This window comes from Dryobates pubescens, chromosome 2, assembly GCF_014839835.1.
Source record: "Dryobates pubescens isolate bDryPub1 chromosome 2, bDryPub1.pri, whole genome shotgun sequence".
NCBI lineage: Eukaryota > Metazoa > Chordata > Aves > Piciformes > Picidae > Dryobates > Dryobates pubescens.
In genome coordinates this window covers 7,418,648-7,561,789 of record NC_071613.1, presented here as the reverse complement: position 1 = coordinate 7,561,789, position 143,142 = coordinate 7,418,648, and the positions used below count along the sequence as shown (strand labels likewise).

At 47.9% G+C, this 143,142-nt stretch overlaps 3 protein-coding genes across 3 annotated transcripts; 2 read left to right on the top strand and 1 right to left on the bottom strand.

Annotated features, from left to right (window-relative positions):
• Window positions 1–44,679: 44,679 nt before the first annotated feature.
• On the top strand, window positions 44,680–69,654 carry B3GAT2 (beta-1,3-glucuronyltransferase 2). Its single transcript, XM_054169679.1, has 4 exons — window positions 44,680–45,371; window positions 61,407–61,551; window positions 68,817–68,965; window positions 69,044–69,654. Exons 1-4 carry the CDS (start codon window positions 44,820–44,822, stop codon window positions 69,128–69,130), a joined length of 933 nt encoding a protein of 310 aa, XP_054025654.1. The 5' UTR covers window positions 44,680–44,819; the 3' UTR covers window positions 69,131–69,654.
• Window positions 69,176–70,389, top strand: LOC128898017 (circumsporozoite protein-like). The gene is made up of 2 exons (XM_054168965.1): window positions 69,176–69,207; window positions 69,786–70,389. Exons 1-2 carry the CDS (start codon window positions 69,176–69,178, stop codon window positions 70,387–70,389), a joined length of 636 nt encoding a protein of 211 aa, XP_054024940.1.
• A 391-nt stretch (window positions 70,390–70,780) lies between these two features.
• On the bottom strand, window positions 70,781–140,582 carry SMAP1 (small ArfGAP 1). Its single transcript, XM_054169670.1, has 11 exons — window positions 140,441–140,582; window positions 114,913–115,046; window positions 114,152–114,237; window positions 112,574–112,649; window positions 97,950–98,027; window positions 95,825–95,905; window positions 85,313–85,397; window positions 79,579–79,706; window positions 77,191–77,359; window positions 75,946–76,274; window positions 70,781–71,569 (listed from the first exon to the last, which is right to left on the bottom strand). Exons 1-11 carry the CDS (start codon window positions 140,556–140,558, stop codon window positions 71,435–71,437), a joined length of 1,419 nt encoding a protein of 472 aa, XP_054025645.1. The 5' UTR covers window positions 140,559–140,582; the 3' UTR covers window positions 70,781–71,434.
• Between the last annotated feature and the right edge of the window lie 2,560 nt (window positions 140,583–143,142).

Genomic DNA, 143,142 nt, shown 5'->3' with positions numbered 1-143,142 from the left:
GCTGTTTAAGCAGCAGTGCCTTTTCTCCCCTTCTTGTTTTCCCAAGTGCCCCTGCAGCTTCCACTCATCATCAGATGACAATCATTGTGGTTGACAGGAGGCAACATGGGATTCAGCTTCCCAGGAGAATGGCAGCAGAGCTTTTGAGATGTTTTAGAAGTGGGAAAGAGATAATGTATATAAAACAACCTCTGTGCCTAGGAGCCCAGCAAATAGGATCTATCTGTGCAGCTGACCAGTGTTCTGCCCCAGCTGGAGAAGCACAGACCAGTGCTGAATGTGCCAGTGAGCTACAGCATGAGGCAAATCCTACTTTCTTTCCAGGACTGCTTCTCTTTCTCTTGTTCTCATGAGTTTTGTTACTGTGGTTGATATAATTGGAAGGGAAGAAGGAAAATGAATGGAAAGGGCAGGTGGAAAAGGATATAGAAGTCAAATCATAGAATCATTAAGATTGAAAAAGACCTCTGAGATCATCAAGTCCAAGCATCAACCCAACACCACCATGCCCACTGCAACACAGCATCATAGAATTGCTTCAGTTGGAAAAGACCTCTGAGACCAAGTTCAAACATCATCCCAACTCCACCAAGCTGACTAAACCACGTCCCCAAGTGCCATGTCTGCATGTTTGTTTAACCCCTCCAGGGCTGGTGACTCCACCACCTCCCTGGGCAGCCTGGTCCAATGCCTGACCACTCTTGCAGCAGAGAAAGTTTTCCTATTATCAAGTGACTGGGTTTTTTTCCCTAAATCAAGTAAAGAGGGAAAGATGACAACCAGGACCGAGGGAAGAGCCTGAAATTCTCTATGTTGACATCCCCTTTGGTGAAATTTCATTTTCAGATACTCCCAGATCCTTTCTTTCCTTTCCCTGTGTGCAGGTGGCTTTTCAAGATGGATTGCTTGGCATTTACTGATATTTTTCCCCCAGTCTCTTGCTCTGGTAGCACATGCTGCAGCTACTAATGCATGTAGCCCAGGAAAAAGAAATCAGCTGCACAAAAGTCCCTTAGAACTCTACTATGTTTTGGAAAGACCCAGACCCTGGGGGAGAGAAGCTGCACTGCCCTGCGTGTGCTCTGTCATCCCTTAGTGACTGGGAGACCTAGAGGCTGTGGTGATGGCATGAGGGACTTCACCTGGACTAAAAGCAAGGCACAAGGCAGCATGCACTTGTTCTACTAGATACATTTTCATCCTAACAAACAAAACAAAACCAAACCCCATTGTTTTTCTCTTGCTAAGCAGCTAAGGAGTGCCTGCTTGAACATGCTCTACTACAGATGAGGTTAATTCAATATTAGCCTTATTTTGTATGTGTGAAGCATTTGCTGCTGAAAAGACAAAAAAAAACAAGGCTCTGAGAGTCTGGTGCTACCTTTTGCTGCAATGCTGGATGGAGCTGCACTTTGTTAAAAGAGACAGAAATTGCCTACCCAAGGGAAGAAGTCCATCTGTCTGAGCCTGGGAAAGAAATGCAGTCTTTAATATGGGTCTTTTGTAAATTATTTATTCCCATTTGGATAGCAGAAGGTTTCCATAGTCACTGCCTAGCTGTGATTTCTTAAAGCACTGCTTGCTGCATGGATCCTTGCTCACTACCTCATTTCCAGGTGTCTTGTTTTCTCTTTGTACAAGGGCACTGAAGTGCAAAGAGCTGATGAACCAACCTGAGTTTCCATCCTCACCATGCCCTATTATGAGGTACTGCAGCTCTTCTGAATAGGCTGCCCAGGGAGGTGGTGGAGTCACCATCCCTGGAGCTGCTCAAGAAACATGTGGGCCTTGGGTGTTGGACTAGATGACCTTTGGAGGTCTCTTCCAACCCAGACCATTCTGTGATTCTCTGATTCTATGCCATGGCACTTGGAGACATGGTTTAAGAGCCGTGGTGGTCTTAGATTGATGGTTGGACTCCATGATCTTAGAGGTCTTTTCCAACCAAAACAGTTCTATGATTCTATGTTCTTACCAAGCCAAACCTACAAAGGAAGACATCAGTGATTAGGACACAATTTAAAGGACTGCACTTGCAGGAGAGGAAATCTGAAGGTTTTTATATCATTCTTGCAAAGGAAAAAGGATTTGGGCAGGACAATGCCCTCAGAATAGCATTCTGTCTGGAAGAAAACATCTTTACAGATGCATGTCACAAGTCAGACATGCAAGAAGAGACAATCTCACACAGCCTACACCATGCTCCCTCCATCACCTCTCAATAGGCTGAAGGCCATTTTAAAGACTGCATCATGCTGCACCTTTAATAAAAGGGAATTATCCTCCCAGGCTGCAGGTTCTCCAGGCAAGCAATAATACATCTACCTTGGAAACAAGGGCCAGCACACCACAGTGGTGCTGAAATGGCATTTTCCAGCCACACAAAAAGACCCATGTGGGAGAGACTTGGCCCCCAAAGCTATAATCTAGAAAATGCATTGTCCTGCCAGGGTTTGATTAAAGAGATGCAAGGAGAGATTTGCCTGGACTCACTAAGCAGAGAGCTGAGGTGAGGAAAGTTCAGACACACACGTGCCTGTGTTTTTTGAGAACCACCAATACCCTTTGTTTCCACTTTCATGGAATCATAGAACAGTCTGGGTTGGAAGGGATCTCCAAAGGTCATCCAGTCCAACCCCCTCTGCAGTCAGCAGGGGCATCTCCACTAGGTCAGGCTGCTCAGACCCCTATGGAGCCTCACATTGAATATCTCCAGGGATGGAGCCTCAACAACCTCCCTGGGCAGCCTGTTCCAGTGTTCCACCACCCTCATGGTAAAGAACTTGTTCCTAACATCCAAGATAAATTTACTCTCTCCAGTTTGAAACCATTGCCTCTTGTCTTATCACTGCAGGCCTTTGCAAACAGTCTCTCTCCATCCTTCCTGTAGCCCCCTTCAGGTACTGGAAGGCTGCTATTAGGTTTCCCTGGAGCCTTCTCCAGCCTGAACACCCCCAGCTCCCTCAGCCTGTCCTCGTAGCAGAGGGGCTCCACCCCCCTGATCATTTTCCTGGACCTCCTCTGGACCCACTCCATCACTCCTGTGTTGAGGGCTGCAGAGCTGGACACAGTACTCCGGGTGAGGTCTCACCAGAGCAGAATGGCAGAATCACCTCTCTTGATCTGCTGGCCACACATCTTCTGATGCAGCCCAGGATGCCATTGGCCTGCTGGGCTGTTAAGGTACACTGTCTGCTCATGTCCAGCTTCTCATCCATTCACTCAGCTCTCACTTTGCTGTATTCTTGTGAAGCACTACTGCAATATCATGCAATTGGAAAAGTTTTAAGCTTTCAGCTGCTCACTTAAGCTGGCTGATCGTTTTGGCCCAGTAATCAGCACTGGGTTGAGTTCCGAGTTCAGTTTTGGGCTCCTCACTACAAGAAGTACATTGAGGTGCTGGAGCAGGTCCAGAGAAGAGCAGCAAAGCTGGTGAAGGGTCTGGTGAGGAGCAACTGAAAGAACTGCAGTTGTTTAGTCTGGAGAAAAGGAGGCGGAGGGGAGACCTCATTGCTCTCTACAATTCCCTGGAAAGGAGGTTGGGAGTGAGGTGGGGGTTGGGCTCTTCTCCCTAGTATCCAGTGACAAAACAAGAGGAAATGACCTGGAATTGTGTCAGGGGGCATGTAGATTGGCTATTAGGAAAAATTCCTTTATTGAAAGTGGTCAGGTATTGGAACAGGCTGCCCAGGGAGATGGTGGAGTCACCATCCCTGGAGGTGTGCAAGAATTGTGTGGACATGGCAGTTCAGGACACGGTTCAATGGCCATTGTGGTCTTAGGTTGACAGTTGGATTAAATGATCTTAGAAGTCTTTTCCAACCAAAATAATTCTTTGATGCTGTGATTCTAATAGCCATGGTGGTGCTAGGTTGATCTTGGATATCTTTTCCAACTGAAATAATTCCCCAGTTCCATGGTTTTTGCTCACAAATTCTGCTGGGTCTGAGGTGATGAATAACCACAGCTAAAGAGTGGGCTGAAGAAGGAGAAAGTCCTGAAGCTTAGCTGCCTCCCTGATCAATATCTGATTTGTACCAAAGGAGACTTTTGCTGTTTCCAGTAATTCATTAACTCTCTATTGTCTCACTGGGCACAATCTGTGTCAAACATTGTGCCATTAAATCCCTCGCTGCTATTTGTGGTTCTGCTGCTAATTCAAAAGGGGTTTTTTTCCAAGGCTTTGGCTCACATCTTTCAGTGCTGCTTCTTGTAACGTCCAGCACTTTGAGAATCAAAGACTCCATTGCATCAATAGATGGTACCTGTCACTTTGTTAAGATGCTTTTTATGGCAGGATATTTATTTTTCAAAGATGTATTCCTCCTGCTGTAATCCTCCATGTTCCTCCTTTCCGCTTACGACGTGCCAGGCTTTGAAGCAAAGGACAAAGCAGCTGAAAACAGAGGATTCTTTCCTGCCAGCCAGCCCATTTCTTTCCAGATAGTGAGAAATTAAAACACAGGGCTTTGTGGATGAATTGCTGTCAGAGTCATTTGATAACCAGGATCCCAGCAGAAGCTTTTATAACAGCATTAATAAAGATGTGCTGGCGCTAAGATCCCTGCCTGCCGCATACCAATAACGCCGGCTGGAGTTCTTGTCTTCAGGTAATAAATCACAGCTTTTTGAGGAGACCAAAAAATTGCTACATCTGCCTGCTCTCCACACCTCCCCTGGGCTCAATAACAGCAGGGTTTATTTTCAAAATAAGGGTGCTCAGAGAGGGGTTCATCTCAATGCTGATCATTATCTAAAGGGTGGAGGTACTGAAGATGAGGCTGGGCTCCTTTCAGTGGTGCCCAGCAATAGCACAAGGAGCAACAAACTAGAACACGGAAGGCTCCACTTGAACTTAAGGAAAAACTTCTTCTTTACTGTGAGGTCCAGCAGTGAGGAAAAAGAGGAGTTTGCAGATCTTAATCTCTCACCTAGCTCCAGGACAATTTTCTTGGGCTTGCTCTGGGGTGTTTGAAACTCCAGGATGCTTTGCACAGCTCCACAAAAAGCTTGCTTGCTACCTGCAGCACAGGGACATGTCAAGGGAGAGAGGTGCCAGACTAATGCAGCTCAGGAGGAGGGGTGCTTGTCTCAGAGGGATAAACAGCAGCTAGGCTGTGAACAAATGAGATGAAACCAATTTTGTTTCCCCTCCAATTCCCACAGCAAGCACAGCTCTAATGAAAGAAGACCAGAATGGCTGAGGTTTAAGCAATTACAGCAGCCTGGACCTGGTGTTACAGACAGCAGTGTTGGTTCCTCTGGGATATGAGAGTTTTTGGCTATTCCTAGCTTTAAGAAGTGCCAGCTGGAGGAATACAGGACTGGAAAGGAGCTCCTGAGATTTCACTCCCAGTGAATACACTGATCATACCGTTGCTTTTGCTGACCAAACTTTGTTTTAACAGGCTCAGCACCTGGAGAGGAACACCACCACGCACAAGTACAGACGAGGGGTTCACCTGCAGAAAAGCAGACCTTGGAGTCTGGTGGACAGCATGTGTCCTTGTGGCCTTGGCCTCTAGAGGTTCCTTCCAAACCCCCACCATTCTGTGATTAACAAGGACCAGGTTTTACCCCTCTGCTGTCCTATTCTAGATCCTCAGTGTACTGATAACGAAAACCATTTTATGAAAGCCTACCTAAATGCATTTCCAGCTGTTTCTATGTTTAAACAGCTTTTCTTTTCCTGCTTCTCCAGAATCTAGTGTCATGAGGTGTTTGCAAGGAACAATTACATCTTTCTGAAAAGACTAAATGAGCCAAGCCCCTACCTTTCCCTTGTACATCCATCCCACAGGTGCACCTCTGCAGCTCCCGTATCTTTCATGAATGGAGGTGCCACCAGCACACATAATACTCCAGAGAAGGTCTCAGCACAGTCTGCTACAAAACAGCCTGAATGCTACATTCACTCCACTGAAAGCAAGTCACCAGGAATATCCTCAGCCTGGGTTTGCCTTTCATGGTTGGATCACACTGATGACAATATTTATCCTGACTGGTTCGCTGACCCAGTGCTTTCTACCCATTTCCATTTCCAACTGACAAATTCCCTGGTTTTAGTGCAAATCCCTCACATCAGTCTTTAAATGATCTGGCTCTTCATTCTACTGAAGTTCAGTGCATTGCCTGCCTCTCTGAGATATTTTTTTTTCTGCTTGATATAGAATCATAGAATCAATTGTTTTGTTTGGAAGAGACCTCTAAGATGATCCAGTCCAGCCACCAACCCAGCACCACCATGGCCATTAAACCACATGCTGAAGAGCCATGCCCGCATGTTTCATGAACACTTTCAAGGATGGTGACTCCACCACCTCCTTGGTGGAGCCTATTCTAATGCCACTCTTGCAGGAAAGATTTTTTTCCTAATGTCCCATAGTTGGACTTGATGAACTTTTCCAACAGAGGGCTTTCATCGACCAAAACTAGTCTACAATTCACTGAAATGGTGAATTCACTGAAATCACAAATCCCCTGAAAGAACAGTCAAGCATTGGAGCAGGCTGCCCAGGGAGGTGGTTGAGTCAGCATCCCTGGATGTGTTTAAAGGTCATCTAGATGTGACACTTAGCAATATGGTTTAGTGGTGAACTTGGTAGAGTAGAGTTAATAGTTGGACCTGATGATCTCAAAGGTCTTTTCCAACCTGAGTTATTCTGATTCTATGATCCTGTGGAAGGGGAGCCGCTCTTGGGTGAAGGCATCTAGTCCTGCACACCCACATGTGCTAGGGACCAAAAGATCCTGGCCAGATCTGGTGGGTAGAAGCAAAATAGCAGCTTTGACTCTGTATTTCACCCTGAGCAGCCATCATGCTATGCCATTGTTGTGGCTATTAAAAGAGAAAGAATAGTGGATTAAAGGGGAGGTTTAGATTGCACATTAGAAGACAGTTCTTGACTGAAAGGCTTCTCATACACTGCAACAGGCTTCTCAGGGAGGTGATTGAATCCCCACCCCTGGAGGTATTTAAAAGATGTGGAGATGTGGTGCTGAAGGATATAGTTTAGCACCAGCCTTGGTAGAGTTAGAGAATGGTTTGACTCAATGATCATAAAGGTCTTTTCCAACCAAAGCAACTCAATGATTCTGTGACAGACACATAAGCCCTCATACTGCAGTACAGACACAACTGCTGTTTGTTTGTATGGACAGCCACTGCTACTCTTCAGCTGCCCAATTTGATTTGTGGCCCTTAATATCTTCAAAATGATGCTCTTGCTACTTGCAGTTGTGTTATTGATTTTCATAGAGGCATTTTGCTCCATGTGAGTCTGCTGCTTTTAAGTCAATTAATCATGCATTGCTAACTTAACTGCAGCAGTGGTTTTACATTGAATATTCAAGCACTTGACTTTGGGGTTTGTCAACAGCTACCATCTGAAGGCAATTTCAAAGCCTTAAGAAACTGCTTAATATAGTTATTGGATGCTCACCAGTTCATAAGACCCTGCCCCAGTTGTCTCATCTATTTTATGCAGAACAAAATCTTCTAATTAAGGAGATGAAAGAAAAGAATTAGCATACCACCCAGGGGACACTGCACACACATGATTATTAAACATGAACACCCCACCCCACCCCACCCCAAAAAAAAAAGAAGGAAAGAAAGATAAAGGCTTGCCCAACTCAAAAAAGGGATTAAAACCAGCTAACTAGGGGAGCAAACCTTCGTTACATTGCGACAGGGAAACAAGAGAGAGCTTAAGCAGACTTATTGCTGTGACTAACGCTACAGGAATGAGCTGAAAGTAAGGTAGATGATTTTTGAAGCAGCTAGGTGTGCTCCTGAAGTTCCTCACTCCATGTGAGAAAGGGTTTGTTGTGTAGGAAATGGATTGAAGCTTGAGGATGGCAGATTTAGACTGGATATTAGAAACTCTTTACAATGAGGGTGGTGAGACACTGGAACAGGTTGCCCAGGGAGGCTGTGGATGGCCCCTTGCTGGAAGTGTTCAAGGATGGGTTGGACAAAGCCTTGAGCAACCTGGGCTAGTGGAAGGTGTGCCCCGGTTGGAACTAGATGATCAGTGAGGTCCCTACCAATGCAAGCCATTCTATGATTCTGTGATACTATGTTTAGAATAGAATAGAATAAACCAGGTTGGAAGAGACCTTTGAGATCATCAAGTCCAACCCATCATCCAGCACCACCTAATCAACTAAACCATGGCACCAAGCACCCCATCCAGTCTCTTCCTAAACACCTTTTCAGGATACCGTTGGAGAGATGTTCTCAAAGAGCCCCCACACTGCTTGCCGTAGATGTAGTGACCCCAAGACCCCACATCCCACCCCTACTTCTGGCTGCTGCCATCTCTGTTAGAAACAAAGGCCTTGATTTGCAGTCCAGGTCCAAGGACACAGCGCAAAGATACCTTCCACAGAGGGTCTCAGCAGCCCTCCTGTCCTCCTCTGCCTAAGGACTTCTACTGCTTCTGCAGCAGTTTCTGCTGCTGCATCAGTGGTAAAGTCAGCTGCACCCTCGTGTCAACTCACCCTGTCCATATGCATAGGCTATACGCCTGGGAAGCAGAGGGATGATGGACAGTGCCAAAGCTCCGCCTGCATCCAACCACCCACCACAAGCACAATTATGAAAACACTAGCTGGAAACTGCTTTGGGATGGGGACCAAGGGAAAGAGGTGTTTAACATGCTGGCAGAATTGCCAGAGCTCCTGTGGTTGATCCATAGTGGGATGGAAAGCTTAACTCCAGCTTTCTTCTCTGCCTGCAGAAACAGTTTTCTTCACCAGGACTTATGCTTGCTTGAGAAGAAGCTAGAACAAATCTTTGACCATGTCAAGAGAGTTGTTCTTTGTTGGCTAAAAGTCACATCAGGGATATGCTCTTGCAAACAGCAAATCAAACTCAAACACAGCAAGGGAGGTAGCTGTCACCTCTGTATTAGCAGCACAGTCAGAGCTAGAGTTAGTCCCTGCTAGACAGGACTCATATGGTCACAAGTCTGAGTGTGGAGATCTTAAACAAACTTGAGCAAAAGAGGAGAAGGCTAGAGAATGAAATTCAGAGCAAGTGAGACTGAGTTGACTCCTCTGTGCAGCTTTGGAGTAATTTTTGAAGAAAAATTAATTAAGCATGTGATGATGGATGGAAGATTAATGCAACATACCTGTCAGATGAGCCTAGCATCTTCCTTGGGAACTATAATTGATATTTCTAATTATTCTTATTATACATGACTAAGACCAGAATCTCATTTCTCTAGACACCTGTGAAATAACTGCTGCACAGGCACACAGGAAATGATTTTGTCTGGAGAAGAATCACTAGAGGCCGTGTAGCGTGAACCACAAAGGGAGAGTCTCAGGCAGGATTTGTGACCCAGTGTGCTGGGAGGCTAGAAGATGAAAAAGTCCTTTCTGGACCTGTACATGATGAGGAAACTGGGGTTGTTTAGTCTGAAGAGGAGGCAGAGGGGAGATCTAATCATCCTCTACAAGTGCTTGAAAGGAGGTTGTAGAGAGGTGGGGGTCAGTCTTGTCTCACATGCAACAAGTGACAGAAAAGAGGGAACAGCCTCAGGTTGTGCCAAGGGAGGTTCAGGGTAGATATTAGAGAAAATGTCTTCACAGAAAGGGTTCTCAGACATTGGAACATGCTGCCCAGGGAGGTGGTGGAGTCACTGTCCCTGGAGGCATTCAAAAGATAGAATACATAGAATAAACCAGGTTGGAAGAGACCTTCAAGATCATTGTGTCCAACCCATAATGGTGCATGGATGTATTGCTTAGCAGTGGTGGTGGGACTGTGAACTTAAGGTGAGCAGCTGGACTTCCTCATCTCAAAGGTCTCTTCCAGCCTCAACAGTTCTATGATTCTATGTAGGAATGTCACAGGCTCAGCACCCTAGCACAGATGATTTAGTGATGAGACAGGTCCAGCTTGTGATGTTTAGGTGAGGAGTGCTTCACTCTGTGACCACACAAAGACCAACTCCAAATGAACTTAAGTTCATTGCAAACATCTCACGTGGCTTTATTACCCACAAATCAGTTAACTAATTAAAACACATTCCAGGAAGAAATCCTTTGCCTAGGGCTTTTAATAAAGCTTTCAAATCTGCTCTCTAGTTTTGTTTCTCCCTGCTTGAAATATCTAAATAAGTAATCAGCACATCAATTACTTCTGTCTATTTTATAGTGAAAATGTGAAATATCTCTGGCAAGTACCAAGTACCCTTGTTTGTTAATTTCTGTGTGGTGTCTAAGAGAGAATTATATAAATAATAGCAACTGCACTGACTATTTTATAATCATTTTGAAGCAAAACCTTGAGGTCACCACATCAAACATCACACAACAATCATGGAGTGGCAAGACAACCATAAACAACACTCTGCTGCAACAAGCACCAGAGTCTTCCTCAGTATAAATGGTGAGAACTAATCAGGGCAACTTACCCAATTCTTTATCTCTGTGGAGAAGAATATAACATCCCTGTTGCACCTGAGGCACACTGAGCCCCTAAACTTGTGGCTAAGAGAGACGAACTACATTACATCCTGTATATAGAATAGAATAGAATAGAATAGAATAGAATAGAATAGAATAGAATAGAATAGAATAGAATAGAATAGACTGGACCAGGTTGGAAGAGACCTTCAAGATCATCGCGTCCAAGCTATCAACCAATCCAACCCACCTAAACAACTAAACCATGGCACCAAGCACCCCATCAAGTCTCCTCCTGAACACCTCCAATGATGGCGACTCCACCACCTCCCCCAGGCAGCCCATTCCAATGGGCAATCACCCTCTCTGTGTAGAAATTCTTCCTAACCTCCAGCCTAAACCTCCCCTGGTGCAGCCTGAGACTGTGTCCTCTTGTTCTGGTGCTGGGTGCCTGGGAGAAGAGGCCAACCTCTGCCTCACTACAATCCCCCTTCAGGTAGTTGTAGAGAGCAAGAAGGTCACCCCTGAGCCTCCTCTTCTCCAGGCTAAGCAACCCCAGCTCCCTCAGCCTCTCCTCATAGGGCTTGTGCTCCAAACCCCTCAACAACTTTGTTGCCCTTCTCTGGACTCGTTCCAGCAGGTCAACCTCCTTCCTAAACTGAGGAGCCCAGAACTGGACACAGGACTCAAGGTGTGGCCTAACCAGTGCAGCATACAGGGGCAGAATGACCTCCCTGCTCCCGCTGGCCACACTGTTCCTGATGCAGGCCAGGATGCCATTGGCTCTCTTGGCTGCCTGAGCACGCTGCTGGCTCATGTTCAGCCTACCATCAACCAGCAGCCCCAGGTCCCTCTCTGCCTGGCTGCTCTCCAGCCACTCTGACCCCAGCCTGTAGCTCTGCCTGGGGTTGCTGTGGCCAATGTGCAGAACCCGGCACTTGGATGTGTTCAATCTCATGCCGTTGGACTCTGCCCATCTGCCCAGCCTGTCGAGGTCCCTCTGCAGAGCCTCTCCACCCTCCAGCAGATCAACTCCTGCCCCCAGCTTGGTGTCGTCAGCAAATTTACTGATGATGGACTCGATGCCCTCGTCCAGATCATCAATAAAGATGTTAAAGAGGATGGGGCCCAGCACTCATCCCTGGGGCATACCACTAGTGACTGGCCGCCAGCTGGATGTGGCACCATTCACTACCACTCTCTGGGCTCGGCCAGCAGGTATCCTGAAAGTGTTGACCCTTCTCTTATACCTCCCTCTTGGACAGAAAGAGGTGACACAGGTTTGCACAGAGGTAGCTAAGAACTGTTCATCACCACTGATTGAGTCCAATCCTCTTAAAACACTTTTTCTTCTGAATGAGACTGACCTAATTCTGTTAGCAATTATTATTTATGATAAGATGAGATTGGTGAAGATACCCTGGGTTTGCATCCAACAGAACACACTCAGAACCACCATTTACAAAAGACCAATTAAATGAAGCCATTTCCCTTCTAAACCAAGATTATAAGCCACAACTGGTGAAGATACTCCAGGTTTGTGAGTCAGAATCACCCTTTACAAGATAAAATAATGAAATGAAGCCTATTCATAGAATCATAGAATGGTCTGGGTTGGGAGGGTCTTCCAAAGGCCACCTAGTCCAACTCCCTCTGCAGTCAGCAGGGGCATCCTCAAGCAGATCAGGTTGCCCAGAGTCCTGTTGAGCCTCGCCTTGAGTATCTCCAGCAATGGAGTTAAACATGAATGGAGTTAAGTGTCATTGGTTTACCTTTACTCAAAATTCTCAGATTATTCCAGTAAGGCCTATTTCAGCCCAAGCAATTCTGACAGACCCTGGTGGTGGCTCACCTCTTTCATGGGGGAACTATACACAAAGCAAAGACAATATTCTTAGGCAGGCACCTTTTGAAGGCAGAAGTATCTATGAAGTTTTGATGCCAACAGAAGCACAACCCTTGTACAACCCTTCTGAAATGAACAAATGTCCTTTCTTTTTCAATGTAAACATTCATAGAAAGTCAATTGCAAGAGGAAATTCCATTCCCTTGAATGATTCATCACATTTCTATATATTTATATAGAGATATTTAAATATATGGACTCATAGAAATGTTTTGGTTGGAACAGACCTCTAAAGTCATCAGTTTCAACTGTCAATCCAACACCACCATGGCCGTTAAACCACATCCCCAAGTGAAATGTCCACAGGTTTCTAATACACCTCCAGGGATGGAGATTCCACCACCTCCCTGGATGGCCTCTTCCAATCCCTGATCACTCTTTCATCAAAGAAATTTTTCCTAATCTCCAACCTCAACCTCCCCTGGCCACTTCCTCTCATTCTATCACCTGATACTAGAGAGGAGAGACCAACCCCCACTACACTCCAACCTCCTTTCAGGGAGATGTAGACAGCAATGAGGTCTCTCCTCAGACTCCTCTTCTTCAGGCTAAACAAGCCCAGTTCCCTCAGCCACTCCTCACAAAACCTGTTCTCTAGATCCTTCACCAGCTTTATTTCCCTTCTCTGGACACACTCCAGCACCTCAACAACGTCCTTGTAGTGAGGGGGCCAAAACTGAATCCAGTACTCAAGGTGCAGCCTCACCAGTGCTGAGTGCAGGGGGACAATCACTTCCCTGGTCCTGCTGGCCACGCTCTTGCTTCTCTAGTCCAGGATGCTGTTGGCCCTCTTGGCCACCTGAGCACACTGCTGGCTCATGTTCAGCTGGCTGACAACCATATGTGTGCATATATATCTCTTCAGTATTCAGTGTACCTATTCAGGATTGAGTATAACCTCAGTGCTAGCAGAGATGCTTGACTCAATGGAGTCAATTTTTCCTGAGAGGTATCTTCTGGCTCCCTTTATAGCTAGCAAGAACGGTGTGCTGTGAAATGTCATTGCAATGACAGCACTGAAGCCATGTCATGATAACAAAAGCTAAGATTTTTGTATATAGTTATGAAATTCTACTTATCTCTGTGGGTAGTAACATATCCTCAGGTAGAGAAGAGAATGGCTTCAATGCATTCATACTGATAGCATTATTTGGGTCTTCAAATTGTGAATGTGAATGCAGGATGTTAAAAAACTATAAAAATCTTAAGTACTAAGAAGTGCTATGTTGCTTCAAAGATAATCCTCCAGGAATAAATCCCAAATGTCAGCTTTAAAAAGCTGAACATAGCCCAGAAGGGCTTCAGGGAGCAAAGCAAAGAAGTTGCATTGTAGGTTTGCAAATATCCTCTAAATTTCAGTTGATTTGTTTGGACTTTGCATTTTGCATCTTTTCAAGGATGGAAGGTGAAAAGAGGCTCAGCTCCACTTGGTTCAGTCTATGAAATCAGGGATGTGAGTGCATGTGACGTTTAAGAAGGCACTCAAATGAGGCTGTTTTCCATTCTTCATCTACTTTTTTTTCCCCCTGAAGAACAATTCAGCTCTGTCTGAGCTGGAGAACACTAACCCCCCTACAGCCACGAGGACCTTCTCACATCTGAAATGCTGCTGCTATTAATTTGCCATAGAAAGACGAGATGGAAAGCACCTCAGAGATCATCTACTCCAACCTCCCCACCATGGGCAGGAATGCCTCTCCACTAGACCAGGCTGCTCAATGCCTCATCCAACCTGGCCTTGAACACCCCCAAGGAGAAGGCAGCCACAACCTCCCTGGGAAGCCTTGGAATGACAAAGAGACCCTGAGGGGATAAGGGAAGGTGAGATGCCTTGGAGCAGGTGAAGAAGCAGTAATCCTACTGGGACCTAACCACTCCTCAGAGTGCACCTGGGGTGATGTTGGGTACCTGCCCACAGCCATGCCTTAGCAGGGTGCCAGCAGCACCATGGGTAGTGTGCACCATGAGAGCATCCATGGTGAGCTATGAGGATGACTGGGAGACTTGAGCATCTCTCGTGATGGAAGACTGAGAGACCTAGGGCTGTTCAGTCTGGAGAAGAGAAGGCTGAAAGGGCTGGTTGCTCAAAGCCTCATTCAGCACTTCTAGGGATGAAGCATCCACAACTTCACCAGGCAACCTCTTCCAGTGTCTCACCCCCCTCACAGTAAAGAACTTCACAGAATCACAGAAAGTTAGGGGTTGGAAGAGACCTCCAGAGATCATCACATCCAATCCCCCTGCCAAAGCAGGACAACCTAGGGCAGGTCACACAGGAAGTACTTCTAACCTGCCTTTCAGTGTTCTCCTGATGGTGCTCACCATTAGAGAGCAATGCACCATGATCTTTGCACCACGATTCTTTCACATCTCTAGTTTCAAGGAGACATTTACCCCACCCTGTTGCTTGTAATAGTTACATGGTGTTGGGATGGACAAGGTGACCTTTGAGGGTCCCTTCCAGCTCAATACAGTCCATGAACCTGTGATTATTTCAGCTAAAAGTTTCAGCATTAACTAAATGAACTTATGAGTCCTAAGGACAAGCTGAGAGAGCTTGAGCCTTTGCTGCTGTCATTATGTTGCTGGACCATGAGCGAGCAACAACCACAAGTTGATCAGTTAGAGAAATGCAGTGAAATGCAGAGCAACAGTGACAATGTGCATTTTGAGAAGGCACCTAAAATAGACCCAACACACCTTCGTTCTCTGGCAACTGCTAGACAGTTAAAATGCAGATCTTAATCAAGGCATCTTCCAGCTCATGAAATTATCATTTCCATACTAAAAAAGTATGAAAGAAATCTGGCCTGTTCCTGCTAATGTGATGTGCTGCTGGGTAGATGTCAGCAGAAGCTCTGTGTTGTGAATTCTCTACCAATGACATGCTTGAGCACATTACTCAGGAACATTAGGACAAAGACAACAAAGAGAATTTCAGGTCTGAAAAGGTTCCATTTCTGGGCAGGTTTCATAAAATAGATGCAAATCCCAGCAGCTGGTGATTAAAAATGAGGGGGGGGAAAGGAGGGGAGAAAAAATCTCAGTTTCAGACTTTGCTAAAATAAATAGGCAAATCCACGTGGTTCAGATCAGCAGATGTCTGCCTGGGTCAACCATCACAAATGATCCATATGCAGAAGAGCAATGATCAGAAGAACATATCTCACCAAATACCTTATGAATATTTCCACCACATTAAAAAAAAAAAAAAGAAAGAAAAGAGAAGGCTGCTTTGCTGACTGAATTCTGACAGAGGAGAATGATGTATTTCACAAAATCACACAATGGTAGGGGTTGGAAGGGACCTCGAAAGATCATACAGCCCAACCTCACTGTCAGAGCAGGATCACCGAGGGCAGGTCACACAGGAACACAGCCAGGCAGGTTTTGAATGTCTCCAGAGAAGGAGACTCCACAACCTCTCTGGGCAGCCTGCTCCAGGGCTCTGTCACCCTCACAGTGAAAAAAGTTTTTCCTTATGTTCTCATGGAACCTTCTCTGCTCCAGCATGCACCCATTGCCCCTTATGCTACCACTGAACATCCCCTGAGCAGAGCCTGGCTCTGTCCTCCTGACACTGCCCTGCACATCTCTATCAACAGGAATAAGGTCACCCTTCAGGCTCCTCTCTTTCAAGCTCCAGAGCCCCAGCTCCCTCAGCCTATCCTCAAAGGGAGATGTTCCACTCCCTTTGTGGCTCTGTGCTGGACTCATTCAAGCAGTTTCCTGAGGTCCTTCTTGAAGTGAGAGGCTCAGAACTGGGCACAATATTCCAGATTCAGCCCCAGCGGGGCAGAGTAAAGGGGGAAAAGAAACTATCTCAGCCTTCTAATCACAGCCTTTCTAATACACCCCAGGATGCCATTAGCTCTCTTGGCCACAAGAGCACATTGCTGGCTCATGGTCATCCTGTTGTCCACCAGGACCCCCAGCTCCTTTTTGCCCAGAACTGCTCTCCAACAGATCAGCCCTTAGCCTTTGCTGGTCCATGGGGTTGCTCTTTCCCAGATGCAAGACTCTACACTCACCCTTGTTGGATTTCATTAAATTTCTCCCTGCCCAATTCTCCAGGTCTGGCTGAATGGCAGCACAGCCTTCAGGTGTGTCAGCCACCCCTCCCAGTTCTGTGTCATCAGCAAACCTGCTGACAGTGCCCTCTGTGCCCTCATCCAGGCCACTGATGAAATTGTTTCTCAGGTCCACCATGAGTTGTCTGGAAATCAGCCTACATCCATGAAAAATATGGCATTATGTAGAGCTGAAGAGCATGCCACATCTTCCATTCTGCATCCCAGGGCCACGGTGAATTTGCCCTCATTTGTTGATCATAAACATGGAATGTACCTCCACATGCTCTGCAAATTAGGAGCTGCTCTATTTGATCAGTGACCTCAAAATGCCTCCTATCTCCCGCCCCAGATCGACCGGCTCCTTGGGGCCAGAGGTGCTCCTGGTGGCACTCCAGCTGCAACAGCTGACTTCCTGCTCTATGGAAATAGCTGCTGGAAAATCGATGGTTCCCTGCTGATTAATAACTGATTTTCCACTGACCAACATGATGGGTTAGCCCTGCTGTAGCAGGTGGTGTCAGTCACACACGGTTGTAGCCCCACTTTTGATGTGACAGATCTCAGGCCAGATATTAAAATGTCTCCTTTTTTGCTTTTCTTTTTCACTTCCCCCCCCCCCCCCCCCCTCTTTTTTTTTTCTTCCTTCATTCCACAAAATCCTTCCAGTGGCAACACAGTGGCAGCAAGCACAGGATGCATACATCTTCCAAGTGCTTACAGTGGCAGTGCAGGAAGTGCCCATCTCCTCTGGAGCACTCACCAAGATAGACCTAAGGAGGTTCTTCTAAGGAGGACCACTGATCAGGGACTTTATGGTGTAAATCTGCCTTTGTGAAGCCTCATCTGGGATATTGTGTCTGGTTGTGGGCTCTCCAGCAGACCTGGGACTTTTTAGACTGGAGATGAGAAGACTGAGAAGGGATCTGATCAATGCTGATAAATGTCTGAAGGCCAAGTGTCAAGAAGATGGGACCAGGTTGGTTTCAGTGGTGCTGAATGATAGAATAAGGGGCAATGGACGCAAACTGGAACACAGGAGGTTTCACTTGAACTTAAGGACCAGCTCCTTTCCTATAAGGGTGGCAAAGCACTGGACCAGGATGCCCAATGAAGTCGTGGAGTCTCCTTCCCTGCAGACTTTCAAACCCCACCCGGACACGTTCCTGTGCAACCTGCTCTAGGTGACCCTGCTCTAACAGAGTTGAACTCGGTGATCTCCAGAGGTCCCTTCCAACCCCTGCCATTAGTGACTCTGTGCCCACCCCGGGCGCCCGCCCCCGCAGTAGCGCAGGTCGCGGGCAGCTCCTGAGAGCTCTGCCCCGAGACTGGCCGCCAGGTGGCGCTGCAGGCTGCCCGCGGTGTTGCCCGCGGCCCGAGCGCGGCGCTGAGCGCCGCCAGTAAGGAACAGCCCCGCAGGCTGCTTGCTGGCTCCTGCGGCAGCTCCGGGGTGAGGGCATGGGGAGGGAGCTGCGAGCTGCGACCAGGAGACGTACCCTGGGTCTGGTTAGCATGAATTCTAACCTCCCTGCTGTGCAGCAAGGGCAGCCATGTCACAGGATCAAAGAGTGGTAGGGGTTGGAAGGGACCTCTGGAGAAGATACCAAGTCAAACTGCCTTGCTAGAGCAGGATCACACAGACTAAATCACGACGGAACAGGTCCAGGTGGGTTTGCAACGCCTCCAGAGGAGGAGACTCCACAACAGCGTCTCTGGGCAGCCAGCTCCTGTGCTGCACCATGCTCACAGGAAAGGTTTTCCTCATGTTTATGTGGAACCTCCTGTACTCCAGTTTCTTTCCATTGCCCCTTGTCCTGTCACTGGGCAGCACTGAAAAGATCCTAGCCCCATCTTCTTGACCTCCACATGAAGCCACCTCCCCAGAGCCTTCTCTTCTCCAGGATGAACAACCCTAAAACTGTCAGCTGTTTTCATAGGAACGGTGCTGCAGCCGTCTGATCATCTTTGTGGCCCTTCTTTGGACTCTCTCCATCAGGCCCCTGTCCTTCTTGTGCTGAGAGCCCCAGAGCTGGACACAGCACTCCAGGTGAGGTCTCACTGGAGCAGAGTGGCAGAATCACCTCCCTTGACCTGCTGGCCACACTGCTTTTGCTGCAGCCCAAGTTGCCATTTGCTTTCTGGGCTACAAGTGCACATTGTGTTTCATCACCCTCACTGTAACAAAGATCTTCCTTGCATCTAGTCTAAATCTACCCTCCTTTAGTTTGAAACCACCATCCCTTGTCTCATTACAACAGGCTCTGATGAAAGACTCTCCCCATCTTTCTTATAGAATAGAATAGAACCAGGTTGGAAGAGACTTCCAAGATCATCGTGTCCAACCTATCATCCAACACCACCTAATCAACCAAACCATGCAACCAAGCATCCTGTCAAGCCTCGCCCTGAACACCCCCAGTGATGGTGACTGCACCACCTCCTCGGGCAGCCCATTCCAATGGGCAATCACACTCTCTGTGTAGAACTTCCTCCTAACCTCCCGCCTAAACCTCCCCTGGCGCAGCCTGAGACTGTGTCCTCTTGTTCTGCTGCTGCTTGCCTGGGAGAAGAGACCAACCCCCACCTGGCTACAACCTCCCTTCAGGTAGCTGTAGAGAGCAAGAAGGCCACCCCTGAGTCTCCTCCTCTCCAGGCTAAGCAACCCCAGCTCCCTCAGCCTCCCCTCATAGGGCTGTGCTCCAGACCCCTCCCCAGCTTTGTTGCCCTTCTCTGGACACCTTCCAGCAACTCAACATCTTTCCTAACCTGAGGGGCCCAGAACTGGACACAGGACTCAAGGTATGCAGCATACAGGGGGAGAACGACCTCCCTGCTCCTGCTGGCCACACTGTTCCTGATGCAGGCCAGGATGCCATTGGCCCTCCTGGCTGCCTGGGCACACTGCAGGCTCATGTTCAGCCTACCATCAACCAGCACCCCTAGGTCCCTCTCTGCCTGGCCACTCTCCAGCCACTCTGACCCCAGCCTGTAGCACTGCATGGGGTTGTTGTGGCCAATGTTATAAGGCCTCCTTTGAGTGCTGAAAGGCTGCAGCATGTTCTCCTCAAAGCCCTCTCTTCTTCAAGCTAAACAGCTTCAACTCTCTCAGCCTTTCTGCACAGGAGAAGTGTTCCAGCCCTCTGATCATTTCTATGGCCCTCCTCTGTCCTTTCTATGTTGAGGACCCCAGAGCTGAACAGAACACTCCATGTGGGGTCTCATTACTGGATTATAGAATGGCTGGAGTTGGAAGGGACCTTAAAGATTTTCTAGTCCCCATTCACCTGCCGTGGGCACAACACCTGGTCACTAGACCAGGTTGCTCAAAGCCTCATCCAACCTGGTCTTAAATGCTTCCAGGGATGAGGCATCCACAGCTTTTCTGTGCAACCCCTTCCAGTGTCTCACCACTCTCATAGTAAAGAATATGAGGCATCTCCTGCTCAAGCATCCTGGAAAAGTCAGAGGATGGTGTGGTGGGTAATGCTGAGGACCTCAGATCAGGCAATACCAGCTCTGATACCTCACTGCACTACCTGCAAAATGGGGACTGATATTTCTCTCATCACAAGAGCAGCATGCCCTTACTGCTGAGAGAGGAACAGCACTGTGTGTAACCCATCAAATGGAAACGTGCACCATGATGTAAAATCAAAGGTCCTGATCCTCATTCACAGTACAGACCTTTAACTACCTCCAGCAAATGACATTTCATCTACACCCGGAGTACCGCTGCCCTAAAATGTTGGTGTTGGAGAGGGGCCAGACTGTAAAGAAGGAGTTGACTCTCAATTATTTTTATTGACTTAACACTAAACCACTGACCGTGCTGCCAGGGTGCCTGCACTTTAGCTGGCACTACTAGCTGCATACACTGGCCAGCACCACATACCCCGAGTCAGCTGTCCACACGTCCTGGCATTTTATAGACTCACAGAACTGCTTCACTTGGAGGAGATCTCTAAGACCATCAAATCCAGCCATCAACACCACACCACCATGGCCAGTAAAACAGGTCATGAAGTGCCACGTCTACATGTTTTTGAACGCCTCCAGAGATGGAGACTCCACCACCTCCCTGGGCAGCCTGTTCTAATCCCTGATCACTCTTTCCACAAAGACACTTCCCCTAACATCCGACCTAAAGCACCCTGACACAATTTCAGGCCATTTACTCTTGTCCTATCACTTGTCATTAGGGAGAAGAGACCAACCCCCACCTCCCTCAAACCTTCTTTCAGGGAGTTGTAGAGAGCAATGAGGTCTCCCCTCAGCCTCCTCTTCTCCAGATTGAATAACCCCAGTCCCTCAGTTGCTCTTCACAAGCCCTGTTCTCCAAATCCTTCACCATCTTTGTTGCTCCTCTCTGGATGTGCTCCAACACCTCAACATTGTTCTGGTAATGAGGGCCCCAAAACCAAACCCAGTATTTGAGGTGTGGCCTCACCAGTACCCAGTACAGGGGCACAATCACTGGCCACATTATCCCTGATCCAGGCCAGGATGTTGTTTGCCTTCTTGGCCACCTGAGCACATTGCTGGCTTAGTTTCAGACAGCTATCACCCATTGGAGCACAGAAATTTATATGCATCTTATTTCATCTAGTGAGAGCAGAGGTGCAGCTCCTGAGGGGGGCTGCTGCTCCATATTAGATGCCAGGTGGGAGACCTGATCAACTTCTCCCCAGCTCTACCTTGGCATAACTTCATTCTCTCCTTTGGTGGATACACACATCTGATTTATGTCAGCATAAATAAAATATACCCCGGGCCACCTCGCTCAGACATCCCTGCTTCTGCATGCAGAAATTTCCTTTGTTCCCTCTCAATACGCCGTTATTAACAGCTAAAGAGGGGAGCTGAAAGGCAATAAATACATCTGCATTTCTAAGCATGGCTGAGGCTTGCTTTCCTTAAAATTACTTACATGTGGCAACTACTTGCCTGAGTCGTTAATTCCCCTTTTACAGAGACTGCCTCCATTATTTCTGTGCTTTGTCCTTGCTGTTTGCTTAAATTGTCCCTGTTTTCCATGTCAGAGAGCACAAGGTGCTGTACCCCATTAAGGATGACTAATACATGGACACAGAGGGGGAAAAAAAAACAGAGGGAGATTAAACCAGAGAGAAATGAATGCTAAAAACATAGCAGAGTACTTAACAGGGGGGAAAAAAAATAGAAGAAGAAAAAAAGAAAGAAAAAACCCAAAACCTGCTGCTCACAAGAAAGTAATCTGGGAAAGACTATTAGAAAGCAAATGCACGGGAGTGAGGTGGAAATACAATTAAACCACTGGAGGAAAACAACAGCAAGTGTAGTAGTGAGGGCAATAATAAACTCCAGTCATGAAAGCGTGAAGTGTGGAAGGGAAATTACACTGCCAGTCATCATCTCTTTATCTGGGAACTCATTAAAAGCAGAGCAGTGCCACTTCTTCCCATGGAAAAAATTTGGGTGGGCATGAGCAGGACCCAACTGGAAAGAGGCAGCTGCATCCAGGAGAGCTCTGTGTGGGCGCAGAGGAGGGACGCTGCCGCTGCAGATGCTAATGCAATGCTCTCTTTAATTGGTTTATGAACTCACTGTGCATGTGCATCACAAACACAGCTTATTGCTCACCACTGCTCCCTTGGCTTCCTTCTATCTCATTCTGCCTCGCCTCCCCTGCAATTTAAAGCCCCATATTTCAATTTCATAACAGGACAATCTGCAGCAAAATCTTCTCTCCTCTCTGCTTCACTCCTCCTGGCTCACCTTATTCTCGCCTCACCAGTACTCGCTTCTCTTCACACTGCCTGTCCTTCCAGCTTTGCACTCCCAACCCCCCCACCCCACCCCCCGAATCACATAATATTAGGGGGTGGAAGGGACATACAGAGATCATTGAGTCCAACCTCCCTGCCAAAGCAGGGTCAACTAGGGTAGGTCACACAGGAATACATCCAGGCAGGTTTTGAAAGTCTCCAGAGAAGGAGATTCCACCACCTCTTGGGCAGCCTGCTCCAGGCCTCCACCACCCTCACACCAAAGAAGTTTCTCCTCATGTTGTGGTGAAACCATGTATGTTCAGGTTTGTATCCATTGTTCCTTCTCTTGTTATTGTGCAGCACCAGAAAGAGATTGTTCCCTTCCACTTGACACCCACCCCTCAGATATTTATAGACATTGATCACATTCCTTCCCAGGCTTCTCTTCTCAAGACTAAAGAGCCTCAAGGCTCTCCCTCCCTAGACTTGCTGGTCACACTTTTCTTGATGCAGCCCAGGATGCCACTGGTCATCTTGGCCACCAGGGCACATTGCGGTCCCTTGGAGAACTTGCTGTCCACTAGGACACCAAGGTCTTTCTCCATGGAATTGCTTTCCAACAGGACCATCTCTACTGGTGCCTGGTGTTATTTCTCCCCAGATGCAGGACTCTCCACTTGTCTCTAATGGACTTCATGAGGTTCCCCTTTGCCCAGCTCTCCAGCCTATCCAGATCTCCTTGGATGGCAGCAGAGCCTCACATGCTGTCACCCATCTACTCCAGTTTGACATCATCAGTGAACTTGCTGAGGGTTTGCTCAATCCCCTCATACCTCCTTAAATTCTTTTCTCCTCTTCTCTACATATACTTAGAAGTGAGCCCACTGCCCTCAGTTCTGTGTGCTGCTAGGTTGTGGTGTGCTAGGAGATGGGGATGTAAAATAGAATAGAATAAGAATAGAATTAGAATTAACCAGGTTGGAAAAGATCTTTGAGATCATCAAATCCAACCTGTCACCCAACACCATCTAATCAACTAAACCATGGCACCAAGTGCCACATCCAGCCTCTTCTTAAACACATCCCAGTGATGGTGACTCCACCACCTCCCTGGGCAACACATTCCAATGGCCAACCTCTCTTTCTCTGAAGAACTTCCTCCTAACATCCAGTCTGAACCTCCCCTGGCACAGCTTAAGACTGTCACCTTGCTCTGGTGCTGGTTGCCTGGGAGAAGAGACCAACCCCCACCTGGCTACAACCTCCCTTCAGGGAGTTGTAGAGAGCAAGGTCTCCCCTGAGCCTCCTCTTCTCCAGGCTAAGCAACCCCAGCTCCCTCAGCCTCTCCTCACAGGGCTGTGCTCCAGACCCCTCCCCAGCTTTGTTGCCCTTCTCTGGACACCTTCCAGCAACTCAGCATCTTTCCTAACCTGAGGGGCCCAGAACTGGACACAGGACTCAAGGTGTGGCCTAACCAGCGCTGAGCACAGGGCACAATGACCTCCCTGCTGCTGCTGGCCACACTGTTCCTGATGCAGGCCAGGATGCCATTGGCCTTTTTGTCCATCTGGGCACACTCTGGCTCATGTTCAGCCTGCCATCAACCAGTTCCCCCAGGTCCCTTTCTACCTGGCTGTTCTCCAGCCACTCTGACTCCAGCCTGTAGCACTGCATGGGGTTGTTGTGGCCAATGTGAAGAATACTGGAGAACCCAGGAATTAAGTGCTGGGAGGAAAGGGACTAGGGATGGAGCTGTGCATAAACATGGCTGCCTGCATTCTGCCCAGTACAACGTGCTACAACAGCAGAAGAAAAATCTTGGTGAAGAACAACACATTTACCAAAACATTGCTGGTTTGCTTTTGATTAAAGGTGAAAGCTTTGTCAATACAATTTGCTGAGACTGGGAGACCTTTAAATAATTAGAATAACTTTTCTGCATATCATTTGCAAAGTGCAAGGGTTGCCAAAATAGATGTTGTTTCCTTGTGTTCCTCCCTGGGTATATAATAAGCACACACTCAAATATGCATTCATACTGGGAGCTTGGAATCCTTAGCTGTAATTCTCCAACTAGTAAATCTCAGGCTAAGGAGACTGCTGCAAGATTACACCATTTTATTGTATTTTAATTATTTCCTTTTTTTTCCCCTTTTTCTGCCATGAAAATATTCTTACAGTGCCCAATTAGAAGTCTTCTTAAAATCGTTTTAAATATAAACGTCAATCACTCAGGGAGGCTTGCAAAGACAGAGTGGGGCTGGATGCACCATTCCCAGTGACCTTCAAGGCTCTTTTAAAACCTTGCTCAATGCTGGGAAGACTACCTCTGGTTTGAGTAGGAGATTCTACCCTCCTGGGGACTTTCTTGATGTAAGAACCTACTGCCTCTGTATTTATTTACTATATCATACTGCTTCTGTGTTTCTTGACCATTCTCTTCTGCAGTGATGGGAAATGCTTTGGAAGAGGGCTCCTATCTATCTATTCAATCATGTCATGAAGTGCCATGCCCCTGCCTGTGGTAGGGGGGTTGATGATCTTTGAAGATCCCTTCCAAACCAAACTGTTCTATGAACACCAGATGTGTTATACTCCCTCTCCTATGAACACCAGATGTGTGATACTCCCTCTCCAGCAGCCTCTCCTGTCCCAAAGAGGGAAAGAAAAGCTGAGTAGAAGGATGTGGGAAGCCAGCTGAAGCTGTGGCCCACCCTAGTGCTCACAGCCCCATCCCTGACCAAACTGCCAGCTCCATGCCTGCAGGGAGGCCACCAAGGGTAAAAGAAAAAGGGTAGATTCAAGGGGAAAGTCAGGGAGAAATATTTATGAGAACAGAACTGGCTAATGTTTCAGGGTATCTTGCTTTCTGAAGGAGGAATGGGGATGAAGGGCAGCTTCATTTCCAAGAGCTGCCTTTTGCTCCAGCTGCTCGTTGGATTTGCCACTGGCAGGATTTGGGCTTACAAGCTGCTTTCTCCTTTGATTTTTGCTAGCTCACTGTGCCCTGGGGGAGCCTTGGAGAGCTGCTTCCCTTTCTCCTGCCCTCATTGCTGCTGCTTGCTGTTTTCCTGCAAATTGTTTTCTCTGCTGCTGCTGCTGCAGTGGGGTTTTATACTTTGAGCTTCTTTCTAAGGTTTTTCAAGGCAGTGATGGCTCCCAGTATGAGGTCCTTGGAAGGAAACAAGTTTGAATCAACAAAACCTGGACAAAAAGGAAGTGTAATAAACACTAAAAGTCCTCAGCAATGCTGTGATTGTCTCCCTCTGCTCGGCACTGGTGAGGCCATGCCTTGAATACTGTGTTCAGTTTTGGGCACCTCACTACAAGAAAGACATTGAAATGCTGGAGTAGGTGCAAAGAAGAGCAGCTAAACTGGTGAAGGGTCTGGAGAACAGGTCTGGTGAGGAGCAGCTGAGGAAACTAGGGTTGTTTAGTCTGGAGAAAAGAAGGCTGAGGGAAGACCTCATCACCCTCCACAGCTACCCCAGAGGAAGTGGGAGCAAGGTTGGGGTCAGTCTCTTCTCACAAGCAACAAGTGACAGGACAAGAGGAAACAGCCTGAAGTTGTACAAAGGGAGGTTCAGGTTGGATACCTCTAATTCTGTTTAATATCCTCACAATTAATAAAAGATCTAGCATTCAGAGTAAGAGAAATGTAGAGTGCCTGGGTGGGGCTCTGAGCAATACCTGCTCCCAGGTCAGAGCACCAAGTGACGTGATATTTTTTTGTATCCTCATGAAGAGAACATACTTCAGAAGGTGACAAATGTGGGTTTAAGCCAACCCAGTGGGGTTTGGACTGAAGGTAATGAAATTAGAATCATGGAGAGAACATACTTCAGAAGGTGACAAATGTGGGTTTAAGCCATCCCAGTGGGGTTTGGACTGAAGGTAATCACAGAATGGTAAGGGTTGGAAGGGACCTCTGAAGATCATTGAGTCCAACCATCCTGCCAAAGCAGGGCCACCTCGGGCAGATCACACAGGAAGGCATACAAACAGGTCTTGAAAGTCTCCAGAGAAGGAGACTCCACAGCCTCTCTAGGCAGCCCGTTCCAGTGCTCCAGCGTTCTCACAGTAAAGAAGTGCCTCCTCACACCGAGGTGGAACTTCTGTGTTTCATCTCATACCTGATGTTCTTGTCCCATCACTGAGCTCAACTGAAAAGAGCCTGGCACCTTCACCTTGACACCCACCCCCTCAGATATTGATAGACACTGATAAGATCCCCTCTCAGCCTTCTCTTCTCCAGATTAAACAGCCCCAGCTGAGCTACTCAGGCAAGGAAAGACCAGGACAAAACAAGCCTAAGAAACACTGGAGTCAGCAGACAGGGATGTGTCCCCAGTTCAGGTGCTGCAGCTGAAAAGAAAGGTTTGGGGGTGGCATTGGGTTATAAAATTGATCTTAAGAGAATCAGACCTCCCATAAGCTCCAGTTAAGGATAAGGGTTGCTTAAAGAGAAAGAATCCCTGACGTGCTTTTCAACTGTCTTTATAGAGGCACAGCCTCTGCATTTAATTCTCCTCCAGTTAAGCTTAATTAGAGGAGAAACACTGGAAAATATGTAAACAAGAAGTGACAGAATCCAGACCTTTAACACCCACCCCAACAGCCTAAAAGAACGCTTTTAATCAGGGGGGAAATAATCCTCTGACAGAAAATAAACCTTAGGGAAAAAAACACATAGGCAAATCTTAATATACACTGAGATTCAGGGGAGGCAGAAGCAGCTTTTCCTTTGGGATCACAATGAGATCCAGAAATCATACATGAAAACAAAAATAAACCACACCTCAAACTGCTTCCTGAAATTGTGAAAGCATTTTGCAGTCCCTGAACACCCCCAGCCGTAGATGAGGTTCTTAATACTTACAGCCTTCTTCACTCTGAAATTTAAATGACTTCACTATAAATTGCTTTCCAAACAGTGGCTGGCAGCTTGTGCTTTAGTCCAAGTCACTGGTGATGTGTCCAGGCTTCCTGGAAATGCATTAAGAAAGACTTGTATCGATTCAGACCTTCACAGAGTTTTATTATTCCCAGCAAAATTCTCCATAGGGTGAAGTTTGTTGTGTTTTTCAGACCACGCTCATGGCAAACAATCCTGTAACACCAATCAGACAGGGCACTTGACAAAAGCAGTTTGGGGGAAATAGAGATGTTTCATTTAATGGGCAAAATAATGTAAGAAAACTCTATTATTCTAGATGTTTAATGTGATTTTTCTTCTTCCTGGCTTCACCTCACCCCTAGACCTTTTTCTCCTGTGAGGCTGGGATGAATAACTGAGCCTGGCTATGGCACAAGGTAGAGCCGTGAATTATTTTAGCCTCAGCCTTGCAATGAACCTCGTGCAGCTGTAGATGTCTATCTCATTGCCAGATGAATGAATCTATGTGAGGTGAGGCCCTGTGCAAGCTGATGCAGGGAGCGTGTCAGCTACTTCTGAGGGTCCTCAGTTGTTGGACCAAAGCCATGATTTGCTGCAGGGAAACAGGAGGGACCTACAAGGAGGGAAAACCTCTTTGCCAGCCACTGCTGGAGTTGGAAGAGGAGAAATTGGGCTTGCCCAGCACCCATTTACCTTTTATTTGTAAGCCTGGTAGGACTGCTTCTGGTAAGGTGCAGATACATTTTAAATTTGGGGTTATTAAAACTCCATTGCCCCTTTGTGCTCTGCATTAAACAAGAGCACTGAGCACAGCTCTCTTTTGACCAGGTTTGAAGTCGAGACCTCAGGCAAAAAGCGACCCTTCACCAGCACTGAGCCCTTCTCTGAACCCTTTGCAGCACCTCAATGTCTTTCTTGTAGCAAAGGGCCCCAAACCGAACCCAGTACTCCAGTTGTGACTGACCTCACACGTGATCAGTACAGGGACACAATCACTTCCCTGGTCCTGCTGGCTACACTATTCCTGATCCAGGCCAGGATGCTGTTGACCACCTTGGCCATCTGAGCACACTGCTGGCTCATCAAGGGGACACAGACAAAGCAGTTTGGTCTCCTGGATTTCTGGGTTGGACCTTGAGCTAGTGCTGTTCAGAGACTGGGCAACCTTTATTTGTTCTTTAATATTTTATATATTCCTTATACCACTCTAGCGTCTGCTGATATTTTCGGGTGGTTGTTTTTCCTCCCAGTTGCAATCTTAAGAAATCAGGCAAGCAAGTTTTATTTCCAGAAAGCTATAAGCAGTTGAAGAGAAGGTTTTAATAATGAAAATACTTATTTCATTGCACTGCTGTCTAAAGCAGCAATATCTAGAAGGTATAAAAAGTGTGTAGCTCCCTATTGAGAAGAAAAGGTTTGTTTAGCACAAAGGAAGGTAAAAAAAGCCTATTTAGCACTGAAGTACCTGAGTTTTCTTTAAGATATTAAAACCTTCTCATGCTTCCTTTAGTTTCCTACCTCTGTGCTATAGTAACTTCTCTCTCTGATTGAAATTCCTCATGACTGGAGCTCCTTTTTTATGTGCAACCAGTGCTTCAAGGCCTTCATCCTATTGCATGCTGTGTGATTACCCATTTCCTGCAAAGAGGTAGCACACAAATAAGGATGAGGCCTTTATTTACCCTGTAATCATAAGAATTACACAATAGGGATGATGTACTGAAAGCTTTGGACAAGCACTGGCTGATGCTCTGACCCTGTTAAAGGCAGTGGCAAAGCTACCACCAAACAACCAACCACTGAGAATGTCATTTATGAATTCTAACAACCCTTAACACCTGATCTGATATGGTGAACAGGTGAATCTGCTTTGATATGGAGAGCCTCTGAGTGAGTAAAAGCAGTACACCCACCATGTCAAAGAATAGAATCATAGCTTCATAAAGTTGTTTTGGTTGGAAAAGACCTTTATGATCAATTGACTCGAACCATTACCTTGACTCTGTCAAGGCTGGTGCTAAACCATGTCCCTCAGCACCACACATCTGTGTCTTTTAAACACCTCCAGGGATGGGGATTCAGCCACCTCCCTGGGGAGCCTGTCTTTCTGAAGCCTTTCAGTCAAGAAGTTTCCAACCTAAACCTACCCTGGTGCAACCTGAGGACATTCCTTCTCATCCTATCACTTGTTACTAGGGAGAAGATACCAATCACAACCTTGCCACAACCTCCTTTCAGGCGATGTAGATTTGACATTGGGCACAAACTTGAACAGGAGATGTTCCATCTAAACATGAGGAGGAACATCTTTAATTTAAGGGCAGTGGAGCACATGAACAGGCTGCCCAGAGAGGTGGTGGAGTCTCCATCTCTGGAGACATTTCAAACCCTCCTGGATGCGTTCCTTTGTGACCTTTTTTAGGTTACCTGCCTTTTCAGGGGTGCTGGACTCAAGGCTCTCCAGAAGTCCCTTCCAACCCCTACCATACTGTGATATTCTGTGACTCCGTGATATTGCAACATGATAATGCAAGAGATGGGATCCTGTAGACTTTAGTCTGATCTCTTTGGTTTCATTCTGCTACAGAAAAGCATCCAGAACAGACTGAAATTGAAAGTGCAAAATATAGCACTATGGCAAGACATCTGAATGTCCTTCTGGGCTGCACTAATAGGTATAAAATATAGGAAGCACTTCTTCTGCTTGGCTTGGGAGCAGTGACCTCAGCTGGCAAGCTCTGTCCAATTTGGGGCTGGGTATTTTTAGAAGAAGTTAGCTCTGTGAATCACCCAGCAACAGAGGTGAGCAACACGGATGGTAAGAAATGTGACTACTTCTTGGGGATGGCTGAAAGAATGGAGTCTATTCCAGAAGGAGGACAAGAAGGATGTGAGCACAAAATACATGCTCTTCCTCCAAAATCAACAGGACAAGTTGCTGAGCGCAAAGGTAATTTAGATTGGACGTTGTCCTTTTTCATTGACCACTGGTTACTGCAGGCACTGCCAGCATTCTTTACGCTGAAAGGTTTTAAAAGCAGCTGAGGATGCTGTAAATCTGTTTGGTTTTGTCTCAGAGATGGGGATAGACTCAGTCAGAGCTGCTTGTGCTGCTGTCCATCTGTAGATTACTCGGACAGTTTGCCCAGCCTGCTGGTAGCAAGAGGCCAACATGACCTGGGTGAGCTGTTTGGGTGTGCCAGCCTCTGCCCAGCTCACAGCTTCACCCTGAGGTCTGTTAGTGGTGAGTCCATGTCAACTTCCCCAACTAGAGGAGGACCAGAGACTTTGGGGGAGGACAGTGGTTGGGAACAGGCTGTTGCCAGCACCATCTGTCTGCTCAGAGCTCATTCTCTGCTCAAGTCTCAGGATTACCTTGAGAATGGGAAACAAAGCTCATGGAGGGTCTAGAGAACAAGTCTTATGAGGAGAGGCTGAGGCAACTGGAGTTGTTTAGTCTGGAAAAAAGGAAGCTGAGGGAAAACCTCATTACTCTCTATAATTCCCTGAAGAGAGGCTGTACAGAAGTGAGGGTCTCTTCTCCCTAATATGAAGAAATTGGATGAGAGGACGTGGCCTCAAATTGTGGCAAGGGAGATCTAGGTTGGAAATTAGGAAAAATTTCTTTGCTGCAAGAGTGGTCAGGCATTGGAACAGGCTGCCCAGGGGGGTGGTGGAGTCACCATCACTGGAGGGGTTCAAGAAGCTTGTGGGTGCGTGGCATTTCAGGACATGGTTTACTGTCTGTGGCGGTCTTAGGCTGGCAGGTGGACTTGATGATCTTAGAGGTCTTCTCCAAACAAAACAATTCCATGATTCTATGGGGGAGTCAAGAACAAGATATGCAGAATACAAGGGTGGCAGCAGTATACACATGAGTCTGCCATAGGAGGTGACTGAACAGCTGTTCCCAATCTCAAGATATCCATACTGAGGTCCTGGGACACCTAGTGGTCCGTGAGCCTGGGGTTCAGTTGTCTATAACTGGCCTACGGAACCATGATTCAGCTATTCCCCATTAAAATATGTGCCACCAAAGCTAGATGCCAGTCTGGGAAATATTCAGAACTTTAGCACTGATCCACTGGTTGAAAGTGTGTGGAAATCATTAGATGAAATGACCTCTTGAGGTCACTTTCAACTTTACATTGCAGAGATTTTTGTGAAGTAGTGGAGTAATTTCATTCCTCTTTGGATTAACAGCAGGCCTAAAAATGGAAGAGGAAATAATAGATCAAACAATTGTACAGTTCCAATATCCACTGCTGACAGAGTGAGTTCATGAAGCTTTTCTCTTTATGCTACACATAATAGAGTGCTAATGCAGATTTGGAAGAGTTGATGTGTTGAACCATGGCACTGGAGGCTTCTACACTATCTCATCTTTACTGAAAACTTCTGGCAAATAGCTAAACTGTGTTAAACTGAATTACTTGAGGAGTACAAATTGGAGAGGAAGGGTGTGACAGGTACAACTGCGTGCCTTCTTTCCACAAAGGATGAGATGCTTTATTCCTCTCAAAGGCCAAAATGCTTCAAAGGTTTAGGAAAGAATAATGTTCCTTAAAATAGTGTGATAAACTCCAATCCTTAAAGTTCCAACTACCAGAAAAGAACCACAGAATGGTAGGAGCTGGAAGGGACTTCTGAAAATCTTTGAGTCTAACCCCCCTGCCAAGGCAGGGTCACCTAAAGAAGGTCACAGAGGAAGCCAGGTGGGTTTTGACCATCTCCAGAGATGGAGACTCCACCACATCTCTGGGCAGCCTGTTCCAGTGCTCTGTCACCCTTAAATTAAAGAAGTTCCTTCTCATGTTTAGATGGAACTTCCTATACTTAACTTTGTGCCTGTTATTCCTTGTCCTGTCCCTGGGTGCCACTGAAAAAAGATTTGCCCCATCCTCTAAGTATTTGATCAGCATTGATGAGATCCCTCCCTCAGTCTCCTCTTATCCAAAAAAGAAATGGGAGTTTCTGCACGTAGTATCTCACTGATAGGTACTGAATTGCAATCTGCTGTGGAAAGACCCAGTTTTCATGCTTTGGGACTTCATCCCTCTGAAAGCCATAGTGTCAGAACACTGACACAAAGGGTTGGCTAAGGGCACCTTTGTACCTGAGACCTGCTACTTGTGCTTATCAAAGGAAGCCAGTCCTGTTCTCTGAAGGAGGGCACTGGTCCATCTGACATTATGTCCCAGGCACTATCTAAAGTCACAGTCATCATAGAAAGATTTGGGTTGGAAGAGACCTTCAAGATGATCTAGTTCCAACCTCCCTGCCATGGGCAGGGACACCTTCTACTAGACCAGCTTGCTGAAGGTCCTCTCCAACCTGGCCTTGAACACCTCCAGGGAGGGGGCATCCACAAGCTCCCTGGGCAACCTCTTCCAGTGTCTCACCACCCTCACTGTAAAGAATTTCTTTCTTATCTCCAGTTTAAATCTGCCCTCCTCAAGTTTCAATCCATTCCCTCTCATCTTATCACTAGAAGACCTTGTAACAATACCATCCCCAGCTCTCTTCAGGTAATGGAAAGGGGCCTACAGTCCTACATGCAAGTCTCAGCAAAGCATGGGTGGCCCACCTCTAATGAAGGATTGTGCTTCAATATGACCCTTATTATTAAACATGGAGTAGGCTGCCATGTTTCTGTACCCAGCCTTCACCTTTAAAAAGCTGAGAAATAAAAGTGTTTGAACATGGTGAACTGGAGTGGAAGCTGTTTACATAACCACTATTTACATTCTGCTAGAGGTGACAAAATCATCAGGAATAAAATTGTCAGTGTTGATGAAGAGCATATGAATAAACAGCAGATTAAGCAGGACACAGAGAGCCTAACAGCCCAATTATACTTAATTTGCCATGGACATGGTTTGAGAAAGAAATGCCCACAATGACTGCCCACAATGAGAAAACTGCTTAGCTTGGCCACATCCTGATTACCGAAAGAGCCTGGGACTGAAGGCAAATTGCCCTTGAAAAGTAACTCCTGGGAATAAAAGTGTGTCTTCATCCTTCATTCATTCCACTTTGGAGCCCTCATTACAAGAAGGACATTGAGATACTGGAGCAGGTCCAGAGAAGCCCAACAAAACTGGTGAAGGGTCTGGAGAACAGGGCTGGTGTGGAGCAGCTGAGGGAACTTGTTTGGTCCGGAGAAGAGGAGGCTGAGGGGAGACCTCATTCCTCTCTACACCTCCCTGAGAGGAAGCTGGAGCCAGGTGGGAGTTGGGCTCTGCTCCCTAGTCTCAGGTGACAGAAGGAGAGGAAATGGCCTGGAATAACCAGGGAGGGATTAAGTTGGATATTAGAAGAAACCTTTTCTCTGAAAGAGTTCTCAAAGACTTGAACAGCCTCTCTTATTGGGGAGGCAGTTGAATCCCCATCCCTGGAGTTGTTCCAGAGAGGCAGAGATGATGTGCTGAGGGACATGGTTTGGCAGTAGACTTGGTGAAGTCAGATAATGGTCTTTTCCAACCAAAGTGATTCTGTCATTCTGACTGAGAGGAAGAAGGGCCCTTTCCTCCCATTCCCCCCCTACTAAGGTATGATGCCATTCTGAGCCTCTGACCCAGAGCTGCTTAGATATGGCTCCTTACCCTTGGAAAGCCAGGATCTACACCACTAATCTTTCATGGGACTTCAGGAGCTCCTTTTATTTATTTATTTATTTATTTTGATCTATGCATCAATTTCCTCCTACCTCACAGGGTATCAGGATTTGGGAGGCTGTGATCCCTCTCTCATCCCTGGTCTGCTGTTTTATCCAGTGAACATTCCCACATTCTGACCAAGGCCTTATTCCCACCTTTTCCTGCACCCATGCATCACCTGCAAGCACAAAGGCAACTCACATCACCAGGGAACTGAGCGTAGGAGCCTGCCAGTAGTGTGAGGGAAGTGTCTCTGCTGCTGTATTTTATCCCAGCTGCTCAAGGAAAATGTGCTTTTTGTTTTATCACACCTTCAGCAATGAGCCTGTGGGGAATTTTGTTGCTCATGTTTCAGAGTGACAGTCAGCTCACAAGAAGTTTTCAAAATCAGAATTTAGCAAGGAGGAGAAAGATGGTGACTCCTTGTCCATTGCTTTCAGAGAATGAAGAAGAGATTTCAGAAGACTTCTCTAGTTTGATTAAACTAAAGTGAATATGAAGGACAGATTGTGTTATGTGACAGCCTAAAACAGACTGAAAGGCGCAGTGTATTTCCTCATGCCTTGATCTTTCCTAAACGGTTTATAGAATCACAGAACTGCTTCATTTGAAAAAGACCTCTAAGATCACCAAGTTCAACTGTTGACCTAACACCACCATGGCCCTTAAACCATTCCCCAAGTGCCATGTTCACAGGTTTCTTAACAAATCCAGGGATGGTGACTCCCCCACCTTCCTGGGCAGCCTGTTCCAAGCCCTGACCACTCTTTCATAAAGATGTTTTCCCTAATACTCAGCCTAAACCACCCCCTGTGCAATCTGTGCAAAAATTCCTCTTTTCCTGTCACTTGTTATTAGGTGGAAGAGACCAATCCCCACCTCACTCCAACCTCCTTTCAAGGGAGCTGTAGAGAGCAACAAGGTCTCCTCTCTCACCTGCTCTTCTCCAGACTAAACATCCCCAAGTCCCTCAGCTGCTTCTCCCCAGCCCTGTTTGCCAAACCCTTCTCCAGCTTTGTTGCACATCACTGGATGCCCTCCAGCACCTCAACATCTTTCTTGTAATGAGAGGCCCAAAATTGACCATCATATGGAAGGTTTGGGTGGTGGATACAGTTCTTCACACGGCACAGGAGAGATCTTGATCAGAGCAACATTCCTTGAGTCCACATTTGAAGAAATATATAGATGTAAAGAGAAGATTTTTGTTTGTTATGAATTCAAAAAAGAGTTTCCAGGAAAAAAAAAAAATGCTTTATGCAGAAAAGGGGAGGTGTGGGTGTTAGCTGTGTAAAAGGTTGCTATAAATGAGAAAGGGGTGGGTTGTTCTCCATTTGCACTGAGACAGGAACCTCTGAACCTGTAGTAACACTAAGCCAAAGACAAATCTCACTAGAGGCATTTAAAACCCACCTGGACCTGTTCCTGTGTGACCTTCTTTAGGTGAACCTGCCTTGACATGGGGGTTGGACTCATGTTTAAAGGTAATTTAGATGTAGAATAGAATAGAATAGACCAGACCAGGTTGGAAGAGACCTTTGAGATCATCGTGTCCAACCCATCATCCAACACCATCTAATCAACTAAACCATGGCACCAGGCACCCCATCAAGTTATGGCGACTCCACAACCTCCCCTGGCAGCCCATTCCAATCAATGGGCAATTACTCTCTCTACAAAGAATTTCTTCCTAACATGCAGCCTAAACCTCCCCTGGCACAGCTTGAGACTGGGGAATATAGTCCTTGGGGAATATGGTTTTGGGGTGAACCTTGTAGAATATGGTCAGTGGTTGGACTTGATGACCCCAGCCTGAATGATTCTATGATTCCAACCTGAAAGGTTCTGATCCCTTCCAACCCCTACCATTCTGTGCGATTCTGTCTCCTGGCTTGAGATCATGGTTGGACCTTTTGTGCTTAGCATTTCTCCAGTTTGTCCCTTCCTAGCGACACACCTTGGTTTTTAAAAGCAATTCAGCTTGTGCCACATGCAAACCGCAGCTGCAAGCTCTTTGTTCTGTTGGCCATATGCTTTTGAGCTCCGAGCAGCGTGCTGCTGTATCTGACAAGCTGCAAGGCTCCAGGGACATCCTGCAGGAACAACACAGCGAAAAAAATACTGGAAAGGTGAGTGAAGAGGGAAGGAGGAACATATTAGCTTGGCAGCAGCGTTACAAATGCCACCAGCAGCCAGCCAGCTCCTCAGCATTGTTGAGGACAGCTAATCACGGGCTGAGCCTGCAAGCTCAGCACAAGGGGAAGGTGTAAGGTGTGTATTTATGGTACTGTGACCACTGCTAGGGTTTAATGAGAACTTCAGTGTGGGAAGAAGCAACACAAACAGACGGAAAGACAGCAGTAATCTGAAGACATATTGATGAGGCACGCAGGCCAACTGGGTGCTGACCAAGCCCAGCTGTCCCTCTCTCTGGTCTAGTCTATTCAAGACACAAAAAGGGGCAGAGTTTCAAGTAATACTCCCAGTACATGAGTTTCTGACTGGTGTTGATATAATGTGACCCTTTTTCCACTGCCTGTCTTTTCTGTGACAAAGAAGCCATCTTCACTGCCTTGGAGAGCCACCATTCACAGCCTGCACCAGGATGCATCAAACTTATAAGCCTGTCTCAAGAAGAAAAATGTGAGCTTTGGGAGGAGATGGTTTGAAAAGGTGCCTGCTCTCCCCTAGCCATGATAAATCCTCAGCTCTTCTGGTACTGTAAGGTTATTAGAGAGAGACCATACCTTTGAATATGCTGGAGAGGGTACAGAAGAGGGCTACAAAGATGATGAGGGACTGGAACACCTCTCTGATGATGAAAGACTGAGAAAATATGGGCTTTTTAGTCTGGAAAAGAAGACTGAGAGAGGATCTCATTCAATGCTTATCAATACTTAAAGAGTAGGTGTCAGAAGGATGGGAACAGGCTTTTATCTGTGGTGCCCAGCGACAGGACAAAGGGTAGTGAGCACAAAATTGAACATATGAAGTTCCAGCTAAACATGAGGAGGAAATTATTCAATTTAAGGGTGATGGAGCACTGGACCAGGCTGCCCAGAGAGGTCATGGAATCACTATCTCTGGAGATACTAAAAACCACTGCAATGATGTGTTGCAGTGTGACCTTCTTTAGGTGACCCTGCCTTGGCAAGGGGGTTGGACTTAATGATCTCCAGAGGTCCCTTCCAACCCCTACCTATGACTTTCATGTTCCTGGTCTCCTCACATCTTACACAATTACTGTATACAACACATGGAATACTGTACAGAAAGGAAGTATTCCAAAGTTGTCCAGCTAGCTCCCCAAACTTCCTGGAGGTTTCAAAGGCAGGTGCATGCTCTAGGTCTGGAAAGTGATCTGCTGGGTCCCAGCTGTTCTGACACTACCCTGCCACCAAACACTTGGCATCTCTGAGATGTCATAAACCACTGTCATGGTTTAACCACAGCCAGCAACTAAGCACCATACAACTGCTTGTGTATCTCCTGGTTGGCAGAGCATGGCAAACAGAAAAATCCTTGATTTAGGATGAGTGCTACTTAGCAACAACTAAAACATCAGCATCTTATCAACTTTGTTCTCATACTGAATCCAATCCACAGCACTGCACCAGTTACCAGGAAGAAAATGAACTCTTTTCCAGCTAAAATCAGGACAACCACTTATCCCCTCAGAGATGCACTCTGTACATCAGTTTTCACAACACACCTGTATAAAAATCAGGGCAGTGTTAGCCAGGTGTTGCCATATGACAAAGGCCAACCTAGTCTGAAAGGCATTATGAAACCACATCCACAGGCAAGACCTCTCTGCCGGTTCACAGAATGTGGTGTCACCTAGTTGCCTTGCAGGAGAGTTTGCAAGCTTTGTCACACAATTCCATCTACTAGGGAGACTGCCAGCTGTCTGTCACTGCTGCCAGCCCAGGTGGGGTTTTAGCCAGTGAGACAGAGGATGGCAGATCCACACAGGGATGATCTAGTCTTCAGGTAGGGAAATGCTTGCAGAGAAGCCTGCTTGCATTTGGCAGCGATGGTTTACATCCACATCTGGTTACACTAAAATAGGCTATTCTGCCAGCAAGGCCTCACATAGGTCTGAAGTATCAGGGTGTGGGAGGTTCTTTTATGATTTCAAGACAAACTGGAGCAAATCTTTTTGCTTCTCAAGGACAAAAAAAAAAAAAAATCAACTCAAGGCTCTTCCAAAATATCCCAACATGGTGAAAGAAAACATTTTCTTTATGAGGAATAACTGCAGGGAGCAGCCCTAAGCTGTTCCTCTTTTGAAGGCATTTCAGCTAGGTGCCGTTTCAGACCCAAAGCAAAGCTTGTATGCCTGAGCACTTCTCTGCCTGGGGTTTATTTACTGTATCATGTAGCCTATTAGAAGATATGTCGCCTTAGAAGCTTGCCTGACATATGCTAGGTCATTGGTGCTGCAACAACATTACCTCATTAATATAACATTACATTACAAACAAAACACGGAGCAAAAACATTCAGCTCTCTTTGTATCAGGACCAAGGGTCAAAAAGCCTTTTGCAGCCTTTGTAACTTTCATTTCTTTATAGCCTGGGACTGCTCAAAAGATAAGCAAATTGACCAAGCACTAGGACTCTGGGAGAGTTCAGGGGCTTCTGAGTTGTATGAATACAAGGGAGGGGTAGCCAGCCAGAAGAAGAATCACACTCTTCATATTGTCTGAAAAGGTGGATTTAAAAGAAGATTGAAGGTGAAAAGGCTGAACTGCAAGACAACTACTAGGAAGAATTTTTTTCCTGCAGGAGTGGTTGGACATTGGAACAGGGTGCCTGGGGAGGTGGTGGAGTCACCATCCCTGGAAGTGTTCAAGAAACATGTGGACATGGCACCTGGGGACATGGCTGCAATGAGGGGCTCATGTCACACCTACTTCACCGTGCTCAGTTGCTCTGTGGCATTTCACAGAGGGGGGTGTTCAGGGCGAGGCTTGACAGGATGCTTGGCTGTATGGTTTAGTTGATTAGGTGGTGTCGGATGATAGGTTGGACATGATGATCTCGAAGGTCTCTTCCAACCTGGTTAATTCTATTTCACAGCTCTGGGAAGCAGGTGTAACACCTTGCTGATACCAAGTGCCTGTGACCACAAAGTCCAAATGGGCATTTTTCAGTCCTTTCCAGGATTCTGTGGCTGGTTGCTATAGTGATAAACAAGTTGGCTTATTAGGAAAAGGAATAAAGCTGTAGAGAATGATTTGAAACTGGCCAGCGTGCATACGGAACCAGGCAGCCTCGTTCTTCATTGTCAGCTCTGGCAGCTGGCTTCTTGTTTCTGGAACAGCACAGACCCTATGTCCATTATTTTAGCAAGCCCAGTCCAGTCTCCACTGCCTGTCTCTTCTGACACACAGCATCCTGCAAACAAGTGCCAGGCCTTAATTTCTGAGCTGGATGGTTAAAATTTCTTGGGGGCTTCCACAACTGGACAGGGTAGGAAAATGTGCTCTCTTAAAAGAAATGATAGGTGGTCTAGTGAGGCTGAAATAATCAAAAGGAGCAGAAGAGGACTGAAGAAAATGTACTTTTGCTGCATCCTGTGCTGTCACTTCCCTTTTTTTCCACCTTCTTCACCCCTTGCTGATGCCAAGATACCTCTCTGCAGACACTGAGGGTGGTGATCCGTGCCTGTCAGCTGGCAGAACACTACTTTCTCTGCAGGATGCCTGGCTTAAGCACTGCTCTTTTGAGCCTTCACTAACATAATAAACCTGCCCTCATTTGAATCCCTAGGTACACAAGGACTCCACTGAGACCAGGCTTGTGCCCTGCAGTCTGCAGCAGGCAGAGGATGTTCTTTGACACTCCTTGTGGAATGCAGCCCCAATGCATCTTTCTTTTTGGCCAATCACACATTTTGATTGACTGAGCAATACCCAAAGGCATACATTCAAACACTAGAAGCTACCTTATATATATTTAATTTAGGCAGGCAAGTAGTCTTTTGCCTGCTACTGTCTGAATCACCCACTATCTGTTTTTACCCATCACAGAAACCAGGCTACTGAGCCACCTTGGCATGCCAGAGCTGCTTCAGTCATTGCCAGTCACTGCTGTTGAAAGAAAACCATGAAACAGTCCAAAGAAAGGAACCATCCTTGGGTTTGATCTCTTCAATTACAGCCATGGGAAATAGGAACTATTTCTCTGCAGTGTTTTATCCACTAGTTAAAAATAATTGTACATTTTTATATGTTTATCCAACTGGTTTTGCTTCTGCTTCCCACAGGACTGCGATAGTTCTATCAGCTGCAGAACCGAGAGAACAATAGCATGTGGAATAAAGCTATTAAAAGCTATCTATAACTCTGACCAGCTTTCCAATAGCTAAAACAAAAAATACCAGCCTCTAATGTTTGCACCCAGCTAAAGCAAATCCTGGTGTTCACAAACTGAGGGGAATTTCGAATCAGAATCATTAAGGTTGGAAAAGACCTCTATGATCATCGAGTCCAACCTTCTACCCAACACCTCCATGATCACGAGACCTTGTCCCAAAGTGCCACATCTACTCGTTTCTTGCACACCTGCAGGGATGGTGACTCCACCACCTCCCTGGGCAGCCTGTTCCAATGCCTGACCACTCTTGCAGCAAAGACATTTTCTTTAGTATCCAATCTAAACCTCCCCTAGTGCAGCTTGAGGCTGTTACCTCTTGTTCTGTTGTTAGTGACTTGGGAGAAGAGGCCAACACCAGCGGCACTAACCTCCCTTCAGGTAGTTGTAGAGAGCAGGGAGGTCTTCCCTCAACCCCTTCTTCTTCAAACTGAACAATCCAGCTCCTTCAGCCTCTCCTCATAAGACCTGCTCTCCAAAGCCCTCACCAGCTTCATTGCCTTTCTCTGTACCCACTCCAGCAAGTACGAATGGAGCAAGCAAAAGGTTTGGCCAGCTTGTTTGCCCCCATACCCTCAGGTATATCCAGCTGAGAGGCTGGGTGGGTGGGCTGAGTCACAGCAGAAGCCTCTAGGCCTGATGGGTGGGTGACCTTGAGTCACGAGGGGCAGAAAAATAACTGAATTGTTTCAGAGAAAGTGGAGCAGCACATCTCTCACAAAGCTATAGCAACTCTCCTGCCATGCCCATGCTTTTCTACAGATACTAGAAAGACTGAGCCCAGTGAAGAAGAAACCAGGGGACACAACTGCTAGCTAGAGTCACAGCCAAGAGCGTGCTCTATACTGAAAGAAAAAAGCCTCCTGTAAAGAAGGTTCCCAGGGATGAGATTTCTTTTGTATGCATGTGCATACACACACTGGCACACACACACGGCTTCCTTGCACCGTGTCAAGCATTCTCCTGCTAGAGCCAGGCATCCTCTGACGGTAAAGAGCCCTGAGAAACTGGAGCAGAGGTAGGTTATTTCCTAAAAACAAATGAAAAATTGGATGTCAAGTCCTGACACATCTCTGACAACAACCCTTGGAGGACGGGGGCAGCAATCAGCAATACCATAATAGATGAGCCAAGCCATAAACTACTGCAAACAAACCATTTTTGAACCAGATCCTGAAGAGAAACGTCTGCCCACCCACTCTGATATGACCCAGAATATGCACTCTGCTGCATATTGTGTGTGAAACCATAGGAACAGCTTGAGTCACACGATGATTGGTACCATCCATCACAAGTTAGAAACTTGTCCTTTCTTTCTGAGTTGCACCTGAGGCCTCAAATCAAATGTGACAATTTTTATAATAACCAGGGCTAAGGTGTTGGGCAGAAAAAGCTATCTCTGCAGACAGTTTGCCCCCACAAATGGAGCACTGATTTGACTGAGCTGCTCCAGGTTTTGAAAGGAAGAACATCTTGCTTTGCTTATCAGGAAACAACAGTTTAATAACATTCAGCTCTGTATATTGCCTCATTATCTTCTAGCTTTCCATTCAAGATAATCTATACCTACAGCTAACAGAAAGTGCTGCTGCATTATCTGATACCACACCTGATGTATCTGACTCATGACCTACCATGTCTGTTCTGGGGCATGTGAGAACATGTTAGAACATTTCTGAGGTAAAAATGCAGTTACTGCCATTTCACAGAATCACAGATTCACCAACTGGTAGGGGTTGGAAGAGACCTCTGGAGATCATCTAGTCCAACCTCCCTGCTAAGGCAGAGTAAATCACACAGGAACACATCCAGGTGGGCTTTGAATGCTTCCCGAGAAGGAGACTCCACAACCTCTCTGGGCAGCCTGTGTCAGTGCTCTGCCACCCTCAAAATGAAGAAGTTTTTTCTTACATTTACATGGAACCTCCTGTGTTCCAGTTTGTGTCTGCTGCCCCTTGTCCTGTCCCTGGGCACTACTGAGAAGAATCTGGCTCTGTCCTCCTGAAACTCACCCTTTTGCAATTGATAAGAATTAATGAAATCCCCTCCCCTCAGTCTCCCATAGAGTAAACAGCCCCAGCTCTCTCAGCCTTTCCTTGTAAGGTTCCTGTCCCCTCATCATCTTAGTGGCTGTCTGCTGGATTCTCTCCAGTAGTTTGTTGGCCTTCTTGAACTGGGGACCCCAGAACTGGGCACAGTACTCCAAATGAGGACTCACCAAGGCAGAGTAGAGGGAAAAGAGAACTTCCTTTGATCTGCTGGCCACACTCTTTAATGCACCCCAGGGTCCATTGGCCTTCTTGGCCACAAGGGCACATTGCTGTCCCATGGGTAACTTATTGCTCACCAGGGACTCCAAGGTCTCCCATATCATTAAGTCACAAGGTTAGAAGCAGCAAATACTCTCTTGATAAACCTAGAGGACCACATAGCTACCAGGAACTTGATTAAAGAAATGGAAGAACACCAAACAGTTCCTTGGGATACCTCCCTGGTGCTCATAGTGTTTGTGCTCCTTCTTTAGAGTGCAGCAGTTACATTTAGCTGCTCTTAGTGCTGCCTTTCTTAAGGTCTTAAAGCCATATTCAGTGCAGGCTCTGAATATGACACCCAAGCCCACTAAAAATAGTATTTTTGAGTGAAAAATAATATAAATATAATAATTTTAATAATTTTGGTTTTGCTTAATGGTTATCAATTAAACACACCCATTTTAGGGTTTGGATTTGATGATCTTCAGAGGTCCCTCTTCCAACCCCTACCACTCTGTGATTTGCAACCCTTAGTTTCTAGATTCTGCCTCAGCAGCTTCTTGGGGTCCTGACATGTTCTCACATAACATCTAGAACTGACTGGCTTTGAACTAACTTTTCCAAATGACCACTGACTTTCAAAGAGGAACAGCAATAGCTTCACAGTGTGTTGCTTTGATGCATTTGTTTGCATTATTTGAACCAATTATCTCTGTAAGTAGGACTGTACTGTAAATGAGAAAACAATGATATGTTCAGTCATCAGAGACAGCATTTAGATGATTGTCCTCTAGAGAAACTGCATCAGCACAACATGGGCAACTGTAACTTCATGTCCAAGATGTTCTTGATGTATTGAACTATTTATGCTCACTGCATTCCTCCATGTTATTTCATTAATCACACCACAACCCTTCCACTCCTCCACTAAACATGCTACCTCTAATTATCTCTCTGCTACACAAATGCTTCCCCATTTAGACCCTCAGTGCCTGGTTATGTGTCACCCACACTTCCACATGGATTTCAGCTTGTGTTATATCACTTGAACGTCCTTTCTGTGTTGGAGCCCTCTGGGTTAATATGTCCTTTTCAGTAACAAATTGATTGCAGATAGATATGAATGATAGATACACACAGTGCCCACATTATCTGCATTGGTTATACACATGCTAATGTAAAGGATGCATGGAAAATGGAAAGGAAGGCAGAAAGGAAACCACGAGAGAGGCTGGTGTGAAAACCTCACTGATTTCTTTAACTAATTCCTACCAAAAAGTCAATATATCAGTGACTGAATCACTCAATTTTAGATCTACAAAAGGGTGAATGTTTTTAATCAGAGGATTGGGAAGATTTCAGTAATTTGTGAATCCCAAAGCCATCCTCTGTGTTTTTTACCTAACTTTGAGTTTTAAAAGCGTAATTCAAGCTGTGTTTAGTTTTGACAGCAGGACGTGTTGAAAAACACACCGGGAACTCCCCTGGCAGGAAAGGATTCGTAGGAGGTCTCAGATTGTGCATTTCGGGTGTATGTCGCGGCACCTGATGGATGCCTTTTTCTCAAGATAAAGGCAGATGCATCGCTGAATTTCTCGCATACAAACGCTTGTTAAAAAGGAGCTCTCGAGTCCGTCTGATCTATAGGGAAGCGGAGGGAGAACGGGGAAGGCAGTGCAGAAGGACACGGGATACACGCCGTGGGCCCTGTGCCTCTGTCCTGGGGCGGGGGCAGGGGGCGGGAGAACGACAGCGACTGACGGACACCGAGGGAAAACGAGGGAACCGCACAGAAGGGCCGCCTTATTTACAACTTCTTACTTCTGCGGTGCTCAAACAATACTCCTCCGATTAAAAACCCGCAAACGACAAAAACTGAAGCAAGCAGCTGCCCGCCGCTACGACGTCTAAGGACTCGGCTACGAGTCCCCAGCCCAGCGCGGCTCGTCGGGCGGCCAGTGCTGCCCCGCAGAAAGCATCCTGGCCGCCACCCGCCCCTGACACGGCTCACCGAGGGCACTGAGCACCGGAGCCCGCCGCCCGCTCCCCGCGACTCCCGGGGGCGGCGGCAGGAGCGGGGCGGGGCGGCAGCACCCCTCCCTGGGGGGACCCTCCCTCCCGCCTCCTCGCCCGCCCTCCCTTCCCCGCACACCGCCAGAGCCGCCCGGGGAAGCGGAGGAGAAGCAGCGTTTCCCTAGAGCCCCCCGCGGAGCCCCAGTCGCGACGGCGCGGCGTTCCCCAGCCCGGCGATGAGGGTGAAGGAGGAGGAGGAGGAAAGGCGGCCGCTCACAGAGTAGAGACGCGGCCGGAGCGGGGCCACACACCTGCCCCGCCGGGCTGCCGCCGGGCTGCCGCAGGGCACCGCAGGGCACGGCGGGGCGCCCCGACCCGCCCGGCCCGCGAGCGAAGGGGGCTGCCCCGCCGCCCTTCGCGGCCATGCGCTGAGTACCGCGGCGCCCGTCCATGGGGCGGCGCTGAGGGGCAGGATGAAGTCCCTGCTCTTCAGCCGCTTCCTGCTCCTGCTGCCCTGGGTGCTCATCGTCATCATCGTGCTGGACATCGACAGCAGTCGGGCGCCGCTGCCCGCCTTGGCACCCCGCGGCGGCGGCAGCAACAACGGAGGATCCCGTCCGGCGGCGGGCCGGCCGCCCCCTGAGCGGCGGGGGTCCGAGGCGGCGCTGCCCACCATCTATGCCATCACGCCCACCTACAGCCGCCCGGTGCAGAAGGCCGAGCTCACCCGCTTGGCCAACACCTTCCGGCAGGTGGCGCGGCTCCACTGGATCCTGGTGGAGGACGCGGCGACGCGCAGCGAACTGGTGAGCCGCTTCGTAGCGGCCGCCGGCCTGCCCTGCACCCACCTGCACGTCCCCACGCCCCGCCGGTACAAGCGGCCGGGGCTGCCCCGAGCTACCGAGCAGCGCAACGCCGGCCTGGCATGGCTGCGTCAGAGGCACCAGCACCTCCCGCCCCCACAGCCCGGGGTGCTCTTCTTCGCCGACGACGACAACACCTACAGTCTGGAGCTCTTCCAGGAGGTGCGTACGGGACCGGGGCGGGGGGACGCGAGCGGCCGCGACGCTGCACCGCCAGGCTCCCCTCAGGCGTCCATCCCATCCCTCCCTCAGGCGTTTGCCGTTTCTCACCTTTTCTCCCCTCGGGTACCTGTCGTTTCCCACCTCGCTTCTCCTCAGGCGCCCGCCTTTTCCCGTCTCTCCTCGCCTTCCCTCAGGCGTCCATCTCGTCTGTCCCTCAGGCGCCTGCCGTTTCCAACTTCTTTTTCCCCGTAGGCGCCCATCGCGGGCGCCCCTCCGGCGCCTGCTCTTTCCCGCGTCTCCTCAGCGCGCGTCTCTTACGCCCCTCGGGCACCTGCCGCCTCCACCTTGCCCCGCCTCAGGCGCCCATCTCCGCCGCTCCTCGGGCACCTGCCGCCTCCACCTTGCCCCGCCTCAGGCGCCCATCTCCGCTGCTCCTCGGGCACCTGCCGCCTCCACCTTGCCCCGCCTCAGGCGCCCATCTCCGCTGCTCCTCGGGCACCTGCCGCCTCCACCTTGCCCCGCCTCAGGCGCCCATCTCCGCTGTTCCTCGGGCACCTGCCGCCTCCACCTCGCCCCGCCTCAGGCGCCCATCTCCGCTGCTCCTCGGGCACCTGCCGCCTCCACCTTGCCCCGCCTCAGGCGCCCATCTCCGCCGCTCCTCAAGCACCTGCTGCTTCCACTTTGCCCCCGCCTCAAGCGCCCATCTCCGCTGCTCCTCAGGCTCCTGCCATTTCCCATCTCGCCTCCGCTCAGGCGCCGGTTTCGCCCTCTTCTCCGGCGCTGTCCGTTCTTTGCGCCCTCAAGCCCCGTGCCTGATTTGCGGCGCGCTGTGAGCCCCTAACCTGGGCAGAGATGAGCCAAGGGCTCTCCCCGGCACACAGACCACTTCCAAACCCTCATCCCAGCTGCCCAGCGCTACCTCTTTATAACCACTCCTCTCTTAACTAAGTTCTTGTCCCGCCCTTCCAAATTCCCCCCAACTTTTTACAGCTGTTTTGTCACTTTCCTGCCGAGTGAGGCAAGTTTGTACAAGGGACCCTGTGTTTGTATTAAATCTGCGATGAAAAAAGCTCTTGGCTGTTCGTTCCTTCTCAGGCTGCATCACTCTCTCTGTAGGGCATCGAGCATTGCCGTTCTTCACAGTTTTCTCTTGGCGCAAATGAATTGATGCAGAGCTGGCTCCTTGGCATGGAGCTGCCCAGACTGGGTTTTTTTTGAAGCCTTTCCACTCAGCAAAATCGTTTGTGTAATGACTAAACACCCCTTCAGGAGTCTCTTTTGTGAAGGGACCTGGTTTTGTCTTTATTGCAGCCCTTTGGTGAAGGGCTTTGCTCCTCTTCGGTGGGAACTGGCAAGCTCCTGGGGGAGAGGATAGCCAGCTTTCATTGTGAGTTTTCCCTGGCAGGAAGAAGGGATGTTCAAGTGGACATAGAACAGCAGAGGAATGAGCATGTGCATCTTCCGTGACAGAACAGTAACCTCGGCAGGGAAATTGACAAGTAGGCTGGCAACAGGGAGAGAACGTGCAGGATTTCAGACAAACTGTGGTCCATGCCTTCTGCTGGTGGACAGTGTTGTAGCTAGTGTGCACTACTGTTCTGCAGTTTGGAAGCACTGTCCTTCCTCACCCGCTTTACAGTCAGTAGGTTCAAATCAACACCATACACAGAAGGCCAGTCACATACTGGGCTGCAGAAAAAGATGTGTGGCCAACAGATAGAGAGAGGTGATTCTGCCATTCTGCTCTGGTGAGACCTCACTTGGAGTTCTGTGTCCAGGTTTGGAGCCTTCAATACAGGAAGGACACGGACCTGATGGAGAGGGGCCAGAGGAGAGCCACAAAAATGATTGGGGGGCTGGAGCACCTCTGCTATGAGGACAGTCTGAGAGAGCTGGAGGTGTTCAGCCTGGAGAAGAGAAGGCTCCAGGGAGACCTAATAGCAGCCTTCCAGTACCTAAAGGGGCTACAAGAAGGATGGAGAGAGGCTGTTTAGAGATGCCTGCAGTGATAGGACATTGGACAATGGCTTCAAGCTAGAGAACAGTAGGTTTGGATTGGATGTTAGGAATAAGTTCATTACCATGAGGGTAGTGGAACACTGCAACAGATTGCCCACAGAAGTTGTTGAGGCCCCCATCCCTGGAGATACTTGAGGCTCAACAGGGCTCTGGGCAACCTGATCTAGTTGAGGATGCCCCTGCTTAACTGCAGAGGGGGTTGGACTGGATGACCTTTGGCGGTCCCTTCCAACCCAGACCCTTCTATGATTCTGTGAAGTGTGAAGCATGTGGAATTCCCTACAGCAAATTATTTCAGAACCGTTTGCCTGGCTTTGTGTTTGAATGTGTGATGCAGCCCTTTCCCGTTGCCAGTATGTGGGCACGTGCCGCTCCCAGCTCTGCAGGGATGCCCTACTTCCTTTGGCATTCAGCACAGAAACTGCTAATTTGGAGACCTTTGCCTGGAGGCTAAACCTTTGTTGTAATTGATTTTCTTAGAATCTCATGGCTGTGCTTAGTGCATTCTAATGTGCAGTAATTCCACTTACCGATCTTAGATGCGATGGGAGTGTCCACCTCTCTTCAGGGATATAAAACTATTCAATCTTGGATTCTGTAACTTGACAGAGAAAATAGACTTTGCCACAATGAGAAGGGTGGGACAGAAGATGTATTATTCTTACATTTCTTAACACAAACATTGGCAGGCTTGAGTGGCACACAGCTGGTGATTGCCCATTGGAATGGGCTGCCCAGGGAGGTGGTGGAGTCAGCATGACTGGAGGTGTTCAGGAAGAGACTGGATGGGGTGCTTGGTGCCATGGTTTAGTTGATTAGGTAGTGTTGGATGATGGGTTGGACTCGATGATCTCGAGGGTCTCTTCCAACCTGGTTAATTCCATTCCATTCCATTCCATTCCATTCCATTCCATTCCATTCCATTCCATTCTACTGAAAGGGGGTCGAGTCAGGTTTATTCTTTCACGATTTCCTGTAGCAGTCTTCTAATTGCTGTGAATGCTGGAAGAAAAAAAATATGTGCAAATTACCTCTCTAATCAGCTAGGAAATGCAGCAAAGCAAGGGGTAAGTCTGTCTGAAGGGTTAGCCTCGCAAATTGCAAGCACAAGTGGCAACCTGCCTTTGCTGTTGCTAACAAGAGTGGCAGCCTCGGGTATGCAGTTCCCCAGTCCCAAAGCTTGTCCTTCAGGGTTCAGCTGCTGGGCAGGGGATGTTAGTTCTGTTTACAGGCATACACAGGTGCTTGAATGAGTTTTCCCTGTGAAATGTGGTGCTTGGAAGGCTCTGTAACAGGAGCAGAGAGGAGCTTTTTCTTCAGTTACACTGCAGGTTGCCATGGCTGTTTACTGAGGCCGCCGATGGGCTGTGCGCAAGGTCTCCGGGACACCGTCGGTGCCTTGCTAACCTGGCAAAGTCCACAGCAGCCCCTCGGCAGGCTTTGCCAACGGCATGTGCCTTTGTGAGTGGGAGGTTGCCTTTGGAGAGTGCCAGCAGTTTTGTTTTCTGTCAAGACACTGCTTGAGGGCTGGTTTTTACTTGTTGGATTTTTTTTGCTTTTCTTTTTAAACCCAACTCTCTGTCTTTACAGACTCCGGCTTGACAGCTTCGTAGTAAATCTTGATCTCTCCTTCAGGAATTGACTGATTTGTGAGGGTAAACCGTACTCTTCATCTCCAGGCATGAAGAGAACAGCTTCAGAACACGGCTGTGCAGATGAAATCCGGTGCCTGTCGTGAAAGTGATTGTAGCAGTACCTGAGAAAGGAGGGTTTTTCAGTTTGTTACCCTGCCAGGAACAATTCTACAGACCTGCAGTCATGTAATCCCAAAGGAGGTCTGATAAACTGTAGTCTGCTCACTGGGGAGGGTAGTGTAAATGTAGAGGGATGAGACAGGAGCTCTCAATTCTGATCCTACCACCATCCTTTACTGGCTGGCTGACCTTCAGGATGTCACTGATGTAGGCCCTGGGATGTGTGGGTCCCAGACTGCCAGCAGCAATGTCTGCTGGCATCTGCCTGCAAGCCATTGTGTACATAGAATCATAGAATTGTTAGGGTTGGAAGGGACCTCAAGGATCATCTAGTTCCAACCCCCCTACCAAGGGCAGGGACACCTCACATTAGATCTGGCTGCCCAGAGCCACATCCAACCTGGCCTTAAAAACCTGCAGGGATGGGGCCTCCACATTTGCTGCCTTATGAAACAGCAGGTCTATCTTTATTTGTAATGGCTTTCTGAGGCAAAGCTGGTTTCAGTAATAGCACTAACAGCTTAGTGGGGTGGGAACCAAAGCTAGTTAGGACCATAAAACCATTGGTGTTAGGGATGCATTTTGCTCAGAGGTTGAAAAAGCATTACTACAGAGAGGAAAGCATGCTAGGGAGCTGCACACTGCTGAAGGATTATGTTTAAGGCAACTCCTTTGCTGTGGGTTTCCCTAGTGCCCTTAGAGAAGACAGAGCCTTTTTAACAAAGCAAATCCAGCAAAGGCTTTGCTGTCAGTGGAGGTGTATAGACTGGAAGGGCATGATCAGAAAGAAGCATGGCTTTGACATGAAATGCCATGGGATACTTCAGAGAGCTTTTGATGAGGAAATTCTAATCTCTGTCCAAAGTGCTTCAGTCTAGTTATAGCAGTGAGTACCTCACATTTGATATGGAGTGAGCTGGGCCAAACAGACCTGGGCAGAATGTGTTTCATGGGAATCGGGGGGGAAAAAAACCCACCCAGCTTACAGCAGTGTTTTGCTGGAAAATGTCACCATCTGTAGCTCATCTGGAACTCTCTGGTGCTATTTATAGTTGGGGTTTTTTTTTTTTGTCTTTTTCTTTTTGCCCTAAGATGCACAACAGCATGTGGCTGTAGAGCTTAGTTTTTGACTGGCAAAACTATGTCCTGAAAGTCAAATTGGGCAGGCCCTGAGCAGGCTTAGTTATTGCTCCTAGAAAAAGATGGAGAGCCTCCTTTGTCCTCCTGCTGCTACAGTATATTCAGCACTGGCTCAGCTGAGCATTTTGGTAGGAAGGGCTCATTTTCCCTAGAAAGGCTTCAGGAAAAGGACCAATTTGTTCAGGGATTGTGAAGTTCTTTAGAGTATTAAGTGGGGCTGCAGCGGTGGTGATGAACTATGTCCAGGAGTGTGTGTGGAGGGCTTTGTTACTCCAGATTCTTTCTGCTTGAGAGTATAATGGTGGTCAGATTAAAAATCCTGCTTTGGGTGGTATGCTGCTAGTTCTGGCATGTTACATTCTATAATTTATTATTTTGGGATGCAGACCTCAAAAATAATTGATATTTTTTTCTGCTGAGCTGTGACCTGTTCACCTGGAGGTCTGCATCTGCATCTCTGTGTCAAAAACAACAGTCTGCTCTCTGCAAATGTATCAGCTGAACATCAGCCTGTGTTCACAGCAGAGCCACTGAAAGGCCTGAATCTCCAGCTGCGGTGTTTGATTATGCCTTACAGATGTTTCTGCATGAATCATCATAACTTCTATTTTTTACTATAGGCTGCTCTTTTTGGAGTGATTCTTGTCACAGTTTCTTTTGTGTTTTTGCTTCATCTTATTCCTGAATGCAAAGTATTGTAGTATTGTGACTGATGCCTAGCAACTGCCAATTGCATATTTTTAGAGTGGCAGAAAGAAAACCTTGGATAAAGCTGGCATTCCATCTTCACAGAGAGGTTTTAAAAACAAAAGTAGCCTAAACACTGGAAACCAAAGCTAGTTCCTCTTCCTGACCTCTTCCCACCATTCATGTGTTTCCTTTTCTCTGCCCTTTCTCTATTTCAAGTAGTTGGACAAAGGGCACCGCTTCCTTGGTCCCTGTATGGATGTGTGTCCATGCATGGATGCTTCCTTGGTCCAGGTGTGCAAGTTGGGGGAATTAGTAGGATGAGAGGGAATGGCCTCAAGTTGTGCCAGGGGAAGTTTAGGTTGGATATTAGAAGAAGTTTCTTCCTTGGAAGGGTTCTCAAAGACTGCAACAGGCTCCTCAGGGAGGTGGTTGAATCCTCATTGCTGGAGGATTTTAAAAGAGCAGAGATGTGGTGCTGAGGGCTGTGATTTAGCACTAGCCTTGGTACAGTTAGAGAATGGTTGGACTTAAAGATCATAAAGGTCTTTTCCAACCAATTCTTTGATTCTGACAATTAGTGTTGGTTGTGCAGACTCCCCTGAAAGCTTTGAGGGTGAGAGGTGAGCTGCTTGAAGGAGTACAAAGAACAGAAATAAAGGCCTTCAACATGTGAGGAAAGTGACCTTACCTTCAGAAATGCATTGATCTTTAGAGATTCCTGTCTGGGTTATATCTGTCACTTGTATTTTGCTCATGCACCTCAGCTGTGAAATATGTGAATTGAAAATGCTCCTATCTAAAACCTGGGATCTGCCACCCCTAGCCCTGTGCTGACTGGTGTGGCAGGATTTGCTTGTTGCCTAGAGCGTGCACGCATGGCACGCTCTGCTCTCTTGCCTGAATGCAAGGTGGGGATTTGCAGACTGAGTCTTGTAGAGGAACCCACGCTGTAGGGTGCTACCCTGAATGCAGCCTTGCATCATGGAGCTTGAAGTAAATCACTGCAGTAATTGTCATTTCTAAGGGAAAACAAAAAACAACCAACCCCCAAACATTTACTTGATAGCTTAGCAGTTAGCCCTCTTGCCCACCGAGCTAGGGACCAGAACTGAATTTGCAGGAGCTGTTGCCTGCCCAGGAATGCTCTGTGGTGGCAGACTTGGAAAGGTTGTTGAGAACAACTCAAAAAAGTCCTCAAAAGAGGTGAATATTTACTATTTATTCCAACTTTGGACCTTGGATAACTTCTACATAACTGTCCTAATCTTGCTGCTCTGTAGTAGACTAACTTCTGTGCACTTTTAAATGGATATATCGATGCAAATGATATCAAAGCAGTCTTAAGTGGGTCTGTTTGTCTTGGAGAACATAGAGATCTTTTGTTGTATCTCTTTGGAGCTGGTTGGAAGAATCAAATTTTGGTAAGAGTCTTAAAAACAACAAGCAGTAGTCGAGACAGAATTGGATATTAGCTGGCAGTCATTAGTGATTTTCTTCATCATATAAAAGGATCTAAATATGAGTTAGCAGTGCATTAAATACCTTTCTAGTATATAAATGATTTAAGGCTCCATGACAGATTTTAAATGCACACTGACATTCCCCTTGCACATAGGCAGGTAATACCTATGCTAGAGAGGCTGGATTAGAAGAGACTGGTAGAGAAACTAGGAAATAGCCTTAAAATGAGAGGAAGCAGTGATCAGAAAAAGCTATTTGAAACAGATTTATCCAAGTGAGGGACTCTGGGTTCCAAAGTACCAAGCACTGTCTGTTTCTGCACGTTGACAGCAATCTTTTTCTTACCTGTGATGCTGTTAGTGTAATCACCAATGGTCAGCAGCTGTTCAGAGGTTCAGTGAACACAACCTAGCAGAAAAACCAAGTAGGGTAAGAAAAAGAATTAGTGAAGAGAAGGACAAAAAGGATTCAGGACTAGCAAATATTTTGGAAGTCTTCCCAACCCAGAGAAATTGGCTCCTAACTGCTTTAGTTAAATTTAGTACAGTTTTCTCCTTGTAGGGAGGCAATATTGACATTTGTGCCCGGGGATGCTGGTGTAATTTAGAAGCATTAATCATTGTATCTGATCTGTAGAAAGCTGCTTGAGAGAAGGGGGAATTAATCTCTCTCTCTGCGGTGCAGACTGGGTAGGAGTCAGCCGAGGAGGTTTAAGGCAGATGTTTGGAAAAAAGCTCTCTGATAGTGAGGATGGTGAAGCACTCAATCAGATCCCAGTGAGGGTTGCAGAGCAGGCTAGATCAATGATTGACAAATTTTCTGATTTGCAGACTCTTCCTACAAGTGTTTCCACAGGGACATACCCTTTACAGTCAGTTTACCAACAGCAGACTCGCCTTTGCAAGTTGCCACCCCCCGAAACATCACAGTCCCTGAACCACAAAACCCACTGGCACAGTTCTCCTGTGACTCACTACCTCCTTTGAAGTCATATCATAAGTAGGGGCGGAAGCTCCATTTAATGCCTAAGTAAAGGGGCACAGCAGCACTGCAGCTGAGCTCTCCCTTTGACTCCTAGGGAGGTCACATGAGTTTTGTTGAAGCAGCTTTAAATGACCTGTGAGTAACGCAGGATGCCTGGCAGGGAGCTGGGCTGAGCTCATGCTTTAACCCCTAGCATTTTTGCCCCATTGAAGAGTTGTGGTGAAGGAGCTGTAGATCCCATCTTTACTAATAATAAATGGGAATTTTGCATGGAAATCCACTGCAGTCTTGCTGGGGTAGAGCGAGCCTGGCTGATAACCTGCAGCCTCACCAGTACAGATCACAAATTACACAGGGGCTGAAGTGACAAAGAAGGGGTAGAAGAGGAAGTCCTGTTGTATTCATAGAATGCATCAGGTTGGATGGACCCTCAAAGGTCATCTTGTCCACCCCCCTGCAGTAAGCAGGGACACCTCCAGCTAGATCAGATGGTTCAGGGCCACATCAGGTCTGATTGTGATTGTCTTGGGGGATGGGGCCTCAATCACATCTTTGGGCAACCTGTTCCAGTGTTTCACCACTCTCATTGTGCAGAACTTCCTCCTGATGTCCAACCTAAATCTGCCCTGCCCCAGTTTCAAACCATTGCCCCTCATCCTATTGCTGCAAGCCTTTCTAAACAGTTCTTCCCTCAGCCTTCCTACAGGTCCCCTTCAGATATTAAAATGTAGCTCTATGGTCTCCTTAGAGCCTTCTCTTCTCCAGGCTGAACAGCCCTAATTCTTTCATCCTGTCTTCTTAAGAGAGGTGCTCCAGTCCTCTGATCATCTTTGTGGCCCTCCTCTGGACCTGCTCCAGCAGCTCCATGTCTCTCGTGTGTTGGGGGTCCCATAGCTGGACACAGTCTCACCAGAGCAGCCAAGTTTGTGTTTGCTGAGAGCTCTGAATCCCAACTAGCAAAGCATCAACATCATGCAGCAAAACCACTCAGATGGTCCTTTCAGTCTGGCAGCCTTTTCACTGCAGGAAGTGTGGCCACATTTCCTTCTGTCATTTGCCTTCATTTCCCTTGGGCTTTTCTCTTTTGTTGCTGGCTTGGCATGTTCCCTACCCATCAGTCTGGTGCACCCCATTAAGCTGCTTTTCTTGATTGACTAATGAGAAGCTATTTTTGGCAATGCTTTTATCGCCGTCGTTATTTCATTGCTCAATGCATTTTCACTTGTTACTCTTTAGTCATCCCTCTGCTGCTACTGTATTTACTCTTAGATGCCCATCACCTCTCTGGGATTTCTTTGGTCAGTTATTATTCCTCTCTCCTGTCATTTCCTTGCCCACTCCTCAGTGACATAGAATACATAGAATACATAGAATAAACCAGGTTGGAAGAGACCTTCAAGATCATCATGTCCAACCCATCAACCAATCCAACACCGCCCAAACAACTAACCCACGGCACCAAGCACCCTGTCAAGTCTTCTCCTGAAAACCTCCAGTGATGGCGACTCCACCACCTCCCCAGGCAGCCCATTCCAATGTGCAATCACTCTTTCTGTATAGAACTTTTTCCTAACATCTAGCCTGAACCTCCCCTGGCACAGCCTGAGACTGTGTCCTCTTGTTCTGGTACTGGCCGCCTGGGAGAAGAGACCAACATCCGTCTGTCTACAACCTCCCTTCAGGTAGTTGTAGAGAGTAATAAGGTCACCCCTGAGTCTCCTCTTCTCCAGGCTAAGCAACCCCAGCTCCCTCAGCCTCTCCTCATAGGGCTGTGTTCCAAACCCCTCACCAACTTTGTTGCTCTTCTCTGGACTCGTTCCAGCAAGTCAACCTCCTTCCTAAACTGAGGGGCCCAGAACTGGACACAGTACTCGAGGTGCGGCCTAACCAGTGCAGTGTACAGGGGCAGAATGACCTCCCTGCTCCTGCTGGCCACACTGCTCCTGATGCAGGCCAGGATGCCATTGGCCCTCTTAGCTGCCTGGGCACACTGCAGGCTCATGTTCAGTCTACCGTCAACCAGTACCCCCAGGTCCCTCTCAGCCTGACTGCTCTCCAGCCACTCTGACCCCAGCTTGTAGCTCAGCCTCATTCTGGTCTGTGACACAGGCTTTTCTCATCTTCACCCCTCCAGTGCATCATCATCATTCTCCTCCAATGCCCAAAACTCCCTTTCAAATAATCAAAAAGTAAATAGAGGACACCAGACTGTTAGAGGGGGTCCAGAGGAGGGCCACAAACATGATCAGGGAGCTGGAGCACCTCCCCTATGGTGAGAGGCTGAGGGAGTTGGGGCTGTTCAGGCTGGAGAAGAGAAGGCTTTGGGAAGACCTTAGAGCAACCTTCCAGTACCTGAAGAGGACCTACAAGAAAGCTGGGGAGGGACTTTTACAAAGGTTTGTAGTGGTAGGATGAGAGGGAATGGACTAAGGCTGAAAGGGTAAACTTACACTGGATATTGGAAGAAATCCTTTACAATGAGGGCAGTGAGACACTGGAACAGGTTGTCCAAGCAAGCTGTGGATGCCCCCTCCCTGGAGGTGTTCAAGGCCAGGTTGGATGATGCCTTGAGCAAGCTGGTCTAAAGGAAGGTGTCCCAGCCTTAAGGATGCTGGGGTTGGAACTAGATGACCTTTAAAGTCCCTTCTAACTCAAATCATTCCATGAATTTATGTTGAAAGTATTTCCAGAGAGAGATTCATTCCACCTTAAGACAGATGTATAAGCCAGGCAGGAGCAATCACATCAGTAGGTTCCTATCTCTGTTCATCAGCTACAGGACTCTAAGTAGGGTAGACCAGATGCCTAACTTACAGGGAGTTAAATGTAAGTGAGAGAAATACTATTGCTGTAATCTGCCTGGACTGAAAATGCTGAGTATGAAGACAGCAGGTGCTACCACTCCTAAAGCTGTTTAGAATTAACATGGTTTTGAATCACCTTTTTGTGCCCCAGTGATTAGCAGCAACAAATTCCAGATGCAAGATGGCCTTTTAATCCAAATAATAGCTGTCTCCCCGTCATACATTAATAAAGCCTTAACACACCAGTATGTTAACTGCAATAATGCTATTCTCAGAAGCTTAAAAGAAATATTCCCCCTTTCATCTGCTTGGCATATCCTGGGGCTGTGAGGTATTTCAGAATTAGCATAAATACCAGGCTAGATGTGCTCTCTCAGTTTGTGCTTAGAGGGATTGCTGTACCCCTGACACCTGCTTATTTCATTCTCCAGAAATATAGCCTGTGAGAATAAAGTAATGTAAGGCCAGAATAAAGAGCTCTGCAAAGGTTTACTTAGGGCCTTTTGATGTGTGGTGGCTTTACTGACTTTATTTCTAGACACTGAGATGGACCCAAGACTGTAATTAAAACTTCTTGTTGTGATATCCTGCTGGGTTTGTGAGGTCAGTGAGATACTTTCTACTGAAAAGATTCTCCTACACATTGCTAAAATATTAATGTAAATCAGTCTGGTTCTCTTGGCAGGAATTACCATGGCTGCTCTTGACCCAGTTGAGAAGTCTGGTGTGATCTGGCTCACTGTGCAGTGCAGCTGCCCAGCTGCTTGCTGTGAGACAAGGCAGGGTGCAGGCTTCTCATGCATTAGTCAGAACATACCTGCCCTTGTCTGGTGGCATTTTATCGTTGCTGTGGGGACAAGCAGTTGGGACAGGGTAGCTAAATACTGTACATCAGTAATTCTGCTCAGGTAGCCATAGACTCACAAATCAGCCAGGTTGGAAAAGACCTCAGAGATCATCAAGTCCAACCTATTACCTAATACCTAACACCACCTGACAGCTAAACCATGGCTCCAAGTGCCACATCCAGTCCTTTTTTGAACACCTCCAGGGACGGGGACTCCACCACCTCCCTGGGCAGCACATTCCAATGGCCAACAACTCTTTCTGGGAAGAACTTTCTCCTCACCTCCAGCCTAAACTTCCCCTGGCACAGCTTGAGACTGTGTCTTCTTGTTTTGGTGCTGGTTGCCTGGGAGAAGAGACCAACCCCCACCTGGCTACAACCTCAATTGGGGTAGGTGTAGACAGCAATAAGGTCTCCCCAGGGCCTCCTTCAGGCTAGCCATGGCCTCCAGAAGATAGTAATGACCACAACAAAGATGTTAGGGGGCCTTGTGTTTATCCTGCAGTTAATACTGGTTAATGTGGCTTGATCACACCCTGGGAAACCTATTGGAAACTTGTTTGTGCAGACAAGCCCAACAGGATGAAGCCCTGTGTCCATGTCTGATGTGTTTGGATGTTAACAGAACCATACAACTGTTGAGGTTGGAAGAGACCTTTGAGATCATCGAGTCCAACCGCTCACCTACAGCTCGCAATCATAGCACTACTGTAAGCCACTGCCACTGAACCGTGTCCCTCAGCAGCACGTGTATGTGCCCTTTAAATACTTCTTAATGATGCCGACTCCACCACCCCACTCTGCAGCCTGTTCCAATACTTGATAACCCTTGCTGTAAAGAAATTGTTCCTAATACCCAGACTGAACCTCCAACTTGAGGCCATTTCCTCTTCTCCTGTCACTTGTTGCGTGTGAGAAGAGACCAACCCCCACCTTGTTCCAACCTTTCAGGTAGTTGTAGAGGGTGAGGAGGTCTCCCCTCAGCCTCCTCTTCTGAAGACTAAATGACTCCAGTTCCCTCAGCTGCTCCTCACCAGACCTGCTCTCCAGACCCTTCGCCAGTTTAAGTTGCTCTTCTCTGGACTCACTCCAGCAGCTCAATGTCCATGTAGCGAGGGGCCCAGAACTGAAGGCAGTACTTGCTGTGTAGAATACGCTGTTAGAAGAATCTGTGAGAATGGGCATGGTGTTAAAACCAGAGCTGAAAGATCTCCACGAGGTTTCACTGATTTCCATATCCAAACAGTGAATTGCTAACTCTGTGTTTGCTAAAAGGAGGGAGTGGGAGAGAATGGAAAAATAAGCAGGGAGAACAGTTACAGACAAACACATTTAACCCATGGAGAGATTCATGGCAGTCTCTCACTGGCAATTAACTAATCAGTGGCTTGGATAGAATCCTCATCATGAGCAATCGCTGTGTTGCCAGTTGCATGCCTACCTCCTTCCTACACAGCAGGGACTGCTGTTGCTGCTGAGCGAGGTGCTCTGACTTGCTGCAACAGTTTTGAGGGCAGAAGGGAGAAAATGTTGCTAAACCAATGTACAGACACACAAAGAATAAGAGGGAGAGCAGGTGCCTGGCTCTCTGCTGTTTGTACAGAGAGATTTGTGGGGTTTTTAATGTGCATTTCATGCTTTCTCTGTGTGAAAGTTATCCCCAGAATCTAGTTTAGGATCGTGAACCAGATTGATGTGACATCTTCTTGTTTTTTTTCTGCTGCATCTTCTGGGACTCTACATGATGTGCATGACAAATCTTTCACCTTGGCAGAGAGAGAGAGGGAAGTATTTAATATTTAACCAAGGTTGTCTTTTACTTTCAGTGCCTATCGATGGGGGACTGCAGTTGCATGTATGTAAAGCTGTATTTGCTTTTGCTAAGAGGAGTGCTTGGAAGGAGAAAGGGCTAACCTCACCCTGAGGAGCAGGTCTCAGCTTCCACAGGAAACAAGAGATTGCTTAAAATTAATCACAGAATCATAGAATGATAGGGGATGGAAGGGCCCTCTAGAGATCACAACCCCCACTACCAAAGCAGGATCACCTAGGGCAGGTCACACAGGAATACATCCATATGGTTCTCAAAGGTCTCCAGAGAAGGAGAGACTCCACAACCTCTCTGGGCAGCCTCTTCCAGTGTTCCATCACCCTCAGCAGTAAAGAAGCTTTTTGTCCTGTTGAGGTGGAACTTCCTGTGTTCCACTTTGTAACTATTGCCCCTTATCCTATCACAGGACACCACTGAAAGGAGACTGGCACCTTCCTCTCCACACTCACCCTTCAGGTAGTTGGAAACACTGAGGATGATTAGGGGACTTGAGCATCTCCCCTGTGAAGACAGACCGAGAGCCCTGGGGCTGTTTAGTCTGGAGAGGAGAAGGCTGAGAGGGGATCTGATCAATGCCTATCAATATCCGAGGCGTGGGTATCAAGGGGAGGGGGCCAAGCTCCTTTTGGTGGTGCACAGTAATAAGACAAGGAGCAACAGGTACAACCTTGAACACAGATTTCACCTCAACATGAGGAGAAACTTACAGTAAGGGTGACAGAGCCCTGGAACAGGCTGCCCAGAGAGGTTGTGGAGTCTTTTCCTCTGGACACATTCAAAACCCACCTGGATGCACTCCTGTGCAGACTAAGTGATCCTGCTCTGGCAGAGGGGTTGGATTCCATGATCACTTCCAACCTCTCATAGTCTGTGATAAGATCTCCTCTCAGTCTTCTTTCCTCCAGGCCAAAGAGCCCCAGATTGAATTAAGCCCACATTACACTGCAATAGTTTAATCCTTGTTTAAATGGCCCTGTACTTAAACACAGTGGTTAAAACAGGCCCTTTTGCTTACATTGTGCAGGCTGCTGTGTCCTTGCACTCCTCTCCTCAGGTTCTCACGCCAGGCTGGCAGTGATTTTCCCAAGGGAAGCAGCGTGTCAGCTTCATGTCCTGTTACCTCCTGCTTACTGGAGATAATGTTCTGCTACCCACTGAAGTGAATTCACTGGCTCCCAGCCAGGCACGATTTTTTGCTAGGGTCATTTCTGTAGTGGCTATAGATTCTTCTAGGTTAGGTGAGGACCCTGTTTGCAGAATTGCTTTCACACCACTGGGAAAAACTCCCTCTGCCGATAGCAGGCTGGCAGAAGCATCCTACCCGACTTGCTTTCTGGCCTTCTCAGAAACTTGGCAGAGATTGTCAAGGGAAAATGTAGAATTTGAAAGGCTCAGCACAAGCTTCAAGCTTCATCCTTCCTTTTTGTGAGGCTTTAATAGGTCTGAGCTTTATCTATTGCACAGATCTGGTGTGTTGCAGGTAGGGGAATCACCGTATCACAGAGTGATAGGGGTTGGAAGGGACCTCTGGAGAGTCCAACCTCCCTGCCAGAGCAGGATCACCTAGGACAGGTAACACAGGAACACATCCAGGTGGGCAGGATCACCCAGGGCAGGTGGGCCCTGAAAGTCTCCAGAGGCTTCCCCACCTCCCTGGGCAGCCTGTTCTAGGGTTCTGTCCACCTCAAAGTAAAGCAGTTCCTTCTTGTGTTCAGATGGCACTTCCTTTGTTCAAGTTTATGCCTATTACTTCTTGTCCTGTCACTGGGGACCCCTGAGAAGAGTCTGCCCCCATCTTCCTGACACCCACCCCTTAGATATTTGTAAGCAAATATTAAGTGTCACAATTTCCTCTGTTCAGTGTATTTGCTACCAGTCTCAAACTCTTTGTACTAAATGAAGGGTGTATTCGTTAATGGTTGCTGTAATACTCTCCCATGCTAGGCTTGTACAATACCTCAGCCACCTGCAGAACAAGAATGCTGTAATCTCACAGATAAAAAAAGATCTACTACACCTTTGAAAAGCCAAACAAACAAGAAAACAAAGGCTCCTGTTTCATGGCTTTTCAGATGTCTGTTCTTCAAACCAACCAGAGTGGGGGATTCTCAGTGGTATGGAGTTGCCCATGGGCTGGGGGGTTCACAGCAAACAAGTGGGCACATGCAGCTTTCAAGTTCTTAACTCTGCTGAGATGAAATCTGTAAGCTAGAATTGCTTTGAAATACCTAATCTTGATGATTAATGTATGAGCTTTCCACCAGCCCTTACCAAAACAGCCTGCTAGGAGACACTGACTGCAGTAGGTTACTGACTGCAGGGAGGTGGTGGAGTCACCATCCCTGGAGGCGTTCAAGAAACCTGTGGCCACGGCACTTCAGGACATGGTTTAATGGCCATGGTGGTGCTGGGGTGATGGTTGGACTGAATGATCTCGGAGGTCTTTTCCAACCAGAACAATCCTCTGGTTCTGTGGTTCTGAGTCAGGCTGTGCTCCCCTTGCAGATGCGTACGACGCGGAAGGTCTCCGTCTGGCCTGTGGGACTGGTGGGAGGACGACGCTACGAGCGGCCGGTCGTGGAGAACGGCAAAGTGGTGGGCTGGTACACTGGCTGGAGAGCTGACAGGCCCTTTGCTATTGACATGGCAGGTAAGTGTCCAGTTCTGTGTCCCCTCAGTTTAAGAAGGACACAGAGACACTTGAACGTGTCCAGAGAAGGGCAACGAGGCTGGGGAGAGGCCTTGAGCACAGCTCTGTGAGGAGAGGCTGAGGGAGCTGGGGTTGCTTAGCCTGGAGAAGAGGAGGCTCAGGGATGACCTCATTGCCCTCTATAACTACCTGAAGGGAGGTTGTAGCCAGATGGAGCTTGGTCTCTTCTCCCAGGCAACCAGCACCAGAACAAAAGGACACAGTCTCAAGCTGTACCAGGGGAAGTTTAGGCTCGAGGTGAGGAGAAAGTTCTTCACTGAGCGAGTTGTTCATCATTGGAATGTGCTGCCCAGGGAGGTGGTGGAGTCCCCATCCCTGGAGGTGTTCAAGAGAGGATTGGACGTGGCACTTGGTGCCATGGTTTAGTCATGAGGTCTGTGGTGACAGGTTAGACTTGATGATCTTTGAGGTCTCTTCCAACCTTGGTGATACTTTGATACTGTCTAGTGTCCACTTGGCTTGGAGTGGTGGTGCCCCTCTACTCAGCACTGCTGAGCCCACACCTCTGGTACTGTGTCCAGCCCTGGACAGTGCAGCATAGGCCGCAGAAAGACACTGAGGTGCTGGAGCGGGTACACAGAAGGGCAACAAAGCTGGTCAGGGGTTTGGACAGCACATCTTGTGAGGAGAGGCTGAGGGAGCTGGGACTGCTTAGCCTGGAGAAGAGGAGGCTGAGACCTTATTGCTCTCTACAGCTACCTGAAAGGAGGTTGTAGTGAGGCTGGTGTTAGCCTCTTCTCCCAAGTAACTCACAACAGGACAAGAGGTCATCAGGGAATATCACAGGATATGTCTGGTTGGAAGAGACCTCAAAGAGCATCCAGTCCAGCTCTCGACTCAGCACTAAAGGGTTGACACTAAACTGTGTCCCTTTGGCCTCAAGTTGTACCAGGGAAGGTTTAGGTTGGATATTAGGAAGAATTTCTTAGCAGAAACCAGGCTGCTCAGGGAGGTGGTGGAGTCACCAACCCTGGAAGTTTTAGTAAAACAAATAGATGTGGCACTTTGGGACATGGTCTGGTGGCCATGGAGGTGTTGGGCAGAAGGCTGGACTTTGATGATCTTAGAGGTCTTTTCCAACCTTAATGATTCTATGATTCCTGATACCTCAGTGTTTCTCACAGCAACTGTTCTCACATTTCTTAGCATAGAATCATAGAATTGTTTCAGGTGGAAAAGGTCTCTAAGGTCACTGAGTCCATTCATCAACCCAACACCACCATGGCCATTAAACCATGTCCTGAAGTGCCATGAGTGGGACAGAAACAGACATCTTGGAGTAGGCTGCTTCTAAAACTCCTGAAGTGCCTCCTTCAGTACTAAATATCCTGGAGGTCTTGGCTTACACACCTCATCTAATTTAGTTGTTTCTTGGTGATACCTGAACAGAGTTCTCTTGGTTTTCATTTTCTGCAGCAACTTGGCTTTTGTGCTGTATAGATTGTCTGAAATATGTTGATTGTAAATTAATTAACCCAATTATTTTCTGCAAGGAGCCCCTGCCTGTCATTGTGTCATCAGTCTCCACCAGGCAGTCTAAATGCAGGCCCTTCTTGGACCTCAAGTTGTAAACTGTCACTTTATCATGAAATTAATCATGTTTTTTATGGGTTATTTGGAGTGATGGTGATAACTGCAGATGCATCTAGTTTGAAACACTGGGCTTATGGGAAGAATCACTGACAGCTATAGCCTGGTAGGTGAAGGCAGAAAAGCTTCACAACAGATCTAATCAATCTTCTGTGGTGAAGTTGGCACAGCAGATAGCTCTGTCTTGCTGTCAGCTAGTGCTTAGACAATCTTTCCTCTATATTCACAACTGCCACATGAATCACTGCTGTGCAGAAGCCCAGTTTCTGATATAGCAGCAGCTGGTTTCCCAGCAAATGATGGAGTGGTTTGCACTACAGCATCTTCTCTGTTCAGGAAGGAGAGGGAAGGGGGAAAATAGGAATACAAGGGCAAGGCCAGGGTAGAAACAGCCAAGCACTTACTGCCTTCTGACAACTTGTGTCTGGGGAGAGGAAAAAGGACAGTGCTTTGTGACCTCAACAGAAGATTTTCACACTGATTGAAATGTTTGATGAAAAATATGTATTCACAGTTCAAAGGTTTAAACAAGGCAGAGGAGAACTAATGGGTAACACCTCAGAGAGAAACACCAAGTTTTGGCTGAGGATGCATCCCTGGAGAAGAATATTCCAGATCAGACTTGATGTGGCCCTGGGCAGCCTGATCTAGCTGGAGGTGTCCCTGCTGACTGCAGGGGAGTTGGACAAGATGGTCTAGTGGAAGGTGTTCCTGCCCGTGGCAGGGGGATTGGAACCAGATGATCTTCAAGGTCCCTTCCAACCCAAACCATTCTATGATTCTTTGAAATACAGGCACACGGGGCAATTGTCTCAGTAAGCTTTGGGTATTTCTTCTGAGAAGCTTGTGACTGGCACTGCTGTTCTCTAAATTGCACTCAGAAAGCACAGTGGCTGTTCTCCTGTGTGGCTTCTTGTCTGGCAACCAACACACCAGATGAATTGGATCTGGTGAATTTTAGCTTCTGCCTCAGTTTTAACTGTAGGTAGGTTCTAGAGTTTGACACAGACTTAATTCCTTCCCCTCAAGAGAGGAAAAGCAGTAGAGAATTGGGTGTTGTAAGCAGAAAGTGACATTGATTGTGAGGAAGGCAGTGTGTTGTTTTTTATAGATCTCATTTAAAATCTTCTGTGTTAAATGATGCTCTTAGTGATTTACTTTTGGCTTGTTCCCAGTGCCACTCACAAGAATCAGAGAATGGTTTGGGTTGGAAGGGACCTCTAAAGGTCATCCCCTCCTGCAGTCAGCAGGGACATCCTCAACTAGATCAGGCTGCCCAGAGCCCTGCTGAGCCTTACTGCAAATATCTCCAGGCATGGGGCCTCGGCCACCTCCCTGGGCAACCTGTTCCAGTGTCTCACCACCCTCACAGTAAAGAACTTCTTCCTAACATCCAATCTAGATCTGCTCTTCTCTAGTTTGAGAAGAACAAATGAAATGTCTACTGGTCAAGGAAACATTTATATCAGCATTCCAGGAATCACTTAAGTCATAGACTTACCTGTCCCTGTGAGAAAGGGTGGACCAGATGATCTTCGAGGTCCCTTCCAACTGGCATTCTATGATTCTGGACTTGTAGTCCAGAGCTCATCCACTGTGCCTTCTGCTAGGGCCTGAGCAGTCACTTCTTTGTGGATTCTGCTGAGATTTTTAGTACAGCTCATCTTCTTTCTGGTTCCCTGATTAAAAGGCTAGCCTGTTAATGGCACTGCAAACCACGGCATGCTTTGTCTGAAGCTGAAGGAAGCACTGCTGGAAGCCACAAGTACAAACAGAAAAGTTTTAATTGAGTGGTTGTGGTAAACACCCCACTCAAACCCACTCCTCCATCAAAAGGTAACAACTATTTTAAAGGTTGGGCTTAAAATGAAGAGCCTCTTTCATGGTGAATTGGCTGTCAGCAGATGTCTTTGTTCTGATCCACAAACACTCCTGGCTGAGCATCTCTGCGTTACTGCAACTTGAGCAGCATGTCAGCGGGAGCAGACAACGTGAAAGAAGCAGACCTCAAGTCATGGTTCAACCAGCCAAAGGCAGTACCTTGAACTGTGTCCATGTCCTCCTCAGCATCAGCACTGAGCACTGGAAATGATGAACATCCTCAGTTCTGAGCTGACTTCAGCGTTTGGGGAGCAAAAGCCATAGTCACAGCAACAAATTCATTACAAACCAGCTCAGCCAAACTGGGTGAAGAAAAATGGTTCTGCTTTTGAACACAGGCCACTGATCTAACCCAAGTCAAGGTGTGAATTAATAGAAACAGCTTATGTTGAAGGCCAGCAGATGGGATCTTTGCTGTGTCTTCCAGGCATCTTATCCTTCAATGAATCAATTCTTACCTAGGTAGCTCTTCAGTCCATTAGATTTATTTTACAGCTGTGCATTAAACACCAAAAACCCCCCTAACTACCCCCTCCCCCCCCAAAATACCCAAACCAGCAGTAGCAGCAAAGAAACCCAAAACTCAAGCCACCCCAAAGTACCTTTTCACACTCCAGCTGTGAAATTGCCCTGTGGGGTTTCCTGTGAAACTTAAGCCCAATGTGACCTTGGAGGAATGATCAAGTAGAAGAATTGCATGCATGCAGTTAAGGTGATGCTGGAGACTGAGGTGCCAGATGCATCCCTGTCTGGGGACACAATTCAAGCTAACACTGAATTTTCATCTTTTACCTGAGGATCTTTACTAAGAGAAACAGCTTGTGCCAGTCAAAAAACTGAGCCATCTCCTCTCTTTTTGATGCCAAAATGATCCGTCTGTGAGGAAAAACTGGAAGCCATCATTAGATGTCCTCAAGTCCATCCAGTGTCTATCTACATGCACACAAAACATCATAGATGGGAAATTAAAGCAGTTCTCAAGCAGAGCTGAAGAACCAGAGTCAGGAGATACGTCTCCTTGAATTGTCTTCTCTTCAAGCTGTTGTTTTATTGGGTTAAGAAACACAAGACTACAATGAAACAAATCTCAGGCTCAGGGCCAGCCAGTGCACAGTACCTGATGCCCCTGCCACCTACAGTGCTTAGTTTAATCATCTGACTTTCATTTGGTCCCTTAAAACCATGGGGGAGACTTTCAGAAGCACCCTAAAAGGCTGGTTGGCAATAAGATGGTAGCTAGGGCACATGTTAGGTGTAGGGGGTGCAGCCCAGCTGAAGGTCTGTGCAGAGCAGAAAGCCACCCTCGGAACTGGATGTGGTTTTCTGATCAGAGCAAGCTTTGCCACAGGGGAACATAGGAGAAGTAAGTATGGGCTATGGGAGTCAGGCTGAGACACAAACAGCAGCAGATCTGAGTGTCTCTTCTGCTTAGCAGGGATTCCTTCTCCACTCTGAAAACTAGGATGCTGCATTAACTTTTCTCCTTTATGGATGACCAGCTTCCATCTTCAATCTTCTAAGCAGCACAGCTTGCACAGCTGAGCAGAGCTCCAACAATGCCTTCCCTTGCAAAGCAAACATTTTTTGGAAGGGGGCCCAAAATATCAACCACACCAAAGCCCATCTGCACCAAAAATTTATAGTCTTTGTTCTAATTGAGGGGTAAAACATCCAACCCAACCACCCTTTAACCAGACAGACTGAATTGCCCCAGGTCAATTTGTTGATCAGGGATAGGTCTTTGGTCACCTTTAAAGGTGCAAAAAGCAGGCTGCATGTGCCACAGCTGCCTCTTGCTGAGGGACTTCAGTGCTCAGCCTGAGCTCTTCACAAACATTACACTTGGCTGCAAGGGGCACTGGGACAGAGCTCACCCTCTGCTCCCTCACAGCCAGGCTGCAAGATGCAGGAAGCAGGAAAAGCTCCGCAGCCTGTGAACACAAACTCCTGGACATTGCGTTCCTGTGTGGACTGCTGAAGGTGGTCCTGCTCTGGCAGTAGGGTTTAGACCTGAAGATCTCCAGAGGTCCCTTCCAACTCCTACCCTTCTGTGATTCCTAGCTGGAAAGAGAAGTCCAAACTGCCATTCTTCTGCTTGGCACTGCCTGCCTACACCCAGCAGCTGCAGCAGACAACAGCTGGATCCCAGCACCGCTGATGGCAGGTGGTGCAGGCTGCGGACTTTAACTGCACAGGATGAGGACAGCCTACAGCCAAAGTCTTACCTGGAAGTCTTCTGCTCAGTAGAGTACCCTGCAAGGTGTGGAGAAGCCCTTTCCATCTAGACACTGATTTTTCTTTATCTTGGGAAGAATATAAAGTTAAACATGCTTACAGTGAGAAACTAGAACAGGTTGCCCAGGGAGGTTGTGGAGCCTCCTCCCTGGAAGTGTTTAAGGCCAAGCTGGATAAGACCTTGAGCAGCCTGGGCTACTGGAAGGTGTCCCTGCCCACGGCAGGGGGGTTGGAACTGGATGATCCTTGAGGTCCCTTCCAACCCCAACAATACTATGATTCTATTCTATTGGCAGGAGTGTTGGAACTGGATGATCTTTAAGGTCCTTTCCAACCTAAACCCTTCTGTGATTCTCTGTTTTCTTCAACCATGCCACTGAACTGGGAGCTGTTTACCTCCAACCCACAGCCCTCTCACTGCAGTGTCCAAATCTCTACTTAAAATAATACATTTTTTACCAACCACTTCCTGGTGTCTTCCTGTGCTTCCTAAGCTAGAACTGCTTTCATTGTGCCTTCTTTGCATCCCATGTAATAATCACTTTGTATTTTTTTCCTCTTTAAAAGGCTCCCATAAAAGCCACAGCTATAGCTGAGGGAAAGTAGAGCAGTGAGATCATTCATGAAGAGGTGGGGGGACAGCCTTGGCTTCCATTACAGAGAGTTAAGACACTTTTGGAAATGAGGAAAAACATTTCACTCCTGGTTTTAGAATGAAATGTTCTTGTAGCTTTCCAGAACAGATGTCAAAGCTGTTACTACTGCTGTCATAAAGGGACAGCTGGAAGCACTCTGAAGAAGAAAAGGCTGCCTTGGCTAGGCTGGGCAATTAGAGGCCTCACAAACGTGGTTTTGCTGCACAAGTGTTGTGGCAGTGGAGGTTTGAGGCACTCACGGAGGCAGCCACGCGACTGAGAGCTGCAGCTCCATAAACACAGGCAAACCACAGGCTGAGGAGGGCTGCTTCAGGCAGAGGAGCTGCTTCAAACTGCTGCCTTCTCTGTCTGCAGCCTCCCTGTGAAGGATTTTGGAGAAGAGAAAGTTCCAAGGAGACCTTACTGCAGCCTTCCAGTATCTGAAGGGGGCTACAAGAAAGCTGGGGGGGGAACATTTTAGAGTGTAGAGACAGGACTGGAGGGGGTGGATCCAACCTAGAGGAGAGGAGATTTAGGTTAGACATTAGGAAGAAGTTCTTCACCATAAGGGTGATACTGGAACAGGTTGCCCAGGGAGGTGGTGGAAGCCTCATCCCTGGAGGAGGCCAGGCTGGATGTGGCTCTGAGCAACCAGTGTCCCCCAGCCAGGGCCTGCCTGGATGCATTCCTGTGTGAGCTGCCCTAGGGTGATCCTGCTTTGGTTGGAGGCATTTGACTCAATGATCTCCATAGGGCCCTTCCAACCCCTTCCATTCTCTGATTTCTAGGTTTCAGCCTACCTTGCACACAAACATAAAGGCAATGGTTTTTTCCTTAACATTTTTTCCCTTCCCTCTCCCCAAGGATTCGCTGTGAGTCTTCAAGTGATTCTGTCACATCCCAAAGCCGTCTTCAAGCGCCGTGGTTCTCAACCAGGAATGCAAGAATCTGACTTCCTGAAACAGATAACAACAGTGGAGGAGCTGGAGCCAAAAGCCAACAACTGCACCAAGGTAGAGCTTTCAGACTCACTGAAGTGCTTTGGTGTGGCCTCTGCAGCTGCCTGTACTAACACCAATGTTGTTTTGTAGGTCCTTGTGTGGCACACTCGGACAGAGAAAGTCAATCTAGCTAATGAGCCAAAATACCACCTGGACACAGTCAACATTGAGGTATGAGCTGGAGGCACAGTCACACAGGAAGCACAAATGGATGTGTCAAAGATGTCTGAATTCAGCCAGTTAATAGTCTGCTTGTGAGTGAGACCTTTGAATGGTCACCTGATGGACTTCTGTGGAAACAAAAGGAAGCTGTCAGATAACTCTAAAAGGCAAATCAAGTGGGTGTGCTTTGTCCTAACTCGTTTGCATGCAATTCTGAACTCTCAATAAACTGACACTCACCTTCCAGGCTGTTTCCACACAGTAAAAACAACCAAGAGCAACGTGGCTGTTTGCAGAATCATCCTTTATCAACATTCTTTTTGTATTCATCCAGCTTCATGGTGTCATTACAAACTGCTTTGAAATCACCAGCTGTCAACCTAAGGACATCAGGAGCAAGTTCTTCACAGTGAGAGTGGTGGAACACTGGAACAGGTTGCCCAGGGATTGCCCAGGATGGTTGAGAGCCCATCTCTGGAGACATTCAAGGTCAGACTTGATGGGACCCTGGGCAGCCTGGTCTAGATGGAGGTGTCCCTGCTGACCATTGAGGGTCCCAAAAGATGACCATTGAGGGTCCCTTCCAACCCAGTGCAATCTGTGTATCTATAACCTGAATATCTGCATAAATGGATCCTCCAAACTGAACATGGTTTGCCCTCATTTAAAGGAGAATCCTTGCCTGGAGGCTGGCCGGTCAGCAGGGGGCCCGGAGGCTGGCCGGTCAGTGGGAGGCCTGCAGGCTGGCCGGTCAGCGGGAGGCCTGGAGGCTGGCCGGTCAGCGGGGGGCCCGGAGGCTGGCCGGTCAGCCGGGGGCCCGGAGGCTGGCCGGTCAGCCGGGGGCCTGGAGGCAGGCCGGTCAGCCGGGGGCCCGGAGGCTGGCCGGTCAGCGGGGGGCCTGGAGGCAGGCCGGTCAGCCGGGGGCCTGGAGGCAGGCCGGTCAGCGGGGGGCCCGGAGGCTGGCCGGTCAGCGGGGGGCCCGGAGGCTGGCCGGTCAGCGGGGGGCCCGGAGGCTGGCCGGTCAGCGGGGGGCCCGGAGGCTGGCCGGTCAGCCGGGGGCCCGGAGGCTGGCCGGTCAGCCGGGGGCCCGGAGGCTGGCCGGTCAGCGGGGGGCCCGGAGGCTGGCCGGTCAGCGGGGGGCCCGGAGGCTGGCCGGTCAGCGGGGGGCCCGGAGGCTGGCCGGTCAGCGGGGGGCCTGGAGGCTGGCCGGTCAGCGGGAGGCCTGGAGAAAGAGCAGACAGGTCCTGAAGAAATGCAAGTTAAATAGGTCCTAAACAAACAGAAGTCAAACAGGTCCTGAAGAAAGAGCAGTGAAAACAGGCCCTGAAGAGGGAGCAGTCCAGTAGGTCACAGGGCAATGAAATAAAAGCCCCCACAAGCGTTTCTGGATTGATCCTTTTAATATAGGGAAATAACATTTTATCATTACGAGGCACCATAAAATGTAAACACAATCACTGTCATAAACCTGGATCTCTCTGCCAGGGGAAAGCAGGGCTGTCCACAGGGAGCTGCTACCTTGGCTGCAGGCTCTGCTGCTCCTGCTCGGCACCGAGGCCGCGTCCGTGCCTCCCGAGCCGGGCTGGGTGCTTGTTCACAGCCAACTCCCAACAGATCCGAGGCTCATGGGTTAAAAAAACAAAGAAGGGAAAAACAACCAATAAACTCTTGATTTGTAGAATGCCAGCAACATCCAGGTTTATCTTCCTTTGTCAAGAACCATATTCCCTGTTATGCACACCATAAGAACATCACAGTGAAATGGGAGGATGAAACAAAATCGGTTTGGATACACTAGAAAACATTGCTCAGTGATAACATTTACATTCTATTGATATATGATTAAACATTTGTTCATACAGTACCTTCTACAGGGTTACTGGGGGGGAGGGGCCAGGAAGGGGTGGGGGCTCAGGGTTTGTATTTGTTTCTTTTTGGATATTACTAACATGATAGCTACGTCCCTTATAGGCAAACATTGGATCTATTATTTGGAAGGGGGAGGGGGGAGGGGAATAAAAAATAATCAGTAAGTGGTTAAGCAGCTTCTTAAATAGATGAAATCGTGTGGACTGTATGAAAAGGCTGCCAAGGATGTCTGAATGGAGTCTTGATCTGCTTTGTCACTACACCAAACTGAAATCAACAGAGACCACGACACGGTCAGTCAGTTATATCCTTAATCTGAACAGCTTGGGGGTGGAGGGGGGCAAGAAAAAAAGAGTTTGTACACGGTGGGGGGGACAGCAAAAGTAAAACTTCTTGGAGCAAGGAATGTCAGGGTGGTGGTTGTGGGTGTCGAGACCTCCGTTTCAGTTTTCATTTCCACAGTTGTGTGCTGAGAGTCTGACCAGAGGAGCTTCCAGTCCAGCCTGCCGCTGTGCTGGGGGGCTGGCCGAAGCCCATGGCCGTGCTGGAGGTGCCGAGGTTCATCCCAGCCAGCTGCTGATTCATCTGTGGAGCACACACAGGAGCACAGTCAGCCCAGGGAGCACTGCTGCTGGAGCACCACAGGCTGCCAGCCACGAGGCAGTGGTGCCTCCTCTGGCTGGCAACCCACTTAAAGGAGCTTTGCCCACAGTTCAGAGCCACACAGAAGCACAGGACTGTCAGGGTTGGAAGGGACTTCCAGGATCATCCAGTTCCAAGCCCCCTGTTATGGGCAGGGACACTTCACACTAGGTCAGGTTGCTCAGAGCCACATCCAGCCTGGCCCTGAAAACTTCCAGGGATGAAGCTTAGTGTCTCTTACTGCACAAAACCCACAGAAGAACAGAATTGTTTGACTGGAAAATACCCCTAGAGGTCATCAAGGGCAACCATCAACCTAACACCACCATGGCCACCAAACCATGTCTCCAAGTGCCATGGCCACACATTTCTGGAACCCCTCCAGGGATGGAGACTCCCCCACCTCCCTGGGCAGCCTGTTCCAAGGCCTGAACACCATTTCAGGAAAGACATTTTTCCTCACCTCCAACCTAAACCTCCAGGGCACTATTTCAGGCCATTTCCTCTCCTTCTATCACCTGATACTAGGGAGAAGAGACCAATCCCCACCTCACTCCAGCCTCCTTTCAGGGAGCTGCAGAGCGCACTGAGGTCTTCCCTCAGCCTCCTCCAGACTCAACACCCCCAGCTCCCTCAGCTGCTCCTCACCAGCCCTGTCCTTCAGACCCTTCACCAGCTTCATTGACTTTCTCTGGACATGCTCCAGCCCCTCAATGTCCCTGTAGTGAAGGGCCCAAACCTGGCCCCAGTATTCAATGTTAAACTAAATGTTGGACAAGCAGTATTAGACCAAAGCTAGAGAGAACACTGAGAAAGTCAGAGTTAGAATACATAGAATAAACCAGGTTGGAAGAGACCTTCAAGATCATCACGTCCAACCCATCAACCAATCCAACACCGCCCAAACAACTAACCCACGGCACCAAGCACCCCATCAAGTCTCCTCCTGAAAACCTCCAGTGATGGCGACTCCACCACCTCCCCAGGCAGCCCATTCCAATGTGCAATCACTCTTTCTGTATAGAACTTTTTCCTAACATCTAGCCTGAACCTCCCCTGGCACAGCCTGAGACTGTGTCCTCTTGTTCTGGTACTGGCCGCCTGGGAGAAGAGACCAACATCCGTCTGTCCACAACCTCCCTTCAGGTAGTTGTAGAGAGTAATAAGGTCACCCCTGAGTCTCCTCTTCTCCAGGCTAAGCAACCCCAGCTCCCTCAGCCTCTCCTTGTAGGGTTTGTGTTCCAAGCCCCTCACCAACTTTGTTGCTCTTCTCTGGACTTGTTCCAGCAAGTCAACATCCTTCCTAAACTGAGGGGCCCAGAAATGGACACAGGACTCAAGGTGTGGCCTAACCAGTGCAGTGTACAGGGGCAGAATGAGCTCCCTGCTCCTGCTGGCCACACTGTTCCTGATGCAGGCCAGGATGCCATTGGCCCTCTTAGCTGCCTGGGCACACTGCAGGCTCATGTTCAGTCTACTGTCAGCCAGCACCCCCAGGTCCCTTTCTGCCTGACTGCTCTCCAGCCACTCTGACCCCAGCCTGTAGCTCTGCATGGGGTTGCTGTGGCCAATGTGCAGAACCCGGCACTTGGATGTGTTCAATCTCATGCCGTTGGACTCTGCCCATCTGCCCAGCCTGTCGAGGTCCCTCTGCAGAGCCTCTCTACCCTCCAGCAGATCAACTCCTGCCCCCAGCTTGGTGTCGTCAGCAAATTTGGATCTAAACACAAGCAAGCAGTCCTGAGCTGTGCAGTGAAACTGAAACATGGGGGTGGAAAATCATAGAAACAGAGAATCAATAATGTTGGAAAAGACCTCACAGATCGACGTCCAACCTGTCACTCAACACCTCGTGACTGACTAAACCATGGCACCAAGTGCCATGTCCAATCCCCTCTTGAACAGCTCCAGGGATGGTGACTCCACCACCTCCCTGGGCAGCACATTCCAATGGCCAACAACTCTTTCTGTGAAGAATTTTCTCCTCACCTCGAGGCTAAACCTCCCCTGGCACAGCTTGAGACTGTGCCCTCTTGTTCTGGCTGGTTGCCTGGGAGGAGACCAACCCCCACCTGGGTACAGCCTCCGTTCAGGTAGTTGTAGAGAGCAATAAGGTCTCCCCTGAGCCTCCTCTTCTCCAGGCTAAACAATATGAATTACAAACTGAATTAGAAACAAGTACCTCAGGGTAATACAGTGCCTGCTTTCATGGGAATCTGCTTTACCTAGGTGTTAATCTCTTCTGGGGTAGAAATATAAAGAAGTAGATGAGGGGAAATGGCCTCAAGTGGCATCAGGGGAGGTTTAGGTTGGAGAGGAGATGGAAACCCTTGAGTGAAAGGGTTCTCGAAGATGAATGGCACAGGCTCCCCAGGCAGGTGGCTGAATCCTCATCTCTTGAGGTGTTTCAGAGAGGCAGAGATGTGGTGCTGAGGGACACGGTTTAGCACTAGTGTTGGTAGGGTTAGAGAATGGTTGGACTCAATGATCTCAAAGGTCTTTTCCAACCAAAAGCACTCTGAGATTCTGGGATTCTCTCCATACAACACTGCCACTCTGCTAAGCAAAGCAAGCCCTTCCTCCCCCTTCAAGTGGAGTCAGGTGTCAGCTCACAGCTCCCCTGCACGTGTGGAATGCAGCACACTGCTGACATCTGATGTGCAAGGAGTAAGGAGACACCTTAAGAGCTTGTTCTATCAGCCAGCCTTTGATACCTATCTGATAAGAAGCTCCATTTTCATTTCAAAGCTGATCTGGGTCTTTTCAAAGTCAGATACCTAGAAAGAGCCTATTAGCAAGAAATCCACAGCCTTCTTTGGGTTGAAATCCTCACTTTTAAAGAAATGCTCTTCAAAGCAGAGCACCATCCTGCATTTTCAAGGAGGGGGCTGTTTTAGCCACCTAAAAAATGCTGGCTGCCTTCAGGAATGTTCATACCACAGGGCTGAGCAAAACAGTAAACAAAAATGGAATCCAAGCTGAACAAGTCACTGAGCTTCACCTCCTGAGTTACTGCAAGAAGCAGTGAGGAACCATTAGATCCTTCAAAGATCATCATGAATTAAAGAACAGTTGCCACCATCCATCCTGAACTCCCAAGCTCAGTTTTGTGTCCTCCCTCCCAGTAAGATCTCAAATACCTGATTTCAAGGTGTTTCATTGGATGGTGTTGACAGTTGCTTGAGTATCAGCCCAGGTGGCCAAAAAAAGCCAACAGCATCCTCACCTGGATCAGGCAGTGTGGCCAGCAGGACAAGAGAGGTGATTGTCCCCTGTGCTCAGCACTAGTGAGGCCAAACCTTGAGGACTGGGTTCAGTTTTGAGGTTCAGTTCAGTGAGGTGCTGGAATGGGTCCAGAGGAGGGCTGCAAAGCTGGTTTAGTGTTTGGAGAACAGGGCTGGTGAGGAGCAGCTGAGGGAGCTGGGGGTGTTTAGCCTGGAGAAAAGGAGGCTGAGGGAAGACCTCATTGCTCTCCACAACTCCCTGAAAGGAGACTGGAGTGAGGTGGGGGTTGGTCTCTTCTCTCTAGTATCAGGCAATAGGACAAGAGGAAATGGCCTGAAATTGTGCCACGTTTAGGTCACAGGTTAGAAGAAACTTCTTGACTGAAAGGGTTCTCAAAGCCTGGCACAGGCTGCCCAGGGAGGTGGTTGAATCCCCATCCCTGGAGGTGTTTCAAAGAGGCTGAGACATGGTGCTGAGAGCCATGGTTCAGTACCAGCCTTGGTAGAGTTAGAGAAAGGTTGGACTGGATGAGCTGAGAGGAGTTTTCCAGCTGAATGGATCCAGTGATTCCATGGTGATGCACAAACCCCACCCCAGGTGTGCACTGACACTTAGCCTTTAAAAACACATTTAAGAACAGGAAAAAACAGCATGGAAGTGCCAGGGAGAAGGAAGAGCTGAGGCTGAGCAAGTGTCCAGAGGAGACTGCTGAAGGCTGTGAACCAAAGCATGAACTGTCCATGGCAACCCTCAGGCACTGAAAGGCTGCTTCAGTCCAAGGCTGTTTCCATCCCTTATGCTGGAACTGCAGCCAGGCTGGCTGTGCCCTGGCCAACTTCAGGTGCCAGGCTCAGAGCAGCTACAGAAGCAGAGAGCTGAGTTTGGCCTACCCTGGCCAAACTGATTCTCTGCTCATAAATTAGTTACCCTGAATTCCTTTATTCACTAGGTTGAAGCTGGGCCTCTGAGCTGTTGCCAGCCCAGCAGCCTGTCCCTTGGCTCCACCCCAGCTCTCCTCCTGCAGCCCAAGGTGGTGTATCTGAGGAGCTACATCTTTCCTGAAGCAGCCCTGCCTGGGGAGGGCAAGTCCTTACCTGAGAGAGGTTCCACTGAGCTTGCTGGGTTTGTTGCAGTCCGTACTTGCTTTGTGGCGTCACCATCTGTCCCACCATCCCGCTCTGAGGTCCAACCACATTTTGAGGCAGTCCCATCACACCAGTCTGTGTGGTACCAGTAAATCCATTGGGCATTCCCATTCCTCCCATCATGCCTGTGCTCTGTCCCATGACTGGCATGGATTGTCCCATCATGTTGCCCATCATCCCGGTTGCTGCAGGCACAGGAACTCCCATGGCTGGAAAGCCTTGAAAATGAGTTGATGGTTGTGTGGTAAAGGGCATAGAAGATGACCCCATGAACATACCTGGACCAGAGAAGGCAAGATATCAGCAGAGGTGTTTGGTGGTTTTCTCCCCCAACCCCACAAATCAGACATGCACCCAAATAATTTTCAAGGCTAACTTTGTCCCCTTGTACGTCAGCACTCTGTTAGCTTCTGGTAGAAGTTAAAAGCTGCTTAAAAGCTCCCAGAGGAAAGGGACTCAGCACCAGAGGAGAACTGGCCAAGAGTCGGGAAAAACCCTGTGGTGAACCAGCAGGTCAAGGGAGGTGATTCTGCCCCTCTACTCTGCTCTGTGAGACCCTCCCTGGAGCACTGCGTCCAGTGCTGGTGTCCCCAACACAAGAGGGACACGGAACCGCTGGAGTGGGTCCAGAGGAGGGTCACAAAGATGGTCAGAGGATGGAGAGCCTCCCATATGGGGACAGGGGTTCAGCCTGGAGAACAGAAGGCTCCAGGGACACCTCATAGCAGCCTTCCAGGAGCTGAAGGGGGCCTACAAGAAAGCTGGGGAGGGACTTTCCTTAAGGGTTTGTGGCGCTAAGCCAAGGGTCAGTGGTTTTAAACTACAGCAGGGTGGATTTAGATTGGACTTGAGGAAGAAGTTCTTTACTGTGAGGGCAGTGGAACACTGGAACAGGTTGCCCAGGGAGGTTGTGGATGCCCCATCCCTGAAAGTCCAGGCTGGATGAGGCTCTGAGCAAGCTGGTCTGGAGGGAGCTGTCCCTGCCCATGGCAGAGGGGTTGGAACTGGCCGTGATCCTTCAGGCCCCTCCCAGCCCAACCGCTCTCTGCCTCTAACCACGACCTTCCGGGGGTCTCTTCTGACACCAGCGCAGCTCCCAGCAGGGTAGAGCAGCGCTGCTCTCAGCCGGGCAGCGGCAGGCAGGGGCGCTGCAGGAGGCGAGCGCCGCGGGAGGCCGGGCGCGCCGCCACTCACCCGGCGCGCTCTGCTGCGGCAGGCTCCCCGCGCCGTACAGCGACAGGATGGAGTCTTTGGAGAGCTGCTTCTTGGCCGACTCCTCCGACCTGGGCGCCTGCTCCGTGAACAGATCCAGGTCCCCGGACGCCGCAGACAAAGGGGCAGCTGCTGCTTTAGCGGAGGTGCTCTGGGAAAGAAGGCTGCACTTAGAGACAGGGCAGCAACGGGGAGCTGAAGACAAACACCTGACGCACAGAGGATGTGGGAGGAACCGGTGGAGGTCACCGAACACCCCACACGAAAACCCCAACCAGCTCCAGGGGCTTACACCTACAGATGATTCATTCCTGTGTCCAGCAGGGCCGGGGAGGGGCTCCATCCCCTCTGCTCTGCCCTGGTGAGGCCACACCTGGCATACTGTGTGCCGTTTTGGGCTCTCCAAAAGAGACAGGGACCTGCTGGAGAGAGTCCAATGGAGAGCTATGAGGGTGATTAGGGGACTTGAACAACTCTGCTGTATAGAAAGACTGAGAGCCCTGGGGCTGTAAAGCCTGGAGGGGAAAAGGCTGAGAGGGGATCTGATCACTGTCTATCAATATCTGAGGGGTGGGTGTCCAGGATGAAGGTGCCAGGCTCCTTGGGGTGAAGCCCAGTGACAGGACAAGGAACAACAAGTACAAGTTGGAACCCAGGAGGTTCCATCTCAACATAAGGGAAAACTTCTTCACTGTGAGGGTGCTGAGCCCTGGAGCAGGCTGTCCAGAGAGGTTGTGGAGCCTCCTCTGGAGACTTTCAAAACCCACCTGTATGCATTGCTGTGTGCCCTGCCCTAGGTGATCCTGCTCTGGCAGGGGGGTTGGACTGGATGATCTCCCTACCAACCCCTAACACTTCCTGGTTCCTATTGCTCCAGCATTTGTCACCAGGGAGCAGCATAAATCATGAGCTGTAGTTAGATCATGGAAGACAATTAGGAAATCACTAAGGAGATTACAGCTCACATCTCATTAATCCTCTCCTGGGTGGTGAGAACCAGAGCAGAGCTGAAACAAATGATGAAATGCTTTGGGATAAACTTCAGCAGCTCAGAGGAGCAGTGCTGGAGAAGAGGCTGAAGTGAAATTTCAGTTGATCAGCTTCAGGCAGCAACATTGCTCAAATACTTTGTTCCTCTCTGGCTGAAGCCCTTCAAGCTAATTTAAGTTATTGAGAGTAATTCAACCCTCCTGTAGTCTACAACTGGGAAACAGGCACAGGCTGTCAAGTTCTGGCTGCTCTTGCACCAAAATGTTTGGTACAGAGGCTGACACCCAGGTGTGTCTCAGTGCTGCTCACACACTTACAGACCCACACAGGGCTTGCTCAGGAACTGCTCAGCACATCCCATTCCTGCCACATCTCCTGAGGAACACAACCCATCCCAGGTTATGCTACCCTCCCTTCAGTGAAGGCAGGCATACAAGTTCCAAGGTGAGACACAGAGATCAGCCTAGGCAGAAATAATGTTTTTCTTGATATCCTGTCTTGAGTATAAAGGTTCAGACTAGAGAATTTAGCAGCTCTAAGACATCCAAAGCATCTGAGACATCTGGTACAGCATCTGCTGTAGCCTATCCAGAAAATGAGCATCACGAAGCAGCAAGAGGACTTAGTGCTTTGTGAAAGCAGTAAGAAAGGCTGAGGGAGCTGGGTTTGTTCAATGCTGAGAAGCCTTAGGAGAGACCTTATTGCCACAGACCAGACCATAAAGGGGGGCTACCAGGAGGATGGAGACTCCCTTCTTACAGGGAATCACATGGAAAAGACAAGGGGTGATGGGGACAAGGTAGTGCTGGGGAGATTCCCATTGGAATCCAGGAGAAAATATTTCCCCATGATAACAGTCAGGAACTGGAACCATCTTCCAGAGGAAGCAGTGGATTCCCCTACACTGGATAGTTTTAAGGCTCAGCTTGCCAGGGTGCTGGGCCAGCTCATTTCAACTCCACTATCACCTAGAAAGGTTGGATCAGATGAAGCTTGGGGTTCCTTCCAACCTGGCAGTCTGTGACTCTGTCTTAAATGTGACTTAAAGCCCAATAACCTGAGGACATGAAGTGAAGATACATTCAGCAGTGCCTGATGAAGAACAAGACAAAGGAACACAAACCAAAAGAGAACATAACTGCCACCAGCAGGGTAAGAGACTCTAGTGCAGCTGGCTATGCAGAGGGAATCAGAAAGGAAGAGCAGATTGCTTCTTAATTTTGTAGGGAAGCTTGAAGAGGTGAGAAAAGTGCAGCTGAAGAGTCTTCAGCCACGAGTGCTGAGACGTCTGCATCACTTCTGTGTGAGCAACAGTTTCCTGCAGGAAAACGTGCCCCTGCCTGCACATATTTGCTCACACATCTCAGGGGATACTCTTACCTGAGCAGGAGGTGCAGCAGCTGCTGGTAAAGGATTAGAGATCATTGGACCAAAGATATCCAGGTCATCATTCAGCGCTGTGACAGCAGCGGTGCCTCCGTTTGTAACAGATGCTTCAGCTGGGCCATCTGGAAGAGAGGACAGGAGTGAAAGTTGGTCATGTTTTTAACAGCATGAGAAGAATGAAAGCTGCCTGCACCCTCCTCCCCTGCCCCCAGCAAAGCTCTGTTCAGTTTCTGAGATAAAGATTATCCACTCCTGCACCTGGACAAGGACAACCCCATGGCCAGTAGAGGTTGGGGACTGAGCTGTTGGAGAGCAGCTAAGGGGAAAAAGGAGCTGGGGGTCCTGTTGGACAACAGGATGACCATGAGCCAGCAATGTGCCCTCTTGGCCAAGAAGACCAATGGCATCCTGGGGTGTCTTAGAAGGGCTGTGATTAGTAGGTCATAAGAGGCTCTCCCACCCCTCTACTCTGTCCACATCTTGAATATTGTGCCTAGGTCTGGGCCCCTCAGTTCAAGAAGGACCTCAGGGAACTACTTGAAAGAGTCCAGCACAAAGCCACAAAGCTGCTGCAGGCAGTGGAACATCTCCCTGTGAGGACAGGCTGAGGGAGCTGGGGCTTGGAGATTGGAGCAGAGGAGCCTGAGGGCTGCCCTCATTGCTGGTGATAAAGATGTGCAGGGCTGGAGCCAGGCTCTGCTCAGGGGTGTCCAAGGACAGGACAAGGGGCACTGGGTGCAAGCTGGAGCAGAAGAGGTTCCACAGGAACAGAAGGAAAAACTTTTTCACTGTGAGGGTGCTGGAGCCCTGGAGCAGGCTGCCCAGAGAGCTTGTGGAGTCTCCTTCTCTGGAGACATTCAAAACCCACCTGGCTGTGTTCCTGGGTGACCTGCCCTGGGTGATCCTGCTCTGGCAGGGGGGTTGGACTGGCTGATCTTTCAAGGCCCCTTCCAACCCCTACCATTGTGTGATTCTGTAAGAGGATGGGATGCCAGTGGGCTTCAGGAAAAAACAATCAAACCAAAGCACCCCAAAGGAGAAAACACTGAAAGCCTTCCCTGGGGACAGCCACACCACTGTGTGCGTGCTCAGCTCCTTCTTCAAGTGCCTTTTGCAAGCACACCAACAATTTGGGTCAGAATTTGAACAGAGGTCTTGCTGAGAAAGCCCAAACTTAGTAGCTATGCATCAGGCAAAACACTGAGATCTGTGTCCCTGGATTTCAATTGGCATTTCAGGATTCATGCAGTTACTCCTGACGTGCCAGTTTACTCAAGGGAACAGAACTGAAGCTTGCACTAGGAAGCAAGTCCTCCCTTCCCCCTTTTCTGAAGTACCTGGCACTGGCTTTATTCTCTAGCTCCACATGAGGCTCCCTGCCAGGCATGCTGGGCTCATTATCCACGAGAACCTTCAGCTCTTTGACTGTACAGAGTTAACATTAGAACCATGGAATTGTTTGGGTTGGAAAAGGCCTTTAAGATCATCCAGTCCAACCATTCTGTATCAATTCTGGTGCTAAGCCATGGCCCTCAGCACCACAGCTTTGCCTCTCTGAAACACCTGCAGGGATGGGGATTCAACCACCTCCCTGGGCAACCTGTTCCCATCTTTGAGAACCTTTTCAGTCAAGAAGTTTCTTCTCATCTCCAACCTAAACCTCCCCTGGTGCAACTTGAGGCCACTTCCCCTCACTCTGTCACTTGTTCCCAGGAAGAAGGGACCAACACCCACCTGGCTCCCACCTCCTTTCTGGAAACTGTAGAGACTGACAAAATCTCCCCTCAGCCTCCTTTTCTCCAGACTCAACAACTCCAGTTCCTTCAGCTGCTCCTCTCCAGACCCTTCCCCAGCTTCACTGTCTTTCTCTGGACCTGCTCCAGCACCTTGATGTCTTTCTTGTAGTGAGAGCCCCCAAACTGAACCCAGCACTGAAGGTGAGGCCTCACCAGTGCTGAGCACAGAGGGAAATCTCTTCCCTGGTGCTGCTGGCCACGCTATTGCTAATCCAGGCCAGGATGCTGCTGGCTTTCTTGGCCACCTGGGTGGGCATGCTGCTGGCTCATCTTCAGCCAGCTCTCAACCAGCATGCCCATGTCCTTTTCTGCTGGGCAGCTTTCCAGCCACTCTGCAATATGGAATGCAACATTTCATGGGGTTGTGACCCAACACTTGGCCTTGCTCAACCTCACCCCATTGTCCTTAGCCCACTGATGCAGCCTGGATCCCAGATACTGGCAAGTTAAGTAACAAGCTCATTTTGAGGTCATTCTACAGACAGGCAGTTCCAATAAACCTCTCCCCCAAGGTTCACTGCTTCAGATCTATTTGGGAATGTGCTGTGCATAATTTCCAGGCACAAGGATAGCCTGGAATGAATAATTGAACGTTCTCATTTTCTCACTGAGGCACATGTATTAAACACCCTCTCTGCCTTGTCATGTTCCAAAGTGCTTCAGTTTCCCTCAATGTAATAAAAAACCCCAAAACAAAAACCAAGCAACCCAAAAAAGTCAAGTTTTAACCCATCAGAGTGAACATTTCAATGCAATCATTCACTAAACCAAGCCTTCCAACATAGGGAGAAGGCTGACAGGAGAACAGAGCTGCAAGGAGCCAGCATCTGTCAGGTATTGCTGATACATCAATCCCAAACATGCTGCTGATGCATCAGTCCCAAAGCAGCTCCCCAGGTTTGTGCTAGCTGCCTTCTGCAAGAGGGTGATTTGTAGATAGCTTTCATCACAGGCTCACAGGATGTTAGGGGTTGGAAGGGACCTCTGGAGATCACTGAGTCCAACCCCTTGCCAGAGCAGGACCATAGAATCTATCACAGGTCACACAGGAACACATCCAGGCAGGGCTGGAAAGTCTCCAGAGAGGGAGACTCCACAACCTCTCTGGGCAGCCTGTTCCAGGGCTCTGGGACCTTCACAGTGAAGAATTTCTTCCTCATGTTGAGGTGGAACCTTCTGTGCTGTAGTTTATATCCATTGCCCCAAGTCCTGTCACAAGGCGCAACTGAGCAGAGCCTGAACCCTCCCTCTTGACCCCCAGCCCTCAGATATTGATAGACATTGATCAGATCCCCTCTCAGTCTTCTCCTCTCCAGACTAAACAGCCCCAGGGCTCTCAGCCTCTCTGCATCAGGCAGTGCTCCAATCCCTTCAGCATCCTCGTAGCTCACTGTTGAACTCTCTCCAGCAGATCCCTGTCCCTCCTGAACTGGGGAGCCCAGAACTGGATGCAGTATTCCAGGTGAGGTCTCACCCAGGCAGAGTAGAGGAGGAGGAGGAGGAGAACCTCCCTGGATCTGCTGGACACACTCTTCTTAAAGCACCCCTTAAAAACAACTGTTTCCCCTGGCTGCAGCAGAGCAGCCACCACTGCAGAATAGCTCTATAGAGCACTCTGTGAGTAGCATTGACAGATGATCCTGTTGTATTGATTCCTCAAAAATGGAACAGTTGTAATATTGACACCTATTAAAAAGTGCCACCAGGAGAGCAGTCAGCCATGGGAATCATCTCCCAAGGGCAGCAGTAGATTCCCCTCTAAAGTCAGTTTTAAAACTCAGCTGGCCAAGGTGCTGGGCCAGCTCACCCCCACTCCACTATCACCTGGAAAGGTTGGACCCAATGATCCTTGGAGTCCCTTCCAACCTGGCAGTCTGTGATTCTGTGCAGATGCCATCACACTGAATGCCAGACAATCTCATCTCGTCCCACAGGCTGCACCAGATGGGTTTTTGAGATCCCTTTCAACCTGGGCTACTCCTGTGGCCATGGCACGTTGGGCCATGGTTTAAATGGCCATGGTGGTCTTAGGTTGATAGTTGATTCGATGAGCTGGGAGGTCTCCTCCAAAGGAAACAATTCAATGAGTCTATGACACATGGAGTTGAATTGATCTTTCTTTCAGTACTATGTGAAGCAGCCTGCTGCAGGCACTAATTAAAAGGCATCTCTGTAAATGAAGCAGGCAGGTCTGCTCTCATTAACACACCTCTGGTTTGCAGCTGGGTGGATTCCAAACTCTACAAGCTTGTCAGGCTGCCTTTCAATTTGTTATTCAAAAGATCTTTAAACACTCACTCCTCTAAAATGAAGGGGGTTTAACATCTAAACCATCAACTCTGCCCTCTGTAGAGCTCTCTGAAGAAACACAGCTGCTCAACACCAATTATAAAGCTCTTTCTGCTGCACAGCACATCTGAAGTTAGCCTCTGTAACCCAACTGCATTATAGGATCACAGAAGTGTCAGGGTTGGAAGGGACCTCAAGGATCAGCCAGTTCCAGCTCCCCTGCCATGGGCAGGGACACCTCACACTGCATCAGGTTGCTCACAGCCACATCCAGCCTGGCCTTCAAAACCCCCAAGGATGAGGCTTCCACCACCTCCCTGGGCAATCTGTGCCAGCGTCTCACCACCCTGACAGGGAAGAACTTCTTCCTAACATCTCATCTAAATCTCCTTTCCTCTAGATTGGATCCATCCTCCCCACTCCTATCCCTACCTGACTCCCTCTAAAGTCCCTCCCCAGCTTTCTTGTAGCCCCCTTCAGATACTGGAAGGCCACAATGTGGTCTCCTTGGAGCCTTTTCTTCTGCAAACTGAACAACCCCAACTCTCTCAGCCTGTCCTCATAGGAGAGGAGCTCCAGCCCTCTGATCATCCTCATGACCCTTCTCACATAATAAAACTCTGCTACCAAGACTGGTTTCAAATCATTACTAGAAGGATACATAAGCTCAGCAATCTCAATATACTGATTACACTTTAGGTCTTAATTAGATTGTTGGTCTGCTAAAGGGAAAAATACAGAAGAGAATCAGCTTTCCATCAACTCTAAATTACTATTGGTTTTCATAGAAACATAGAAGGGCTTGGGTTGGAGGGACCTCAGAGACCATCACCAACCTCCCCACCATGGGCAGAGAAACCTCTCAACTAGACTTGGCTGCTCACACCTCATCCTGTGAAGAAAGGCTATCCCTCTAGGAGAAGGGGGAATGGTTTGAAGCTGAGGGAGCATAGGGTTAGACTGGATGTTAGGAGGAAGTTCTTCACTACAAGAGTGAGACTCTGGAACAGGCTGCCCAGGGAGGTTGTGGATGCCTCCCCTCCCAGGGTGTTCGAGGCTGGACTGGATGAGGCCTTGACTAGCTGAGTCTAGCTGAGAGGTGTCTCTGCCCATGGCAGGGGGCTTGGAGTAGCTGATCTCCAAGGTCCTTCCAACCTGAGCCATTCTATGGTTCTCTCACTCTCCCAAGCCTGGTGCTAAGTGGTGACAGTCAGTCCACACCACTGCCATGCTCAGTGCATTAGGTGCTCCAGCAGACTAGTCAGGCAGCTTCCTGCTCTTTTAACTAATAGAGGAACTTTATGATCTAAAGTATTTCACAGATACACAATTGAGATGACCTCAGCATTGTCATTACCATAAACACTGAAACACCACAATCCACAAAGCCTTTTGAAGATCACTTTGATAACTTCTCCTTCCCACAGGAGCTCATTATTCTCCTTAGCAAAACACAAGCACTGCTATAACCACATCCCTGAAGCATTTTCCTTTATAGTTTCAAATTCATAGGCTCAGGCTTATGGTTTTCAAATTCCTCCTCTAACTATGTGAAAGCACAGAGAAAATGAAAGTGTGGCTATTAAAACAGAAACCCAAGCATCTGTGGTTGATTCAAAATGAGGCAATTATGTGCTGCTTACCAAGTCCTAAAAGGTCAATTGTGGGTTCTGATGACTTTTTGGGGCTTGCTTTAGCTTCTGATTGCTGATCCTCTTTCTTCTGTGGCTTTAAAAGGAAGAGTAAAACAAACACAAGTAACCTTTCTGAAGATATAATAGAGTGCTTAAAAAAAAACTCATTAAAGATGCTGTTCCAGTAACAGGAGTGAAAAAAACCCACCAAACCCTCTTCTCTGTGTTTGTTTATCATAATGAATTTGATTTGTAATGAAATAAGCTGCAGTTATGATTATAAGGGATGTAGCACAATGACTGTAAAACATTATCCTTCTATCTTCACTCCTATGTAATACAACAGAAAACAAATCTGACTTCCAGGAGAGAATCACAGAATCAACAAGGTTGGAAAAGACCTCAAAGATCATCAAGTGCAACCTGTCACCCAACACCTCATGGCTACTAGAGCATGGCACCAAGTGCCATGTCCAATGCCCTCCAGGGAACATCTCCAGGGATGGTGACTCCACCACCTCCCTGGGCAGCACATTCCAGTGGCCAACAACTCTCTCTGTGAAGAACTTTCTCCTCACCTCCAGCCTAAACTTCCCCTGGTGCAGATTGAGACTATGTCCTCTTGTTCTGGTGCTGGCTGCCTGGGAGAAGAGACCAACCCCCACCTGGCTACAACCTCCCTTCAGGTAGCTGTAGAGAGCAAGAAGGTGTCCCCTGAGCCTCCTCTTCTCCAGGCTAAGCAACCCCAGCTCCCTCAGCCTCTCCTCACAGGGCTGTGCTCAAGGCCTCTCCCCATCCTCGTTGCCCTTCTCTGGACACGTTCAAGAGTCTCAATGTCCTGCTTAAATTGAGGGGCCCAGGTTACAAAGAAGCTGAAATCTTTGACTGAACCACTGCCTATAATACACCAGGCAAAAGCTGCCCAGAATTTGATTTATCCACTCATGTCAGCCCCCAAACTACACAGTTCTGCAGCACTAAAGGGAAAAAACTTCAAGTTTTTAAAAGCTTAAATTGAAACTGCAACCTGTCCAGAGAAGGGTCATGAGGATGAGCTGAGGGCTGGAGCTCCTCTCCTACGGAGACAGGCTGAGAGAGTTGGGGTTGTTCAGTTTGGAGAAGAGAAGGCTCCAGGGAGACCTTACTGTGGGCCTTCCAGTATCTGAAGAGGGCTACAAGAAAGCTGGGGAGGGACTTTTGAGGGTGTCAGGAAGAGATAGGACTGGGGGGAATTGATCCAAGTTAGAGGAGGGAAGATTTAAATTAGACATCAGGAAGAAGTTGTTCCCCATGAGGGTGCCGAGACACTGGAAGAGGTTGCCCAGGGAGCTGGTGGAAGCCTCATCCCTGGAGATTTTTAAGGCCAGGGTGAATGTGGCTGTGAGCAACCTGCTCTAATGTGAGGTGTCCCTGCCCATAACAAGGGGCTTGGAACTGGCTGATCCTTGAGGTCCCTTCCAACCCTGACAAATGTGTGAAAAATCAGAAGCAGGCTGATGAGATCATTTAACCTTCCTGGAAAGAGCATCTGCAGAGCTTTTAGACTTCACAGATGGACACAATCTGTGTTCATGATCTTTGCCTTTGCAGACCTGAAGGCAAGTGACATCATTTCCCCCCTTTGGAAAGAAGAACTTCTGGCCTTTTCTTGCCTACAGCCATCAGAATGGAAGATGGGATTAACAGGAAATTTGATTATGACAATGAGCTCACAAATCTGGTTACACCTCTGCTCGTACCAGTATCAGCCTGATCACCTAAATCCATCAAAACAGCAATCTGTAATATTGATACAAACCACTTTCCAGCAGTGGCATGACAAATGCCTTCTCCTGAATGCATTTCACCTGCATTGACTCTGTAATTATCACACCACCACGAAGAGGATTGGTTGATCAATGAGCAGTTCTGAGCTAAAACAGATTAAGGAGGAACAGTGGTGGAACACTGACAGGCCGGGCACTGGGCTGACACCAACAGAACCTGCTTCACTCCCACAGTCACAGAACTGTTTTGGTTGGAAGAGGCCTCTAAGATCATTGAGTCCAACCTTTAACCTAACACCAGCATGGCCATTCAACCATGTCCTGAAGGCCACATTTCCTGAGCACCTCCAGCGATGGTGACTCCACCAACGTGGTTTTGACAGAGTCATTTGGGTTCCTGAGTCCCTGAAGTATTAGGAGAACTTTATAGTTCAACCCATGGGTGTAAAGCTCTCCTTATTCAGGTAATCCTTTACTTTCCCCTCCTACAGATTGGAGGGTAAACATTCCAATGGGAATCTCCCCAGCAGTACCTTGTCCCCATCACCCCTTGTCTTTTCCAGGAGACTCCTTGTGAAAAACAGAATCTCCATCCTGCTGGCAGCCTCCCTGTATGTTCTGGTCCATGGTGTTAAGGTCTCCCCTGAGCCTTCTCTTCTCCAGTCCTCTGATCATCCTTGTGGCCTTCCTCTGGACCCACTCCCTCAGGTCCATGTCCTGCTTTAAGTTACTACTGCAAATACCTCTCCTAAGGTATCAGTCACTGCCAAAAATCTGAGCCAGCAGCTGCCCAGGCCAGTTCTCTGCTCCTGTTTTCATGCTTTACTATTTCACATGAAAACATAATCCTTCTCTGCCCATTCTCCTCAGTTTCCTATTCCAATGAAACACTCACATGAGCCTAGAACTGAGGGTTTCATACCCCTCTGGCTACCCATCCATTCCTTATTTCCATACCCTTCCTTAACCACAAGCAGCTTCAGGAAGGCTGAAGGTCCACCAAATAATTCAGTGAAAAGCACTTTTTGTCTTACTTAAAAGCAATTTCCAGTTTACTCAGTAGAGCTCAGAGATGCTTCTATGGTTACTGAACAAAAGTCTTCCTTTGCTCTTGTTAGGCAGGAATGGTATGCTTTGTGCATCAGGTAATTGGATTCCTTCCCTCTTCATTACCTGCTTGCAAGAAAACTTGCAAGACAGCATAAACATTTGAGAGTTTCCATATGAGAAAGCAATGGCAGGAATTTACTGTAAGCTTGCAGCAGGTTTGTAGACATGATTTTTCCTGACAGCTGAAAGACTTCTGCTGGAACAGGTCAGTCTGGAGCTGTTTAAAGCATTGCAGACCAGAAGGCCACTGGCAGCCTGGGCTGCATCAAAAGCAGCGTGGCCAGCAGATAGAGAGAGGGGATAGCACCAGAACAAGAGGACACAGCCTCAAGCTGTGCCAGGGGAGGTTTAGGCTGGATGCTAGGAAGAAGTTCTTCCCAGCAAGAGAGATTGGCCATTGGAATGTGCTGCCCAGGGAGGTGGTGGAGTCACCATCGCTGGAGGTGTTTAGGAAGAGCCTGGATGTGGCACTTGGTGCCATGGTTTAGTTGATTAGATGGTGTTGGGTGACAGGTTGGACTCGATCTCAAAGGTCTCTTCCAACCTGGTTAATTCTGTTCTGTTCTATTCTATAAGCCCCCCTCTGCTCTGCTCTGATGAGACCTCACCTGCAGTACTATGTCCAGCTCTGGGGCCCTTAACACAGGAAGGACACAGAGCTGATGGAGCAGCTCCAGAGGACGGCCATGAAAATGATCAGGAGGTTGGAGCTGCTCTGCTACGAGGGCAGGCTGAGGGAGCTGGGGGTGTTCAGCCTGGAGAAGAGGAGGATCCAGGGAGACCTCAGAACTGCTTTCCAATGGTTTGAAGCTGAGGGAGAGCAGGGTTAGACTGGAGGTTAGGAGGAAGTTCTTCAGTATAAGGGTGGTGAGACTCTGGAACAGGCTGCCCACAGAGGCTGTGAATGCCTCCTCCCTGGGGGTGTTCAAGGCAGATTGGCTAAGGTGGTGAATTCCCCCCTCCCTAGAGCTGTTCAGGGATGAGGCCTTGAGGTTGGAGGAGGCTTTGAGCAGCTGAGTCTAGTTGAGAGGTGTCCCTGCCCATGGTGGGGAGGTTGGAGGAGATGATCTCTGAGGTCTCTTCCAACCTAAACCATTCCATGATTTTATGTCATGGAACTGGATTGGATAAAACAAAAGCACACTGCTGCTAATCCAATAAAACCTGTTTCTAGAAGAAAAATCCCTTAGAAGAAATCATTCTGAAGTAGCAAATCAGGACAGATCCATCTCAAAGCTGTAGCTGATCCAGGGTCCCATTACAACAGCTATATATCAGATTAGGGTTGAAGTATTTTTAATGCATCTCAGTTTGCAAGCTGTGAAATGCAGTAAATATGGTTTGCATTTTTACAAGCCCTTTTAAATACATCTTCACTTTTAGAGCCACATTTTATGGCCATGATGGTTATTATGGTTATATGAACTCAGCTTAGGTATTTCTACTCTGTTTCTATTGAGCTCATTAGCCTGGGCTAGACTGCAATAATGTAGCTGAATTAATTCCAGCTCCTCATTAAACTGTTTTCTTTTACAGCTTGCCTTCTGGAAACCTTTTGAGTCACACATTACACAGCATCAGTGTACCCACTCAGAACTAAAAGCTCTCCTACCAATATAGGCTGATGGAGCTGGGGTTGTTCAGCCTGGAGAAGAGAAGGCTCCAGGGAGACTAACAGTGACCTTCCAGTGCCTAAAGGGAGCTACAAGAAGGCTGCAGAGGGACACCTCCCACCAGCCCAGGTTGCTCAAGGCCTCATCCAACCTGGCCTTGGAACACCTCCAGGGAGAGGGCATCCACAACCACCCTGGGCAACCTGTTCCAGTGTCTCCTCACCCTCACTGTGAAGAATCTCTTCCTTAGATCCAGTCACCAGGGCAATAGGTGAAGCTTACCATAAGGAAGCAGGAGAACCCCTGGTAATGTCATCTGCTAATGAGCACCACCAACTGAAAATCCAGAGCACTCTTAGGTTTTGACCTTGCACTGAGCAAAAATAGAGCTGAGAAGCAGGTTAAATTAAGCAACCTGTTCTGTTACAAACACTTGGGCAAGTTGAACAAGGAGCCAATTTAACCCAAGCAGCCCAAACCCAAGCTGCTTCTCACAGTTTTAAGCTTCTGTTTCTATAGAATATTTTACAAGCACATTAAAATATTGTCCTGCTGCACACCAGACTTGAGAGGATCAAGAGCTGAGAGAGAACATGCACTGGGGCTGAGATAAAAACCTTGATACCCTTGCTGGAGGTTAACTAAAAGGACAAACAATCCTCTTCCCACCTGACAAAAAAAAAGGGGGTTCTTTCAATTGCTTCTAATGCATCCATTTCTTAATTTCTTTGTTTGCAACTCCCAATGTGTAACAAGAGCCAGGCCAGATTAATTTCATGAAGTAAGACTATTTTTTCAAGGTAATCCTCCAACATAAGGCTCCTTTGTTACTTGCTACAGGAATGAACTGCAGAAGTTTTGGGAAGACTCTCAATTAATTTACCTTTCCCCAGGCTAGCATTAACAGCAACCCAAGAAGCCAAAAGAATCTGATCTCTTCCCCAAGCCTGAAAAGGTCTGATTAGAAATATAAAACCAGGCTGGGACAGGTCCATGAAATGCAGCCTGAGACAAGGAGAAGCCTTAAAACCCTTCAACCTCTGTGGGAGTAGAAAGCAGGGAAACAAGTTGCCCTGTGTCTCCATAGAGCCTTCTCTTCTCCAGGCTGGACAGCCCCAACTCTCGGAGCCTGTCTCCACAGGGGAGGTTCTCCAGCCCTCTGATTACCTTTGTGTCCTCCTGTGGACCTGCTCCAGCAGTTTGATGTCCTTATAGTACTGTGGACACCAGAACTGGAGGCAGTGCTGCAGGTGGAGCAGAAGGGCAGAATCCCCTCCCTGTGCTGCTGCTCTCCCTGCTCTGGATGCAGCTCAGCACACAGCATTGCTGGCTCCTGGGGAGTTTGTCACCAACTGACACCCCCAAGTCCTCCTCCTCCAGACTGCTCTTGAGCCACTCCTCTCCCAGCCTGTATCTGTGCTTGGGATTGCCACAACCCAGGTGCAGGACCTAGAACTTGGACTTGCTGAACTTCATGAGGGGTAATGGATATAAACTGCAGCACAGGAGGTTCCACCTCAACATGAGGAACTTCTTCACTGTGAGGGTCCCAAAGCACTGGAGCAGGCTGCCCAGAGAGGTTGTGAAGACATTCAGGACCCATCTGGATGTGTTCCTGTGCAACCTGTGCTAGATCCTGCTCTGGCAGGGGGTTTGGACTCGATGATGTTTGGAGGTCCCTTCCAACCCCTAACATCCTGTGATGAGTTTGGCTTGGGCACACCTCTCAAACCTGTCCAAGTCCCTCCGTGTGGCATCCCTTCTCTCCAGTGTCACCCAGGCCACACAGCTCAGCAAACCTGCTGAGGGTGCACTCAGTGCAACTCTGTATTGAAATGATCATTCAGGTCAATATTTGAAAGTCATTTTCCTCCTAAGCACCTGAATGCATGACTTCCACCTAAGTGGTGTTTTAAGTGGACACCAAGAATTGTGTGGGCTCTCAACTCTTCCTTGCCCTCTCACAATGAGGTGAAGATCAGTAGAGCACTGTTTGCTCCAACTCACTCCTTGCACAAAATGATTAGGCTTACAATTTGGACTGAAAAACATCTCCAGAGAACCACTGGGGACTGACAGCTCTTGTCTCACTTCCCCTGTAGGACATTCAGCTGTTCTGGGGGGGAAAACAAACACATTCCTCCTATTTGGTTCAAGAAATATGTGACACATTGCTTTTCCTGCAAGAAGAGGAATATTATTTGCCTTCAGTTTTATCTGAGGGCTTCTCCAGGCTTTTAAAAACGCAAATAAATTTGATGCCTACCTCTGTTAATTCAGGCCATCTGCTAGCTGGTATCAGCTCACTGAGAAGCAGCAACTCACTGCTAGTGCTGAGCTTAAACTGGCAATTTAGACTCCAGTTTGGGGAGGAAAACTCAGCATTTGATATACTGCCACTGAAAGATAACCTCTGACTGACCCATTCTTGTCACTTAAATCAACTCCATACGCAAACAAGAGCCAACTTCAAACTCAAAATGCAAGGCAATAAACCCAACCCAATTCAGTGTCACAACAGTTCTTCAGTGAATCAAACCTTAACTGCTGCAAGCCCTCAGAAACATTCATCATCCTGAGAGGTCCAGCAGAATCATGGAATCATAGAAGGGGTTGGGTTGGGAGGGACCTCCAAAGGTCATCCAGTCCAACCTTCTGCAGTCAGCAGGGACATCCTCACCTAGATCAGGTTGCTTCACCTTGAATATCTGCAGGGATGAGGCCTCAACCACCTCCCTGGGCAACCTGTTCCAGTGTTCTACTACTCTCATGGTGCCAGAACTTCCTCCTCACATCCCATCTAAATCTGCTCCTCACTGCCCCTCATCCTACCACTGCAAGCATTTGCAAACAGCCCCTCTGCAGCCTTCTTGTAGCCCCTCCAGGTACTGGAAGGTACTATTAGGTGTCCCTGGAGCCTTCTCCAGGGTGAACACCCCAGCTCCCTCAGCCTGTTCTCATAGCAGAGGTCTTCCAGCTCCCTGATCATTTTCCTGACCCTCCTCTGGGCCTGCTCCATCAGGTTCATGCCCTTCCTTAAAAGCCTAAGCTTAAAGAATCTCTTCAATGAACAAGATGTCACATAGATGAGCTCCACCTGAGCAATCAGTGCTGACATATTCAAAGTGAAATCAGATCTGCTGCAGCATTCCAGGTGATTTTGCAGCTGTGACAACAGCACTCAGCCAATGCAGACACACTCACCCAATTCCTTATTTCGTAGCAGAAGCATTTAAAATCAAAAGACTTCATTTTCCTTGCTTAATCATTAAGTAGTAATCTGCTGGCACTTCAGATGTAAATCTCATCAGTGGCATTTCAGTTGGTTTTTATTTCAGCTATGAGGGTTGCCCCTCAGCTGTCTGTAGGCACTGCTGTCTTTCCTCCCCACCCAGCCAAGCAGTCCCAGCCCTGCCACGAGGTTCAAGCATCCTTGCAAAGGATAATTCTCTCTCTCCCCCAGACCAAAACTAGGCCTTTGTGGGTAAGTAAGTTCAGATTTCCAAATCACAGCCACCTTTTTAACTTCTGTTAACTGAAGTCTATTGCTCTACGTGGACCAGAATCATAGAACCACAGAATTGCTCTGGTTGGAAAGGACCTCCAAGAACACTGTGCCCAACCACTCTCTGATGCTACCAAGGCTGGCCCTCAGCACCACATCCCTGCCTCTTTGAAACACCTCCAGGGATGGGGACTCGAGCACCTCCCTGGGGAACCTGTTCCAGTCTTTCAGAGATTCATAGAACTGTTTGGGTTGTAAGGGACCTTGAATATCATCCAGTCCCAAACCCCCTGCAATGGGCAGGGACACCTCCCACCAGCCCAGGTTGCTGAAGGCCTCATCCAACCCAGCCTTGAACAACTCCAGGGAGAGGGCATGGAGGCCCTCCCTGAGCAACCTGTTCCAGTGTCCCACTACCTTCACTGTGAAGAAGTCCTTCCTAATCTCCACTTTACATCTTCCCTCTCCAAGCTTCATTCCATTCCCTCTCATCCTATCACTACAAGCCCTTGCAAAATGTCCCTCCCCAGCCTCCTCGTAGCCCCCTTCAGATACTAGAAGGCTGCTCTAAGGTCTCCCTGGAGTGTGTCTTTACTTCTTCAGGCTCAAGAACCAGAATTCTTTCAGCCTGTCCCACAGGGGAGGCTCTCCAGCCCTCTGACCACCTCCATGGCCTCCTCTGGATCTGCTCCAGCAGCTCCATGTCCCCCCTTATGCTGGGGGCTTTGAGAACCCTTGCAGTGAAGAAGTTTGTTCTAATATCCAGCCTAAAGCTTCCCTGGATAAAACATGTGACCAGATACCTTTGTAAAACTTCAATAACCAACAATTTTGATATTGTTCTTGGCATCCATAAATACACTTTGACCTCCCCCAGCATGACCAAGGACATCCTTTCCCACTAGCTCAGTGAAGCTGCACAACTCCTCAGAACAAAGTTTGCTTCTGTGCTAAACTTATTCCAAGCCTACTTTCCAATTTCAGAAAGAAGCAAGGAATAAAGAAGATAGTGGCAGCAAGCAGGGATTTTATTCCCCCCTCCAAGCATGCACATATTTTTGTGTCTTCTTTTATTATGCAAAATAAACAAATCTTATTGGAAAAACTTCACTGGAAGTACATCTGCAGTCATAATGTGTGAATACACAACATGCCTCAGAATTGTAGCACAGCACTGCTGGGGAATCAACTGACAGATGGAGACTCTGATGCATTTTGCAGCCTACACTGCAGATCAGAAGATAGTGATGAATTGAGAAGGGACAGCTGTCTTAGAAGGAATTACTGCAATTTATACTTAAATTACCCATTCTATTTCTGTTGAATGTTAACTCTCCAGAGCAGTGTACGTTTAGTTGTGCCCACCTTGCCAAGACTGCTCACTGCGCTTTCATACAGCTAAAGAAAGAAGCCCCTTTACTGGTTTGTCTGTCAGGTTGTGTTCTTAGATTCACAGAATGGTTTGGATTGGAAGGGACCTTGAAGATCACCCAGTTACAACCCACTGCCATGGGCAGAGACACCTCCCACCAGCCCAGGGTGCTCAAGGCCTCATCCAACCTGGCCTTGAATGCCTCCAGGGAGAGGGCATCCACAACCTCCCCTGGGCAACCTGTTCCAGTGTCTCACCACCCTCACTGGAAAGAATTTCTTCCTAATCTCCAGTCTGAATCTTCCCTTTTCAAGCTTCAATCCATTCCCTCTCACCCTATCACTACAAGCCCTTGTAAAAAGTCTCTTCCCAGCTTTCTTGTAGCCCCTTCAGGTACTGGAAGGTTGCTCTAAGGTATCCATGGAGCCTTCTCTTCTCCAGGCTGAACAGACCCAACTCTCTCAGCCTGTCCCCACGGGGAAGGTTCTCCAGCCCTCTAATCATCTTAACAGCCTCCTCTAGATGTGCTCCAGCAGCTCCATATCCCTCTCATGCTGGAGGCACCAGAACTGGATGCAGTGCTGCAGGTGGGGTCTCACCAGAGCAGAGGGGCAGAATCCCCTCCCTGTGCTGCTGCTCTCCCTGCTCTGGACACAGCTCAGCTCACAGCTGCCTGCTGGGCTGCCAGCGACCATTGCCGGCTCCTGGGGAGTTTGTCACCAACTGACAGCCCCAAGTCCTTCCCCTCCAGACTGCTCTCTAGTTGAGTATTTTCAAATTACCTAGACTAGAGTTACTACCTCAATTCTGCAAAACAAACACTTTGGTTTCAGAAGGATTCATTTATGGAAGGCAGTATTAAGTGCTCTATAAAACTGCAAATCCCCTCTGCAAGAACAGCATCTTAAAAAGCTTCATTATCTGACCTTCAATCTTAACAACTCCTAACTCACTTCCCACTTCCCCTTAACTGTTTTCCTCACAGTGTGGTCAACCAACCTCTGCAAGACCCAGCACAAGGAAACCACTGGTGTGGATCATGTGGATTACTGGTCCTAAACACCCATCAATGCATATTAACACACCAGGAAGACCTCCTTGTTGTCAAATCTGTTGAATACCTTTTAAACAACTGCAAAAAAACTCTCTTCTTACCTTTTCAACTGCTAACTGTTTGGATGGTTTCTCTGATTCTCTCTCCCTCTTTTTCTCTTCTTTCTTTTTCTCTTTTTCCTTCTGCAAAAACAACAACAACAACAACAGAAGGCATTTTGGTAGTGCTCAGTAACAATGCACTTGCAAACGTATTGAATGTCCACAGTCCTAGGGAATACAAACAGGGAGATTCAGTTACACCCTTTCAAGTCAGCTTCTATCTGCTCTGCTTCCAGAAGTGACTCACTCTGCTCAAGTAGTACTGCTAAAAATACTTAAAATTCTGACAATTCTCACATGCAGTGCTCCTAAAAATACTGCAACTTGGAGAAGTCAAGAGATTCTAATACAGTACTATGAAAAGGACTGGGAAGGCTGAGAATTGAGCAAGTTCTCAAGTATAGCACTACAAAAAACACTGGAACTTTTGGGAATCCAAGACATTTACTATGCCACCTGCTCATCTGCTTTTCTATAGGCAGAAGGGGAAAAGAAGAAGGGCTGGTGCTCCTAAGCGAAGCAGATCTGAAAAGACAGGAATAGTGGGTCCAGAGGAGGACCACCAAAATGATCAGGGAGTTGGACACCAAGCTGGGGGCAGGAGTTGATCTACTGGAGGGTAGAGAGGCTCTGCAGAGGGACCTCGACAGGCTGGACAGATGGGCAGAGTCCAACGGCATGAGATTTAACACATCCAAGTGCCAGGTTCTGCACATTGGCCACAACAACCCCATGCAGAGCTACAGGCTGGGGTCAGAGTGGCTGGAGAGCAGCCAGGCAGAAAGGGACCTGGGGGTGCTGGTTGATGGTAGGCTGAACATGAGCCAGCAGCATGCTCAGGCAGCTAAGAGGGCCAATGGCATCCTGGCCTGCATCAGGAACAGTGTGGCCAGCAGGAGCAGGGAGGTCATTCTGCCCCTGTACACTGCACTGGTTAGGCCACACCTCAAGTACTGTATCCAGTTCTGGGCCCCTCAGTTTAGGAAGGAGGTTGACTTGCTGGAACGAGTCCAGAGAAGAGCAACAAAGTTGGTGAGGGGTTTGGAACACAGCCCTATGAGGAGAGGCTGAGGGAGCTGGGGTTGCTTAGCCTGGAGAAGAAGAGACTCAGGGGTGACCTTATTACTCTCTACAACTACCTGAAGGGAGGTTGTAGACAGACGGATGTTGGTCTCTTCTCCCAGGCGGCCAGTACCAGAACAAGAGGACACAGTCTCAGGCTGCGCCAGGGGAGGTTCAGGCTGGATGTTAGGAAAAAGTTCTATACAGAAAGAGTGATTGCACATTGGAATGGGCTGCCTGGGGAAGTGGTGGAGTCACCATCACTGGAGGTGTTCAGGAGGAGACTTGACGGGGTGCTTGGTGCTGTGGGTTAGTTGTTTGGGCGGTGTTGGATTGGTTGATGGGTTGGACGCGGTGATCTTGAAGGTCTCTTCCAACCTGGTTTATTCTATGTATTCTAACACCTCTGCTATGAATGGACAGGCTGAGGGAGCTGGGGTTGTTCAGCCTGGAGAAGAGAAGGCTCCAGGGAGACCTAATAACGGCCTTCAAGTGCCTGAAGGGGCTACAAGAAGGCTGCAGAGGTCCCTTCCAACCCCTAACAGTCTGCAGTTCTGTGCTGAGGACTCCAGAGCTGGATGCAGTACTCCAGATGAGGTTTTACCAGAGTGAAATGGCAGAATCACCTCTCAATTCTCCATTTCTCTCCAAGGACACTGAACCAAACGGCTGGAACAGTACTGATCACCTAGATCCTGCAACAAGCAAGTCACATAAAAAACAACCACACCAAAACTACTCCTGAGGACAATGGACAAGACAATCAAACTGAGGAGACAGGACAATGTCATTCATGCCCACTAAGTGGGAATAAAATGGTGTTTCCACACTTTTGTGACACTGAACCAGAGCAGAACACCTGGAGGGAACAATCACACGTGCTCTGTCCCACTGGATTGGTCTTTTTCATTTATCTTGTCCAAAAAGCCAGGAGAGAAGCATTTGAAATGCCTGAAGGATCTCCAGCAATTCAACTTCACTGGTGAGCTCAATGAAACGACAGCAATGTAAATATTGGTGCAGAGCAGTGACCTGAGCAGAGTTACACCTGAATGCAATATACCTCTGCTTTGCTCTTTTCAGCAGCAGCTTGCAGAGAAGGAGAGGATGCCAGAGGCTGAGCACCATCAGAAGAGGAGATCTGTACAAAACAGAGGAAAGAAAGGAGACAGAAAATAAGCAAGAACAGCAGGGCAGGGAGGGAGCAGAAAGGGCTAACAGACAGGATTTAATTCTGGTTTTCAGTCAGTTTAAGGGTGGGAGAAAAACAAAAGTACAGCATAGAAGAAACAAAACGAGGAGACAAAGTATTTGTTTTCCTTTCTTTTTTTAATCAGTGTGATTTTTGAAGGCAATCTGTCAGGTAGCACTGAGTGACTTCTAATGAAATTCACTGGAATAGAATAGAAGAAAATGAACCTGGCTCAGATCATATCACAGGCCTAAGAAAAATAATTAGGTTTCATCCATTGTTCAGTTTTATCCTGAGTGACTACTGAAATATTCATGTCCTGAAGCATGAAGGCACACTGTCCCAGAGGAGGAGGAAAAATGGAATATCTTTGTTCTTGTTCACTGTAATAGAATATTTTTATTAAGAGGAATGCAAACTAACTCTGAAGTTACACATTAATTAAAGTTCTAATTAACTCTTCCCTAAGAGCACTACAAATAAGGAAAGAGCTTTGAGTTAACACAAAACCACATACTAGCAGTAGGATGCCAGACTTCCCAGACAGGTGATCCCTCTCTTTCCTGGGAAGCAGTCTCAACAATTGCTGTTAGCACCTCCAGACTTCCACAATTATCCCAAAGGCAGAAGTTCTACCTGTGACACCTGCAGTTCATCCAGGAAAAGAGGATCTCTCCAAATGTATTTTCACCCATCCTCCCACCCTATTTCTTTATGCATAGATGAACACTTTAATGGAAACATTATCTTCCTAATCCCCTTACAACAAAACCACAACTGAATGACATTTACCAAACATGCAGAAGATATTCAGAGCTATATAGCTGACACTTCTGCACTACCTTCCATCACCTCTGCTAGCTATAAGGAAAAGGTTGAAATAAATGGAGCTAATACAGAGCAGATCAGGATAGAATCACAGAATGAGATGGGCTGAAGGGACCTCCAAAAGCCTTCTAGTCCAACCCCCTCTGCAGTCTGCAGGGACATCCTCTACTAGATCAAGTTGCTCAGAGCCTTGTCAAGCCTGACCTTGCCTGTCTCCAGGGATTGGGCCTCAACTACCTCCCTGGGCAACCTGTTCCAGTGTTCCACCACCCTCATGGTGCAGAACTTGTCCCTAACATCCAGTCTGAATCTACTCTAATTTCAAACCATTGCCCCTCACCCTGTCACTGCAGACCTTTGGAAAGAGTCCCTCTGCAGCCTTCTTACATGATCTCTTTGAGTACTGGAAGGCTGCTATTAGGTCTCCCTGAAGTCTTCTCTTCTCCAGGCTGAACAACTCCAGCTCCCTCAGCCCGTCCTTGCAGCAGAGGTGCTCCAGCCCCAGGTTATTACAAGGTTTAAATTTTCACCCAAGTTTTACTTACAGAATTGTGAATCAGAAGCCTCATTTTTCACTTACTCTTTTTAAATCCTCAGGTTATTAGAAAGTTTAAATGTTAACCCCAATTTTACCTACAGAATTATCCATCAGAAGCCTCACTTTTTTCATTTGCTGTTTTAAAATCCTCAGGTTATTAGAAGAGTTCAATTTGAACTCAATTTAACCTACAGAATTACCAATCAGAAGCCTCATTTTTTCATTTACTGTTCCAAACTGCTGGCTAAGCTGTCAGCTCATGGCTTGGACAGCAGCGCTCTGTGCTGGGTTAGGAACTGGCTGGAGGGCCGAGCCCAGAGAGTGGTGGTGAATGGTGCCACATCCGGCTGGCGGCCAGGCACCGGTGGCGTCCCCCAGGGATCAGTGCTGGGCCCCAGCCTCTTTAACATCTTCATTGATGATCTGGATGAGGGGGTTGAGTCAGTCAGCAGCAAGTTTGCAGATGACACCAAGTTGGGAGTAGATGTTGATCAGTTAGAGGGCAGAAGGGCTCTGCAGAGGGACCTCGACCGACTGGACAGATGGGCAGAGTCCAACAGGATGGCATTCAACAAGTCCAAGTGCCAGGGGCTGCACTTTGGCCACAACAACCCCATGCAGAGCTACAGGCTGGGGTCAGAGTGGCTGAAGAGCTGCCAAACAGAGAGGGACCTGGGGGTGCTGATTGACACCCGCCTAAACATGAGCCAGCAGTGTGCCCAGGTGGCCAGGAGGGCCAATGGCATCCTGGCCTGTATTAGGAATAGTGTGGCCAGCAGGAGCAGGGAAGTCATTCTGCCCCTGTACTCTGCATTGGTTAGGCCACACCTTGAGTCCTGTGTCCAGTTCTGGGCTCCTCAGTTTAAGAAGGACATCGAGACACTTGAAGGTGTCCAGAGAAGGGCAACAAGGCTGGGGAGAGGCCTTGAGCACAGCCCTGTGAGGAGAGGCTGAGGGAGCTGGGGTTGCTTAGCCTGGAGAAGAGGAGGCTAGGGGAGACCTTATTGCTCTCTACAACTACCTGAAGGGGGGTTGTAGCCAGGGGGGCATTGGTATCTTCTCTCAAGCAACCAGCACCAGAACAAGAGGACACAGTCTCAAGCTGTGCCAGGGGAAGTTTAGGCTGGAGGTGAGGAGAAAGTTCTTCACTGAGTCATTCACCATTGGAATGTGCTGCCCAGGGAGGTGGTGGAGGTGGTGGAGGTGTTCAGGAAAGGATTGGATGTGGCACTTGGTGCCATGGTTTAGTCCTGAGGTCTGTGGTGACAGGTTGGACTCAATGATCTTTGAGGTCTCTTCCAACCTTGGTGATACTGTGAAATTCTTCAGGCTATCAGGAGGTTTAAATTTTAACCCAAATTTTACCTCCAGACTTCTGAGTCAGAAGCCTCATTTTTTAGTTCACTGTTTTGAAACCCTCAGGTTATTAGAAGAGTTGGGGATACATCTGCTGCAACGAAGCAATTCTTCAGACTCCCATTGTTGTTGCTATAGGAACCCAGGGATCCTGTTTATTCTGATTACAACTCCATTGGAACCAAATAAAGATGTCAGGGAGAAAAATGATTAGGTAACTTGCACATATTAAACTGTGAGCTCTAACATCATGTTCCTTGCTAAGATTTCAATTAACTGCAAATATGTGGAATTGGGATAATGGAACATCCTCAGTATGCTTTCAACTCTCGAAGCATTTTGATATTTGTTCCATTTTGTTCTTCAGCAACCTGCTCTAGTGTGAGGTGCCCCTGCCCATGGCAGGGGGGGTTGGAACTAGGTGATCTTGAAGGTCCCTTCCAACCCAACCCATTCTGTGGTTTTAAGAGCATTCCAGCCAGATAGCTCTCCCAGGTGAACAGCTCCTCACCACACACAACCAGGTAAGCAGAATTCTGCAGCGGGGCTGTGGGGGTTAATCAGCACTGGAGATGTTTGTGTCACACTTCCACCCTCTCAATCTGCGTATCATCATCAGAAATCAAGGGACTGAAGCTTGAGAAGGGTGGATACAGACTGGAGATTAAGAAGAAGTTCTTTACAGTGAGGGTGGTGAGACACCGGACCAGGTTGCCCAAGGAAATTATGGATGCCCCCTTCCTGGAGATGTTGAAAGCCACATTGGTTGAGGCCTTGAGGAACTTGGTCTAGTGGAAGGTATCCTGCCCATGGCAGGGTGGCTGCAACCAGATGACCTTAAAGTCCCTTTCAAGACAAACCATTCTGTGAATCTAAACAGCAGCACTGCATTCACTGCAGGCTAAAAAGCAGCACTTGAAAGCACCTGCACACATGTAAATACCTAAGCAGGAGCACAGAAGACACAACTGGCTAATCTTTAAGAGAAGACACATTACAACACACAAATAACTGATTCATTTGATATGATGAAAGCAGCAGCATGAGGTTGGGCTGCTGAACAGCTTTATCACCACTGCATCCTGTTAAATTTGTTATCTACCATGCTGTGCCAGATAGGGAAATCTGAATGAAAAAATCCAGCCCAGTCAAACTGAGTGGCTGGATAAAGCTCAGCATAAACCAGGATTAAGAGAGGCTGATGCAGTCCACTGTGGTGAGTAAGCTGTCAGAGCACCAAGAGTCAACCAGGGTACCAGAGGAGCCTAGAAAAATACTTGCCACTGGGACAAACTGATGCTGACCTGCTAACCCTGTGAGGGTTCCCAGCTGGCACTGAACCAGCTGCTTCCTGACCACAGAGTAGTGTTCTCCAGCTAGACTCAAGTCCCTACAGTGCCAATCATTCTGCCCCTCATCTCTGCTCAGGTCTCACACTCTGTCACATCCACACATCAGAACTAGCATCAGATAAGACTATAAACTGGAACACCACTATGATGTGAGTGGGTTCTTTTATTGCCTTGGCATTTTTTCAGTTAGAAGACTGAATTTTCACTAAGAGCATAGATTCATGGAATGGTTTGGGTTGGAAGAGACCTTAAAGATCATCCAGTTCCAAGCCCCTGCCATGGGCAGAGACACCTTCCAAGGCCTCATCCAACCTGGCCTTGAATACCTCCAAGGAAGAGGCATGCATAACCTCCCTAGGCAACCAAATCATTATTACAGAGTCTTTCTCCAAACCATTCTCTTAATCATGGTGAGATTCTGGAATAGGTTGCCCAGGGAGGCTGTGGATGCCTCCTCCCTGGGGGTGTTCAAGGCCAGGCTGGCTGAGGCTAGTCAAGAGGTGCCCCTGCCTACCGCAGAGGGGTTGGAGCAGATGATCTCTAAGGCCTCTGCCCACCCAAACCATTCTATACTTCCATGTTTCTATGAATATTACAGATTGCAATACCCTCTTCAAGCACAGAAAGAAACCAAACACTATTTATCAAGCCCTTGGTTTTCAGGTATCAGAATGCTCATTTTGAACCTGACCTGCCCCTGTATTTTAGCAAACCAGCCAAGTTTCTTGACATTCTGAGAGGTCAATAAAACCTCTCAGGTTTTGTTCTGCCTTGTACTGTCCCCCCCAACTCTCATTTGGAAAGGTTGTGGTAAGTTCATGTTGTCAAACAGCAGATGTATAGCAAAATCCTCATCAAATAATCCTCATTAGCATAAGTCAACAACTTGGATGCTGTTCTGATGACTTTGTTGCCAAAACTCAGATTAAACCGCTCCAAATTAGCATTAATACCTTCTCCATCCTGTCTGCAGTGCAGACTTACCATTACCTAAGGGCCTGTGAGGTATTGAACCCTGAAATGCCAGTAAGGAGCAGTGGCTGACAAGCTGTGTGTGGCTGGCTTGCATTTCCAGTAAAGCTTTGTTTTTAAACCCACTGCAGTGATGAAGTAGCTCATAAACCTGCTCTCAGAAGAGATTCATTAGCTTGTCAATACGTGGCAAATGAGAAAGCATCTGCTCAGGGACCTGCTTCTCCATTTGTGGCCAGGAGTGGGAGTGCTGAAATTAAGACTAACCCCTGGATCAAACCATTCACTCATGACAGGTATCTGCATCCAGCTCTCCTGGCCTAAGTGCTGCACTCAGTCCTGGGGAAACTGCCTTTCATTAACTGAAAGGCACACAATGAGTGGAAATGTTGACAGCAGAAGCCTGGTCACCCCTCAGAACTGCCAAGCTGGCTTTTAATAATAGTTCTTAAACTGTTTTTAAGGAGCCTGAGATCACTAAAAAGCAGCACCATGTAGTCCCAGATGGAAGGAACATATTGGGGGGCGGGGGGGGAAGGGAGGCTAATTTGGTATTTATCAGCCCTCATTTGTATTTATTTCCATATATTTATATATTGTAGACATTATTTAGTTATATATTTCATTTAGAAATATTTATTTTTATCTATCAGACATATCATTTATCATAGTATCAGTCAGGGTTGGAAGGGACCACAAGGATCAGCTAGTTCCAGCCCCTCTGCCATGGGCAGGGACACCTCACACTAGATCGGGCTGGCCAGAGCCTCATCCAGCCTGGTCTGAAACATCTCCAGGGATGGGGCCTCAACCACCTCCCTGGACAACCCATTCCAGGGCTTCACCACTCTCATGGTGAAGAACTTCTTCCTCATGTCCAGCCTGAATCTCCCCACCTCCAGCTTCCATTCCCCCTAGCCCTATCACTACCTGATTTATGCCTGTCGGTTTCTACAAGCCTGATCAAGAAAGGGAAAAGCTACTCCATGCTTGGGTCCAAATCTGAGGACCTAAAATTCTGTTGTTTCAGCCCCTCTGTAGAGCAGAAAAAAAAAGGAATAAATCTGGTTTGCAAAAATCCACTATTCCACAGCAATCATTATCTCCTGTTATCACTTTTCTACTTTGTCAGTTTTAATTCAATTGTTGCCTTACAGTGGAAATAGAGAAGAAAGGCTAAAGAATCAGTTTCAAGAAAAGCTGGCCCATGCTGACATCAATTAGCAAGTCTGAAGAGCAGAGAACAGGAAAGGTAGAAAATATCTTCCTTTAACTCAGACTCAATGAAAAGAGACATCTGAACAAGCAGCTGCCAAGAGTTAAGATTTATCTTCACAATCACTAAAAGGAGGTGATCAAAAGCTCCCCCACTTTTGACAGCCTGGTACAAGCCATGAAGCAACTCAAAGTTTTACATCAAAATCCAAAAAGCTGCTTCCAGTCACCTTCCAGAATCCAAGTAAGGAAGCACTCACTGTCCACTGCTGGGCTCCCCAGTACAAGGGAGGCAGGGATCTGCTGCAGAGAGTCCAGCAGAGGCTAGAGGATGATGAAGGGACTAGAATGTCTCCTATGAAGAGAGACTGAGAGCCCTGGGGCTGTTTAGCTTGGAGAAGAGAAGCCTGAGTGGGGATCTGATCAATGTCTATAAGTCTCTGAGGGGTGGGTGTCAGGATGAAGGTGCCAGGCTCTTCACAGTGGCACCCAGTAATAACAGGACAAGGAAGAACAGGTACAAGCTGGAACACAGGAGGTTCTACCTCAACATGAAGAGAAACTTCTTTACTGTGAGGGTGGTGGAGCCCTGAAGCAGGCTGCCCAGAGAGGCTGTGGAGCCTCCTCTGGAGGCTTTCAAAACCCACCTGAATGCATTCCTGTATGACCTGCCCTAGATGATCCTGCTCTGGCAGGGGGCTCGGACTGGATGATCTTTGGAGGTCCCTTCCAACCCCTAGCATTCTGTGATTTTAATGCCCACTCAGGTAACATGTCAGCACTATGCTCTGGACAGTTGTCAACCAGGATCTCTGGATTACTGGGGCTTTAAAGTATCAGGTAAAAGCAATGGCAACCCCTGCAACCAACCATAAACACTGCTAGAACAAAAAAAGAAAGCAGCAAGTTGGAGTGCTTGTGTGTGCCTCTGACAAGCAGCATCTGAGTATTTCGGTTTGGTTTTTAATTCAAGAGTAGCTGGGTCTCTTGCATAAGGAGTAAACTGCCCAAAAGAGGGAATCAAGTCAAGGAACTGCTTCGGCTTCTACGTTTGCAATCACACCAACAAAACTTTGATCATGTTTCAGACCCAAAGACTTGGGAGTCATTTCATGTTTAGCAGTTCTTGAATCTCTTCCTCTTGCCTGTGCTTTGGGACTCCTTTCCAGAAAGCTGAGGAAGTAAAAGCAACCTTTTTGCAGGATGAAATTCAACAGTGACTTCAAAGCGCTGTGCACGCTCGGTGCTGAGCAACGAAACGCACACAGGGAAGAAAACTCCTAAGACTTCATTTTCACCTCTGCTCTGTGAGAGACTAATTTTGTTCACAAAAAGCATTAAATTGGAGAAGAAAGGAGCTGCAGATTGGCAACATTAATCCAGTTCCCTGCCCCTTTTTACATGGCAATGTGTTACCTGCCCTCGTTTTCCCCATTAAAAGCCTCTCTATAGTATTTATTAAGTTATTACCTAGCAGAGGCACTAATCAAATCCAAGCTGTGATAATAGCTCATGTAAAAGCATCAATATAAACAGCATTTGGCCCAAAGGCTTTGCTGAAGTCTGTGCACCAGGTTATTATTTCAAGTGTAAAAAGCAAGCTTGAAAGGAACATTAGACGAAGCTACTGCAAAATGTAATGGAAATCTCAGAATGATTTTACTTCAGTTCAGTTTGTACTGACAAGTTTCTGATGGCAGCTAACAGACAGAGAAACATTACTGGTCTTTAAGGTCACAGAATGGTTTGTGTTGGAAGGGACCTTAAAAGCTCATCTAGTCCAACTCCCCTGCAGTCAGCTAGGACATCCTCCATTAGATCAGGTCGCTCAGAGCCTTGTCGAGACTGATCTTGAATAGCTGCAGGGATGGGGCCCCAACAGCCTCCCTGGGCAACCTGTTCCAGTGTTCCACCACCCCCGTGGTGAAAAACTTGTTCCTAACAGCCAATCTAAATCTGCTCTTTTCTCATTTCAAACCATCACACACCATTCTGTCTCTGCAGGCCTCTGCAAACAGTCCCTCTGCAGCCTTCTTCAGGCCCCCTTCAGGTACTGGAAGGCTGCTATCAGGTCTCCCTGAAGCCGTCTTTTCTCCAGGCTGCACACCCCCAGCTCCCTGAGCCTGTCTTCATAGCAGAGGTGTTCCAGCCCCCTGATCATTTTTGTGGCCCTTCTTAGGACTCAATCCATCAGCTTCACATCCTTGCTGCGTTGAGGGCTGGACACAGCACTGCAGGTTAGATCACATCAGAGCAGAGTGGCAGAAGCAACTCTCTGTCTGCTTTTGACACAGCCCAGGATGCCACTGGCTTTCTGGGCTACAAGCACACACTGTGGGCTCATGTCCAGTTTCTCATTCACCAGCACCCTAAAACCATTACATAGAATCAATAAGGTTGGAAAAGACCTCAAGGATCATCAACCTGTCACCCAACACCTCATGACTACTAAACCATGGCACCAAGTGCCACATCCAATTCCCTCTTGAGCACCTCCAGAGATGGGGACTCCACCACCTCCCTGGGCAGCACATTCCAATGGCCAACAACTCTCTCTGTGAAGAACCTTCTCCTCACCTCCAGCCTAAACCTCCCCTGGTGCAGCTTAAGACTGTGTCCCCTTGTTCTGGTGCTGGTTGCCTGGCAGAAGAGACCAACCCCCTCCTGGCTACAACCACCTTTCAGGTAGTTGTAGACAGCAGTAAGGTCTCCCCTGAGCCTCCTCTTCTCCAGGCTATTTGTTAAGGGCTGCTCTAAATCTCACCATCCCCTAGCCTGGACTGGTATCAAGGATTGCCCTGACCTAAGTGCAGGACCCAGATCAATGTACTAAGTTTCAGACAACTTTTACTTGTAGTTGCTGCAAAATCCTGCTTTTGATGTTATTACTTAGCCTTTCATTAAAGAGGATTCAAGGTAAAGTGTTAGAAACATTATTAAGCATCCATTTCCATGCAAAAATGTAGGGTGCTAGCACTCAGAAGATTCAAGAGCTTCAAAAATGAGACTGCTACCAAATCACATCAACAGTCAGGAAATCAGCAGCTGAATCAAATACAAAGGTGCCCTCGAGTGGCCATTTTATATGCACACAGCCTACGGGGAAATAAGCTCAAAGAAGAGGGCTCTTCTATCCTCATTTACAGAATCACACAATGGTAGGTGTTGGAAGAGAAGTCCAACCCCCCTTACAAAGCAGGATCACCCAGGGCAGGTCACACAGGAATGCATCCAGGTGGGTTTTGAGAGTCTTCAGAGAAGGAGACTCTGAACCTTTCTGGACAGCCTGTTCCAGAGCTCCAGCACCCTCACAGTAAAGCAGTGTCTCCTCATGTTGAGGTGGAACCTCCTGTGTTCCAGCTTGTACCTGTTGTTCCTTGTCCTAGCACTGGGCACCACTGTAAAGGGCCTGGCACCTTGATCCTGACACCCACCCCTCAGATATTGATAGACATTGATCAGATCCCCTCTCAGCCTTCTCTTCTAAACAGCCCCAGGGCTCTCAGCCTTTTTTCATAGCAGAGATGTTCAAATCCCTCAATCATCCTCACAGCTCTCTGTTGGACTCTCTGCTGCAGATCCCTGCCTCTCTTGAACTGGGGAGCCCAAAACTGGACACAGTATTGCAGGTGTGGTCTCACCAGGGCAGAGTAGAGGGGAAGGAGAACCTCCTTAGCCCTGCTGGCCACACTTTTCTTGAGGCACCCCAGGTTTCCAGTTCAGCTATGGGATGTTTCTTCTTATTTCAACAGTCTTTTCCTTTCCTTATTGTATTCCAACAAATATTGACAACACTAGAATTGAATCACTCTTTTAATTTAAAGCAGTAGCAATTACAGAGTGCTTTCAGATGCCTCTAAACACACAACCACCTGGTTGCCATTTCTGAAAGAGACCTCAAAATACTGAAAGGAGGAGGCTACTAATTCACTATTTATAGTATTTATTCACAAATTTCTGCAGAATTTTTTAGACTAAACTGGAAAGGCTTTCTAAAAAGTTAATGAAGTCAATTCAGAGATGATGTGACCATTTTTGCCTGGCCTGGGGTTTGCCTGTTATCCTGCTGCTTACTTTGTCACTTTATTGCTTAAATGCATTCCATTTCCTTAAGTTAGATCAGAAAGAAGTACAAGTTAATGATATCTGAGCTGCTGGGAGAACACAGACCTGTTCTTCTGCAGGAGAGCAGCAGCTAATTTACAAGCTGTGTTACAGTCTGTCTTGTTAATAAACTTGACAATGCAAATATTCAACCACAGAGTTAATGATCTCCCTCCTCTTCATTCATTAAGGCAGACTGCAGCCATGTCAAGCCCTCGTTCTGATCTTGTCTCATTAATGTAGAGCTTGCCTGTCTGGGATCTCAGGAACAACCTGAAGAACAGCAAACTGCTGTGCTGAGGAGCTGGACAAACTCTCTTGTGAGCATGCTAGAGGGGAACAATGTGGACAGCAGAGAAAACACTGCAGATGGAGCTTGAGGAGGGGAGCTTGAGAGTGGAGATGAGGAAGAACTTCTTTCCAGTGAGGGTGGTGAGACACTGGAACAGGTTGCCTAGAGATGTTTTGGTTTCCCCTTCCTAGAATGTGTTCAAGGTCATGTTGGTGAGGCTTTGAGCGACCTGGGCCGGTAGAAGGTGTCCCTGCCCATAGCAGTACCTGAAGGGGGCTACAAGAAGGCTGCAGAGGGACTGTTTGCAAAGGCCTGCAGTGGTGGGATGAGGGGCCATGGTTTCAAATGAGAAAGGAGTAGATTTAGACTGGATGTTAGGAACAAGTTCTGCACCCCGATCTAGTTGAGGATGTCCCTGCTGACTGCAGGAGGTTTGAACTAGATGACCTTTGGAGGTCCCTTCCAACTCAAACTATTCTATGACTGCATCATTCCAGTCAGTGACCTGAAAATCACAGAATGGTTACCTCTTGTCCTGTCACTGGGTGCCACTGAAAAACTCCTGGCCTCATCCTCCCTTTATTCACCCTTCAAGTATTGATCAGCATTGAGAAGACCTCTACTCAGTTTTCTCTCCTCTAGACTGCAAAGCTCCAAGTCCCTCAGTCTTTCTCCAGGAGACATTTGTTCTAGTCTCCAAATCATCTCATCCCAGTTTCACTCTCCTTGCCCTGAAGCTACAATCCATGTATGCCATTTCACAGCTTCCTACTGATGTCAGCCTTCATTAGCATATAGCAAAAATGCTTCAGACCACTTCACCAGTTCTTCCCAGACCACTAAAATACCCACTCCTGCAGTACTGAGAGGGCAATCTCTCTGCAAGCCCCTGAGTGAATGCTTCTGAATGCTAGGTACTATAAAGTGACTCTTCACATAGCCACTCTGTTCATCTTCAGGTGCCTGTGTGACATATTTCAGTGTGGTAAATGCATCATGGATTGAATCATTTCCTTCAGGAAAACTTTCTGGGAAATGTGCCATCACAAGCTCTTAAGTTCACATTGCATTTTCTCCAGCTTCCTAAGTTCATCCTTCTTATACAGACAGAAAATACAGACCTGCAGCAAACTTCAGAGGTACAGGGAACCTCTGCTCCTTGCATAATTCACACCCTGCCTTAAATAAATTGTTTACTATTCTCTAAACACTATCAGGACACGGTAATAAACTCCCACTCCCTGCAGTGGAAAAGAATGTGTCAGTTCAGAATGTTTCAGACTGAAAGTATCTGCAGCAGAGTTTTCTGATCCCTTAGTAACTGGGAAAATGGGAAATGCTGTATCACTGCTCAGGACTGGAAGAGTGGTATAGCTCTCTGAGGTGTTCTAGAATTGTTCTGGTTGGAAAAGATACTCAAGTCCAACCATCAGCCCAACACCACCATGGCCTTAAACCATGCCCAAAAGTGCCCTGGCCATACATTTCTTGAATGCCTCCAGGGATGGTGACTCCACCACCTCCCTGGGCAGACTGTTCCAGTTCCAGACACACTCCAAATCACTGAACTACACATGAATGGGAGCTGGGCTGGGGCCAGAGCCAAGGAAGATAGCCCAATACAAGCAGCAGACTGGGACTTGAGGTGCTAGACTGATTGAAAGCATCTCCTACCATGTACCTACAGCAGTTTACCTTAGCTGTGATTTGAGATGGCCCACCTCCAATCTGACATTTGGTGGCCTTCAGGAAATGCAGGTGAGTGTGCATGACTCAGCTCTGGCTGAACTATTCCATCAGCATTTTGTTCCCATCTCAGACTGGTGATGTACTTTGCATCAGTCGACGAAAGAAAAGCCCAAGGAGAAGAAATTACCTGGTGTCCACCACTCAGTGGTACCATGAATCTCTTCAGCTTGTCTGGGTTTTATGCTTGCTGCCAGCAATTCAAAATCTGATTATTCCTTCAAACATTATTGAGGTAGCAGTGGGTGACTATATTGAACACCTAGGGCTTAGAGAGGTCTTCGCAGTCTGAAAGACCTCAAGGAGTATCATTCTTAAACAATTCTTCCTCTTTTCTACTTTGGAATAGAAGTTAAAAAGGGTAACTGGCAGTGGAATTCCAGCCACAGTTGTATCTCACATCTTAAGTGAAGCAATTTCTCCCCCTCCTTCACTAATGCTTAATGAAATACAATGCTCTAGTTTCCAGGCTTGGGGGTTTTTATTTCCTTCTACAATAAAGCTATCACTCAAAGTTCCATTTTCTCAGGTGGGAATGGAAACAACTCCCACTCTTCACACCCAACCTTGTAGTCATTGCCCTGCTGAAATTCACAGCCTAGTAAGATGGGAGTAGTAAGTCAGATGTCAGGCCCTACTCACATCATGTAGGTCTAAAGGATTGTGTGCTTAAGCATAAACACATCTCTATATAAATTGTTATGTTAAAATACATAACCAAGATTGTAGGTCTCAGAAATAGCTGCATCAAAAAAAACAGAAACCAACAAACAGGGCTGTGAGCCTCAGCACCAGCTGACAGTCTTAAAACTGCTTTGCAACCAACTTACTATAGTAGACACACAGCTACAGGATTAAACAGCTCCTTTGCCACACTGTCTGTGTTTGCTCTTACAGGATGTCTTCCTACAAGCAACATCTGGCACAAGGCCCTGAGGAAAGGGACCCCAAACACCCCAGGATTTCTCTTCAAGGTAGGTCAAAGAGAGGTTCTCCTCCCCCTCTACTCTGACCTGGTGAGGCCACATCTGGAATATTGTGCCCAGGTCTGGGCCCCTCAGTTCAAGAAGGACCTCAGGGAACTGCCTGAAAGAGTCCAGCACAGGGCCACAAAGATGCTGAAGGCAGTGAAACATCTCCCTGCTGAGGACAGGCTGTGGGAGCTGGGGCTCTGCAGCTTGGAAACAAGAGGAGCTTGAGGGTTACCCTCATTAATGTTGATAAAGATGTGCAGGGCAGTGTCAGGAGGACAGAGCCAGGCTCTGCTCAGTGATGTCCAATGACAGGACAAGGAGCAAGGGCTGCAAGCTGAAGAAGAGGAGGTTCCACCTCAACATAAGGAAAAACTTTTTTAGTGAGGGTGCTGAGCCCTGGAACAGGCTGCCCAGAGAGGTTGTGGAGTCTCCTTCTCTGCAGACTTTCAAAACCCACATGAATGTGTCCCTGTGTGACCTGCCCTAGGTGATCCTGCTCTGGCAAAGGGGTTGGACTTAATCTTTTCAAGTCCCTTCCATCCCCTGACATTCTGTGATCATTATAGAGAACAAGTGAAGACAAAATCACCAGCAACAGTAACCCTCTCTTGTCCCTTCAACACAGAAAAAGACACTCAGAAGGGACTCATAGTATGCAGCTGGAGAAGTCCCCATCACTGAAAGAGAAAAAACACAACATAGAATCACAGAATTGTCAGGGCTGGAAGGAACCTCATCTAGTTCCAACTCCCCTGCCACGGGGTGGGGCACCTCACACTAGATCAGGCTGCTCAGAGCCCCACCAAGAGTTGGAAGCAACCTATTTCATTGAAGTGTAGAATCACAGAAAGGTCTGGGTTGGAAGAGACCTCCAAAGGCCACCCAGTCCAAACCCCCATTTGCTGGATCATTGCACTTTGCTGTTATCTCACAGACAATGCAGGTCAAAATTAACAGAAGTAAGGAACGCATTCCAAGAGACAATATTTAGCTCTGCATCAAAAAGTTTCCCTGTGAAAGACATTTTAACACACACCCAGAGAATGCTTTGGCCATTTCTCTTATGCAGCTTTCAAACAAGCAAAGTGACAGAACCCTTGCTGAAATTGTTTACTTACATTGAAGGCATTCATTGCATTTTTATCATAATACTTCTTCTTCTCATACTTATCCCTGATGAAAAATTCCACAGCTCTGGAAGAAGCCCTTTTAAGGAAAACATGCATGCAGAAAGATAGCAACACTGAGAAAGCTGAGGACTTACTCAAAGGAAAGAATTGCACCAGATTCTTGCTCCACCTCATTCTGCAGTTCTCAAACAACAAATGGCTTTGAACAGAACAATTTCTACTGCAGTGTCCAAAAAAAGTCTTTTTTCCTTCTAGAGAGAATTAATTAGTTTGCACTCCTAATGAAACAATACAAGAGGGATATGCTAGAAGTTAACTCAGTGTTCCACAGTTAGGGTATTTTCACTTGGCATTTAGAAGTTCCATGGCTCTACTACTGCAAATATTTCAACAAAGGTACTCATAGAGAGCAAATAATTAGAAACTTAGAAATCAGTAATATAATAATAATATATTATATAATAATAAATAATATAATAGTTATAAAAATAAGTAAATAATCATAACTTTGGGGGGGGAAGTACTTTCTCTTCAGATAAAAGGTGAAATGCGCTTACCTGTTCTCTGACTGGCACTAATCATTTCGTGCATCAAAAGCTGATCATACATCAATAGAATCATAGAATGGGCTGGGTTGGAAGGGGCCTCCAAAGGTCATCTAGTCCAAACCCCCCTGCAGTCAGCAGGGACATCTTCCACTAGATCAGGTTGCCTTGTCCAGCCTCACTTTGAATATCTCCAGGGATGGGGCCCCAATCACCTCCCCGGGAAACCTGTGCCAGTGTTCCACTACCCTCATGGTGCAGAACTTGTTCCTAACATCCAGTCTAAACCTACTCTTCTCTAGTTTGAAGCCATTGCCCCTCATCCTATCACTACAGGCTTCTGTAAACAGTCTTTCTCTACCCTCCTTGTAGGGCTGCCCTAGCTGATCCTGCTCTGGCAGGGGGGTTGGACTGGATGCTCTTTCAAGGTCCCTTCCAACCCCTAAATGCTCTGTGATTCTGTGAATGTGGGAACCATAAGTGGTGGCTGTCAGGGAGGTTTGGTTTCTTCAGCTATTCCCATGCTAGTCTTCTCACACACTTCACAATGTAGACTTCAAGTCCAAAACGTTAGAGAATACTTAATCTAGAGGAAGGAATTCATACTTCACTGGAGTAGGGTACAATGGCTTATTTCAGTTTACCATTCAGCTTATTATTTCCTGTTCAAATGCTTCTAACTTCAGCTGGCAGTTGCTCAAGATAAAAATGGAACGTTCAAGAGCTCTCTAGTATCATTCTGACTTCCTACATACAGGGAATTTATGAAGTCACCACTTCTGAAAGGCAAAAAAAATAAATGGGGCTTGCCAAAGCTCACGACAAAGGAGACTTGCTCCGAGTGAAGCAATTTAAACCCTTTCTGAACCATTCACAGCTTCCACTGCCATTTCTTACCCAATAATATCCATGAGATAAATAAGGTGAGTTCCCAAATGTGGCAGTGCATTCCAACAGTCCTCACACCTAAATGGCACTAGAAGTCATTTCAAAGGGAAAGCTAAACCAGAAAAAAGGATACTGATCTGTTTGAGGTCTTCGGAAGTTCTCTGGTAGATTAGCTTCATAGAGTAGTCTTGCTTTAGTATTTCCCATTTCCTGCATGCACTGAGGAGAAGCAGAGAACAGTTAGCTCATACCCATCAGCACTTTAAAGCCTCACACAGTCAGAATGCTACTGGTGTGCTTAAATGACGCTGCAAGATCTGAACGTGGAGATCTCCCTGAGGTCGCGTCTTGGGAGATGCTCCCACGTTGCAGGTGCACCACTTGCTGGACCAAAGCTAACACCACAGACACTGGGTACAGTGTGAACCAATTTATCCAGTGAAAGATAAGCTTCTGTCTCTCAGGATGGTTCTTCAGGCTAGGAGGAAGAGGAGTGGCAGCAGAAAGAAGCTTCAGACTGGAGCACACCTGGAAAATTCAGTACTCGGTACAGCAAAGGAACACCAGTGAGAGTCAGGCAGATGTCTGAACGCTGCCCTACTGAAAAGGCTTCCAACACATCTACAGACCTGACAACACAAGAGGCTTTCAGAGACCCTGTGGCAGGGTACCTCTAAAATAATACAAGAAAAGATAAACCAGTTTCTGAAGGGAGACTTCAGACTGCTCACTGCAGTAGAACACCACCACAAGTATTTTAGGCTCACAGTAGTTGTTAAAGTTAGGGCATTGTGGAAAACTCAAATCCTTTCACAAAGACTCCTGGAATCAACCTCCCACCACCCCCCAAACTGCAAACAAAAAGAAAGAAAAAAATATTTGAAGCTATTTTACCTGTATTTGCTCTGGTGTCCACTGGTCCAAGTTGACAGACTTGACCCTTGATATATGGACCCCGAGATTTCGATGTATTCCGGCACATCTGATGCAAATAAAAACCCCAGTGTTCCAAGAAGCCCATCTTGGACCTAGAGGCAATGGGAAAAGCCAGTCTCAAAATTCCATATACTGTGAAGATTTTCTTTGGCATAATTCTATACTGGCAAGAGGAATAAGCAATTCTGAACATAAAGGCTCACAGCTGCTTCCCTGGGCTATCTACTACTTGTTCAGCCTCAGGAAGAGAAGACTCCAGGGGGACCTCAGAGCTGCTTTCTGATACCTGAAGGGATCCTACAGGAAGGCTGCAGAGGGACTTTTCATGAGGGTGTCCAGAGACTGGATAGGGGGCAATGGTTTGAAGCTGAGGGAGAGTAGGTTTAGACTGGATCTTAGGAAGTACAAGGGTGGTGGAACTCTGGAATAGGCTACCCAGGGAGGTTGTGGCTGCCTCCTCCCTGGAGGTGTTCAAGGCCTGTTTGGATGAGGCCTTGAGCAGCCAAATCTAGTTGAGAGGTGTCCCTGCTCATGGCAGGGGGGCTGGAGCAGATATCTTTGAGGTCTCTTCCAACCTAAGCCATTCTGTGATTCTATGAAAGAATCTCCATTGTTAGCAATTTCAATTATGGGTTTCTAGGAGTAAGTGATGCCACATAACACTGACCTAGCCAGGGGAAGCTAAGAAGTTGTGCTGTATCCACTGCCCTTCTCCCTCCTAAAAAAACCTCAATCTTCAGAAAGTTGACTTATCAGTAAGATTTTGCTTACAACTTGAATCATCCTTATGACAATGCATCAGATGCAAGCATCAGTAGAAATCAGCATAAGTTGCCCCTTTTCCTCCAATTGAAAGCTTCCCAAGACTTGCATCTGTACTTACCTTGGAATTAAATGCATGGATATCTTATATTCATCATCACACAATGGTTTGGGTTGGAAGGGAACTTAAACATCACCTAGTTCCAACTCCCTGACATGGGCAGGAGCACCTTCCACTAGACCAGGTTGCCTCATCCAAGCTGAATACCTCATAGGGCACAGACTTTACAACAGCAGCATGCAAGCTCTTAAGGAATGCTTACATAGAGATGTGCCAAACCAACTGAAGAGCACACCCATGACTAAGAATGGTGGAAAAACTCAGCCATTCACAGGCCAACCATAAAACCACAACCAAACAACCCAACAAAACAGAAATCAAGCAAGAAAAGAAAGCCAAAGGACTCCTTCACTACTTCCCATCATCAGACAGGCACTCAGCCACTTCCTAGCAAGCTGAGCATCAGCACACCCAACACTTGGTTTGGAAGACAGCACCACAGCCCAGAATGTCCTTTCTTGCTCTTCCTTTCCTTGAGCATTTCACAGAATCATCAAATGGTTTGGGCTGGAAGGGACCTCTAAAGGCTGTTGCTGAGCACATCATCACGTGGTGTAGAATGGTCACTTAAGAGTCAGCAGCTGTCCAAGCTGTTTGTCCTCCAAGTTTGTTGGCCCCCCATCCCCAGCACGCTCATCTGGGTGGGGTAGAAGAGAAGCAAAGCCCTGATATGGCGGAGATGAGGGAGGGAAAGATAGCCTCTGAGGACGAGAGCAGATTGCTCCTATTTGCAGGAGGCTGCTAAGAGGTATTCCTGCAAACCCAACCCAGCCATGGAGGAATGAATTGGGCTGGACTTCTGTGAAGAGAATCTAAAGATTTCAAGCATGCACAAGCAATCTTCAGCAACAGCCAAAAGCAAGGAAGCAGGAGAACTGGTGTTTGAAAATCCTCAGACTCACTCACAGCTCCCTAGACTGGTTGCAAGAAGCCTTGCTCTTACTAGTGGCACTATTGTGGGTATCACACACCTTTCCATTTGTCTTGTTCAACATCTCAAACAGTCAGGCCACTTGGTGTCCTCTGCTTGACCTCTGAAGACCAAAATGATTAAGATGACTGGCAGATTCTAAAATAAGTGCTACCACCAGAAAATTACATTTCAGGGGTCAGGAGATCTAACAATTACTCATTGAAACCAACACATTTCTCACAGGGCACCTGTAAGTTAAAACTACTACTTGTCGGCTCATAACAAAGAGCTGAGCTGTTTGCAATGTGCATAGAACCACAGAATCAATAAGGTTGGAAAAGACCTCAAAGATCATCAAGTCCAACCTGTCACCCAACACCTCATGAGCACTAAACCATGGCACCAAGTGCCATGTCCAATCCCCTCTTGAACACCTCCAGGGACGGGGACTCTACCACCTCCCTGGGCAGCACATTCCAATGGCCAACAACTCTCTCTGGGAAGAACTTTCTCCTCACCTCCAGCCTAAACCTCCCCTGGTGCAGCTTGAGACTGTGTCCTCTTGTTCTGGTGCTGGTTGCCTGGGAAAAGAGACCAACCCCCTCCTGGCTACAACCTCCCTTCAGGTAGTTGTAAAGAGCCATAAGGTCTCCCCTGAGCCTCCATTTCTGCAGGCTAAGCAATCCCAGCTCCCTCAGCCTCTCCTCACTGACCTGACTTTTTATTCTGTGTCCCCCCTCCCCCAAGACACAAAATACTCACCTTGACACAGAATCATAGAATTGTTTAGGATGGAAAAGACCTCCAAGATCATTAAGTCCAACCATCAACCTAACACCACCATGGCCATTAAACCATGTCCCACAAGTGCCATGTCCACAAGACTCTTGAACACCTCCGGGGACGGTGACTCCACCACCTCCCTGGGCAGTTTTGTGTACATCCAATAGTTCACAAAGACCCCATTTACAATCTATTCTACTCCAAAGTTTTGGTCCTCCAGAAGAACAGTTTTGCAGGCCATTTGCCTCAGCAAATTCATTGAATCAAGTTTCACCTAATGTAGACCACTGGAAGAAAACCAACAAGCTTCCACTGTAGATATGTATTTCAGCTTATGTGATTCCTTAACATTGCCACAGAATCATCAAATGGTAGGGCTGGAAGGAACCTCTGAAGATCAGGGAGTCCAAGCCCCCTGCCCCAGCAGAGTCACCCAGGGCAGGTCACACAGGATTGCATCCAGGCAGGTTTTGAAAGTCTCCAGAGAAGGAGACTCCACAACCTCTCTGGGCAGCCTGCTCCAGGGCTCCAGCACCCTTAGAGGAAAGAAGTTTTTGCTGATGTTGAGGTGGAACTCCCCGTGTGCCAGTTTGTATCCATTGCCCCTTGACTTATCACAAGACACCTCCCCTCAGATATTTACAGACATTAATAAGAACCCCTCTCAGCCTTCTCTTCTCCAGACTAAACAGCCCCAGGGCTCTCAGTCTTTCCTCTTGATGGCTTAGAAACCCTAAGTTAAGGAAAGGCCTTGTGTGTCAATCAGCTTCTCCAGGTTTTTCCCCAAACTATACCCCAGGGATGTGCCTACTGAAGAGCAGTTTGATGAGGTTACTGTAGGGACAGAAAGTGTTCACAGATTTATAGAGTAGTTTAGGGTAGAAGGGACCTTAAAGATTATCTAGCTCCAACTTCCCTGCCATGGGCAGGGACACCTTCTACCGGCCCAGGTCGCTCAAAGCCTCACCAACATGACCTTGAACACATTCTAGGAAGGGGAAACCAAAACATCTCTAGGCAACCTGTTCCAGTGTCTCACCACCCTCACTGGAAAGAAGTTCTTCCTCATCTCCACTCTCAAGCTCCCCTCCTCAAGCTCCATCTGCAGTGTTTTCTCTGCTGTCCACATTGTTCCCCTCTAGCATGCTCACAAGAGAGTTTGTCCAGCTCCTCAGCACAGCAGTTTGCTGTTCTTCAGGTTGTTCCTGAGATCCCAGACAGGCAAGCTCTACATTAATGAGACAAGATCAGAACGAGGGCTTGACATGGCTGCAGTCTGCCTTAATGAATGAAGAGGAGGGAGATCATTAACTCTGTGGTTGAATATTTGCATTGTCAAGTTTATTAACAAGACAGACTGTAACACAGCTTGTAAATTAGCTGCTGCTCTCCTGCAGAAGAACAGGTCTGTGTTCTCCCAGCAGCTCAGATATCATTAACTTGTACTTCTTTCTGATCTAACTTAAGGAAATGGAATGCATTTAAGCAATAAAGTAACAAAGTAAGCAGCAGGACAACAGGCAAACCCCAGGCCAGGCAAAAATGGTCACATCATCTCTGAATTGACTTCAGACAAATGACAAGATGCCATATTCAACATTTCAACTGAAAAGTGGTTTAATTAATACAAATCCATTAAAGCCACAATTAAGCAGCAGGCAAAAGAAGTTACAAAATGATGTTTTCAGTGTGGGCATCAAGTGAGTTGTGCTTGACTTAACCAAACAGACAACTACAGCTTAGTCTTAGTCCTTCCTTTTGTGTAGACAATAAATATTCACAGCTGCCAGGTGGCTTCACGCTAATTCATTTGGAGTCTTGCCTGTTACTGGACCTGGCTGGGCTGGAGTTAACTTTCTTCACAGCTGCCCAGATGGAGCTGTGCTTTGGATCTGTGACTAAGCCAGTGCTGGAAGAGGGGAGATTAGGAAGAAATTGTTTACAGTGAGGGTGGGGGGACCTAGAACACTTCAACATGAGGAGAAACTTCTCTGCTGTGAAGGTATTGAGGCAGTGGAGCAAGCTGCCCGGAGAGGTTGCAGAGTCCCCTTCTCTAAAGGCTTTCAAGACCCACCTGGATGCGTTCCTGTGTGATTTGGTCTGGGTGATCCTGCTTTAGCAGGAGGGTTGGACTCAATTATCTCCAGAGGTCCCTTCCAATCCTTAACATTCTGTGATTCTAATGCTTTGTCCAAAGCTGGACAGTTCCTTGCACAGAGTCAAGGCTTTCTTTCCTACCCTGACCCAGCAGGCAGGGAAAGGATGGGGAGGGAAGTGAGAGACCTGGGGCTGTTTAGTCTGGAGGGGGAGAAGGCCAAGAAGGGACCTGATCAATGTCTACAAATACACAAAGGGTGGCTGCCAGGCTCTTCTCAGTGATAGGATGAGGGGCAATGGATGTAAACTCAAATCACAGGAAATTCCATCTTACCCTGAGAAAAAACTCCTCTACTGTGAGGGTACTGGAGCCCTGGAACAGGCTGCCCAGAAAAGTTGTGCAGTCTCCTTCTCTGGGGATCCTCAAAACCTGCCTGGACTCCTTCCTGTGTGATCAGCCTTAAGTGATCCTGCTGGGCAGTGGGGTTGGAGTCCACGATCTCTGGAGGCCCCTTCCAACCCCCAGCATTCTGTGATTCTAAGAACTATGTAGCCACAAGACAGTATTTCCTGGTATGTCCTTAAGTGTTCTGAGTTTCCTGGTAACTTGTGGATTTAAGAACCAACCTGAGGAGAGTTTTTTTCCCACTGACAGCAGATTTCCATGCCAGCAGAGTTACTGTTACAGAGCATCCTCCCTACTTGCTGAAATACACACAGCTACTAAAAAAAAAGGTGAAAATACATCAAAAACTGACTTCAGCTGTTTAAAAGCTAAGCAGTAAAGAGCTGGAAAGTAATTTACATCATTTTTAGTTACAAGTCTGCAGATAAGTTGATTGCAAGCCAAGTTCTAAGTTGTAAAGGGGGTTAACTTTCTCCAGCATGACATGTTTTGGGTCTAAAATGTACTTCAAAGTGGGGTTTGCTTGAAAAAGGCACTGGTTTTCATATTCTTCAGTGAGGTAAAAGCTTTTGTCCAACCATATTTCAAAGTCTTCCCATTTTTCCTCCCAACTTTCCTCTCCTCAGGGTATCATTTTTAATGAGAGATTTCTCCTCCATATTACTTAAACTGGACTAGCACCTTGCACACAGTCATTTATATCACTTTCTTCAAAGAATCACAGAATGGCAGGGGTTGGAAAGGACCTTGAAAGATCATCCAGACCAGCTCCCCTGCCAGAGCAGGATCACCTAAGGCAGGTCACAAAGGAAAGAAAGCATCCAGGTAGGTTTTGAATGTCTCCAGAGAAGGAAAGTCCACAACCTCTCTGGGCAGCCTGCTCCAGGGCTCTGGCACCCTCACAGAGAAAGGGTTATGTTCACATGGAAGCTCCTCTGCTCCAGCTTGCAGCTCTTGCTCCTTATCCTGTCATCAGACATCCCTGAGCAGAGCCTGGCTCTGTCCTCCCAACGCTGCCCTGCACATCTTTATCAACAGGAGTGAGGTCACCCCTCAGCCTCCTCTCCTCTCCAAGCTGCAGAGCCCCAGCTCCCTCAGCCTGTCCTCACAGGGACATGTTCCACTCCCTTCAGCATCTTTGTGGCTCTGTGCTGGATTCTTTCAAGCAGTTCCTTGAGGTCCTTCTTGAACTGAGGGGCTCAGACATGGGCACAATATTCCAGATGTGGCCTCAACCAGGTCAGAGTAGAGGGGCAGAGGTCAGGAGAACAGGGCTGGGCTCCTTTCTGTGGTGCCCAGTGATAGAACAAGGGGCAATGGGTACAAAGTAGAACACAGAAGGTTTCACTTGAACACAGTGAAAAACTTCTGCCCTGTGGGAGTGCTGGAGCACTGGACCAGACTGCCCAAAGAGATTGTGGAACCTCCTTCTCCAGAGACTTTCAAAACCCACCTGAACACATTCCTGTGCAATCTGCTCTGGATGACCCTGCTTTAGCAGGGGGGGGTTGACCAGATGAACTCCAGAAGTCCCCTGAAACCCCTACCATTCTATGACACTGCTCATTTAACATGCTGAGGAAAAAGTACTTTCCCCTGTGTTATAAAAACCATTGAAGCTTGTCTTGAATCCAGTCAATCAATACTGTGGAATATTGCTTTAGCTCTCTGCTTAATTAGTCTGCATAAAAATCCTTTAAGTGCTTTAAATCTCTCAGTCAAAACTCCATCCTCTACTCAGCTTCTACCTGTATTAAGAAAACAGTGAGTAACATGACACAGTGCCAGACAAGACTGGGGAGGAGTAGGAGCACCTCCCACACAAACAAGTGTTAAAAAAGGCAGTGGAGGTCAGAACAAAGTAAAAAAGAGGCAAGAGGAAACAAAAGTACTGGGATATGACAGACTTGGGAGATGCCCACAAAGGAGCAAGTGTAAGATTACTGCAGATATGCTTTCAAAGTAGGAGAATTATGATGATTGCTTCCCTTATCAGAGTAATTCAGCATTTCCTTCCTCCCATCAGCCTGCTGCCATCTGTTCAGCTCGCTGTAACTGCAGGTTAATACTGAAACACTTGTTTGGCTGCAGCACAGGTGCTGCCCACTCCTACTAAATATCTCCATTACAGACAGCAAAGAGAGGTCAGAAATGGGGTAAGAAGAACAAGCAGGCAGCCTTTCAATGTTGTGTTTGCTGTCAAAGGGAAGGGTGGCTGCTTTACATCCCAAAGTACTCTGAACCTTTTACACCACATGCATAAAACCAGTCAGCCAGGAGATTAGTAAGTTTGAGACAAAGCTGTAAATGAAGAAAGCTATTATCAAGAGTATGTTTTTAAAAAGGTTGGGAGAGAGACTGTTTACAAAGGCCTGCAGTGATAGGACCAGGGGCAATGGCTTCAAACTAGAGAAGAGCAGATTTTGACTGGATGTTAGGAACAAGTTCTGCACCATGAAGCTGCTGGAACACTGCAACAGGTTGCCCAGGGAGGTGGCTGGGGCTCCATCCCTGGAGATATTCAAGGTGAGGCTTGACAGGGCTCTGGGCAACCCGATCTAGTTGAGGATGCCCCTGCTGACTGCAGAGGGGTTCGACTGGATGACCTTTGGAGGTCCCTTCCAACCCAGCCCATCCTGTGATCCATCTCCACTCTTGCAGTTGCCAAATAGCCAAGAAGGAAGCCAAGCATTACATCTAACAGAGCACAAACTCCTTTGCATCACAATACAGGCTGTAGCAAACTTAACCTGGGCCAACATCTTCAAAGACTTCCGACAGACTGCAATCCTCCATCTCACTCAGCTGCACCCTGCCTGCGCCTGGGTCCCAAAGCACGGTGAGGTTACCTGAATTCTCCTCCGTGTCTCCCGATTCTGCTGCAGGCTGACACTTTGTCAAATACCTGGCGCCACCTTGTGGAACAGAGAGTTAACTGCAAGGAGATCTCCACGGCTCGCCCTGAAGGCTTGCCAGCCGCTTCCTAAACAACGAACACTTTTTGGCCACGTACCGAAAAAGCCTCACTGGTTGCATCACACAAGCGTGGCCATGGGGTGCTCGCTCTCTCTCCGTTAACTCCCTGTGTCATTGGTACTCCACAAGTGTTCTAGTCAAGTTTCAACCAGGTTATCAATCAATATTTGCCAGAAACATCTGAAAATTTGCCAGAAACATCTGAAAATCAATCAATATTTGCCAGAAACATCTGAAAGATGAAGATCCTGGACAACACTCATGTATCAGATGCACAGAAAAGAAGGGCAATGGGTTAGCAATAGTTGAATTTCTTTAATTCAACACAAGAGAAGCTAAAGCTGAGGGAGCTGAGGTTGTTCAGCCAGGAAAAGGCTCCGGGGAGACCTAATAAGGACCTTCCAGTACCTGAAGGGGGCTGCAAGAAGGCTGCAGATGGACTGCTTGCAAAGGCCTGCAGTTTCAGGACCAGGGGCAATAGTTTGAAATGAGGGAAGAAGAGATTTAGATCCGATGTGAGGAACAAGTTCTTGACCACGAGGGCAGTGGAACACTAGAACAGGCTGCCCAGGAAGGTAGTTGAGGCCCCATCCCTGGAGGTATTCAAGGTGAGGCTTGACAAGGCTCTGGGCAACCTGATCTAGTGGAGGATGTCCCTGCTGACTGCAGAGGGGGTTGGACTGGATGACCTTCAGAGGTTTATGTTTAAGCCACAAAATGAAGTGGTTAGCTTGATGAGTATATTCCAGAATTAAAGTAGTTAAGTCAATCAACATTTCAAACATCGAAACTCACGCAGGAAACCAAGCTGGAAACACGAAAACAAAACCAACTGCTTGCAGATCTGAGGGCTGCTTAGCTACAGCTATTACAAACACACAGATAACATCAGTTCACTCTTGAGGTGAACAGCCCTTTGCTTCTCTGACAGCCATTTGGCACAAGGATTCTTGTATGGTGACAAAGTAAAAGAATGAAGTGAAGTTTTCTGGCCTTACTAACAGCCAGCCAGTTACTTACAATCTGAGTTTTGACTGAGGAAGCTAGTGAGAACAGGGTAGAACAGGGTAGAACAGGGTAGAACAGGGTAGAACAGGGTAGAACAGGGTAGAACGAGACCTTTGAGATCATTGTGAGAAGATAAAACCTTTTACCAAACACAAGGCAAACGATGCTATGATGCCAAATGCCAAGCTGTTAAATGAAATACAGTATGTGGAGTTCACTGTGAAGTTCTAGAAACACAAAGCTGATCAATCTTCACATAAAGGAATATTAAAAAATAAATACAATCACAAATGGCATTGTTGACCAAAATGGCAGATGTTGACCAAAACATCTTCAAGGCTTCCTTAGCTTTTGTGGGTTTGTTGCCCAAAACACCACCCAGGCTTCCTATTCATCTTATTTCTAAGACAAGAGGATTTAAGTGAAACATCTTCCTCATTAAATACATCAATAGTAAGTGAATATCAAATGCAATTCAGTGTTTTATGTTCCTTTAAAACCATTTGCCAAAGTTTATACTCCTGGCTTGGAAGTATTTCACACCTTAGACTTCCCCAGCCATGTTAAGACTGTCCAGGCAAGGAGGGTCACAACCAGCCTCTGAACTGTCAGACAGCGGCTCCTGGCCCTTGGCTGGAAACCGTGGGCCTGCCATCCTCACCCTCAGTTATTCAGAGCACATGGGACACTGCCTTGGGGGATACTAACCTGCTACAGCACAGCCTTTGGGAAGTCAAGTCAGAGCCCTGAGAAATGTCAGAGGTGCCAACCCTGGCACCTTCAATAAGCTACCAACTTCAGCAATCAGGTTTCAGTTTGGCTCAGGAGCAGTGCTCTAATTTTACCCTGCCTGTTAGCTTGGAAAGGGAATGGCTGCTTGTGTCAGAGGGCAAGCTGCAAGAAGAAGAGGTGCCAGCCCTTTGTAATGAAGCATGTACTGTCTTAGCAGGAAGCTTCTGGAGCTGCTCTTGCTTGCACTCTTTCCCTTGTCAGCAAGGGAAGTGTTAAAAAGCTTCCTGGCTGCAGTGTACCATGGATACTCCTTTTCTGTGCAGAAAGAGAAGGGAAATGGGGGAACAGTAAGCTCCTACAAGACGTTTTCAGAAGCTGATAGCTAAGCATGAGGTAAAAACTTCATTGATAAGAAAAAAAGAAAGTATAGTTCCATGCTGCTTTATTGGGATGTAGAAAGAGTCCAGCCTGCAAAGCCAGGAACAGGATAAAAGTTACATAAAAAGTATCTGCTGAAAATAAACAAACAAACAAAACTCTCCAGTCAGCAACTGAAGTTCTGCCTTCAACGACGACAAAACAGCCTCAGAACTCAGATTAGTTTGCCAGATGGGTTTGCAACAAAGCCTGTCTGCCATAAACAAGAATGAAAGGGAAGCCTTCTCTACCAGAGAGCAATTCCCTACTCATTGATCAGCTTCCCTTTATCATTTTAGCTGAAATACAAGTCACTGCTTCAGTAAATGCTTCCCTAACTACTCCACCTCTGTGCAACCCCCAGGGACCCTGCAGATGCTCTCCCTTGTACATTCTGTGTTACAAAGCAGATAAATGCACCTCTGTGATCTCTTCCACATGAACCTACATTTGGACAAAAGAAAACAAGAGATCTAAATCTGCACATAGGAAGCAGGAGGCTAAATTCAGGCTCTGGACTGCAGAAGTACACTGAAACCATCAGTACAAAGACTTGTGTGGTCTGGCAGGTGAAGGGAGGTTCTCCTCCTCCTCTACTCTGCCCTGGTGAGGCCACACCTGGAATCCTGTGCTTGACAATCTCTATTAAGGGGAATGACAAGTTACTTTTTACTCAGAACACACAAGAAACCCTCAGCAGTTGTGGTGGTTAACCTTGGCTGGCTGCCACGTGCTCACCAAGGACAGGGTAAGATGAACAAACCTCGTGGGGCAAGATAAAGACAATTTCGTGAAGAAAGGCAAAGGAACACAAAAGACTTATTCTCTACCCCGTATCAGCAGGCAATGTCCTCTTCCCTGGCAGCAGGGCCTCAGCAGACACGCTGGTTGCTCTGGAATACAAACACCTTGGCAACAAATGCCCTCCTTGCAGAATCATTAAGGTTGGAAAAGGCCTCTAAGACCATCGAGCCCAATCTTCTACACAACACCTCCATGACCACTAGACGATATCCTGAAGAGTTACACACACACACATCACTTCCATCCTCTTTTGCAGCAGCTCTTACATGACTACTATTGCCCACTAATGAAGTCCTGTACTCTGAAGCTTCAGCCAGCCTCATTCAAGCACTTTGGTGACATTGCCTTACCGATTCTTGTTCACTCCTCCATGAAAGAAGAAAATGTTTTCCCTTGAGGAGAGTCAGAGATTGGAATCATCTAAGAAGGACATCGAGACACTTGAACGTGTCCAGAGAAGGGCAATGAGGCTGGTGAGAGGCCTCGAGCACAGCCCTGTGAGGAGAGGCTGAGGGAGCTGGGATTGTTTAGCCTGGAGAAGAGAAGGCTCAGGGGTGACCTCATTGCCCTCTACAACTACCTGAAAGGTGGTTGTAGCCAGGTGGGGGTTCGTCTCTTTTCCCAGGCAACCAGCACCAGAACAAGAGGACACAGTCTCAAACTGCACCAGGGGAAGTTTAGGCTTGAGGTGAGGAGAAAATTCTTCACAGAAAGAGTTGTTGGCCATTGGAATGTGCTGCCCAGGAAGGTGGTGGAGTCACCATCCCTGGAGGTGTTCAAAAAGGGACTGGACATGGCACTTGGTGCCATGGTTTAGTACTCATGAGGTGTTGGGTGACAGGTTGGACTTGATGATCTTTGAGGTCTTTTCCAACCTTATTGATTCTGTGATCTCCCAAGGGAAGTGGTGGGTCCCCCTACATTGGACAGTTTTAAGACTCAGCTTGACAGGGTGCTGGGCCAGCTCAGTTCAACTCCACTGTCACCTAGAAAGGTTGGACCAGATGATCCCTTCCAGCCTGGCATTCTGTGATTCTGTGCCAAGGAGGTAGGACCCAGGAAGAGTATAGCAATCAACAGTCAAACGTGGAATGTCCCATTCCTCTTGTCACCCATGCAAGAGGGACAGCTCCCCACTCCTCACCAACATACCCATGTTCTTACACAAAAGAGCAGCCCAGCAGAGCTCTGAAACTGCTCTTTCACCAAGTCACAGCTGCAAAGTTAGTTGCTTGGCAACACTGCCTCCAAGTACCACACACTGCTGTTCCCAGCTCCACTCTGACAGAGACTGAGCTACAATCTCTATCTCCTTTTCCTCCATGGTCTACTGGAAGCAAACAGCTTTCCTCACGACAGAGAGGGGGCAACTGACAGCCCAGCTTTACAGAGACAGGCACTACATTGACCTGTACAGTTCTCACTTCTCCCATAAAACTTGTCACCACCTCCATAAGCTACAGAATTAGTGCTCTCTATGCCCACATCTACCACAGATTCACAGCACTAAAGTGTCTTCTGAACATCCATGTTCTTCCTTCTCTTTCAGGTGGTGATCCCAGCACACAAAAGCATCAAGCTCCTCTGGTCACAGGAACCCAGATCTATCAGCAAGTACTTTGGATACACTGTAAACAAAGCAGGAACTCAGAAGGACAGGGATGTACTGGAGAGAGTCTTTCTGGCAGGAGATACTCCAGTTCCAAGCAACATTCTCTCAGCTCTAGGAGGCAGTTTAAACTGCCAAAGTTTTCTTCCAGCTAGATTTCAACAGCATTTCAGCCAAAAGGCATCAGTAACCTTTCTATCTAACCCCTCAATTCCCACTAGCTTCAAATGGCCAGGTTTGGTCCTTCTTACAGCTCAGGATGCACAAACCACAGAAGATTTCTGTATCAGCTATTGCAAGAGAAGTCAAGGCTCTTAACTCTGTATTTACTGCTGTTTATTCACCTTCCTTTCTCCTACATGACCTCAACTTTAAGCAAATAATGTACCTTTTATCTACGTAGGCAGATGTTTGTGTTGGCAAAACAAAAGCCAACGTGGTACCTGCAGTGGGACTCCATTCCAGCTCCTAAGTGATACAACAGCTGAATTAGATGTGAATTAGCTGAGATTAGGAAGCACCCCTCGAGATCACCTAGTCCAAACCACTCCTGCTCAGAGCAAACTATGGCAGCTTGGTTAGTCCTGCTCCCACTCAGGTTTTGAGTATCTCCAGGGATGGAGACTCCACAGCCTCTCTGGGACATCTGCTCCAATATTCAACATCTCCTGGAGCAAAACCAAAACCAGTTTATTCTTATATTTTGGTGGAATTTCCTGGTTTTTAGTTTGTGTTCCTTGCCTCTAATTTCAATCATTGCATACCACAGACAAGGCTGCCTCAAACATTTTTTGCTCTCTGTCACCAGGTGTTTATTCACATTGATAAGATCTCCCCAAGAGACTTCCCTCCTCCAGGCTAAACAATCACAGCTCTCTCATCCTCTCTTTCTAGGTCAGACACATCAACCTCTTCATTTTACTGCCCTTTTGCTGGACTGGCTCCAACCTGTCCATGTTTCTCCTGTGCTGTGGAGCCCAGAAACAGACAGTACTACAGATGCAGTCTCACCAGTGCTGAGGAGAGGAGAAGGACCACCTCCCTCCAGCCACTCACAATGCTCTTGCTGAAATCCAGTCCAGAATTCATAGACTGGGGTGGGTTGGAAGGGACCTTAAAGATCATCTAGTTCCAATCCTCTTGTCATGGGCACCTTCCACTAGACCAGAGTGATCAAGGCCTTATCCAACCTGGCCATGATGGACGACCATGGCCTCCATGGGCAACATGTTCCAGGGTATCACCACCCTCACTGTAAAGAATTTCTTTCTAACCTCCAGTCTGTATCTCCCCTGCTCAAACTTCAATCCATTCCCCCCACCCTATCACTACAAGCCCTAGTGAAAAGTCCATTCCTGACTTTCTTGTAGGTCCCTTTCAGGTACTAAATATATATATATATTTACATATAGATGCTGTTTGTCTTCTTGCTGACAAGGCTGCATTAGTAGCTCATGACCAATTTGTCATCCACAAGACCCCCAGCATCTCTCTCCTGCACCCACCCCCCCTCTCCTCAGGGGTAGGGCTTTGCAAATTCCCTTCATGCAGTTTCTGCTGTCCCATACCTCCAGCCTGTCAATTTTTCTGCTCCAAGTAGCAGAACATCCATCTGGCGTATCAACCACTCCTCCCACTTCTGTATCACCTCAAGCTTGCCGAGGGCGCAGTCTGTCCTATCACAGAGGTCATTAATAAAGTGATTAAACAGAGATGGCCTCAGCAGCAACCCCTGAGGAATGTCACTAGTGACTGCCCTCCAGCTCAACTGATCACAGCTCTGAGTGGGGCATTTCAGCCTTCTTGAATTCACCCCACTGTCTCTTGATGCAGTCATATCATAAAGGATGTTACGTGACAGAGCTCTTAAAGCCTCGCTGGAGTTCAAGTGAAAAATGCCCACTGCTCTCCTCCACCAAGCAAGCCATCTGGCTTGGTCACTGTAGAAGCCTATCAGGCTGGTCAGGCATGATAGTCCCTCTGTACATCCACACTGTTCCCAGTCATCTTGTCCTTCATGTGTTTTCAGGATTATTTACTCTCTCACTTTCTCAGGGGCTGAGGAAGAGCAGGCTGTCCTGTGGTTCCCTAGATGTTCCTGCTTGTCCTTTTCTGAGATAGGAATGGCATGTGCTTTCTTCCAGCCCTCAAGACTCTCTCCTAGTCACCATGACCTTACAGTTACTGAAAGCAGCCTCAAAGCAACACTGGCCAGCTCTGTCTGCACTCAGACCACATCCCACCAGAGCCCACAGCCTTGTGCACACAGTTTCTCTAAGCACTCCTAAACATCCTCCTCCTCCTCTACTACTGAGAGTAAGGCCCTCATTGCTCCAGACTTTCTTTATTAATAAAGACTGAAGTGCAGAAGGTATAGAACTCCTCAGCCTTCTCCACACCCCTTATCACCAGGTCCCCTGCTCCATTCAGCAGCAGGTCTGCATTTTCTGCAGTCTTCTTTCAGCTGCCAATTATCATTAAAAGCCCTTCTCATTGCCATCTGCACATCCCTTGTCGGATTCAGCTCCACCTGGATGCTGTCTTTCCTACCTAAATGCATCCTTGTGTGCCTGGACAGCGTCTCCAAGTTCCCCACAGGTCACCTGTCTGTTGCCACCTCTGATATGTTTCCTTTTCATGGCTAAGTTTTGTCAGGAGCTCCTTGTTCACAGAAGCTGTCCCCCTGCTGCCTTTGTGCAATCTTCTGCTCACCAGGATGTGCCACATTACAGCTTAAAGGAGTGACCCTTGGGGGGAAAAAAATAATCTACCAGCTGTCCTGGACCTCTCTACTCTCTAGAACTATCTCCCAAATGATTCTTCCAAGCAGATCCCTGAACAGACCAAAGTCTTCCCTCCTGAAGATATGGTTGTGATTCTATTACACTTGGTTCCTCTTCACATCCTGAACTCTTCCATCTCAGTCACTGAAGCCAAGGCTACACTTAACCTTCATATCCTCAGTCTACCCTTCCCTCTTTCAAGTATAACATCCATCAAGAGGTCCAAGATCATCTTCCTTTACCCTCAACCACTTTTGTTTATGAGTGGTCATCAATGCCCACCAGAAGCCTCCTAGATCGTTTGCTCCCTGCTGTGCTGTCCCTCCAGCAAATAAATAACAGGGTGGTTAAGTCCTCCATGAGCACCAGTGTCTATGAATGTCAGGCTTAAGCTGAGGCAGGCATTACTATTTCTTCCTCATCAGGTGGTCTGAAGCAGTTACAGAAGGGCTTGAGTTGGAAAGGACCTTAAAGCTGCTTCTAAACTGAAGCAGCTGTGATGTCCTGTCCTCTCATCCTGACCCATAAAGCACTCAGCTGGCTCACTGGTCATCCCTGAGCAAAGCTGCACGCAGCCCCACTGCTCTCACAAGAAAAGGACAACTGCTCATCACCATCCAAGCTCGTCTCTCCTGAAGCACCTGTGTCTATGCACTGTAGGCCTCCAACTGTGCCAGCCAGCCCACTCTGTGATGCCAACAAAATCACAGCTCAGCCTTCACTCGTTTTCACTCTTCCACGAGACCTGAAAACAGTGATGCTGACAGGACAGCCAAGATGGATTCAACTGGAATGGGTCCAACAGTGTTGCTCCAGACCCTTAACATGAGAGAGAGTAAATTACTACTGATAACTTCACCTGTTCACAAGACTAAGTCAGTAGGTCTTGGGTAATGTAGTGGTGGTCACAAGAGAAGACAACAAAGCTTCAAAAGCTCTTAAGGTAAAGCTGGATCGTGCTCAAATGAACCTCAGTGAGCCAGTCTAGGGCAATGCCACACCTGAGCTAAACTAACCACTGACTGCTCCCTGAGTAAGGGGTCATAACTTACTCTCTTAAGTCCTGTAGGAAGCAAGGATAAATAGGGAGTCGGAGTCGCTCCTCCCGGAAAAGGTACCTCCCTAAAAGCCTGCTTATCACAGACTTCGATCTAATGGTTTCCTTTGTGTTGCTGATAAGGACTTCCTTAAGCTGCAGCACAGCAGCTCTTTCCTTACAGGTTCAGAGCAGAGAAGTCAGATTTACCAGACAGCTTCAGTTCCACAAAAGGAGATTAAAGGAACAAGGCAAAAATTAACAGCTGTTACCAGCATCATCCTGTAGCAGAACCACAGCTTGGGTACCATTAGGAGACGCAGACCAATAGCCCCTGACTGAAAGAACAAAGGTGTCTTGCATTTCAGAAGGCAAAACCATGGTCTCATCAATACCAATAATCCTTTTTTGGGAACTGTTCCACCTTTATGGTCCAGACAAAGGACACAGCTTAGATTGCCAAGGCCTTTACTTCTCAGTGTGGGAAGAGTTAGCTAAGGGTAACAGGATTTCTGCATCTCCATTATCCACCTCAGAGAGCCTAAAAGAGTTGTAATAAAAAAGCACCACAGATATTTTTTCAGTAGTCAAAGAAAAAGAGGAAGTTGAAAGGGACCTCCAGAGGTCATCTCAACCCAGCCTCCTGTCAGAGCAATGCTAACTTCAAAGCTATATCCTGCCACTTTGAGGCTCATCCAATCTTAAAGGCATAAGCCTTAACCCGTGACAGTTTGGTTAGGTCCTGAAGAGTGGAGACTGCACCCACAAACATCATTCCAAGGGCTCTGGTGAAAAGCCTACAGGCTGTGCACACCATTTAGACAGCAAAACTTGTATTTGCAAACCAATCTGTTCTGTTACAGCTTAAACACCCTTCCTTTGACTTATTTCAGGGTGGGTTTCTGCAGGAGTCAGGAGATGGAAGGAAATCCCTGGCTAACAGGCAGGTTTTTACCTGTACCACTAGAGTCACCCAATACTGCAACCCCCTGTCCAGTTAAAAGTTTCAAGCTTAAGCTTCCATGCTCCTCCCAGCAGGAGAGGCGTCTTCTGAAGAGCTCTTTTCTGGGGTGAGACAAATAATTGCAGTTCTCAGGAGCTGCTGCAAAACCAACTAATTCCTAATGAAGTTTCAGTCTCATGCAACCAGTGTCAGCAACAGGTAAAGTTTTATTTAGGAGCTGGGTATCAGGGAAAAGGTCCTGGTGCTACAGTGTCAGGGGAGATGGAAAGGAGTTTCTGGTCCCTTAAGGTCTTTGAAGGGGCCAGAAAAATAATAGTTTAAGTCCCAGATGATCACCAAGATTTCTAGTGACACAGGCTCTTGCTATTAGTAGAAGTCAAGGAACTCCTAGGGAATCATAGTAACATTTTGGTTGGAAAAGACCTTTAAAGAGCACCAAGTCCAAACATTATCTAACTCCAACAAGCCTGGTGGCTAAACCATGTCCCTCAGCTCCACATCTCTGCTTCTCTGAAATACCTCCAGGGATAGGGATTCAATCATTCAAGCATTCAGCCAGCGAAGACCACGTCATCAGTCATATGCAGAAATGACTAAGGGCTGTAAAGTACAACTATAAATATTGACAAGTATTGCCATTAATATTATAATCAGTTTTCATCTGGTTCAAAGAGCAACAGTGTCAGGGTGATTCTTCACACTAGGATTTTCCCCTCACTTCAAGAAAGACATTGAGGTGCTGGAGCGGATCCAGAGAAGGGGAACGAAGGTGGTGAAGGGTCTGGAGAACAGGGCTGGGGAGGAGCAGCTAAGGGAACTGGGGGTGTTTAGTGTGGAGAAGAGGAGGCTGAAGGCAGGCATCATTGCTCTCTACAACTCTCAACAACAAGAGGCTGGAGCACAGTGGGGGTTGGTCTCTTTTCCCATGTAACGAGTGATGGGAGAGGCAGTGACTTCCAGTGGCATCAGAGGAGGTTTAGATTGGACATTACAAGAACAGGCTGCCCAGGGAAGCGGTGAAATCATTATCCCTTGAGGTGTTCAAAACAAAAACATGTACACATGGCACTTTGGGCCATGGTTCAGTGGCCACAGTGGTGTTATCCTGATGGATGGACTTGATCTTTGAGGCCTTTTCCAACCTCAATGGCTTTATGATTCAGATAAGGAATTATTTAACCAGGCTTCAAGCACTACCAGGCATGACATAAGTAAACATTAAAAACACCACACCACAGAACACTTCCCTGATACAGAAATGGATTCACCTTTTCTGAAGGCCCAAGACATCTGCAACTGTCTGCACAGAGACCTTCAAGCTTCCAATTATGTTGCTTTTGTTGTTACAGCTAAACAAATTCTGAAGCCGCAGCAACTCAAGTAATTGCCTTCTTGACAGGGAGATTGATTTGCAAGGAGACTTCAGTAGTCAATCCATTTGTCCCAAAGTCAACACTCAGGTGTAAGCATGATGACAAAGGTACACTGGAGGACACTCCCACTGGTTTCAAGCATCCTTAGGAACAGAAATCCAAGACTAACATCCCACGTTTGCAGAGAGGGTCACGCCAGACCAAGACTGACTGCCTTCAGCCTACTCTACACACCTGCTTGCCTGGATGGCTGGGCACAGAATCACACCCAGAGCGTTAGGAATTGAAAGGGACCTCAAAAGATGAAGTCCAATCCCCCTGCTAGAGCACGGTCACCCAGGGCAGGTCACCCAGGAATGCATCCAGGCAGGTTCTGAATGTCTCCACTGAAACAGACTCCACAAGCTCTCTGAGGAGCTTGTGGCAGTAGTCCCTTGATACTGCTAAACATCTGGTCCCTGACTAAAGAAAAAGTCTTTCCTTTTGTATTTCATCACACTCTTCAGATTCCAAGTACTCAATTCAGTATCAATATCAGCACCCAAATAGTTCCAGCCTTGCTGCCAAGCGGTAACACAACCCTAGGAGGCTTCTAGCTCCTTGTAACTAAGCACTAAGGTACATAGAAATAGTCAATTACAGCTCCTACAGTCAAGAGGTTGCTGACTCAAGTTAACAGGTTCTGATTTTGGCTCCTTTTGACAGATCTCTAGGAAGTGTTAGAAATGAAGAGATTAAAATGTCAGCACTGGAACAACAAAAATGTATTTGGGTTCCCTCTGCAGCAAAAGGGGCAGGGGGGAAAGCTGCATGCTTTACACCAGCTTTCAGTACAGTCCACACACACACAATCCTTTTGGATGAAGAAGGCCTCTAACATCACTGAGTCCAATCATCAACCTACGACCACCACAGCCATTAAACCATGCCCTCAAGTGCCCTATCCACCCATCTCTTGAACACCTCCAGGAGTGGTCACAGATGGACAGATCTGCAGCTACTTCTTTCTCCTAAACCCTTGCAATGCCTGCTAGCTTCGTCTAGGAGCACAAAGGCTTTTCAGATGCTTCCAACTCTCTCAGAAATTCAGGATCACTGAAAGTTGCTGCCAACATGGCTTACTAATTCCTACAAACATCACTAGTGCAAACACTTCCAGTAGCATAACAGCAGGAAGGCATCCACTGCCTTATGTAGCTTCAGATGGGCATGTGAAGAACAGTCAGTACACTGACAAGCTCTGCCTTATCAAATGTCATCCCAGCCTCCCCACTCTTCCAAAACTCTCAGTCACTGCAAAGACAGCTCCAGAACCTTTGATTTTGAGGCTTCTCCCCCACACAGGTGTCACCTAGGCTGACAGCTGTAAGACTTACAGTTTGAAGGTGACATATGGTGACTACAGCACGTTCTCACAGCAAGTAGATTGCAGGACAGTGATGGTCAGACTCACAGCAGCTATTTTAACAGTGGAAAGGCAAACACAGAATAAAAAGCACTTCCAGAAACCGCTGCCAGAGTCAGCAACCCCTGATTATTGCTTAATGCTTACTCTGGCAGATGTGTCCTCATCTGTATTCTCCACCTTCCAAAAGACTCACAGAACAAAGGTCTCTGATGTGTCTGCAGACCTTGCACTTGGAAAAGTAGGCCAGAAACAAAAGGATGGGCTTGTTCCTGATACAAGACCACTATTAACAGCAGCAAGATTATTTTGAGGAAGACCAAGATGAAGCTTTTCTGGAATGCTAACACAGAGCAGGCATGTGCTAAAATAGGAAAGATGCATCCTTGAAACTTCCTCCCAAGCAATGCAGCTGGTGGTCACATACTGAGAGCAAGGAGAGCTAATTTGGTAGTTTAGGAATTAATCAGCAGTAGGACAGCAGGAAGATCTAATGGTCTTTGTGATGCAAGAAGTAAAAGACAGCGAAGAAGCCTTCATGATAGGAAGGAAGAGGTCAACAGCAGCTGAAGATGAGCCAGCAGCATGCTCCAGTGGCCAAGAAGACCAACAGCATGCTGGTCTGGATCAGGAATAGTGTGACCAGCAGGACCAGGGAAGTTATTGTCCCCTTGTATTCATCACTGGTGAGGTGACAGCTGGAGTACTGGGTTCAGTTTTGGGCCCTTCACTACAAGACAGACATCAAGGTGCTGGAGAGGGTTCAGAGAAGGGTTCAACACTGGTGAAGGGTCTGGAGAACAGTCTGATGAGGAGCAGCTGAGGGAACTGGGGTGGTTTAGCCTGGAGAAAAGGAGACTGAGGGGAAGCTTTCTGGCTCTCCACAGCTCCTTGATAGGAGGTCTGAGCCAGGTGGTGCTGGTCTCTTCTCCCTAGAATGAGAGGAAATGGCCTCAAGTTGCACCAGGGAAGGTTTAAGTTGGATGTTAGAAGAAAGAAACCTCTTCACTGAAAGGGTTCCCAAACACTGCAATAGGTCTGGAGGTGTTCAAAGGATGCAGAGATGGTGCTGATGGGCATGGTAGACACACTAGTCATGGCTGAGTTAGATAAAGGTCAGACTCAGTGACCTTAAAGGTCTTTTCCAACTGAAACAATTCTATGATTACAATAGATAGGATCAGAGTAATGAGTGAAAAATACACAAATAGGACCACAGGAAGTTTTTTAGGGTCAAAAGGATATTTGTAAGATTTTAAAAGACCTCTATCTACCCAAGAAGTCCCAGAACCTTAAAGAGTAATAATTACAACAGAAGTACAAGTAGAGTCTGCAAGATTTCGACACCCCTTTGATGTGACTATCTGGACAGACACCTAGAATAGACAGAATACCTAAGGTTTAAGTGAGACTATTATACCTGTGGTGAGAAGGAGGAATTAGTGATGATAGCCTCTTAGCTTGATTAAGAGCCCATGCTGAAGTGTCAGCTACCTGAAAGACCACACTGAAAACAATGGGTTTAAGTACTGCCAGAATAAGAGTCAAGATAAAACCCCAAGCTAACACAACCAGAGTTCATCATGAAGATGATGATACCCAACAATTAGGTGAACAGGAAGAAAGCAAAACAAAACAGAACTTGGGGGATCCTACTGGACAGCAGGAAGGAGGACATCAGACAAAGGTGAAAAGCTCTCATGTAAGAGAGAAGTAATGGACATCAGAAAAGTCCTAGATATTTTGTCATGAATGGTTTTCATTTTCATATCTGCAGAACCCAGGATGAAGAGACTCTGGTGGAAGTGGCAATAGGCTACTCCAGACTAATGATAAACATAGCCAGACATGAAAGAGATGCTGCTAGTGATGAGCGAGGTGAAGGAGCCTGTCACAGTCTGGGGAAAGCCATGCAGACGGCTCACAGAGCCACAGTGGAGCTTGCTGCCTCAGACATCACTGCATACCAGGACTAGCAAAACTCCCAACTTAGCCAGGCACCAGCAAGTCATGAGCACTTAAGCACCAAGGATTGGATGTGAAACATGAGGGGAAAAACAGCTGACTAAAACTGAAAGTACTCCTCACTTGTTATTTGGTCAACCAAGAGTTTCCATGAGGACTGACATAACAAAGAAGAGCTCAATGAGCTCAACTCTGTGCTTGTGGCAAGCCTGATTTTCAAACAAATGACTGATCACGTATTTCTTCTAAGCAGCATGCCTCCTGGAAGCTCAAAGAAGTCTGGGCTTCAGGGTAGAGTGGAGACATAGAATCATAGAATGGTTTGGGTTAGGAAGGACTTCCAAAGGTCATCTAGTCCAACCCCTCCCGCAGTGAGCAGGGATATCCTCCACTAGATCAGATTGCCCAGAGACCTGTCCAGCCTCACCTTGAATATCTCCAGGGATGGTGTCTCAACTGCCTCCCTGGGCAAACTGTTCCAGGTGTTCACCAACCTCCTCACATTAAAGAACTTGCTCCTAGCATCCAATCTGAATTTCCTCTTCTCTAGTTTGAAGCCACCGCCCCTCATCCTATCACTACAGGCCTTTGTGAACAGCCTCTCTCCATCCTTCTTGCAGGCCCCCTCCAGGTACTGGAAGGCTGCTATTAGGTCTCCCTGGAGCCTACTCTTCTCCAGGGTGAACAACCCCAGCTCCCTCAGCCTGCTCTTGTAGCAGAGGTGCTCCAACTCCCTGATCATTTGCACGGCCCTCCTCTGGACTCACTCCATCAGGTCCATGTCCTTTCTGTATTGAGGGCTCCAGACCCAGATGCAGTACTCCAGGTGAGGTCTCACCAGAGCAGAGAGGCAGAATCACCTCTCTCCATCTCTGGCCATGCTGCTTTTGATGCAGCTCAGGCTGCCATTGGCCTTCTGTGCTGCAAGCTCACACTGCCTGCTCATGTCCAGCTTCTCACCCAGCAGCACCCCCAAATCCTTTTCTACAATGCTGCTCTCTACCACCTCGTCCCAATATGTCTCAGTACTGTCCACAAAATTCTCCTTCCTAGAAGAAAACTTCCTAAACTTAAGGAAAGAAATCCACCCAGTGTCCACATATGACCATCTCCCAGTCTTTGGAACAGCTATAATGGAAGTAGGTTTCAGCCCCCACTCTCCATTCCATCTACAAGAAAACCACTGAACTACAGAAGCTCAAGGAAAGGCAGAGGGCACTGCCAAGCTGTTATGACACAAGATTTGAAATCAGAGTTGCCAGGTAGGATGAGGCAAGTGCAACTAAACTCCAAGGGAAAAAGAATTTTAAAAGCCCAAACAATTCCCTCAATACTGTAAGCTCATGCTGCATCACACAGTATTTCCATGCCAGCTTTCCTGGGGGACAAGGTGAAAACAGGCCATGCCTCTGGCATACAGAGAGACAGCAGGGGAGAAGGTCAAGCAAAAGAGAAAACAGAGGAGACTTCAGAAGTGCAGTCAAGATTTTTGTATGGCAGCTAAGTAAAATTATCTACTAGAAAAATGGAAAATGATTTGCAGGTACTAGCAGAAGGCAGCCAGGTCAAGAGATTGGTAGGTCCTCTAGAACCTGGACAGGAAAAAGAACAACCACCAAGAAAAAAAAAAACCCAAACTAAACCAACCAACCAACAAAAAGCAACAGCCAAACAAAACCAAAAAACCCAAACAAACAACAAACTCAAGAGACAGCAAAGCTTGAAGTTACAAACGAAAGCTCTTCTGAGAGAAGAGAGGCATGAAGAGTTGCATAAAGATACTCAATAACAGAAACAGAAAAAGAAGGAAGCTCCAAGTGTCAACACTGCCAAATTGAAGTGGCCAAAGAAACAAAGCCACCAGGAACTAGAGATTTACAAATGATACTTTGACCAGGATATGGTCAAAGAAGGAACTCAGAAAACAAGACCAAAATTAGCTGGTGAATTCCAGGCTCTGATCTTGAGCAACCCAGCCCTGAGGTCTATGCTATGGAATGGCATTTGTATAGAGTTCCATCAGCAAGCAACTCAGAGCAGCATGGAAAATTCAAGTGCAAACAATGCACAAAACAAACACACCTGATTTTCCCAGAAGACCACCAGTTACAACCAACCTTCTACACAGTAACCAGAAATCTGGGGGCAAGAACTGCTGTACTAGAAAATGATTAAGAGGAGTTACAGCAGACTATAAAGATCTGTTATCTTTGGTGTAATCTGAATGATGTATTTCTAAAGGTTACATGCTAGGAAAACAAAGTCCTGATTCTGATACACCAAACAGCACTGCACAAGACACAGCAGGATTTATATCTAGGGTGAAAAAAAAAACCCTAGCAGCAGATGTGGATTGGAAAAGCAAATCACAAAACCAGGGCCATTTCTGGTTGCTCACCATGCCTGACCTCCAGCTGAGGTGGGGGAGGGCTGAACAAGCCAGCTCTGGAGCGAGTCATGCAGTGTGAACACCTGGTTGTTAGTCAGGAAGTACCACGTTTAAAACAATAACTTACAGTACAGTCATCTTATTTAGGGTAACATCTTAATGAACCCACTCGAGATGGAAGAGGGATGTGCACCTCCAAGCCACAGAACCCAAGGCAAACACAAACACCAAGACAGATCTACTTCTGTGCAGAATAAAGCTATTAAAGAGAGGTTAAGATAGACTACAAAGAGGTCTGATTTGACAGCAGCAGACTCTTGAAAATGCCACTCATCACCCAAGCTGGATCTGTGACACATCTAACCAGACAGACACCCAGACTGAAAGAGCCTGGTGTTTATATGGCAGAGACAACATTGAAGGGCATTGTTTTGGACACTCAACATTCAGCTCCTCCGGCACCTAACCGCAGCACCGTCCAGTGCTTTCCCGAAGGCCCAGAGCCTGACCAGCCCCTGGCAGAGCAGGGAGGGGACGCGGCAGTGAAACTTCAGGAAAGGGCTAGGCCAGGCATTGCATAAAGCCTCGGCCGGGGCATTCCTCACTTCGGGAGAATGCAGCCGCAGCTCGGCTGGATGGAGAAGCGGAAACGGCTTCACAACGAAAGGAAAGGTTATCAGCCGTCCATCGCCGCCCTCCCGGAGCAGCGCAGGTTCCTGCCGCCGCCGCCCCTCTTGGCCCCGTGTCGGGAGGGGACCGGCGCCCGCCGCCACCGCCCCTGTGGACGTGGAGCGGGGCGGGGCCCTTCCCCGGGCCTCGCCGCCGGTTCCCAGCGCCGAGCGCGGGCCCTGCCGTAGCCGAACGCACACGGAAAGCCCCCTCCGGCAGCACCTCACCTGTGCTGGCCCGGCCGCCCCCCCCTTCCCCGGCCGCCCCTCCGTACCCTTGGCCTCGCAGTCCGCGCAGTACTTGTTGTCCTCCTCCCGCAGCAGCTTGGCCAGGATGGCCTGGTGCTGCTCATTCTGCTTCTGAGCTTTCTCCCGGCAGGAGCGGGTGGCCATGGCGGCGGCAGCAGCGGCGGCGGCGACGACGGCGGCGGCAGCGGTGGGCTCCGCAGAGGAGCGGCGGGAGCAGGGCCGGCGCGGGCTCGGCAGCGCTCGGGACGCGCCGCTCCAGCCCTGGCACAGCCACGGGAACCAGCGGCAGCGAGCGCCGACTTCCTCAACCGGAACTACTTGCGCCCGCAGACGCATCCGCCTGCTTCGCTCCCCCCCTCCGTCCGCCGCCTGCACCTCGGTTCTCGTCGCGCGCACGCCCACCCGTGTCGCGGGAGCCTGCGCCTGGGTGTGAGCAGAGATGAAAAATAGTCCGCCGGCTCCTATCGCCGCGCTGACATGTCGGAGTTTTTCCAAGGAGTGGCGGTGACGGTCCACTTTGACTTGGCTTTGAAAGGGCATAGAGGAATGCCCCAGGCTAAGGGTCACCTGAGGAGAGCAGGAGATGGCTCCTTCTGTGTTGCCCTGGTTGGAGTTCTGGGTCCAGTCCTGGGCTCCCCAGTTCAAGGACAAGGAGCTACTGGGGAGAATCCACTGGAGAGAGATGATGAGATGAATGGATGAATGAGGAAACGCTGAGAGAGCTGGGGCTGTTTAGCCTGGAGGAGACTGAGGGGGCATCTCATTAATACTGATCAATAGCTAACGGGCGAGTGTCAGGAGGATGGAGCCTCTTCTTAGTGGTCGCCAGGGAGAGAAGAAGGGGCAATGGACACAAACTGGAACCCAGTTGCACGCAAACATCAGGAAAAAAAGAGTCCTTCGCTGTGCGGGTGGCAGAGCCCTGGAGCAGGCTGCCGAGAGGTTGGGCAGCCTCCTTCTCTGGAGGCATTCCAAACCCACCTGGACGTGTTCCCGTGTGATTTACTTTGGGCGACGCTGATCTACAGGTAGTTGGTCTGGATGGTCTCCAGGGGTCCCTCAGCCCTGTCGTCTGTACCCCTGTGGTATCCATCCGCCGGCGGTGACCGCCTTGCAGGTAGCGCCCGGGGCTCTGCACGGCCGCCGACAACCTCTGCGGGCAGGGCCGCGCCGCACCTCGGCCTGCCCTCGGGGCAGCCCTGACTCCACCCGCCCCGCGGCCGCCGACAGGTAACGGGGGCTGGCCGTGAGCCGAGGGCAGCCGGGCACCGATCCCAGGAGCAGCGGGTGGTGCCTCCCCAGGCGGCGGCGGCGTCCTTCCCGCCCCTGCGCGGCCGCTGGGGTTTCGGGGCCGTTCTTGGAACCCCGCGGGCTCGCTGTGGGCGCCGTTTCCTGCTGCCTTCGGGCGCTGCCGGCCTCAAACCCGCCCGTCTTGCCTCAAACCCGCCGGGGAAGCCCAGAAGAAGGTGGCGGTAGGGCAGCTGCCCCTCAGTATGGCTGGCCTGGAGTGAGCGTTTTGTCCCCAGGAAGGTGGAGTGGCACCTTCCACTGCTTTAAAGAGTTGTTTTGCCCCTGGACTGTGGTGACAACCCACTGGCGGTGAATACCACGAAACACACAGCCAACATACTGCTTGGTATTGGTCCTGTGTCCTTGGGGCAGGCATCTTCCCCCAGGCCAGTGCTGGGGCAGAAGAGCCTGCTGTGAAAAGCCACTGGAGTGAATTGACCTTGGTATAGTCAACTGGGTTGGAAAAGACCTCAGACGTCATCAAGTCCAACCTGTTACCCAATACCTAACACCTCCTGACAACTAAACCATGGCTCCAAGTGCCACATCCAAGCCTGTTTTGAACACCTCCAGGGACAGGGACTCCACCACCTCCCTGGGCAGCACATTCCAATGGCCAATCTCTCTTTCTAGGAAGAACTTTCTCCTCACCTCCACCCTAAACGTCCCCTGGCACAGCTTGAGACTGTGTCCTCTTGTTCTGGTGCTGCTTGCCTGGGAGAAGAGACCAACCCCCACCTGGCTACAACCTCCCTTCAGGGAGTTGGAGAGAGCAAGGTCTCCCCTGAGCCTCCAGGCTAAGCAACCCCAGCTCCCTCAGCCTCTCCTCACAGGGCTGTGCTCCAGACCTCTCCCCAGCCTCACTGCCCTTCTCTGGACACCTTCAAGTGTCTCAATATCCTTCTTAAACTGAGGAGCCCAGACCTGGACACAGGACTCAAGGTGTGGCCTAACCAGTGCAGAGTACAGGGGCACAATGACTTTCCTGCTCCTGCTGGCCACACTATTCCTGATGCAGGCCAGGATGCCATTGGCCTTCTTGGCCCCCTGGGCACACTGCTGGCTCATGTTCAGCTACTGTCAACCAGTACCCCCAGGTCCCTTTCTGCCTGGCTGCTCTCCAGGCACTCCAACCCCAGCCTGTAGCACTGCATGGGGTTGTGGCCAAAGGCAGAACTCGTAGTGTTGGTTGTCCCTGTGATCTTTCTCCAAGACTCTCTGTTTCCGTACCTGCAAAGTAAGCAAGATGGGCAGTGGAGACTTTATAATGGAGACTGATGCCATTTCTATGCTCCCACTGAAATGGTGTGAGGCTCTGAGCATAGCAGCCTTGAATCCTAGGGCTACACTGTGAGTGGGACCCAAAGTACCTGCAAAAGGCACAGCTCAAGCTTCTGTGACCAAAGCTGGGCACCTCTATACTTTCCCTCTCTCAAGT

Coding starts and splice junctions, on each gene's coding strand:
- B3GAT2 (XM_054169679.1), top strand. CDS start 44,820: ATGAAGTCCCTGCTCTTCAGCCGCTTCCTGCTCCTGCTGCCCTGGGTG. Junction 45,372..61,406: donor GTCTGGAGCTCTTCCAGGAG/GTGCGTACGGGA, acceptor CTCCCCTTGCAG/ATGCGTACGACGCGGAAGGT. Junction 68,966..69,043: donor AAGCCAACAACTGCACCAAG/GTAGAGCTTTCA, acceptor GTTGTTTTGTAG/GTCCTTGTGTGGCACACTCG.
- LOC128898017 (XM_054168965.1), top strand. CDS start 69,176: ATGTCTGAATTCAGCCAGTTAATAGTCTGCTT. Junction 69,208..69,785: donor AGCCAGTTAATAGTCTGCTT/GTGAGTGAGACC, acceptor CCTCATTTAAAG/GAGAATCCTTGCCTGGAGGC.
- SMAP1 (XM_054169670.1), bottom strand. CDS start 140,558: ATGGCCACCCGCTCCTGCCGGGAGAAAGCTCAGAAGCAGAATGAGCAG. Junction 77,360..79,578: donor CTGCTGCACCTCCTGCTCAG/GTAAGAGTATCC, acceptor CTTCTTTCCCAG/AGCACCTCCGCTAAAGCAGC. Junction 76,275..77,190: donor GCCGCAGCAGAGCGCGCCGG/GTGAGTGGCGGC, acceptor TCTCTGGTCCAG/GTATGTTCATGGGGTCATCT.